Source organism: Lampetra fluviatilis, chromosome 27 (assembly GCF_964198595.1).
Source record: "Lampetra fluviatilis chromosome 27, kcLamFluv1.1, whole genome shotgun sequence".
Classification (NCBI taxonomy): domain Eukaryota; kingdom Metazoa; phylum Chordata; class Hyperoartia; order Petromyzontiformes; family Petromyzontidae; genus Lampetra; species Lampetra fluviatilis.
Window position 1 is genome coordinate 9,400,367 of NC_136301.1, and position 138,621 is coordinate 9,538,987.

General features: G+C 56.0%; 6 protein-coding genes and 2 long non-coding RNA genes across 11 annotated transcripts; 5 read left to right on the plus strand and 3 right to left on the minus strand.

Annotated features, from left to right (window-relative positions):
• Positions 1-4,224: 4,224 nt before the first annotated feature.
• LOC144942555 (ras association domain-containing protein 2-like) lies at positions 4,225-19,496 on the plus strand. Its single transcript, XM_078869417.1, is given in 11 exon segments — positions 4,225-4,334; positions 5,598-5,676; positions 9,393-9,541; positions 10,891-10,946; positions 11,089-11,237; positions 11,239-11,313; positions 14,149-14,250; positions 14,646-14,697; positions 16,990-17,111; positions 17,455-17,552; positions 19,180-19,496. Coding segments are annotated over 11 exon segments (1,062 nt in total). The 3' UTR covers positions 19,250-19,496.
• A 5,259-nt stretch (positions 19,497-24,755) lies between these two features.
• LOC144942470 (transmembrane protein 163a-like) lies at positions 24,756-43,171 on the plus strand. The gene is made up of 8 exons (XM_078869337.1): positions 24,756-24,834; positions 26,533-26,637; positions 26,979-27,022; positions 27,508-27,599; positions 28,124-28,220; positions 41,048-41,159; positions 42,607-42,748; positions 43,033-43,171. Exons 1-8 carry the CDS (start codon positions 24,756-24,758, stop codon positions 43,091-43,093), a joined length of 732 nt encoding a protein of 243 aa, XP_078725463.1. The 3' UTR covers positions 43,094-43,171.
• Positions 43,172-48,499: 5,328 nt separating this feature from the next.
• Positions 48,500-52,727, plus strand: LOC144942556 (uncharacterized). The gene is made up of 3 exons (XR_013639395.1): positions 48,500-48,526; positions 49,757-49,897; positions 52,711-52,727. It is a non-coding gene; the product is annotated as an uncharacterized LOC144942556 (long non-coding RNA).
• Positions 52,728-55,149: 2,422 nt separating this feature from the next.
• On the plus strand, positions 55,150-61,724 carry MKRN2OS (MKRN2 opposite strand). The gene is made up of 5 exons (XM_078869194.1): positions 55,150-55,194; positions 57,097-57,335; positions 57,627-57,676; positions 58,377-58,596; positions 61,082-61,724. Exons 2-5 carry the CDS (start codon positions 57,118-57,120, stop codon positions 61,542-61,544), a joined length of 951 nt encoding a protein of 316 aa, XP_078725320.1. The 5' UTR covers positions 55,150-55,194; positions 57,097-57,117; the 3' UTR covers positions 61,545-61,724.
• Positions 61,725-64,179: 2,455 nt separating this feature from the next.
• Positions 64,180-71,025, minus strand: ST8SIA3 (ST8 alpha-N-acetyl-neuraminide alpha-2,8-sialyltransferase 3). The gene is given in 8 exon segments (XM_078869195.1): positions 64,180-64,539; positions 65,193-65,340; positions 65,956-66,119; positions 66,451-66,632; positions 67,878-68,040; positions 68,954-69,043; positions 70,679-70,786; positions 70,788-71,025. Coding segments are annotated over 8 exon segments (1,290 nt in total). The 5' UTR covers positions 70,910-71,025; the 3' UTR covers positions 64,180-64,226.
• Positions 71,026-71,159: 134 nt separating this feature from the next.
• On the minus strand, positions 71,160-76,647 carry LOC144942371 (uncharacterized). 4 transcript variants are annotated; one of them, XR_013639363.1, is made up of 3 exons: positions 76,577-76,647; positions 75,256-75,392; positions 71,160-72,067 (listed from the first exon to the last, which is right to left on the minus strand). It is a non-coding gene; the product is annotated as an uncharacterized LOC144942371 (long non-coding RNA). The 4 variants fall into 4 exon arrangements; XR_013639362.1 differs by having other exon boundaries at positions 76,475-76,592; XR_013639365.1 differs by lacking the exon at positions 76,577-76,647 and adding an exon at positions 76,351-76,373.
• Positions 76,648-78,646: 1,999 nt separating this feature from the next.
• Positions 78,647-104,670, plus strand: SGPL1 (sphingosine-1-phosphate lyase 1). The gene is made up of 14 exons (XM_078869197.1): positions 78,647-78,805; positions 83,762-83,951; positions 85,637-85,704; positions 88,062-88,209; positions 89,920-89,999; positions 90,566-90,694; positions 92,717-92,805; positions 94,289-94,397; positions 95,631-95,729; positions 99,020-99,166; positions 99,900-100,138; positions 100,918-101,064; positions 101,711-101,831; positions 102,496-104,670. The coding sequence occupies exons 4-14, from the start codon at positions 88,095-88,097 to the stop codon at positions 102,634-102,636; spliced, it is 1,416 nt and encodes a 471-aa protein (XP_078725323.1). The 5' UTR covers positions 78,647-78,805; positions 83,762-83,951; positions 85,637-85,704; positions 88,062-88,094; the 3' UTR covers positions 102,637-104,670.
• A 1,466-nt stretch (positions 104,671-106,136) lies between these two features.
• On the minus strand, positions 106,137-110,664 carry TMEM17 (transmembrane protein 17). The gene is made up of 4 exons (XM_078869198.1): positions 110,507-110,664; positions 108,918-109,021; positions 107,839-107,952; positions 106,137-106,542 (listed from the first exon to the last, which is right to left on the minus strand). The coding sequence occupies exons 1-4, from the start codon at positions 110,622-110,624 to the stop codon at positions 106,279-106,281; spliced, it is 600 nt and encodes a 199-aa protein (XP_078725324.1). The 5' UTR covers positions 110,625-110,664; the 3' UTR covers positions 106,137-106,278.
• Positions 110,665-138,621: the final 27,957 nt, after the last annotated feature.

Genomic DNA, 138,621 nt, shown 5'->3' on the forward strand with positions numbered 1-138,621 from the left:
ACCTCGCCTGGTGCGCAGGAGGTCGTGGGTTCGATCTCGACCCTGACACCTGCTGTATATGTGGAGTCTGTGTGCTTTCTCTCTCATCATCATCACGGTGGCTAGGGGATGTTAACTACCTCGCCTGGTCTACAGGAGGTCGTGGGTTCGATCCCGACCCTGACACCTGCTGTAGATTTGGGGTTTGCGTCTCTCTCTCATCATCATCACGGTGGCTAGGAGATGTTAACTACCTCGCCTGGTGCGCAGGAGGTCGTGGGTTTGATCTCGACCCTGACACCTGCTGTAGATTTGGGGTTTGCGTCTCTCTCCCATCATCATCATCACGGTGGCTAGGAGATGTTAACTTCCTCGCCTGGTGCGCAGGAGGTCGTGGGTTCGATCTCGACCCTGACACCTGCTGTATATGTGGAATCTGCGTCTCTCTCTCATCATCATCACGGTGGCTAGGAGATGTTAGCTACCTCGCCTGGTACGCAGGAGGTCGTGGGTTCGATCCCGACCCAGACACCTGCTGCTGTGTATTTGGAGTCTGCGTCTCTCTCTCCCCGTGGTCTCGTGAATTTTTCTCCACGTCCTCCAGTTTTTTCCTCTCCACATTTAGCGAGTATTTTGCTGCTATACATTTCCACACGATGAATGAGCCACTTTCGCTGAGCTACCATTTGTGATAGCCAGCTCAACTTCTGTAACTCAGCTATGAAGCCCAGTGGGCCTTTACCTGATCGAATAAATAGTTCTTAGCAGAGGTGTGGACTCGAGTCATGTGACTTGGACTCGAGTCAGACTCGAGTCATGAATTTGATGACTTGCGACTCGACTTGGACTTGCATAACAATGACTTTGTCCCACCTATGGTTCTTAGTTCTTACCTGTGTTGCCCGTGTGTGTCGCCTATATCCATTGCTTTGCCTGTAGGTGTGTGGCTTGTACAGTACTTAGGTGGTTCGCCTGTTGCTGTATTCGCCAGTATCCTCTGGGTGCCTGGCAGGATGTGGATGGTTTCGTTGCTTTGGGTGATTTATTCTAAATGTGAAGTTTTCGTGCAACTGCAAGGGTCCATACTCTGAGTTGTTTTCGGTAAAGTCACGGGGGGGAAAAATGAAATCGAATTAAATCACGACGTGTCGGAGGCAACACAAGCTTCCGTCTTCAGGTGGAACCCGTCACAGCACAATCGCTGTATCAAGTGAAGAGAACTTTAAGAGGCACGAGATGCAAACGATGATGGCAAGTGGTTGGAAAAAGTTTAGACACGTGAACAGGAGGGCAGTATTTAAGCTGACAAACGGGTTGCCTTGCAGTACACTGCAGTGAACTATAAGGCTGCTAAAGTTTAACTGAGGTTTAACTTGCTTGATTGCTTCGCCTCTCCTGCACTTTGCACTACCGTCGTGCTTTTGCCACTCTTTGTTGCTGGAACATCCGCGAAAAAGAGCTTGACAGCTCATCGGATTCCTCCAGCATGAATACAGATCGTGGTGTGTTTGCCTGGAGATGCTTGTAGGTGTTGCCTGTACAGTGCTGCAATGGCTGTCTGTTTGTGTGTTGCCTGTAGACGTGTTGCCTGTAGATGTGTTTGCCTGTAGTTATGTTTGCCTGTAGTTGTGTTTGCCTGTAGATGTGTTTGCCTGTAGATGTGTTTGCCTGTAGTTGTGTTTGCCTGTAGATGTGTTGGCCTGTAGTTGTGTTTGCCTGTAGTTGTGTTTGCCTGCAGTTGTGTTTGCCTGTAGATGTGTTTGCCTGTAGTTGTGTTTGCCTGTAGATGTGTTTGCCTGTAGTTGTGTTTGCCTGTAGATGTGTTTGCCTGTAGATGTGTTTGCCTGTAGATGTGTTTGCCTGTAGTTGTGTTTGCCTGTAGATGTGTTTGCCTGTAGTTGTGTTTGCCTGTAGATGTGTTTGCCTGTAGTTGTGTTTGCCTGTAGATGTATTACCTGCAGTTGTGTTTGCCTGCAGTTGTGTTTGCTTGTAGATGTATTACCTGCAGTTGGGTTTGCCTGTAGATGTGTTTGCCTGTAGTTGGGTTTGCCTGTAGTTGGGTTTACCTGTAGATGTGTTTGCATGTAGATGATCTCCCAAGCGAAATGCTGAGGGAGGGTGGCGTTTATGCACAGACTGCCCTATATGACATCATAACAACAGTCTCGACCACTGGACGGGTTCCGCAGGATTGGAAGGGTGCCCTGGTGGTCCCCCTCTTTAAGAAGTGGGACCGCACAGACTGTAACAACTACAGGGGCATCTCACTCCTCAGTGTGCGGAGAAAAATCCTGGCAAGGATTATTCATCATCGCCTTGCCAGGCACGCCGAGGAGAGGCTTGTGGAGCCCCAATGTGGTTTTAGGAAAGGGTGGTCCGGCACATATGCCATATTTTCTGTCCGTCTGCTACAGCAGAGGTGTAGGGAATTCCAACAAGACCTACATCTGCTTTATTGACCTGGTCAAGGCCTATGATACCATTAGCAGGCCTGAACTCTGGGTTGTTCTTCGTGCTTTCGGAGTCCCTGACCCCCTGCTCACGATCATTAAGGACCTTTATGATGGTGAGCGGGCCCGGGTAAAGCAACGTGGCCGGGAGTCGGAGCCATTCACTGTACACCTTGTGGTGCGACAGGGATGTCCTCTGGCTTCCACATTATTTAACATCTATTTCGACCACGTAGTTTGTGAAGTCTTCAATGGCTGTACCGGAGGAATTTCCATGTGGTACAGATACAACGGGAGGCTGATCGATGCCCGGGTGCGGTTAAGTGATGGCTCCCTGTTGGTCAACCATGTTATGTATGCCGATGATCTGGTGATTGCTGCTCACTCAGAGGAGGAGTTGGAGGCGCTGCTGCTAAACCTGGAGCTTTCCACTAAGAGGTGTGGGGCCTTACCATCAGCCCAACCAAAACTAAGCACCTGCCTGGGTATTTTGTACCATCGGACACTCCACCCCCACAACTCCCAATTGGTGATGGGGCAATTGTGGAGAAAGTGGAGAGTTTTTCATAACTGGGCAGTGTGCTTATGACCGGCTCCTGTTTGACAGCAGAGGTCTTACTTCGAATCAGTCGAGATGCATTATCTTTCCATTGGCTGCGTAACGCTGCGTGGAAGCTGTTACCTGGTCTGTCGCTCCGCACGAAGCTTCGGGTCTTCTCAGCCACAGTAATACCCTCCCTTCTCTACGCTTGCAAAACGTTTACCCCCCTAATGGACCATCTTCGCCGGTTATAAACATTTAGGCTGGCCTGCCTATGATCCATCTTGGGTTTAACCAGGCTGGATTCTGTGAGGAGCTCACAAATCATTGAAATATCTGCACAAAACCCCATCGGTGAGTTCCTCTGGCAGGCAAGGCTGCGTTGGCTGGGTCATGTAGCAGCCCGCATGCCCAGCCACCGCATGCCTAAACAACTTTTGTTCGGCCGGATCGAGGGGGATAAACGGCCGAGGCTTGGGCTAGAGAAGAGATAGAGTGATGTGGTACAGGAGGACGTGGAGCTGAGTGGACTTGCCGATGACTGGTACCAGCGGTGTCAAGATCAGCCTCTGTGGAGGAGGCTCGTGAAGGATGCTACTGGGCAGGTGGAGGCAGGTGGAGGCAGTCGCCCTCCAGTAACAACGGAGGGCAGAGGAGTGATGCTCACAACAACGAGCAGAACGTTGGGTGGATAAAACACAGCAAGTTGGCACAGTACGGGGTACAAGTGGTGCAACGGCCAGTTATCTCAGTCAGTCGACTCATGTCACCTGGGTCTGCCCCGTGACCTCCTGCCAGCGGGCATTCGACACTTCACATGGCCTTAACGTGCACATAGCCTGGCACAAGCGTCGTGGTGACGTCACCGCCACTGAGTGGCGAATGGCGGTTGTTGTTGTTGTGTGTGTGTGAGGGGGGGGTGTGTGGTCGTGGGAGTTCCTGTGTGTGTGTGGAGGGGGGCTGCAGTTGTGGGGGGCCCTGTAAGTGTGTGGGGTGTGGCAGAGAGCGCTGCGCTACGATTCCCGAGAACCGGTCCTCGGCCTCCCCTAGGTCGACTCAACCTCAAATGAGTATCGAGTGCTGTGTGGGGAGACAAAGGCGGCCGGACGTGGTGCTGGCCACCCATCCCCTCGTGTGTCGTGCCGGCCTTCATAGGTGCTCGCTAACAGCACTTGCCCCAAAAGTCTGTTAAGGCTACACGGGGGATCTTTGTCTTGTTTTTGTAGGGGGGGGGGGGCAGTGCCCTGAAGAGCCATGGAGGAGGTGACGCTCAGGAGGACACGAGGAGGAGGTGGGGGGGGGCAGCCCGCTCGTCACGGCCCCCCAGGACTCGTGACGGTCAGCGAGACGCAGACCATCAGCAGGTGAGGAGGGAGGGGGGTGTGATGGCATCACCACGATGGTGGTGATGGTAATTGTCGTCGTGATGTTGCCGATGATGGTGGTGACTTTGATGTTAATTTTGCTGATGTTGATGGTGATGAAGGTGATGTTGACGGTGGTGGTGACAATGATGATGTTCATGGTGGTGATGTTAATGATGACGGTGGTGATGGTGATGGTGGTGATGTTGATGGTGGTGATGTTGATGGTGGTGATGTTGATGGTGGTGATGTTGATGGTGGTGATGGTGATGATGTTGATGATGTTGATGGTGGTGATGGTGATGATGATGTTGATGATGTTGATGATGATGTTGATGGTGATGATGATGGTGGTGATGATGATGTTGATGGTGATGTTGATGGTGGTGATGTTGATGATGTTGATGATGTTGATGGTGATGATGATGTTGATGATGTTGATGATGTTGATGATGGTGATGATGATGGTGGTGATGATGATGTTGATGATCTTGGTGATGGTGGTGATGTTGATGGTGATGTTGATGATGATGTTGATGGTGATGATGATGGTGGTGATGTTGATGATGATGATGATGTTGATGGTGATGATGATGGTGGTGATGTTGATGATGTTGATGATAATGTTGATGGTGATGTTGATGGTGGTGATGTTGATGTTGACGATCTTGGTGATGGTGGTGATGTTGATGATGTTGATGATGTTGATGATGTTGATGTTGATGATGATGTTGATGGTGATGATGATGTTGATGGTGATGATGATGGTGGTGATGATGATGTTGATGATCTTGGTGATGGTAGTGATGTTGCTGGTGATGTTGATGATGTTGATGGTGATGTTGATGATGATGTTGATGATGATGTTGATGGTGATGATGATGGTGGTGATGATGATGTTGATGATCTTGGTGATGGTGGTGATGTTGATGGTGATGTTGATGATGTTGATGGTGATGTTGATGATGTTGATGATGATGTTGATGGTGATGATGATGGTGGTGATGGTGATGATGATGTTGATGGTGATGATGATGGTGGTGATGGTGGTGATGTTGATGGTGATGATGATCTTGGTGATGTTGATGGTGATGTTGATTATGTTGATGGTGATGTTGATGATGATGTTGATGTTGATGATGATGTTAATGATGGTGATGATGATGGTGATGGTGATGATGTTGATGATGATGTTGATGTTGATGATGTTGATGATGATGTTAATGATGGTGATGATGATGGTGATGATGTTGATGTCTCTAGGCAGGAGCTTCTGCGATCTCTTGAGACCTACAACCTCTACTTGGGGGACCGCAAGGCGCTGCATCTGACGTGTCACGTGGTACACCTACACCACACAAAGACCCCCCCTGTAGCCTCAACAAACTGTTGTGGAAAGTGCTGTTAGCGAGCACCGATTCAGGCCGGCACAGGGCACGAGGAGGTGGGTGGCCAACACCATGTCCGGTGATGTTTACACACCGCACCAGGTACTAATTTGAGGCGAAGTCGACCTAGGGGAAGCCCATGACCGGTTCAGATAATCGTCACTGATGTTGCCAGTTAGTGGGAATCGAACTCGCGTCGCTGGGTTTTAGCGCAGAGCGATAACCACTAAAACTCCCGCTCCCCACACACACAGTTTCAGTTTCATGTATTAGGTATAGCCCTGTGAGCCATTCGGCTCTTGAATCGGGTGCAACCGCAACAAACCAAAAACAAAAACATGAACAAAAAAGCATCGTAAAGTGACTATGTGCAAAAACAGAAAAATCCAGGAAAAAACTGCAAAGTCTTCCAGAAAAAAAGCACCGTACACCAACGCTGCGTGCAAAAATCCCAGTGGGATGCAAGTCAAACAACAACAACCACAAGACAACTTAGATTAAAGCCATCATTCCAACTCCGTACTACAACAAACAAACAAAGCCAAACCAAAAAACTTTTCGAAATCACCAAAATATAGCCATAAGCAATGTAAAAAAGAGACACACAAACGCACACACAAAGACACAAACGCACACACAAAGACACACACGCACACACAAAGACACACACGCACACACAAAGACACACACGTACACACAAAGACACACACGTACACACAAAGACACACAAAGACACAAACGCACACACAAAGACACACACGTAGACACAATTCCAACAACCGTTCGCCACTAAGTGGCGGTGCCGTCACCACGGCGCTTATGCCAGGCTAGGTGCATCTTGAGGCCACGTGAAGTGTCGAAGGCTCACTGACAGGAGGTCACGGCACAGACCCACGTGCCATGGAAATAATTGACCGTACTAAATCTGTTTTTTAGCCGCCCAGCGCTCCACTCGTTGTTGTGAGCTTCACTCCTCTACCCTCCGTTGTTGCTGGAAGATGACTGCCTCCAACTGCCCAGTAGCGTCCTTCACGAGGCTCCTCCACAGAGGTCAATCTTGATACCGCTGGTACCGGTCATCGGAAAATCCAATCAGCTCCACAGCCTCCTGTACCGCGTGACCTCCATCGCTTCTCCAGCCTGCGCTTAGCCCGTTTTGCACCCCCCGCCTCTATCCGGCCAAACAAAAGCTGCTTGGGCATGCGAGCAACATGACCCAGCCAACACACACACTCACATACACACATACACACACTCGCATACACACACTCACATACTCACACTCCCATACACACACTCACACACACACACTCACGTACACACACTCACATACTCACACTCGCATACACACACTCACACACACACTCACATACACACATTCACATACTCACACTCACATACACACACACTCACACACACACTAACACACACACACTCACATACTCACACTCACATACTCACACTCACATACTCACTCACACACACACTCACATACACACACTCACATACTCACACTCACATACTCACTCACACACACACTCACACACTCACAACAACAACAACGCCATTCGCCACTAAGTGGCGGTGACGTCACCACGACGCTTGTGCCAGGCCAAGTGCACCTTGAGGCCACGTGAAGTGTCGAACGCCTGCTGACAGGAGGTCACGGGGCAGACCCAGCAGGTGCCACGGGTCGACTGACCGAGATGACCGAGATGACTGGCTGATGCACCACCTGTGCCCCCTACTGTACCAACTTGCTGTGCTTTAGCCACCCGGCGCTCCGCTCGTTGTTGTGAGCGTCGCTCCTCCGCCCTCCGTTGTTGTTGGAGGGCGACTGCCTCCAACTGCCCAGTAGCGTCCTTCACGAGCCTCCTCCACTGAGGCCGATCTTGACACCGCTGGTACCAGTCATCGGCAAGTCCACTCAGCTCCACGTCCTCCTGTACCACATCACTCCATTTCTTCTCTAGCCCGTGCCGCGCCTGTTTAGCCCCCTCGATCCGGCCGAACAAAAGCTGTTTAGGCATGCGGTGGCTGGGCATGCGGGCTACATAACCCAGCCAACGCAGCCTTGCCTGCCGGAGGAGCTTACCGATGGGACTTTGCCCAGATTTTTCAAGGATTTGTGAGCTCCTCACACAATCCAGCCTGGTTAAACCCAGGATGGATTGTAGGCAGGCCAGCCTAAATGTTTCCAACCGGCGAAGATGCTCCATTAGGGAGGTCCACGTTTCGCAAGCGTAGAGAAGGGAGGGAATGACTGTGGCCGAGAAGACCTGAAGCTTCGTGCGGAGCGACAGATCAGGTAGCTACCACACAGCGTTACGCAACCGATGAAAAGATATTGCCGCTCGACTGATTCGGAGTGAGACCTCTGCTGATAAACTGGAGCCGGTCATAAGCACACTGCCCAGGTATGGGAAACTTTCCACTCTCTCCACAACTTCCCCATCACCGATTGGGAGTTGTGGGGGTGGAGTGACCGATGGTACAAAATACCCAGGCAGGTGCTTAGTTTTGGTGGGGCTGATGGTAAGGCCCCACCTCTTAGTGGCACGCTCCAGTCTCAGCAGCAGCGTCTCCAACTCCTCTTCTGAATGAGCAGCTATTACCAAATCATCGGCATACATAACGTGGTTGACCAATAGGGAGCCATCCCTTGATCGCACCCGGGCGTCGATCAGCCTCCCATTATATCTGTACCAAATGGAAATTCCCCCGGTACAGCTATTGAAGGCTTCACGAACTACGCAGTCGAAATAGATGTTAAATAATGTGGGAGCCAGAGGACATCCCTGTCGCACCCCAAGGTGTACAGGGAAAGGCTCCGACTCCCGGCCACGTAGTTTTACCCGGGCCCGCTCACCATCATGAAGGTCCTTAACGATCGTGACCAGAGGGTCAGGGACTCCGAAAGCACGAAGAACAACCCAGAGCCCAGGCCTTCTGATGGTATCATAGGCCTTGACCAGGTCAATAAAGCAGAGATGTAGGTCTTGTTGGAATTCCCTACACCTCTGATGTAGCAGACGGACAGAAAATATGGCATCTGTGCACACACACTCACATACTCACACACACTCACACACACTCACACACTCACATACACACATACACATACACACTCACATACACACACACTCCCATACACACACTCACATACACTCACACACTCACATACACATACTCACACACACTCACACACACTCACACACTCACATACACACATACACATACACACACACTCACATACACATACACACACACTCACATACACACACTCACATACACTCACACACTCACATACACATACTCACACACACTCACATACACTCACACACTCACATACACACATACACATACACACATACACACACACTCACATACACACACTCACATACACTCACATACACACATACACATACACACATACACACACACTCACATACACACACTCACATACACTCACACACTCACATACACATACTCACACACACTCACATACACTCACACACTCACATACACACATACACATACACACATACACACACACTCACATACACACACTCACATACACTCACATACACACATACACATACACACATACACACACACTCACATACACACACTCACGTGCTACACATCCACCCATCCACCCTCCCCCCAGGATGGGGATCACGTGCTTGTGCAGGGCGCCCTGGCAGTCACGTGGGCACTCACGCGACCAATCAGGCTGCAGCTGAGCGACGACCTGCGCTCGCCCACGTGGCTCTCACTTCCTCCTGCCGCGAATTCTGGGATGAGCAAGGGCGGCAGGTGACGTCACAACGCAGCCCGGAACCCACAGCACCGTGACGTCACAAAGCGACGTCGTGACGCGGCCAGCGGCGGTGACGTCGCGCTGTGACGGTTGTGGAAGCCGGGCAGTGGTGGCCGTGGCTGTGGTAGTGGTTGTGGTTGTGGCTGTAGTAGTGGCTGTGGTAGTGGTAGTGACTGTGGTAGTGACTTTGTTAATAGCTGTCTTTGTTGATGTTGTAGTCGTTGTGGTTGTAGTAGTGACTGTGGTAGTGGTTGTAGTAGTGACTTTGTTAATAGCTGTGTTTGTTGATGTTGTAGTGGTTGTGGTAGTGGTTGTGGTAGTGGCTGTAGTAGTGGCTGTGTTAGTGGCTGTGGTAGTGGTTGTGGTTGTGGCTGTAGTAGTGGCTGTATTAGTGGCTGTGGTTGTGGTTGTGGCTGTAGTAGTGGCTGTGTTGGTGGTTGTGTTAGTTGATGTTGTAGTGGTTGTGTTAGTGGCTGTGTTAGTGGTTGTGTTAGTTGATGTTGTAGTGGTTGTGTTAGTGGCTGTAGTAGTGGTTGTGTTAGTTGATGTTGTAGTGGTTGTGTTAGTGGCTGTAGTAGTGGTTGTGTTAGTGGCTGTGTTAGTGCCTGTGGTTGTGGCTGTGGTTGTTGATGTTGTAGTGGCTGTGGTAGTGGTTGTGGTTGTTGATGTTGTAGTGGTTGTGTTAGTGGTTGTGTTAGTGGCTGTGGTAGTGGTTGTTCATGTTGTGGTGGTTGTGGTGGTTGTGTTAGTGGCTGTGGCAGTAGTTGTGGTAGTGGTTGTGTTAGTGGCTGTGGTTGTGGTTGTGGCTGTGTTAGTGGTTGTGGTTGTTGATGTTGTGGTGGTTGTGTTAGTGGTTGTGGTTGTGGCGGTGGTAGTAACTTGTTAGTGGTTGTTGATGTAGTAGTGGCTGTGGTAGTGGTTGTGGTTGTTGATGTTGTAGTGGTTGTGGTTGTGGTTTTTACACGCTTTTTATTAACTCACTCTGTAGTATCCTCAAATCTTGTAACTCAATTTTAACCCACTTCCCAATGTGGTGTCGCCTGCAAACTTGGTATACTTATGTCATACTGACGACAATACTATATTCTATCATTACAAATAAAATATATATCTTTAAACGTATTTTTTTGCATGTTATGTTTCTCCTTGGGTCTAATTGCCCACGGCCAACTGACGTTGGCTGTAAATCACCACGGCCCCCTTACATTGTGGCAAGCTTCGGGGCCACTTCCTGGAGTCGTGGAGTTCTTCCATTACTAGTACGGTACATTCCATTAAAGCGTGTTTTTAAAAAAGTTTTTAAAAAATATAATTGTATTGATGCGGTTGTTGTTGTGGTTGACAGAGGCATGGTTCGCTGGGATGGGTTCTCAGATCTCAACACGGTGGGAGAAACTCCAGGTACCACACTCGCCACCGCACTCTCCTCACTTTTACCACACTCACTACACTCACCACTCACTCACCACTCACTCACCACTCACTCACCACACTCACTCACCACTGCGCTGACTCCACGTAACTGCCCCCCCCCCCAACTCAGAGGTGGCAGCAGCAGCAGCAGCTTTGCCCCCCCCAGGGCCCCCCAGGGTGCCTGACCCAGGGCCTGACGCGGATGTCGGGTCCCTGCTACGCACCCGCAGCGACGCCGCGGGGGTCCTGCGCAGACAGAAGGGGGGCCGGAGGAGGAGGGGGGGGGGGCCCCCCAGGGTCACCGGGGGTGGAGGAGCACAGAGTGTCCATCAACGGGCACTTCTACGACCACCAGGTGGGGGGCAGCTCCCCCCCCCACTCTCCCCCCCCCACTCTCCCACCTCGTCACACAGAACCCACCTGTGCCCCCCCCCACCTCGTCACACAGCCCCCCCCCCTGTGCCCCCCCCCCACCTCGTCACACAGCCCCCCCCCCCTGTGCCCCCCCCCACCTCGTCACACAGCCCCCCCCCCTGTGCCCCCCCCCCACCTCGTCACACAGCCCCCCCCCTGTGCCCCCCCCCACCTCGTCACACAGCCCCCCCTGTGCCCCCCCCACCTCGTCACACAGCCCCCCCCCCCTGTGCCCCCCCCCCACCTCGTCACACAGCCCCCCCTGTGCCCCCCCCCACCTCGTCACACAGCCCCCCTGTACCCCCCCGCCATGGTTACGTCGTTCCACCCCCAGCCCTTGATGATGTTGATGTTGATGATGATGTTTATGGTGATGTTTATGGTGATGTTTATGGTGATGGTGATGTTGATGGTGATGTTGATGGTGATGTTGATGGTGATGTTTATGGTGATGTTTATGGTGATGGTGATGTTGATGGTGATGTTTATGGTGATGTTTATGGTGATGGTGATGTTGATGGTGATGTTGATGGTGATGTTGATGGTGATGATGATCTTGATGGTGATGTTGACGGTGATGTTGATGGTGATGTTGACGGTGATGTTGATGGTGATTTTTGATGGTGATGTTGACGGTGATGTTGACGGTGATGTTGATGGTGATGTTGATGGTGATGTTGATGATGATGTTGATGGTGATGTTGATGGTGATGTTGATGATGATGTTGATGGTGATGTTGATGATGATGTTGATGGTGATGTTGATGGTGATGTTGATGATGATGTTGATGGTGATGTTGATGGTGATGTTGATGATGATGTTGATGTCGATGGTGATGTTGATGGTGATGATGATGGTGATGTTGATGATGATGGTGATGTTGATTGTGATGTTGATTGTGATGGTTACCTTCTTGGAAAGTGTCGTGAAAGCCAAAACCGCGATATTCAATACCTGAGCCTTGTTACTAACTAATAATGGGGTTAGGTACACGGCCACCAAAAATAGACCCGTCACAGTACAGTGCCGCACGCCAAATAAACTCAACATAAAATGAATGAACTAAACACGTAAAAAAACGTACAAAAACATTCCTAAACAATAAATAGTCGAATAAATATGGAATAAATATTGTTGAATTTCTTTTGCACCGTACGTAGCCGACCGCGCTAATTGGAGGTGCTACGGTTAAGGCGTTTATGCCCAACACCAGTGACGATTATCTGAATCGGTTCTGGGCCACCCCTAGGTCGACTCAGCCTCAAATGAGTATCTGGTGCGGTGTGTAAACATCGCCACAGGGGAGACAAAGGCGGTCCTGCGTGGTGTTTGCCACTAACCCCCTCGTGTGCCACAGTGCAGGCCTTCATAGGTGCTCGCAAACAGCACTTGCCCCTACAGTTTTTTACAGGCTATACGGGGGATCTTTGTTGGTGATGTTGATGATGGTGGTGGTGATGATGGTGGTGATGGTCATGATGTTGATGGTGGTGGTGATGGTGGTGATGTTGATGGTGGTGATGATGTTGATGCTGATGGTGGTGATGATGGTGGTGGTGATGCTGATGATGTTGATGATGTTGATGATGATGATATTGATGATGGTGATGATGGTGATGATGCTGATGATGCTGATGATGTTGATGGTGGTGATGGTATTGATGTTGATGATGTTGATGGTGATGATGGTGATGATGATGCTGATGATGCTGATGATGTTGATGATGTTGATGGTGATGATGCTGATGGTGGTGGTGGTGGTGGTGATGATGGTGTTGATGGTGATGATGTTGATGATGATGATGCTGATGATGTTGATGGTGATGATGCTGATGGTGGTGGTGGTGATGATGGTGTTGATGATGTTGATGATGATGTTGATGGTGATGTTGGTGATGTTGATGGTGATGATGGTGATGATGGTGATGATGTTGATGGTGATGGTGGTGATGATGCTGATGATGCTGATGATGCTGATGGTGATGATGCTGATGATGTTGATGATGCTGATGATGTTGATGATGATGCTGATGATGCTGATGATGTTGATGGTGGTGATGATGTTGATGCTGATGGTGGTGATGATGGTGGTGGTGATGCTGATGATGTTGATGATGTTGATGATGATGATATTGATGATGGTGATGATGGTGATGATGCTGATGATGTTGATGGTGGTGATGGTATTGATGTTGATGATGTTGATGGTGATGATGGTGATGATGATGCTGATGATGCTGATGATGTTGATGATGTTGATGGTGATGATGCTGATGGTGGTGGTGGTGGTGGTGATGATGGTGTTGATGGTGATGATGTTGATGATGATGATGCTGATGATGCTGATGATGTTGATGGTGATGATGCTGATGGTGGTGGTGGTGATGATGGTGTTGATGATGTTGATGATGATGTTGATGGTGATGTTGGTGATGTTGATGGTGATGATGGTGATGATGGTGATGATGTTGATGGTGATGGTGGTGATGATGCTGATGATGCTGATGATGCTGATGGTGATGATGCTGATGTTGATGATGCTGATGATGTTGATGATGATGCTGATGATGTTGATGGTGATGATGGTGATGATGCTGATGATGGTGATGATGTTGATGATGCTGATGATGCTGATGATGTTGATGGTAGAGCACTGTCCATTCACCCCGTCGCGTGCGGTGCCGACCTTCGTTGGAGCTGCCGCTGGCTGGCAGCACTTCCCCCTCGAGTGTGGTGAAGGCTACATGGGGGAGCTTTGCCTGTGTCCGTGTGCAGACGGCGGTGTTCACGCCCGAGTTTGGCTGCGTCACCAACGTGGTGATCAGCGGCCACCTCACGAGCGACCACGTGATGCTGCTGCTGCTGCAGAAATTCCGAGTGAGTTGGCACCACGTGACCATCACCACCAGCACCACCGTCACCACTATTACCACCGTCACCACCATCACCACCGTCACCACCTTCACCACCATCACACTACCATCACCACCGTCACCACCATCACCACCGTCACCACCATCACCGCCATCACACCACCACTATCACCACTGTCACCACCATCATCACCCATCACCGCCATCACCACCGTCACCACCGCCATCACCACCATCACCACCGCCATCACCACCATCACCACCACCATCACCACTGTTATCATCGTCACCACCACCATCATCACCACAACCATCACCACCACCATCATCACCATCACCACCACCACTGTGTCTCACTGTGTGGTTGTGGTTGTTGTGGTTGTTGTGGTTGCGTCTCAGATTGAGAACGCCGCACACGACTTCTGCTTCATTCTGCAGCACAGCACAGGAGGTGCGGGACTCACAACCACAACCACCACCACAACAACCACCACAACCACCACAACAACCACCACAACCCCCACCACAACAACCACAACCACAACCACAACCACCACAACAACCACCACAATCCCCACCACAACAACCACCACCACCACAACAACCACCACAACCACCACCATAACAACCACAACAACCACCACAACCACCACAACCACCACAACAACCACCACAACCCCCACCACAACAACCACAACAACCACCACAACCACCACAACAACCACCACAACCCCCACCACAACAACCACAACCACAACAACCACCACAACAACCACCACAACTGTAACATCCACAACCACCACAACCACCACCACAACCACAACCCCCACCACAACAACCACAACCACCACAACCATCACAACTACCACCACAACTGTAACATCCACAACCACCACAACCACCACCACAACCACAACCCCCACCACAACAACCACCACAACAACCACAACCACCACCACAACAACCACAACCACCACCACAACAACCACCACAACCACAACCCCCACCACAATAACCACCACAACCACAACCCCCACCACAACAACCACCACAACCACAACCATAACCCCCACCACAACAACCACCACAACCACAACCCCCACCACAACAACCACAACAACCACAACCACCACCACAACAACCACCACAACAACTACAACCACAACCCCCACCACAACAACCACCACCACAATAACTACCACAACAACCACCACAACCATAACCCCCACCACAACAACCACCACAATCACTACAAACAACTATAACCCCCACCACAACAACCACCACAACCTCCACCACTACAACATCCACAACCACCACAACCATCACTACCACAACCACCATAACCACCACAACCACCACAGCCACCACAACAACAATATACACAACAACATAACATGAGCACAATTACATACACAACAAACACAACCACAACATACGCACCAAACACACTATTCACACAAATTACCACCACCACAACAACCACAACAACCACAGCAACCACAACAACAAAAACAATGACATCAATAACAACCACAGCAATAACCACAACAGCGACAACTGCACAACGCAACACTGCGTACTGTGTGTACTTACTGCTACATGTGTACTGCCTGTGTACTGCGTGTGTACGGTGTGTATTATATGTGTACTGTGTCTGTGTACTGCCTGTGTACTGTGTCGTGCATGTATACTGTGTGTGTACTGTGTGTACTGTGTGTGTACTGTGTGTGTGCTGTGTGTGTGCTGTGAGTGTACTGTGTGTACTGTGTGTGCTGTGTGTGTGTGTACTGTGTGTACTGTGTGTACTGTGTGTGTGTACTGCCTGTGTACTGTGTGTGTACTGCCTGTGTATACTGTGTATACTGTGTGTACTCTGAGTGTACTGTGTGTTTGTACTGTGCGTGTACTGTGTGTGTACTGTGTATGTACTGCCTGTGTATACTGTACACACTGTGTGTGTACTGTGTGTACTGTGTGTGTGTACTGTGTGTGTACTGTGTGTGTACTGTGTGTGTGTGTGTACTGCCTGTGTACTGTGTGTGTACTCTGTGTGTACTGTGCGTACTGTGTTACTGTGTGTGTGTACTCTGTGTGTACTGTGTGTGTACTGTGTACTGTGTGTGTGTGTACTGTGTGTGTACTGCCTGTGTACTGTGTGTGTACTCTGTGTGTACTGTGTGTGTATACTGCGTGTATACTGTGTGTACTACCTGTGTACTGTGTGTATACTGTGTATACTGTGTGTACTGTGTGTGTACTGTCTGTGTACTGTGTGTACTGCCTGTGTACTGTCTGTGTACTGTGTGTGTACTGCCTGTGTACTGCCTGTATACTGTGTGTATACTGCCTGTGTACTGTGTGTGTACTGCCTGTGTACTGTGTGTACTGTGTGTGTACTGCCTGTGTACTGTGTGTGTACTGCCTGTGTACTGTGTGTGTACTGTGTGTGTGTACTGCCTGTGTACTGTGTGTGTGTACTGTGTGTACTGTGTGTGTACTGTGTGTACTGTGTGTGTGTACTGTGTGTGTACTGTGTGTGTACTGTGTGTACTGTGTGTGTACTGTGTGTGTGTACTGCCTGTGTACTGTGTGTGTGTACTGTGTGTACTGTGTGTGTACTGTGTGTACTGTGTGTGTGTACTGTGTGTGTACTGTGTGTGTACTGTGTGTGTGTACTGTGTGTGTGTACTGTGTGTGTGTACTGCCTGTGTACTGTATGCGTACTGCCTGCGTACTGCAGAGCGCCGGCGCTTGTCTCCCTCGGAGCGCCCCCTCCTGGTGCGGCTGCTGCAGGGGCCGGACGAGCGCGTGGCGCGCATCCTCATCGTGGAGGCCGTCACCCACCGTGACGTCACGCACCAGGTGAGCCGTCACCCACCGTGACGTCACGCACCAGGTGAGCCGTCACCCACCGTGACGTCACTCACCGTGACGTCACCCACCAGGTGAGCGGTCACCCACCGTGACGTCACGCACCAGGTGAGCGGTCACCCGCCGTGACGTCACTCGCCAGGTGAACGCTGCAGTCTCCCCGGGGGGTGCGGCGCTACGGCGGCGTGGTGCCCCTGGTGTGATGCGGTGACTCTGGTGCGGTGCGGTGACTCTGGTGCGGTGACTGGTGTGGTGACTCTGGTGCGGTGACTGGTGTCGTGACTCTGGTGCGGTGTGGTGACCGTGGTGTACGGTGCGGTGCGGCGCCCTGTAGGAGGCCCAGTTCCTGGGCCTGGACTTGCCTCTGCTCCTCGTGCTGGTTCAGCGGCTGGAGAAGGAGGAGGAGGAGGCGGTGGAGCGGGTCAGGCAACGGTGAGGAGTTGGGAGTGAGCACGCGGGGTGTGCACTTTCCCCAATAGTCTGTTGAGGCTATACGGGGGACCTTTGTGTTTGGGTGAGTGTGTAGTGGCGTGTGTAGGTATTGGTGAGTGTGTAGGTGAGTGTATTGGTGTGGAGGTGAGCATGTAGGTGAGTGTGTAGGTGAGTGTACGGGTTAGTGTGTGGGTGAGTGTGTAGGTGAGTGAGTAGGTGAGTGAGTAGGTGAGTGTGTATGTGAGTGTATTGGTGAGTGTGTAGGTGAGTGTACAGGTGAGTGTACAGGTGAGTGTGTAGGTGAGTGTGTAGATGAGTGTGTAGGTGAGTGTGTAGGTGAGTGTACAGGTGAGTGTGCAGGTGAGTGTGTAGGTGAGGGTATTGGTGAGTGTGTAGTTGCGTGTGTAGGTATTGGTGAGTGTGTAGGTGAGTGTATTGGTGTGGAGGTGAGCATGTAGGTGAGTGTATAGGTGAGTGTGTAGGTGAGTGTGTTGGTGTGTAGGTGAGTGTGTATGTAGGTAAGTGTGCAGGTGAGTGTGTAGGTGAGTGTGTAGGTGAGTATGCAGGTGAGTGTGTAGGTGAGTGTGTTGGTGTGTAGGTGAGTGTGTATGTAGGTGAGTGTGCAGGTGAGTGTGTAGGTGAGTGTGTAGGTGAGTATGCAGGTGAGTGTGTAGGTGAGTGTGTAGGTGAGTGTATTGGTGTGTAGGTGAGTGTGTAGGTGAGTGTGCAGGTGAGTGTGTAGGTGAGTGTGTAGGTGAGTGTATTGGTGTGTAGGTGAGTGTGTAGGTGAGTGTATTGGAGTGTAGGTGAGTGTGTATGTAGGTGAGTGTGTAGGTGAGTGTGCAGGTGAGTGTGTAGGTGAGTGTGTAGGTGAGTGTGTAGGTGAGTGTACAGGTGAGTGTGCAGGTGAGTGTGTAGGTGAGTGTGTAGGTGAGTGTGTAGGTGAGTATGTACAGGTGAGTGTGTAGGTGAGTGTACAGGTGAGTGTGCAGGTGAGTGTATTGGTGAGTGTGTAGGTGAGTGTATTGGTGTGTAGGTGAGTGTGTTTGTAGGTGAGTGTGTAGGTGAGTGTGTATGTGTGTAGGTGAGTGTGTAGGTGAGTGTGTATGTGTGTATGTAGGTGAGTGTGTAGGTGAGTGTGTAGGTGAGTGTGTAGGTGAGTGTGTAGGTGAGTGTATTGGTGTGTAGGTGAGTGTGTTTGTAGGTGAGTGTGTAGGTGAGTGTGTATGTGTGTAGGTGAGTGTGTAGGTGAGTGTGTATGTGTGTATGTAGATGAGTGTGTAGGTGAGTGTGTAGGTGAGTGTATTGGTGAGTGTGTAGGTGAGTGTGTAGGTGAGTGTGTATGTGTGTAGGTGAGTGTGTAGGTGAGTGTGTAGGTGAGTGTACAGGTGAGTGTGCAGGTGAGTGTATTGGTGAGTGTGCAGGTGAGTGTGTTGGTGTGTAGGTGAGTGTGTATGTAGGTGAGTGTGTAGGTGAGTGTGTAGGTGAGTGTATTGGTGTGGAGGTGAGTGTGTATGTGTGTAGGTGAGTGTACAGGTGAGTGTGTAGGTGAGTGTACAGGTGAGTGTGTAGGTGAGTGTACAGGTGAGTGTGTAGGTGAGTGTGATTATCGCTGTGCTCTCGTCAGGTACCGCGGGTTCCGCTCCTCTATCCGGAGGAAGATGAGCTCCATCAGACGCATGGAGACGTCTGTGTGAGGCTTCACTGCGGTCCCTCTGGGCTTCAACCGGAGCTGCCCAGGGCCGAGCTCCAGAAACTAATCCCGCACCCGGCACACCACAACCAGTATGCCTCTTCTCACTCTGAGGCGATGCTTACGAGTCACGAATCACCACCCCAGGGACATATTGATCCCCTGGGAATTGACCACCCTCTCAGAGGTCAAGGTTGATGAGGGTTGACCTCCTGGGTCCCTGGTGTGAGTGGACACAGGCCATTGGGCAGTCCCCGGTGTGCCGGTCCGTTCAGAGGGCCGGTGGGCCGGTCTGTGTTTGGCGAAATGGCCACATTTTATGAGAGTAAAAACACACATGCGTATATTGTTTTTTCTTAAAATATTTTATTACTTCGATTGTGTCCGCTTGCTTGCTTATTTATGCCCTCGGTTGGCATTACGGCCCATATTTGTTTTTTTGTGGACCGAACCTGATGGGTCCAATGAGATTGCACGGCAGTATGCGCCGACTGTGAGTTCCAGTCTGTCACTGGACACAGTCCCATCATCTGTGAACTCCTCCAGCAGGCGAGGCTGGCTGCGGTGGCCGGGTCACGTGGCCTGCATGCCCAGCGGCCGCATGTGCAAGCAGTTTCTGTTTGGCCGCATAGAGGGGCCTAAACCGGCATTGCACGGACTCGAGAAGAGATGGAACGATGCGGTACAGGAGGATGTGGAGCCGAGTGGACTTACCGAAGACCGGTAACCAGCGGTGTCAAGATTCGTCACCGTGGAGGAGGCTCGTGATGGAGGCAGTCGCCCTCCAGCAACGGCAGAGGGCAGAGAAGCGACGCTCACAACGACGAGCCGAGCGCCAGCGGCTTAAACGCAGCGAGTTGGCACAGTGGGGGGCACAGGTGGTGCATCTGCCCTTGATCTCAATCAACCCCATGACATATGGGTCTGTCCCGTGACCTGACAGCAGCGAGCATCGCCCACTTCGCGTAGCCTCAAAGTGCACCGATCCTGTTACACACGCCGTGGGATGATGCCGTTCTTGTCGCTGGCGAGTATGAGAAGCGGTGTAAGAGTGAGTGGAGTTTGTAAGCTCTCTCTCTCTCTCCCTGTTCTGAGTAGGTGCCCTCCTCCCACAGCTAAACCCCCACACACAGTGGAACTGGTATCGGCCAAACCACATCCTCAATCAGTTTCACACGTAGGCTTTCGTGACCAATATTATTCATAATCAACGTTTTTGGGTTAGATCGCGTTATTTATAAATGTGTCTTAACCCTCCACCACCCGACACAGCCAATCAGCAATCTAGTATATAATTACAATACCCCCTCCGTCTCAAATCGTTGCACCTGATGAGTTAATGATGACGTCACCCTGCTGCTGCTGCTGCTCTATTTAAGACAGGGAGCAAGAGCAGAGCCTCAACATTCTGGCGAATTTCCCGATGATGCTGGATGCAATTACCAGCGAAACGTCGTTCAACTCAAAAATTATAAATGTTGTGGTTTCACGCTTCAGCACACCGGTCGGCTAAATTTCGATTTAAAGCTTTTGTGACTACAGGGATTCATCTTCTTGGTTCTTTCGGTAAAGTTCCTCTTGATATGCAAATTATTCTGTCAAGGCGCCCTTCCCCCCTTCCAACCCAGCTTAAATATACGCTCCAAGCGTGGTGGTGTTTCATTCAGACGCTGTCTCCCCGACAGACCTGGTCTTCACCTGAGGACGGCTGCTTGCGTTGTAACGTCGTGAGAATTATTTTATTATGTTTTAATTTTATTATTTTATTACTTCCCTTCTACGTGACTTTACCGAAAGAACCAAGAAGATATTTTCCACTTGTCAACGTGACACTTATTTTGTGCTGATTGTCCGTGTCGGGTGGTGGAGGGTTACGACACATTTATAAATAACGCCACGTCCCCAATGTTGAAAAATCACCCGCAAATCTGTCAACTGGAATCGCAGCAGCAACAGCAGCGGCAGCAGCATCAGCAGCAGTAGCAGCAGCAGCAGCGGCAGCAGCAGCAGCATCTGCAGCAGCAACAGCAGCAGCAACAGCAGCGGCAGCAGCAGCAGCAGCACACAGCAGCAGCAACAGCAGCAACAGCATCAGCAGCAGCAACAGCAGCAGCGGCAGCAGCAGCAGCATCGCCCCCTGCTGCTGCTGCTGCGACAAACGCGGCACGACCCTCCTGCACACGGAGCCGTGAGACGAGCGGAATCGTCCGGGCGAGCGAGCGACACCATCAATCACCGCGAAGTCGATCACGGTCATCGCAGCGACCTCTGTGCATCGGCCGCGTTTGGGGAAGAGGCTGGCGGCGTGGAGATGAACTCGCCTTGTTTTGTGGCGTTGGTGTCGCGCCACTGACGGTGCGGTCACGTGGCGGGGCTGGTTGTTGCAATCGACACGACAACCACCGACCACCGCGTGGATCACGTGAGCCGCCTATCTACGACTCCTCACTCCCGACTTCGCATTGAGATGCGCACCTCGTGCTCAGCCCCGCAGAGACAGTGCTGGGAATTCCACGTTCCTATGGCCGGGAGGTGCCAGTCTCTCTGAAAGACAACCGTTGTCGATCTGCCCCGCACACGCAAAGTGGTACTCCTTTTATCGACGCCAGAGGGAACGATGATGATGATGAGCCGAATCAAACCCTCTCCGGTGACCCCCTTCATTGCTTTACTGCTGAGCCATGGGCAGTCCACTGCTGGATGAAGCCCCCCCCCCCACCCCCCAAGCTGTCATCTCTCACGATCCAGCGATGTAACAATTCACCCAACACTTGCTCTGGCACAGCAGCTCATTTCATGGCTCCATCTCCTTCGGCGGCCGCTACCCACTCGGACGCGTTCCGCGCCTTGGCTGCCGCTCCGTCGTCATTAGTGTTGACCGTGGCCCATCATCATCATCATCCATCCGTCTGCATCATTCACCAGTGGACGTTAAAGACCCCGTGACGTCGCTCACAAGAGCCAGGCCATTGTGTGCCTGCGTCACGGTCCGTCCAAATTTGCCTAATTTGAAATACTACTTCTTGGTTCTTTCGGTAAAGTCACGTAGAAGGGAAATAAAAAAATAATGTTTTATGTTTATTATTTTATTATTATTCTTTTATTTCCCTTCTACGTGACTTTACCGAAAGAACCAGGAAGATGAATCACTGCGGTCACGAAAGCTTTAAATCGAAATTGAAATAATACACCCAAAATGTAGTCAGTTTAGATCACACACGGGAACAAGCACACCCCCCCGCCCCACCACCATGGCAGGACCCTCCTGTAGAACAGTCCTGAGACTCGGTGAGGCTTTCCGTGGTCGACAGACGGAATCACGATAATCGCACAATCACCCATGTCAGCTGTGAGCGATTTAAAGGGTACAGGCATAGGTACAGGCATAGCTACAGGCATAGGTACAGGCATAGCTACAGGCATAGCTACAGACATAGCTACAGGCATAGGTACAGGCATAGCTACAGGCATAGCTACAGGCATAGGTACAGGCATAGCAACAGGCATAGGTACAGGCATAGCTACAGGCATAGCTACAGGCATAGCTACAGGTATAGCTACAGGCATAGGTACAGGCATAGGTACAGGCATAGGTACAGACATAGGTACAGGCATAGCTACAGGCATAGGTACAGGCATAGCTACAGGCGACGTTTCAACACCTCTCTGCCCGATGTGCTGTAAGGGCCATTTCCCGAAACGTCGCCCATGATATAAACTAAATATACTAATAGGGTTTTCCCCTTTTTTATGGCAACAAAACTGACATCTTTTGCAAGGAATCATGTTTACATTAACCTCAATACTTGCAGCCAAATGCAAACAAAAAACAATACTCTGATAATTTATGCATTGTCTTTGAAACTGATTGGCCCACACCAGAGACAGCTTTCTTTAGAGCCTAGTCTCATATGGTGTTCGACCAGATGACGCCTTTGGTGTGGACCAAAATAATGTTAGTATGTTTTGGTACTGGCAAAGGAGGTCCCATAATATAAACTAAACGCTTTTTAAAATATTTTACCAGGTAAGGCTGAGCCGGGTAACACTGAGCTATCTCGCTCTTTTTCAGCAGCGACGTGGCCACGAATGATAGCGCAACGAAGCGGCTTCTCATCACGTGGACATTTGCAGCAGTCAAATACTCTAAACGCGTGTACTTTCTCTCTTCGTGACACGCACACACAGTACGCCGTTGTTTTACTGGTAGGAACCACCTGGTTCCACCAGGCCACAGGGGATTACTGTGTCCGTCCGTCGTGCATACAAAAATGGGAGGGGTGGGGCTGGGTGGAGAGGGGAGGGTGGGAGGGGCTGGGTGGGGAGGGTGGGGTGGGGCTGGGTGGAGAGGGTGGGGCTGGGTGGGGAGGGGCTGGTCACCCCGTGCTGCCCTTATAAAACTCAACGTTTAACCTACTCACGCCGGCTTGTGCCCGCCCTCACAGTCGGGCATATTTGCGGAATACACCACGCCGCCGTTGACCCTGGCCATTGACCGAGCAACCCAACGTTCCTACCAGCTCCCTCCGCAGGAATGTGTACTGTGCTGTACACGAGGTGGGGTTCACGATTCGACTGCAGTACAGTTCGGCATTGGGAGTGATGGTCATTAATCGATTCTCTAAGCCAGCAAATCCATAGACGCTGGCGACGATGAAATCTCGATTTAAAGCTTTCGTGACTGCAGGGATTCATCTTCTTGGTTCTTTCGGTAAAGTCGCGGAGATGTTTTATTTTTATTATTTTATTATTTCCATTCTACGTGACTTTACCGAAAGAACCAAGAAGACGATGAAATCGTCGATTTCTGCTGCCACGCGCCTGCACCCCCTGCCCGCCAGGGCATTTAATATGCAAATTAGCTCGCGAGCACGAGCTGGTGGGGGAGGGATGGAGGGGAGGGGTCTGCCTTGTCCAATCAGAGCGCGAGATGGGAGGAGGGAGAGGGACTTTCGTTCGTCCAATCAGAGCGCTGAGTGGGAGGGGGAGTTGGGAAGGGTGGGCTCTGGGCCCGTCCAATCACAGCGCGCGCCGGATTTAAATGCCCGCGCGTCACGTGACGGACCCGGCCCGGCAGAATTTTCCCGGCACTTTCCTCGCCACGTGTTCGGCCTCCACGTGGTCTTCCGTGTCGCTTTTGCGGGGACTTTTTTTCCCTCCACCCCCCCTACCACCACCACCACCACCCCCCCTCGCGAAGCCACCATTTAGGCTCAATATCTCCCCTCCACCACCCTGTTTTAAAGCCAGCTTAGACTTTACGCCAATTGTACTACAACTCCCCCCGCCCGCCCGCCCATCAGTTACGATCCGCCAGATTACGACCACGCCTCTTTGCCCCCATCTCGATCCGCCGTGTGACGAGTTGTGGTGCAACCCCGAGAGGGTGGAGCAGAGAGATCGCGGGTTAAAGCGCCCCCACCGGGGGTCACGTCGCGTGGGAGAACCCCGCGTGGTGCTGGTGGTGGTGGAGGTGGTGGAGGTTGGGAGAAGCGAGCGGCCGCTGAGCCATGGAGGAGGAGACGGAGGCGGCGGTGCGAGCAGGAGACGGCGGCGGGGAGAGCGAGGAGAACACCGCGAGTTCGGAGTGTGAGTGGCGGGGGGGGGTGGCTGCCCTCCGTGTGGTTGTGGTGGTTGTGTTGGTTGTGGGCGTGGTGGTTGTGGTGGTGGTTGTAGGTGTGGTGGTTGTGTTGGTTGTGGGCGTGGTGGTTGTGGTGGTTGTGGACGTGGTGGTTGTGGTGGCTGCCTTCCGTGTGGTTGTGGTGGTTGTGGGCGTGGTGGTTGTGGAAGTTGTTGTAGGCGTGGTGGTTGTGTTGGTTGTAGGCGTGGTGGTTGTGGTGGTTGTTGTAGGCGTGGTGGTTGTGTTGGTTGTTGGCGTGGTGGTTGTGGTGGTTGTGTTGGTTGTTGGCGTGGTGGTTGTGTTGGTTGTTGGCGTGGTGGTTGTGTTGGTTGTTGGCGTGGTGGTTGTGGTGGTTGTGTTGGTTGTTGGCGTGGTGGTTGTGGTGGTTGTGTTGGTTGGCGTGATGGTTGTGTTGGTTGGCGTGGTGGTTGTGGTGGTTGTAGGCGTGGTGGTGGTGGTTGTGTTGGTTGTGGGCCTGGTGGTTGTGGTGGTTGTTGTAGGCGTGGTGGTTGTGGTGGGTGTGTTGGTTGTTGGCGTAGTGGTTGTGGTGGTTGTGGTGGTTGTAGGCGTGGTGGTTGTGTTGGTTGTTGGCGTGGTGGTTGTGGTGGTTGTGTTGGTTGTTGGCGTGGTGGTTGTGGTGGTTGTGTTGGTTGTAAGCGTGGTGGTTGTGGGCGTGGTGGTTGTGGTGGTTGTTGTAGGCGTGGTGGTTGTGGTGGTTGTGTTGGTTGTAGGCATGGTCGTTGTGGTGGTTGTGTTGGTTGTTGGCGTAGTGGTTGTGGTGGTTGTGTTGGTTGTAGGCGTGGTGGTTGTGTTGGTTGTTGGCGTGGTGGTTGTGGTGGTTGTGTTGGTTGTGATGGTTGTTGGTTGTGGTGGTTGTTGGTTGTTGGCGTGGTGGTTGTGGTGGTTGTGGGCGTGGTGGCGTGGTGGTTGTGGTGGTGGTGGTTGTGGTGGTTGTGTTGGTTGTTGGCGTGGTGGTTGGGGTTGTGGTTGTGTTGGTTGTTGGCGTGGTGGTTGTGGTTGTTGTGGTGGTTGTGGTGGTTGTTGGTTGTGGGTGTGGTGGTTGTGGTGGTTGTTGTGGTGGTTGTGGTGGTTGTTGTGGTGGTTGTGGTGGTGGTTGTGTTGGTTTTGGTTAGCGCGCTGCGCTACGAATGTGGCGACCAGAGTTCGATTCCTGCTCCTTACCAACGCCACCGGCGATTACCTGAACGGCTATTGGACCTCCCCTAGGTCGACTCGGCCTCAAATGAGTACCTGGCGCAATCTAAACATCATCATTGGGGAGACAAAGGCGGCCGGGCGTGTTATTGTCCACCCACCCCCTCACGTGCTGCTGTTCCGGCCTGCAACGACACCCACAAGAGGGGGCTGGCTAGCAGCACTTGCCCCAACAGGCAACACGTGTGTTACAGAGGTGGTGGATGTGAGTAATGTGGAGTGTTGTGCGGTTGTGTGGTCTTCTAGTTGTGGTGGTTGGTGGTGGTGTTTCTTCTAGGTGTGATTGGTCTTGGTTCTAATTGTGGTTGTGTGGTTGTTGCTTCTAGTTGTGGTGGTTGTGGTTCTAGTTGTGGTTGTGTGGTTGTTGCTTCTCGTTGTGGTGGTTGTGGTTCTAGTTGTGGTTGTGTCGGCTCTAGATGTTGTGGTTGTGGTTGTTGTGGTTGTTGTGCCAGGCGAGTCTGGCTGCGAGGACCGCCTGGCGTCTCTCCGCCGCCTGGCGCTGCTCGTCTCCGCCGTCTCCATCGTCGCCACGGCCGCCATGGGGGCCGCGGCCTTCGGTGAGGGACCCCCTCCGGCAGGTCGTCACCTCCACCATCTCGCTCACACCTCGACCATCTCGCTCACACCTCCACCATCTCGCTCACACCTCCACCATCTCGCTCACACCTCCACCATCTCGCTCACACCGCCACCACCTCCACCATCTCCACCATCTCGCTCACACCGCCACCACCGCCACCATATCGTCATCTCCACCATCTCGCTCACGCCACCACCACCACCACCACATCGTCACCACCACCATCTCGCCACCACCGCCACCACCACCACCATCGTCCTCGCCGTAGCTCCTGCATCATGGTGGCACTGTGCCCTCTTCTCCCCCCCCCCCCCGCAGTGGTCTCCGTGCTGCAGCACAGCGCAGCCGCGTTCGCGTTTGCGGTGAGTGAACCCTGACCCTGACTTTGACCCTGACCTTGACTCTGACCCAGTCGCTGACCTCCACCCGGTGACACCGACCGTGGCCTGGGACCCATAGATCCTCGTGCGGCTCTGAGCCTCTAGCGGTGACCCCTGTGATCTGCGTTGCTCTCACAGTGATGATGTCTCACCTCACCTCACTCCTCATCCCCCGCCCCCTAGCCCCCGTATGTCCGCACGTGTTGTACTTCTCCCGCACCGTGCGTAGCCCACCGGGCTTATCGGGTGGGGGGGGGGGCGTGCGGGAAGGACAACGGACGAAACGCACGAAGCAGTTCTACAAGAAGTGCGTTTGAATATCGATTTAAAAGTGCATCACAGCTCCCAGACTTACCCCCCCCCCCCACAGTGGCTTCCTAATATCAGCAGAGCGTTCCAGACGGCCGCAGAAGCGCGTCTGAGCACGCTGCGATGAGCTGTGACCGCCTGGCTCGTCCCCTCCCCAGGTGGGGGCCCTGCTGGACACGCTCACGTCGGGGGTGGTCGCCTGGAGGTTCAGCAGCAAAGTCGAGTTGCCCTCGTCCCGGCGTGAGCACGGGTGAGCGGGGGTGGAGTGGGTGGTGAGGGGTGAGTGAGCGGGGGGGGGGGGTGGTGAGGGGTGAGCAGGGGGGGGGGGTAGAGTGGGTGGTGAGGGGTGAGCACGGGTGAGTGGGGGGGGTGGTGAGGAGTGAGTGGGGGGGGGGGTGGTGAGGGGTGAGCACGGGTGAGTGGGGGGGGTGTTGAGGGGTGAGCAGGGGGGGCGGGATTGGTGGGAAGGGGGGTGAGGGAGGACATGGATACACGTGTCTCTCGCCCTCATGGCTCCCCCTCCCCTCGTTTCTCTCCCTCCCTCACACCGCCGTGTCTTTCCCCCCCCCTTGTCTCTCCTCCCCTCCCCCTTGTCTCCCCCCCCCCCCTTGTCTTCCCCCCCCCTTGTCTCTCCCTCTTGTCTCCCCCCCCCTTGTCTCCCCCACCCCCTTGTCTCTCCCTCTTGTCTCCCCCCCCCCTTGTCTCCCCCCCCCTTGTCTCTCCCTCTTGTCTCCCCCCCCGCCCCACCGTGTCTCTCCCCGCGTGTCTCCCCAGGGCGTGTATGGCGCTGGGCGCCGTGTTCCTCGTCTCCTCCGCGTTCATCGCCGCGAAATCTGCGTTGGGCCTCGTGCAGCGCTCCCAGCCACAGGGGGTGAGCGCGGCGCGTGTGTGTGTGTGGGTGTGTGTGTGTGTGCATGGCGTGTGTGTGTGTGCACGGGTGGTGAGAGCGTGGTGTGTGTGTGTGTGTGCACGGGTGGTGAGAGCGTGGTGTGTGTGTGTGCACGGGTGGTGAGAGCGTGGTGTGTGTGTGTGTGTGTGTGCGCGGGTGGTGAGAGCGTGGTGTGTGTGTGTGCACGGGTGGTGAGAGCGTGGTGTGTGTGTGTGTGCACGGGTGGTGAGAGCGTGGTGTGTGTGTGTGCACGGGTGGTGAGAGCGTGGTGTGTGTGTGTGCGCGGGTGGTGAGAGCGTGGGGTGTGTGTGTGTGTGCGCGGGTGGTGAGAGCGTGGTGTGTGTGTGTGCACGGGTGGTGAGAGCGTGGTGTGTGTGTGTGTGTGCACGGGTGGTGAGAGCGTGGTGTGTGTGTGTGCACGGGTGGTGAGAGCGTGGTGTGTGTGTGTGTGTGCGCGGGTGGTGAGAGCGTGGGGTGTGTGTGTGTGTGCGCGGGTGGTGAGAGCGTGGGGTGTGTGTGTGTGTGCGCGGGTAGTGAGAGCGTGGTGTGTGTGTGTGCACGGGTGGTGAGAGCGTGGTGTGTGTGTGTGTGTGCGCGGGTGGTGAGAGCGTGGTGTGTGTGTGTGCACGGGTGGTGAGAGCGTGGTGTGTGTGTGTGTGTGTGCACGGGTGGTGAGAGCGTGTGTGTGTGTGCGCGGGTGGTGGAGCGAGGTGTGTGTGTGTGCACGGGTGGTGAGAGCGTGGTGTGTGTGTGTGTGTGCACGGGTGGTGAGAGCGTGGTGTGTGTGTGTGCACGGGTGGTGAGAGCGTGGTGTGTGTGTGTGTGTGCACGGGTGGTGAGAGCGTGGTGTGTGTGTGTGTGTGCGCGGGTGGTGAGAGCGTGGTGTGTGTGTGTGCACGGGTGGTGAGAGCGTGGTGTGTGTGTGTGCACGGGTGGTGAGAGTGTGTGTGTGTGTGCGCGGGTGGTGAGAGCGTGGTGTGTGTGTGTGCACGGGTGGTGAGAGCGCGGTGTGTGTGTGTGTGTGTGCACGGGTGGTGAGAGCGTGTGTGTGTGTGCGCGGGTGGTGGAGCGAGGTGTGTGTGTGTGTGTGCACGGGTGGTGAGAGCGTGGTGTGTGTGTGTGTGTGTGCACGGGTGGTAAGAGCGTGGTGTGTGTGTGTGCACGGGTGGTGAGAGCGTGGTGTGTGTGTGTGTGTGCACGGGTGGTGAGAGCGTGGTGTGTGTGTGTGTGTGTGCACGGGTGGTGAGAGCGTGGTGTGTGTGTGTGTGTGTGCGCGGGTGGTGAGAGCGTGGTGTGTGTGTGTGCACGGGTGGTGAGAGCGTGGTGTGTGTGTGTGTGTGCACGGGTGGTGAGAGCGTGTGTGTGTGTGTGCGCGGGTGGTGAGAGCGTGTGTGTGTGTGTGCGCGGGTGGTGGAGCGAGGTGTGTGTGTGTGTGTGTGCACGGGTGGTGAGAGCGTGGTGTGTGTGTGTGCACGGGTGGTGAGAGCGTGGTGTGTGTGTGTGCACGGGTGGTGAGAGCGTGGTGTGTGTGTGTGTGTGTGTGCGCGGGTGGTGAGAGCGTGGTGTGTGTGTGTGCACGGGTGGTGAGAGCGTGGTGTGTGTGTGTGTGCGCGGGTGGTGAGAGCGTGGTGTGTGTGTGTGCACGGGTGGTGAGAGCGTGGTGTGTGTGTGTGCACGGGTGGTGAGAGCGTGGTGTGTGTGTGTGTGTGTGTGTGCGCGGGTGGTGAGAGCGTGGTGTGTGTGTGTGTGCACGGGTGGTGAGAGCGTGGTGTGTGTGTGTGTGCACGGGTGGTGAGAGCGTGGTGTGTGTGTGTGTGCACGGGTGGTGGAGCGTGGTGTGTGTGTGTGCGCGGGTGGTGAGAGCGTGGTGTGTGTGTGTGTGTGCGCGGGTGGTGGAGCGAGGTGTGTGTGTGTGCGCGGGTGGTGGAGCGTGGTGTGTGTGTGTGCGCGGGTGGTGGAGCGTGGTGTGTGTGTGTGCGCGGGTGGTGGAGCGTGGTGTGTGTGTGCGCGGGTGGTGGAGCGTGGTGTGTGTGTGTGTGTGCGCGCGGGTGGTGGAGCGTGGTGTGTGTGTGTGTGCGCGCGGGTGGTGGAGCGTGGTGTGTGTGTGTGTGTGTGTGTACGGGTGGTGAGAGCGTGTGTGTGTGTGTGTGTGCGCGGGTGGTGAGAGCGTGGTGTGTGTGTGTGTGTACGGGTGGTGAGAGCGTGTGTGTGTGTGTGTGCGCGCGGGTGGTGGAGCGTGGTGTGTGTGTGTGTGTGTACGGGTGGTGAGAGCGTGTGTGTGTGTGTGTGTGCGCGGGTGGTGAGAGCGTGGTGTGTGTGTGCGCGGGTGGTGAGAGCGTGGTGTGTGTGTGTGTGTGTGCGCGGGTGGTGAGAGCGTTGTGTGTGTGTGCGCGGGTGGTCAGAGCGTGGTGTGTGTGTGTGTGTGCGCGGGTGGTGAGAGCGTGGTGTGTGTGTGCGCGGGTGGTGAGAGCGTTGTGTGTGTGTGTGCGGGTGGTGAGAGCGTGGTGTGTGTGTGTGCACGGGTGGTGAGAGCGTGTGTGTGTGTGCGCGGGTGGTGGAGCGAGGTGTGTGTGTGTGTGTGTGCACGGGTGGTGAGAGCGTGGTGTGTGTGTGTGTGTGCACGGGTGGTGAGAGCGTGGTGTGTGTGTGTGTGTGCGCGGGTGGTGAGAGCGTGGTGTGTGTGTGTGCACGGGTGGTGAGAGCGTGGTGTGTGTGTGTGCACGGGTGGTGAGAGCGTGGTGTGTGTGTGTGTGTGTGTGCGCGGGTGGTGAGAGCGTGGTGTGTGTGTGTGCACGGGTGGTGAGAGCGCGGTGTGTGTGTGTGTGTGCACGGGTGGTGAGAGCGTGTGTGTGTGTGCGCGGGTGGTGGAGCGAGGTGTGTGTGTGTGTGTGCACGGGTGGTGAGAGCGTGGTGTGTGTGTGTGCACGGGTGGTGAGAGCGTGGTGTGTGTGTGTGCACGGGTGGTGAGAGCGTGGTGTGTGTGTGTGTGTGCGCGGGTGGTGAGAGCGTGGTGTGTGTGTGTGTGTGCGCGGGTGGTGAGAGCGTGGTGTGTGTGTGTGCACGGGTGGTGAGAGCGTGGTGTGTGTGTGTGTGTGTGTGCACGGGTGGTGAGAGCGTGTGTGTGTGTGTGTGCGCGGGTGGTGGAGCGAGGTGTGTGTGTGTGTGTGCACGGGTGGTGAGAGCGTGGTGTGTGTGTGTGTGTGCGCGGGTGGCGAGAGCGTGGTGTGTGTGTGTGCACGGGTGGTGAGAGCGTGGTGTGTGTGTGTGCACGGGTGGTGAGAGCGTGGTGTGTGTGTGTGTGTGCGCGGGTGGTGAGAGCGTGGTGTGTGTGTGTGCACGGGTGGTGAGAGCGTGGTGTGTGTGTGTGTGTGCACGGGTGGTGAGAGCGTGTGTGTGTGTGCGCGGGTGGTGGAGCGAGGTGTGTGTGTGTGTGTGCACGGGTGGTGGAGCGTGGTGTGTGTGTGTGTGTGCACGGGTGGTGGAGCGTGGTGTGTGTGTGTGTGTGCGCGGGTGGTGAGAGCGTGGTGTGTGTGTGTGTGTGCGCGGGTGGTGAGAGCGTGGTGTGTGTGTGTGTGTGCGCGGGTGGTGGAGCGTGGTGTGTGTGTGCGCGGGTGGTGGAGCGTGGTGTGTGTGTGTGCACGGGTGGTGAGAGCGTGGTGTGTGTGTGTGTGTGTGCGCGGGTGGTGAGAGCGTGGTGTGTGTGTGTGCACGGGTGGTGAGAGCGTGGTGTGTGTGTGTGTGTGTGTACGGGTGGTGAGAGCGTGTGTGTGTGTGTGTGTGCGCGGGTGGTGAGAGCGTGGTGTGTGTGTGCGCGGGTGGTGAGAGCGTGGTGTGTGTGTGTGTGTGTGTGCGCGGGTGGTGAGAGCGTTGTGTGTGTGTGCGCGGGTGGTCAGAGCGTGGTGTGTGTGTGTGTGTGCGCGGGTGGTGAGAGCGTGGTGTGTGTGTGCGCGGGTGGTGAGAGCGTTGTGTGTGTGTGTGCGGGTGGTGAGAGCGTGGTGTGTGTGTGTGCACGGGTGGTGAGAGCGTGTGTGTGTGTGCGCGGGTGGTGGAGCGAGGTGTGTGTGTGTGTGTGTGCACGGGTGGTGAGAGCGTGGTGTGTGTGTGTGTGTGCACGGGTGGTGAGAGCGTGGTGTGTGTGTGTGTGTGCGCGGGTGGTGAGAGCGTGGTGTGTGTGTGTGCACGGGTGGTGAGAGCGTGGTGTGTGTGTGTGCACGGGTGGTGAGAGCGTGGTGTGTGTGTGTGTGTGTGTGCGCGGGTGGTGAGAGCGTGGTGTGTGTGTGTGCACGGGTGGTGAGAGCGCGGTGTGTGTGTGTGTGTGCACGGGTGGTGAGAGCGTGTGTGTGTGTGCGCGGGTGGTGGAGCGAGGTGTGTGTGTGTGTGTGCACGGGTGGTGAGAGCGTGGTGTGTGTGTGTGCACGGGTGGTGAGAGCGTGGTGTGTGTGTGTGCACGGGTGGTGAGAGCGTGGTGTGTGTGTGTGTGTGCGCGGGTGGTGAGAGCGTGGTGTGTGTGTGTGTGTGCGCGGGTGGTGAGAGCGTGGTGTGTGTGTGTGCACGGGTGGTGAGAGCGTGGTGTGTGTGTGTGTGTGTGTGCACGGGTGGTGAGAGCGTGTGTGTGTGTGTGTGCGCGGGTGGTGGAGCGAGGTGTGTGTGTGTGTGTGCACGGGTGGTGAGAGCGTGGTGTGTGTGTGTGTGTGCGCGGGTGGCGAGAGCGTGGTGTGTGTGTGTGCACGGGTGGTGAGAGCGTGGTGTGTGTGTGTGCACGGGTGGTGAGAGCGTGGTGTGTGTGTGTGTGTGCGCGGGTGGTGAGAGCGTGGTGTGTGTGTGTGCACGGGTGGTGAGAGCGTGGTGTGTGTGTGTGTGTGCACGGGTGGTGAGAGCGTGTGTGTGTGTGCGCGGGTGGTGGAGCGAGGTGTGTGTGTGTGTGTGCACGGGTGGTGGAGCGTGGTGTGTGTGTGTGTGTGCACGGGTGGTGGAGCGTGGTGTGTGTGTGTGTGTGCGCGGGTGGTGAGAGCGTGGTGTGTGTGTGTGTGTGCGCGGGTGGTGAGAGCGTGGTGTGTGTGTGTGTGTGCGCGGGTGGTGGAGCGTGGTGTGTGTGTGCGCGGGTGGTGGAGCGTGGTGTGTGTGTGTGCACGGGTGGTGAGAGCGTGGTGTGTGTGTGTGTGTGTGCGCGGGTGGTGAGAGCGTGGTGTGTGTGTGTGCACGGGTGGTGAGAGCGTGGTGTGTGTGTGTGTGTGCACGGGTGGTGAGAGCGTGGTGTGTGTGTGTGTGCACGGGTGGTGAGAGCGTGGTGTGTGTGTGTGCACGGGTGGTGAGAGCGTGGTGTGTGTGTGTGCACGGGTGGTGAGAGCGTGGTGTGTGTGTGTGTGTGTGCGCGGGTGGTGAGAGCGTGGTGTGTGTGCACGGGTGGTGAGAGCGTGGTGTGTGTGTGTGTGTGTGCACGGGTGGTGAGAGCGTGTGTGTGTGTGCGCGGGTGGTGGAGCGAGGTGTGTGTGTGTGCACGGGTGGTGAGAGCGTGGTGTGTGTGTGTGCACGGGTGGTGAGAGCGTGGTGTGTGTGTGTGTGTGCGCGGGTGGTGAGAGCGTGGTGTGTGTGTGTGCACGGGTGGTGAGAGCGCGGTGTGTGTGTGTGTGTGTGCACGGGTGGTGAGAGCGTGTGTGTGTGTGCGCGGGTGGTGGAGCGAGGTGTGTGTGTGTGTGTGCACGGGTGGTGAGAGCGTGGTGTGTGTGTGTGTGTGCACGGGTGGTGAGAGCGTGGTGTGTGTGTGTGTGTGCACGGGTGGTGAGAGCGTGGTGTGTGTGTGTGCACGGGTGGTGAGAGCGTGGTGTGTGTGTGTGCGCGGGTGGTGAGAGCGTGGTGTGTGTGTGTGTGTGCGCGGGTGGTGAGAGCGTGGTGTGTGTGTGTGCACGGGTGGTGAGAGCGTGGTGTGTGTGTGTGTGCACGGGTGGTGAGAGCGTGTGTGTGTGTGCGCGGGTGGTGGAGCGAGGTGTGTGTGTGTGTGTGCACGGGTGGTGAGAGCGTGGTGTGTGTGTGTGCGCGGGTGGTGAGAGCGTGGTGTGTGTGTGTGCACGGGTGGTGAGAGCGTGGTGTGTGTGTGTGCACGGGTGGTGAGAGCGTGGTGTGTGTGTGTGTGTGCGTGGGTGGTGAGAGCGTGGTGTGTGTGTGTGTGTGTGTGCGCGGGTGGTGAGAGCGTGGTGTGTGTGTGCGCGGGTGGTGAGAGCGTGGTGTGTGTGTGTGTGTGCGCGGGTGGTGAGAGCGTTGTGTGTGTGTGTGCGCGGGTGGTGAGACCGTGGTGTGTGTGTGCGCGGGTGGTGAGAGCGTGGTGTATGTGTGTGTGCGCGGGTGGTGAGAGCGTTGTGTGTGTGTGTGCGGGTGGTGAGAGCGTGGTGTGTGTGTGTGCACGGGTAGTGGAGCGTGGTGTGTGTGTGCGCGGGTGGTGAGAGCGTGGTGTGTGTGTGTGCACGGGTGGTGAGAGCGTGGTGTGTGTGTGCGCGGGTGGTGAGAGCGTGGTGTGTGTGTGTGCACGGGTGGTGAGAGCGTGGTGTGTGTGTGTGCGGGTGGTGAGAGCGTGGTGTGTATGTGTGCACGGGTGGTGGAGCGTGGTGTGTGTGTGCGCGGGTGGTGAGAGCGTGGTGTGTGTGTGCGCGGGTGGTGAGAGCGTGGTGTGTGTGTGTGCACGGGTGGTGAGAGCGTGGTGTGTGTGTGCGCGGGTGGTGAGAGCGTGGTGTGTGTGTGTGTGTGCGCGGGTGGTGAGAGCGTGGTGTGTGTGTGCACGGGTGGTGGAGCGTGGTGTGTGTGTGCGCGGGTGGTGAGAGCGTGGTGTGTGTGTGTGTGCACGGGTGGTGAGAGCGTGGTGTGTGTGTGCGCGGGTGGTGAGAGCGTGGTGTGTGTGTGTGCACGGGTGGTGAGAGCGTGGTGTGTGTGTGCGCGGGTGGTGAGAGCGTGGTGTGTGTGTGTGCGGGTGGTGAGAGCGTGTGTGTGTGTGTGTGTGCACGGGTGGTGGAGCATGGTGTGTGTGTGTGCGGGTGGTGAGAGCGTGGTGTGTGTGTGTGTGCACGGGTGGTGAGAGCGTGGTGTGTGTGTGTGCGGGTGGTGAGAGCGTGGTGTGTGTGTGTGTGCACGGGTGGTGAGAGCGTGGTGTGTGTGTGTGCACGGGTGGTGAGAGCGTGGTGTGTGTGTGTGTGTGCGTGGGTGGTGAGAGCGTGGTGTGTGTGTGTGTGTGTGTGCGCGGGTGGTGAGAGCGTGGTGTGTGTGTGCGCGGGTGGTGAGAGCGTGGTGTGTGTGTGTGTGTGCGCGGGTGGTGAGAGCGTTGTGTGTGTGTGTGCGCGGGTGGTGAGACCGTGGTGTGTGTGTGCGCGGGTGGTGAGAGCGTGGTGTATGTGTGTGTGCGCGGGTGGTGAGAGCGTTGTGTGTGTGTGTGCGGGTGGTGAGAGCGTGGTGTGTGTGTGTGCACGGGTAGTGGAGCGTGGTGTGTGTGTGCGCGGGTGGTGAGAGCGTGGTGTGTGTGTGTGCACGGGTGGTGAGAGCGTGGTGTGTGTGTGCGCGGGTGGTGAGAGCGTGGTGTGTGTGTGTGCACGGGTGGTGAGAGCGTGGTGTGTGTGTGTGCGGGTGGTGAGAGCGTGGTGTGTATGTGTGCACGGGTGGTGGAGCGTGGTGTGTGTGTGCGCGGGTGGTGAGAGCGTGGTGTGTGTGTGCGCGGGTGGTGAGAGCGTGGTGTGTGTGTGTGCACGGGTGGTGAGAGCGTGGTGTGTGTGTGCGCGGGTGGTGAGAGCGTGGTGTGTGTGTGTGTGTGCGCGGGTGGTGAGAGCGTGGTGTGTGTGTGCACGGGTGGTGGAGCGTGGTGTGTGTGTGCGCGGGTGGTGAGAGCGTGGTGTGTGTGTGTGTGCACGGGTGGTGAGAGCGTGGTGTGTGTGTGCGCGGGTGGTGAGAGCGTGGTGTGTGTGTGTGCACGGGTGGTGAGAGCGTGGTGTGTGTGTGCGCGGGTGGTGAGAGCGTGGTGTGTGTGTGTGCGGGTGGTGAGAGCGTGTGTGTGTGTGTGTGTGCACGGGTGGTGGAGCATGGTGTGTGTGTGTGCGGGTGGTGAGAGCGTGGTGTGTGTGTGTGTGCACGGGTGGTGAGAGCGTGGTGTGTGTGTGTGCGGGTGGTGAGAGCGTGGTGTGTGTGTGTGTGCACGGGTGGTGAGAGCGTGGTGTGTGTGTGTGTGCATGGGTGGTGAGAGCGTGGTGTGTGTGTGTGTGTGTGCGGGTGGTGAGAGCGTGTGTGTGTGTGTGTGCACGGGTGGTGGAGCGTGGTGTGTGTGTGCGCGGGTGGTGAGAGCGTGGTGTGTGTGTGTGTGCACGGGTGGTGAGAGCGTGGTGTGTGTGTGTGCGGGTGGTGAGAGCGTGGTGTGTGTGTGTGTGCACGGGTGGTGAGAGCGTGGTGTGTGTGTGTGTGCACGGGTGGTGAGAGCGTGGTGTGTGTGTGTGTGCACGGGTGGTGAGAGCGTGGTGTGTGTTTGTTTGTGTGCGCGGGTGGTGAGAGCGTGGTGTGTGTGTGTGCACGGGTGGTGAGAGCGTGGTGTGTGTGTGTGTGTGTGCGGGTGGTGAGAGCGTGTGTGTGTGTGTGTGTGTGTGCGGGTGGTGAGAGCGTGTGTGTGTGTGTGTGCACGGGTGGTGGAGCGTGGTGTGTGTGTGTGCGCGGGTGGTGAGAGCGTGTGTGTGTGCTGGTGGTGAGAGCGTGTGTGTGTGTGTGTGCTGGTGGTGAGAGCGTGTGTGTGTGTGTGCGCGGGTGGTGGAGCGAGGTGTGTGTGTGTACGGGTGGTGAGAGCGTGTGTGTGTGTGTGCGCGCGGGTGGTGAGAGCGTGTGTGTGTGTGTGTGTGTGTGCGCGGGTGGTGGAGCGTGGTGTGTGTGTGTGTGTGCACGGGTGGTGAGAGCGTGTGTGTGTGTGTGCGCGCGGGTGGTGAGAGCGTGTGTGTGTGTGTGCGCGGGTGGTGGAGAGAGGTGTGTGTGTGTGTGTGCACGGGTGGTGAGAGCGTGTGTGTGTGTGCACGGGTGGTGGAGCGTGGTGTGTGTGTGTGTGTGCGTGGGTGGTGAGAGCGTGGAGTGTGTGTGTGTGCGCGCGGGTGGTGAGAGCGCGGTTGTGTGTGTGTGCACGGGTGGTGAGAGCGTGGTGTGTGTGTGTGTGTGTGGGTGGTGGAGCGAGGTGTGTGTGTGTGTGCGGGTGGTGAGAGCGTGTGTGTGTGTGTGCGCGGGTGGTGAGAGCGTGGTGTGTGTGTGTGTGTACGGGTGGTGAGAGCGTGTGTGTGTGTGCGCGGGTGGTGGAGCGTGGTGTGTGTGTGTGTGTGCACGGGTGGTGAGAGCGTGTGTGTGTGTGCACGGGTGGTGAGAGCGTGTGTGTGTGTGTGTGCACGCGGGTGGTGAGAGCGTGTGTGTGTGTGTGTGCGCGCGGGTGGTGAGAGCGTGTGTGTGTGTGTGTGTGTGCGCGGGTGGTGGAGCGTGGTGTGTGTGTGTGTGCACGGGTGGTGGAGCGTGGTGTGTGTGTGTGCACGGGTGGTGGAGAGAGGTGTGTGTGTGTGTGTGTGCGGGTGGTGAGAGCGTGGTGTGTGTGTGTACGGGTGGTGAGAGCGTGGTGTGTGTGTATGTGTGCGGGTGGTGGAGCGTGGTGTGTGTGTGTGTGTGTGTGCGCGTGTGCGCGGGTGGTGGAGCGTGGTGTGTGTGTGTGTGTGCGCGGGTGGTGAGAGCGTGTGTGTGTGTGTGTGTGCACGGGTGGTGAGAGCGTGTGTGTGTGTGTGTGCGTGGGTGGTGAGAGCGTGTGTGCGCGGGTGGTGGAGAGAGGTGTGTGTGTGTGTGTGCACGGGTGGTGAGAGCGTGTGTGTGTGTGTGTGCGTGGGTGGTGAGAGCGTGTGTGCGCGGGTGGTGGAGCGAGGTGTGTGTGTGTGTGTGCACGGGTGGTGAGAGCGTGTGTGTGTGTGTGTGCGTGGGTGGTGAGAGCGTGTGTGCGTGGGTGGTGGAGCGAGGTGTGTGTGTGTGTGTGCACGGGTGGTGAGAGCGTGTGTGTGTGTGTGTGCGTGGGTGGTGAGAGCGTGTGTGCGCGGGTGGTGGAGCGAGGTGTGTGTGTGTGTGTGCACGGGTGGTGAGAGCGTGTGTGTGTGTGTGCGCGGGTGGTGGAGCGAGGTGTGTGTGTGTGTGTGCACGGGCGGTGGAGTGTGGTGTGTGTGTGTGCACGGGTGGTGAGAGAGTGTCTGGGGAGTGTGGTTGTGTACACTGGCGTGGGTGTGATGGATGTGGAGAGTGCATGTTGTGTTGAGTGTTGGTGGTTGGTGAGTAGTGGTGGTGAGTGTTGGTGAGTGGCGAGTGTTGGTGGTGGTGAGTGGCGGTGGTGGGTGGTGGTGAGTGGCGGTGAGAGGTGGTGAGTGTTGGTGAGAGGTGGTGAGTGTTGGTGAGTGTTGGTGAGTGTGCTGTGTGCAGGGCGTCTTCCTGCACGTGGTGTTGGTGGTGAGTGTTGGTGTTGGTGGTGAGTGTGTGGTGGTGAGTGGTTGGTGGTGAGTGTTGGTGGTGAGTGTTGGTGGTGAATGTGTGGTTGTGAGTGGTTGCTGGTGAGTGTGTGGTTGTGAGTGGTTGGTGGTGAGTGTGTGGTTGTGAGTGGTTGGTGGTGAGTGTGTGGTTGTGAGTGGTTGGTGGTGAGTGTGTGGTTGTGAGTGTGTGGTGGTGAGTGTGTGGTTGTGAGTGGTTGGTGGTGAGTGTTGTTGGTGAGTGTTGGTGGTGAGTGTGTGGTTGTGAGTGTGTGGTGGTGAGTGTGTGGTGGTGAGTGTGTGGTGGTGAGTGTGTGGTGGTGAGTGTGTGGTGGTGAGTGTGTTGTTGGTGAGTGGTGTTGGTGAGTGTTGGTGGGGAGTGGTGTTGGTGAGTGTTGGTGGTGAGTGGTGTTGGTGGTGAGTGGTGTTGGTGGTGAGTGGTGTTGGTGGTGAGTGGTGTTGGTGGTGAGTGGTGTTGGTGAGTGGTGAGTGGTGGTGTTGGTGGTGAGTGGTGTTGGTGGTGAGTGGTGTTGGTGGTGAGTGGTGTTGGTGAGTGGTGTTGGTGAGTGGTGAGTGGTGGTGTTGGTGGTGAGTGGTGTTGGTGGTGAGTGGTGTTGGTGAGTGTTGGTGGTGAGTGGTGGTGGTGAGTGGTGTTGGTGAGTGTTGGTGGTGAGTGGTGTTGGTGAGTGTTGGTGAGTGTTGGTGGTGAGTGGTGGTGAGTGGTGTTGGTGGTGAGTGGTGTTGGTGGTGAGTGGTGTTGGTGGTGAGTGGTGTTGGTGGTGAGTGGTGTTGGTGAGTGGTTGGTGGTGAGTGTTGGTGGTGAGTGTTGTTGGTGAGTGGTGTTGGTGAGTGTTGGTGGTGAGTGGTGAGTGGTGTTGGTGAGTGGTGTTGGTGAGTGGTGGTGAGTGGTGTTGGTGGTGAGTGGTGTTGGTGGTGAGTGGTGTTGGTGGTGAGTGGTGTTGGTGAGTGTTGGTGGTGAGTGGTGTTGGTGGTGAGTGGTGTTGGTGGTGAGTGGTGTTGGTGGTGAGTGGTGTTGGTGGTGAGTGGTGTTGGTGAGTGTTGGTGGTGAGTGGTGGTGGTGAGTGGTGTTGGTGAGTGTTGGTGGTGAGTGGTGTTGGTGAGTGTTGGTGGTGAGTGGTGTTGGTGGTGAGTGGTGTTGGTGGTGAGTGGTGTTGGTGAGTGTTGGTGGTGAGTGGTGGTGGTGAGTGGTGTTGGTGAGTGTTGGTGGTGAGTGGTGTTGGTGAGTGTTGGTGGTGAGTGGTGTTGGTGGTGAGTGGTGTTGGTGGTGAGTGGTGTTGGTGAGTGTTGGTGGTGAGTGGTGGTGGTGAGTGGTGTTGGTGAGTGTTGGTGGTGAGTGGTGGTGGTGAGTGGTGTTGGTGAGTGTTGGTGGTGAGTGGTGTTGGTGAGTGTTGGTGGTGAGTGGTGTTGGTGGTGAGTGGTGTTGGTGGTGAGTGGTGTTGGTGAGTGTTGGTGGTGAGTGGTGGTGGTGAGTGGTGTTGGTGAGTGTTGGTGGTGAGTGGTGGTGGTGAGTGGTGTTGGTGAGTGTTGGTGGTGAGTGGTGTTGGTGAGTGTTGGTGGTGAGTGGTGTTGGTGAGTGTTGGTGGTGAGTGGTGGTGAGTGGTGTTGGTGAGTGGTGAGTGGTGTTGGTGGTGAGTGGTGTTGGTGAGTGGTTGGTGGTGAGTGGTTGGTGGTGAGTGTTGTTGGTGAGTGGTGTTGGTGGTGAGTGGTGTTGGTGGTGAGTGGTGTTGGTGGTGAGTGGTGTTGGTGGTGAGTGGTGTTGGTGAGTGTTGGTGGTGAGTGGTGTTGGTGAGTGTTGGTGAGTGTTGGTGGTGAGTGGTGTTGGTGGTGAGTGGTGTTGGTGGTGAGTGGTGGTGAGTGGTGTTGGTGAGTGGTGAGTGGTGTTGGTGGTGAGTGGTGTTGGTGAGTGGTTGGTGGTGAGTGGTTGGTGGTGAGTGGTGTTGGTGGTGAGTGGTGTTGGTGGTGAGTGGTGTTGGTGGTGAGTGGTGTTGGTGGTGAGTGGTGTTGGTGGTGAGTGGTGTTGGTGGTGAGTGGTGTTGGTGAGTGGTGGTGGTGAGTGGTGTTGGTGAGTGTTGGTGGTGAGTGGTGAGTGTTGTTGGTGAGTGGTGTTGGTGAGTGTTGGTGGTGAGTGGTGTTGGTGGTGAGTGGTGTTGGTGGTGAGTGGTGTTGGTGGTGAGTGGTGTTGGTGGTGAGTGGTGTTGGTGGTGAGTGGTGTTGGTGGTGAGTGGTGTTGGTGGTGAGTGGTGTTGGTGGTGAGTGTTGGTGAGTGTTGGTGAGTGTTGTTGGTGAGTGTGCTGTGTGCAGGGCGTGTTCCTGCACGTGGTGTCGGTGCTCAGCGCCGTCCTCTGCATCGTCCTCGCTCTCGTCAAGTTCCTGCTCGGCACCGCCCTGTCCAGCCGCTCACTCACCACGGACGGTACCCACTCACCACCACTCACCACCACGGACACTGCCCCACTCACCACCACTCACCACCACGAACACTGCCCCACTCACCACCACGAACACTGCCCCACTCACCACCACGGACACTGCCCCACTCACCACCACGGACACTGCCCCACTCACCACCACGCACACTGCCCCACTCACCACCACGCACACTGCCCCACTCACCACCACGCACACTGCCCCACTCACCACCACGGACACTGCCCCACTCACCACCACGCACACTGCCCCACTCACCACCACGCACACTGCCCCACTCACCACCACGAACACTGCCCCACTCACCACCACGCACACTGCCCCACTCACCACCACGCACACTGCCCCACTCACCACCACGCACACTGCCCCACTCACCACCACGGACACTGCCCCACTCACCACCACGCACACTGCCCCACTCACCACCACGCACACTGCCCCACTCACCACCACGCACACTGCCCCACTCACCACCACGCACACTGCCCCACTCACCACCACGAACACTGCCCCACTCACCACCACGAACACTGCCCCACTCACCACCACGCACACTGCCCCACTCACCACCACGGACACTGCCCCACTCACCACCACGAACACTGCCCCACTCACCACCACGCACACTGCCCCACTCACCACCACGGACGCTGCCCCACTCACCACCACGAACACTGCCCCACTCACCACCACGAACACTGCCCCACTCACCACCACGGACACTGCCCCACTCACCACCACAGACACTGCCCCACTCACCACCACGGACACTGCCCCACTCACCACCACGCACACTGCCCCACTCACTTTAAGATGTTTCTCTGTTCATATATTGTTTGTTGCGGTTGCACCCGACTCAAGAGCCGCATGGCTCACAGGGCTATACAGTGAGGGGAAAAAAATCTGTGGAGGGAGCTGAAGGTTCGAGTTGCCAAACGTCAGCCTCGAAACCTTAATGACTTGGAGAAGATCTGCGAAGAGGAGTGGGACAAAATCCCTCCTGAGATGTGTGCAAACCTGGTGGCCAACTACAAGAAACGTCTGACCTCTGTGATTGCCAACAAGGGTTTTGCCACCAAGTACTAAGTCATGTTTTGCAGAGGGGTCAAATACTTATTTCCCTCATTAAAATGCAAATCAATGTATAACACTTTTGACATGCGTTTTTCTGTATTTTGTTGTTGTTATTCTGTCTCTCACTGTTCAAATAAACCTACCATTAAAATTATAGACTGATCATTTCTTTGTCAGTGGGCAAACGTACAAAATCAGCAGGGGATCAAATACTTTTTTCCCTCACTGTACCTAATCAATGAAACTTGAATGAAAACTTGAAACCCAGTTTAACCTCCCAGCAGCGCACGCACGCACACTCACCCCGCGCTCCACTGCTCACCCTCCCCGTGCCTCTCGCTCACCCGGTGAGGCAGGCTGGAACTCGTTGGCGGGCGCCGTGATGGCGCTGGCCATGCTGGTGGCCGTGGATCTGACCCCACGTCACCCTGCGGCCTGGTTCTTGGACGCGAGCCTGGGACTCGCCATGGGGGTCGCCTTCCTCACCCTCGGAATCCGGTATTCAGGGGCGGGGGGGGGGGTGATGTTGGTGGTGGTGTACTCGGTAGTTGATGTGGTTGTGGTGGTGGTTGTTGTTGCAGGCTGCTGGTGTACTCGGTAGTTGATGTGGTTGTGGTGGTTGTTGTTGCAGGCTGCTGGTGTACTCGGTAGTTGATGTGGTTGTGGTGGTTGTTGATGTGGTTGTGGTGGTGGTTGTTGTTGCAGGCTGTTGGTGTACTCGGTAGTTGATGTGGTTGTGGTGGTTGTTGATGTGGTTGTGGTGGTGGTGGTTGTTGTTGCAGGCTGCTGGTGTACTCGGTGCCACGTTGGAGGATATCGGTGCAATACGAGGAGCTGCCCTGACCCCGACCTCCAGCCCTGACCCCTGACCTCCGGCCCTGACCCCTGACCTCCAGCCCTGGATGCGTGGAGTTGTGGGGGATCGAGGATTCGTGGGATCAAGAGGCGTTTTACCAGTTTTATAGAAAACAGCGTGGGTACCGTTACCAAGGAGATGCCTCGCGGTTACCCCGGCAACCAAGTTGGGTGTGCGAGGGGGGTGAGGGTTGTTGTTTTATACGAGGTGTGTACCTAATGACTGGCGGTGTCGAGTGGGGAGCGGCACTCCGAAGCCGGTGGGCCGCCAGGTTCGATTCCCGCTCACGGCCAACATCAAGACGTGAACCGGTCCTGGGCCTCTCCCCTAGGTCGACTCGACCTTAAAAACGAGCGCCTCGGCTCTGTAAATGAACATCGCCACTGGGAGGACGAGGGGGCGGTCTGCCGTGTTGCTGGTCGCCCATCTCCCCCCGTGTGTGTGACGTCTTGGCCTTGATGTCTGCTGCTCGCTAAAAGCGCTCGCCCCCAAACAGCCTGTTGAGGCTATGGGGATGTGTGGGAAGTGGTGGGGGGGGGGGGTGAGTTTTTGTGTTGTATATTGTGTACGTAGTGGTGTGTGTAGTGTGTGGTGTGTAGTGGTGTGTGTGTGGTGTGTGTGGTGTGTGTTGTGTTGCCCTGGCCTCTTGGCCAGTCCTGTGCGTCTCTGTTTTACCCATACGCAGCAGTAGCTGCTGCCGCTGCTGCTGTGCGCCGTGTTTGACACCGTGCGCTCCACACGTATCTAAGCAAATAAAGATTCACACGTATCACTCTGCGTGTGTGTGTGTGGGGGGGGGGGGAGCGGTGGCGCCGTGATTAGCGCGCTGCGCTACGGGACCCGGTCACCCAATTCTCGATCTCACCTGATATTCCAACCTTGTCCCAGGCCCTCCCCTGGGTCCACTCGGCCTCAAATGAAGACTTGGTGCGCCGCGTATGAAATCTCAGCACTCCCCCGAGCCCTCGACGGGAGCGAGCCGGTGTTGCACGTTGCAATTATTGCATTGGTCTCGTGCGCCCTCCACCACCCGACACAGCCGGGACGACTCGATGGGGTCGCGTAGGAAGGGGCAAACGTCCACTCTCTCGAGCGAGAGAGAGAGGGCAACTCTGAGGTGCGATCAGGAAGAACCGCAGACGAGCAGGAAGGCAGCAGCCAAAGCAGTGACGAGTTCACGCTATCGACAATGCCCCAGCTCTGCATTCCTCTATCAAGGTGTTGACCAATTTCTTTTCAGTTTCATTTATTTTGAATAGCCCTGTGAGCCATTCGGCTCTGGAATCGGGTGCAACCGCAACAAACAAAAACATGAACAAGAAAACATCTTAAAGTGACGATGCGCAAACAGAAAAATCCAAAAAATATATAATTAATACTCTGTACAAGTGAGAGGAAACCGGAACACCTGGAGATGCCCCACGCGTGCGAGGAGGAAACGCGCTATCCCCGTACAATTGGAGTTCCCACTTTTCCGTACTGCCTTCTGGAGAGCCGGGGTCTAGCTCCTTGACACCCACGGACGGGGGTTTCGCACCTGTGTGTGTGTGTCAGCCACCAACTCTCGCTGCTGCCTCCGATTAGCACGGTACGGTGTGAAAGACGTGTAGGTTGGTGGACGGCACATAGGTCGCGATGGACAACTTGCGCCGCTCCTCTTGGGGCCATCACTGCTGCACTTTGTGTTTGATCACTCGGGCAAAGGAAACGTGAACTCGCTCACCCACTCACTAACTCACTCACCCAAACCCACTCACCCAGCCACTCACGCAGAAATACACTCACCAACTCGCCCACACACAAACCCACTCACCAACCCACCCACTCGCACAGAAACCCACTCACCAACTCACCCACACAGAAACCCACTCACCACCCCACCCACTCGCACAGAAACCCACTCACCACCCCACCCACTCACACAGAAACCCACTCACCAACTCACCGACTCGCACACAACCCCACTCACCACCCCACCCACTCACACAGAAACCCACTCACCAACTCACCCACACAGAAACCCACTCACCACCCCACCCACTCGCACAGAAACCCACTCACCAAACCACCCACTCACACAGAAACCTACTCACCACCCCACCCACTCGCACAGAAACCCACTCACCACCCCACCCACTCACACAGAAACCCACTCACCAACCCACCGACTCGCACACAACCCCACTCACCACCCCACCCACTCACACACAAACCCACTCACCACCCCACCCACTCACACAGAAACCCACTCACCAACTCACCCACACAGAAACCCACTCACCACCCCACCCACTCGCACAGAAACCCACTCACCAAACCACCCACTCACACAGAAACCTACTCACCACCCCACCCACTCGCACAGAAACCCACTCACCACCCCACCCACTCACACAGAAACCCACTCACCAACCCACCGACTCGCACACAACCCCACTCACCACCCCACCCACTTTCACACAAACCCACTCACCACCCCACCCACTCACCACCCCACCCACTCACACACAAACCCACTCACCACCCCACCCACTCACACACAAACCCACTCACCAACTCACACACAAACCCACTCACCACCCCACCCACTCTCACACAAACCCACTCACCACCCCACCCACTCTCACACAAACCCACTCACCACCCCACCCACTCACCACCCCACCCACTCACACACAAACCCACTCACCACCCCACCCACTCACACACAAACCCATTCACACACAAACCGACTCACCACCCCACCCACTCTCACACAAACCCACTCACCACCCCACCCACTCACCACCCCACCCACTCACACACAAACCCACTCACCACCCCACCCACTCACACACAAACCCACTCACCAACTCACACACAAACCCACTCACCACCCCACCCACTCACCACCCCACCCACTCTCACACAAACCCACTCACCACCCCACCCACTCACACACAAACCCACTCACCAACTTACACACAAACCCACTCACCACCCCACCCACTCTCACACAAACCCACTCACCACCCCACCCACTCACCACCCCACCCACTCACCCACGACTCGTGACAGAGGCGGTGTCCAGATCGGAGGCCTCTGGAGGAGGAGGAGGAGGCTCGTGCAGGACGCCGCTGGGCGGTGCCCGGCTAGGTGCACCGTGAGGTGACTGGGGCAGTTGGAGGCAGTTGGTGGCAGTCGCCCTCCGGCAACAACGATGGGTGTGTGTGTTTGTGTGTATTTACAAAGTACTGTATTGTATTCGTGCGGACTGGTGGCGAAGTGGTTAGCGCACTGCGCTATCATAATCACCATATTTATTTATGCTGGAGGAATCCGATCAGCTATAAAGCTCTTTTTCCACAGATGTCCAGCTTTGAACCCGGCGACCCGAGTTCGATTCCCGCTCACGCTCAACACCAGTGAAGCTTATTTGAACCGGTCCTGGGTCTCTAGCTTAGGTCGACTCAGCGTTAAATGTGTACCTGGCACGTAGGGGTAAACACCAGCACTGGGGAGACAAAGGCGGCCGGGTTTGGTGCTGGGCACCCCATCCCCTCGTGTGCCGTGCCGGCCTTAATAGGTGCTCGCTAACAAGGCTCACACCCTCGTGTCTGGGCGAGTGAGTGACGCTTGCTACGCCTCACAGCGAGACGCGCCTGGGTTCGGTTCCCAACCCGGGCGCTCCACTCTGTGTGGAGTATCTAAGCTGTCTTTCTCTCTCTCCATCTCTCTCCCCCTGCTCTGCGTGGGGTTTCCTGCGGGTTCTCCGGTTTCCTCCTCGCATTGCTAAACCAACACGCCCAGTGGAACCGCTATCGGCCAAACCACAGCCCCGCAATGCTGATATTTAACAAACAAAATATCTCAACTGAGATCGCAACAGCAGCAGAATCGCCTCCTATAAACTCGGCAGGGCCCCCTATGCCTCACTCTCTGTCTCAATCCACCCCCCCGGATGACCCCCTGACCCCCCCCCCCCGATGACCCCCTGACCCCACCCCCGCTAGCCGCAGTGCCCCAGTGCGTGTCCCTGCTGCCCGCTCTGCTGGGAGTTCTCTCCCTCCTGGCCTGGGGCTCCGCACTCCTCTCATCCTCCTGGGGCCTCACCAACACCACCACGACCACCACGACCACCACCGCCTCCTTCACGGGCCCCAGCGGCCCGCCAGGGCCCAAGGTAGTCGACTCACCTGGGGCAGGCCACGACCCATGGTGGATTGAGGGTGAATTGAGGGTGAATTAGGGGTGGATTGAGTGGACTAAGGGTGAATTGAGGGTGAATTAGGGGTGGATTGAGTGGACTAAGGATGAATTGAGGGTGGACTGAGGGTGGATTGAGGGTGGATTGAGTTGCATTGAGGGTGAATTGAGGTGGACTGAGGGTGGATTGAGGGTGGATTGAGGGTGGATTGAGTGGACTCAGGTTGGATTGACGTTGGAAACACATTTCTGCTCCCGGCACACCACATCCCTCATCCATCTATGTTCTTACTCGAGGCTAAACACAACCCGAAAATGAATCTGTTTTGTTGATGGTGACCCAGATCAGGGCTACAGTGACCCAGGTAATGGTCAAGGTGATCCAGGTGAGGGTGACATTTAGAACCGCTTCTTGAGTCCATTTTGTTGTCCTTCCCCCACACCTCCGATGAGCACGGTTGGCTACGTACGGTGCGAAAAAGGTTCAACAAAATACACGGGTCAGGGTGACACGGGTTAGTATAGACCATGTCAGGGTGACACGGGTCAGGGTGACACGGGTCATGGTGACACGGGTTAGTATAGACCATGTCAGGGTGACACGGGTCAGGGTGACACGGGTCAGGGTGACACGGGTTAGTATAGACCATGTCAGGGTGACACGGGTCAGGGTGACACGGGTCAGGGTGACACGGGTTAGTATAGAGTATAGACCATGTCAGGGTGACACGGGTCAGGGTGACACGGGTCATGGTGACACGGGTCAGGGTGACACGGGTCAGTGTAACCCATGTTAAGGTGACACGGGTCAGGGTGACACGGGTGATGGTGACACGGGTCAGGGTGACACGGGTCAGGGTGACACGGGTCATGGTGACACGGGTGATGGTGACACGGGTCAGGGTAACCCATTTGAAGGTGACACGAGTCAGGGTGACACGGGTCATGGTGACACGGGCCAGGGTGACACGGGTCAGGGTGGCACGGGTGATAGTGACACGGGTTAGGGTGACACGGGTCAGGGTGACACGGGTCAGGGTGGCACGGGTGATGGTGACACGGGTCAGGGTGACACGGGTCAGGGTGACACGGGACAAGGTGACACGGGTCAGGGTGACACGGGTCAGGGTGGCCCTGCCTCTCCCTCTAGGTGCAACTGCGTCTTGGTCTCTTCTCCGCGTGGAAGAGGGAGGAGGGAAAAAAGGAGACGCGGGTGGACATCAAACAAGCTAGCGGTGACACACACACACAGTTCACCCTCACCAACCCTCACCCTCACCCTCACCAACCCTCACCTCACCCTCACCAACCCTCACCTCACCCTCACCAACCCTAACCCTCACCTCACCCTCACCTCACCCACCCTCACCTCACCCTCACTCACCCTCACCAACCCTAACCCTCACTACACCCTCACCTCACCCACCCTCACCTCACCTCACCCTCACCTCACCCTCACCTCACCTCACCCTCACCCACCCTCACCCACCCTCACCTCACCCACCCTCACCTGACCCTCACCCACCCTCACCTCACTTCACCCTCACCTCACCCTCATCTCACCTCACCCTCACCTCACCCCCACCTCACCCTTACCTCACCCTCACCACACCCTCACTCACCCTCACCCACCCTCACCCACCCTCACCTCACCTCACCCTCACCCACCCTCACCTCACCCACCCTACCCACCCTCACCTCACCCACCCTCACCCACCCTCACCTCACCCTCACCTCACCCTCACCTCACCCTCACCTTATTCACCCTCACCCACCCTCACTCACCCTCACCTCACCCTCACCCACCCTCACCTCACCCTCACCTCACCCAACCTCACCCACCCTCACCTCACCTCACCCTCACCTCACCCTCACCTTACTCACCCTCACCCACCCACCCTCACCTCACCCACCCTCACCTCACCCTCACCCATCCTCACCTCACCCACCCTCACCTCACCCACCCTCACCCTCACCTCACCCTCACCCTCACCTCACCCTCACCTCACCCTCACCCACCCTCACCTCACCCTCACCTCACATCCCCTCACCCACCCTCACCTCACCCTCACCCACCCTCACCTCACCCTCACCCACCCTCACCTCACCTCACCCTCACCTCACCCTCACCTTACTCACCCTCACCCACCCACCCACCCTCACCTCACCCACCCTCACCTCACCCTCACCCACCCTCACCTCACCCACCCTCACCTCACCCACCCTCACCCTCACCTCACCCTCACCTCACCCTCACCCACCCTCACCCACCCTCACCTCACCCTCACCTCACATCCCCTCACCCACCCTCACTTCACCCTCACCCACCCTCACCTCACCCTCACCCACCCTCACCTCACCCACCCTCACCTCACCCTCACGTCACCCTCACCCACCCTCACCTCACCCACCCTCACGCCCCATTGCTGTGACTGCGTGGGGTATCCTGACGTGGTGTGCCGCAGTGGTGCTGTTCGCCATGGGCCGTGTGGCCGTGGCGGGCGCGGCTGTGTCCGCGGCAGCCGTGGCGCTCACCCTCTTCACCACCCTCGCCTCGCCTCCCTGCCTCGACGTGTCACACTCGCTCGCCCTGCAGCTCCTAGCACGTACGGCTCACTCGCCAACTCACCGACTCACTCACTCACACTCACTCATTCACTAATTAATTAATTCACCGACTCACCCATTCACTCACACACTCACTCATTCACTCGCCAACTCACCCACTCACTCACACACTCACTCAGTCATTCACCAACTCACCCATTCACTCACACACTCACACATTCACTCACCGACTCACTCACTCACACACTCACACACTCACTCATTCACTCGCAAACTCACCGACTCACTCACACACTCACTCATTCACTCGCCAACTCACTCACTCACACACTCACTCATTCACTCACCGACTCACTCACTCACACACTCACTCATTCACTCGCCAACTCACCGACTCACTCACACACTCACTCATTCACTCGCCAACTCACTCACTCACACACTCACTCATTCATTCACCGACTCACTCACTCACACACTCACTCATTCATTCACCAACTCACCCATTCACTCACACACTCACTCATTCAGTTGCAAGCTCAAACACTCACTCATTCATCAACTCACCCATTCACTCACACACTCACCCATTCACTCACACACTCACTCATTCAGTTGCAAGCTCACCCATTCACTCACACACTCACTCATTCATTCACCAACTCACCTATTCACTCACACACTCACCCATTCACGCACTCATTCAGTTGCAAGCTCAAACACTCACTCATTCATTCACCAACTCACCCATTCACTCACACACTTATTCATTCACCAACTCACCCATTCACTCACACTCAATTAAGTAGAATGTGTTGTCTATATTTATTTAAAGTTGCGCATTTTTACGTGACGTCACATTTCTCAAATCCCCCTCCCTCGTCACACATCGTCACAAATGTCTGCCCCCCCCCTAGGTGCGTGACGTCATTTATGGACGGCCCCATTGTTTCTAGATTTGAAGCTTTCGTGACTGCAAGGATTCATACTCTTAGGTTTTTTCGGTAAAGTCACGTAGGTAAAAAATAATAATAAATAATAATTGAAATAAAATAATAAATCACGACGTTTCGGAGGCAACACAAGTCTCCGTCATCAGGTGGGACCATCAACAGCTGAATTTACTGTATTAAGTGAGGATAAAATCCAAGAGGCAAGCCCTTAAATACAAGTTAAGGGAGGGAGGGGGTGAGGGGCTTGTCTGAATGTGGTAGCCAGGGGGATGGCCTGATGGTCCTGGGGAGCGGGGCTACGAGAGACCATATTCTTAGGTTTTTTCTGGTAAAGTCACGTAGATAAAAAATTTAAATTAATAAAAGTAAAATTAAAATGAAATAAAAATCACGACGTTCCCACCTGAAGACGGAAGCTTGTGTTGCCTCCGAAACGTCGTGATTTTTATTTTATTTTACTTTTATTAATTTTAATTTTTTACCTACGTGACTTTACCGAAAAAACCTAAGAATATGAATCCTTGCAGTCACGAAAGCTTCAAATCTAGAATTAAGAGAGAACAATGGTGCACATCGACTCATGGTTGTGGCCGGTGTTAGCTTATAATAAGCATAAAAGTCAGCAACACTGGTAAACGCTGGGGATGTCAACACTCGGTAAAGTAGAATAGTACCTGTCAGATAAGATGGTACAAATATGTGTAGTTAAGCATTGACACTATGACACCTCCTTTACCAGTGGCAAAATATAGTAGTAGGTTTTTACCCTTTAAACTGGTACAAAAAGTGATACCTTTATACAAGGCATCCTATTTGCAATAACCACAACACAAGCAGTCAAAATGCAAACAAAAAGAAACAACTCTGATAATGATATGCACTTCAATGGCAGTGCATATCATTATCATTATCAGAGTTGTTTCTTTTTGTTTACATTTTGACGGCTTGTGTTGTGGTTATTGCAAACATGATGCCTTGTATAAAGGTGTCAGTTTTTGTACCAGTTTAAAGAGTAAAAACCTACTAATATGTGTAGTTAACTCTTTTTTGCATGGTTAATGGCATCTTTCCAATGATTACTCAGTTTGTACCCATCATCACGGTTGAAGTTATGTCTGTGTTTGTATATCTGGATGGCTTCGTGCACAAACCTCTGATGGTAGCCAGAAGGTTTGCAGAGCACCTTGGTCTCGGAAAAGACAATCTCATGAGAGCCCACAGCGTTGTAGCAATGATCGGCAACGGCCAAAGACTCAATTTTTCCGTGTTTCAGATCTGATTTGTGCTCGCGGACGCGATTAGGGATATGACGTTTCGTTTCCCCAATGTAACAATCACCACAGCTGCAACTCAGTTTATAGACTTCAGGGTATTGCACGTCAGGAATGACATCCTTCACAGATGGAATTAGATCACGGATTTTATGTACTGTACTGAATCGGACTTGGATCTTATGTTTGTTTAGAATTTTGGAGATCTTTTTGGCCACGCCTGCTATGTATGGCAACGTGATAGTTTTGATCGGAGTTTCAAGAGGCTGTTTCTGTATGGTGGGGGAAACAGCTTGGCGGATGGTGCGGTCAGAGTATCCGTTCATCTTGAGGGCCCGATGTACATGTTTTAATTCACTGGCCAGGTGGTGTTGGTCAGAAATGCCATGAGCTCTGTGGTATAGCGTTTTGATGAGAGAATTCTTTTGAGACGGGTGGTGGTGGGAATCAGGTTCCAAGTAGGAATCTGTGTGGGTGGCTTTCCTGTAGACAGAATGTCCCAAGGATCCGTCAGGTCTCTTCTCAAACAGAATATCTAAGAACGGTAGTTTGCCATATTTCTCCACTTCCATGGTGAATCTGATGGATGGGTTGTTTCTCTTGCTGCTGCTGCTGCTGCTGCTGCAGTGCCCCTGATGTTGGCCGCGTGGCTGGGGGCCGTCTGCTCGCTGCTCCTCCTGGACGGGCCCCGGGCCTTGGGCCTCCCGGTCTCGGTGGCCGCTGGGGGCCTTGCCCTGGGAGGCCTCGCGGCCTTCACGTTGTGGCGTCTCGCCAGCATGGGGGGAGGGGCCATGGACGAGGAGGAGGAGGGCCCCGCGGAGAGGGAGCGACTCATGGAGGACGACATCGAGACCGAGTTCGACTGAGGAGGGGTCGGGGGTGGGGTGGGGTGAAACCGGTAACCGCTTACTCTTTGGTTCTTTCGGTAAAGTCACGTAGGTAGAAAATAAAACAAAATAAATTTGTGGGTAGAAAATAAAACAAAAAACATTTGTAGGTAGAAAATTAAACAAAATAAATTTGTAGGTAGAAAATCAAACAAAATACATTTGTAGGTAGAAAATCAAACAAAATAAATATGTAGGTCGATAATAAAACAAAATACATTTGTAGGTAGAAAATAAAACAAAATACATTTGTAGGTAGAAAATAAAACAAAATACATTTGTAGGTAAAAAATAAAACTAAATAAATTTGTAGGTAGAAAATAAAACAAAATACATTTGTAGGTATAAAATAAAACTAAATAAATTTGTAGGTAGAAAATCAAACAAAATAAATTTGTAGGTAGAAAATCAAACAAAATAAATTTGTAGGTAGAAAATTAAACAAAATAAATTTGTAGGTAGAAAATAAAACAAAATACATTTGTAGGTCGAAAATAAAACAAAATACATTTGTAGGTAGAAAATAAAACTAAATAAATTTGTTTTATTACAAAAGAAATTTATTTTTTATTTTCTACCCACGTGACTTTACTGAAAGAATCAAAGAGTTTGGATATCTGCAGTCACGGAAACTTCAAATCGAGATCGGTAACCGCTTCCAAACATCGGTTATTGGCTCAGGGATCGGTTACTCGCTATTTAAATGTATGTAATAATATTGATATACTGGAGCATGGTAATAATAATAATAGGTAAGATAGTGAAGTGCTTCGGGGTCACTGAGGGTGGACTGAGGGGTGACTAAGGTGGACTGAGGGTGGACTGAGTGATGATTAGCTGGACTGAGGGGTAGATTGAGGTGGGTTGAGGGTGGATTGAGGTGGGCTGAGAAGTGGATGGAGTGGACTGAGGGTGGTTTGAGGTGGGCTGGGGGTGGATTGAGGTGGACTGAGGGTGGATTGAGGGTGGACTGAGAGATGGTCTGAGGGGTGACTGAGATGGACTGAGGGTGGTTTGAGGTGGACTGAGAGATGGTCTGAGGGGTGACTGAGATGGACTGAGGGTGGTTTGAGATGGACTGAGGGTGGATTGAGGTGGACTGGGGGTGGATTGAGGGTGGATTGAGGGTGGACTGAGAGATGGTCTGAGGGGTGACTGAGATGGACTGAGGGTGGATTGACGGTGGATTGAGGGTGGACTGAGAGATGGTCTGAGGGGTGACTGAGATGGACTGAGGGTGGTTTGAGATGGACTGGGGGTGGATTGAGGTGGACTGAGGGTGGTTTGAGGTAGGCTGGGGGTGGTTTGAGGTGGACTGAGAGGTGGTCTGAGGGGTGACTAAGATGGACTGAGGGTGGATGGAGGTGGACTGAGGGTGGATTGAGGTGGTCTGAGGGGTGACTAAGATGGACCGAGGCGGTACCTCACAGGACGATGGCGCTGGTCTCAGAGACTGGGGGAGTCAGCGGCGACTCTTGACTCAAGTCGACCTCGAGTCGACCCTGAGTCGACCCCACACCCCCCTTGCAACTCGCCCCACACACCCCACACACTCACCCGTCATGAGCGTGGGGGCAGTGTGGGTGTATCATGGTTCTGTGTCGTGCCAGACCCATGTCTGAGGGTCCTCGCCTATAAACATGTGGGAAGTTGGCCAGGAATGGTTCAAGGGGAGCACAAATCTGCTGCTGCTGAGAGGCTCAATGTCGAAAGTGGTCCGAAGTTTGACTGAAGCGATGCACTCGCAGGAGGCTGATGGGACGCGTCTAAAATGTCGGTATTTGGTATGTGGAGGGGCAGGTGTGTGGTGGTGCCCTCTCCCGAGGGGGGCTTGTGACACACTCAGCCTCGCGTGGTCGGCGTCCGCGTGTGGAGCTCCAATTAAACAGCGGGGAGAGCGACACTCGTGACTCCGAGTGAGTGGAGTGTGAACGAGTGGAGTGGAGTGTGAGCGAGGGGGCGGGGCGAGTGGAGCGAGGGGGCGGGGTGAGGGGCGGGGTGAGGGGCGGGGCGAGGGGGCGGAGCGAGTAGAGCGAGGGGCGGGGTGAGGGGCGAGGGGGGGGGGCGAGTGGAGCGAGGGGCGGGGTGAGAGGCGGGGCGAGGGGGCGGAGCGCGCGCCGCATTTGAATTTTGGCGGGAACTGTACCCGCGTCACGTGACCGGGGACAGTGAACGCGGACGCGGAAGAGGGGGGCCGGGGGCAGCAACACGGCGCGTGGTGCAGGTACAGTGCGGTGGTGGTGGTGGTGAGTGTGGTGGTGGTGCTGGTGAGTGTGGTGGTGGTGGTGAGTGTGGTGGTGGTGGTCAATGTGGTGGTGAGTGTGGTGGTGGTGGTCAGTGTGGTGGTGGTGGTGGTTAGTGTGGTGGTGAGTGTTGTGTCAGTGTGGTGGTGGTGGTGTCAGTGTGGTGGTGGTGGTCAGTGCGGTGGTGGTGAGTGTGGTGGTGGTGATCAGTGTGGTGGTGGTGGTTAGTGTGGTGGTGGTGGTGAGTGTGGTGGTGGTGGTGAGTGTTGTGTCAGTGTGGTGGTGGTGGTGATCAGTGTGGTGGTGGTGGTGGTGGTAGTGTTGCCGTGTTGTGGTTGTGACATGGTGGTTGTTGTGTCCAGGAGGTTGTGGCTGTGACATGGTGGTGGTTATTGCATGTGGGTGGTTGTGGTAGTGTTTTGTGGTTGTGACCTGGTTGTTGTTGCGTCGAGGTGGTTGTGGTTGTGACGTGGTGATTGGTGGTTGTGACGTGGTGATTGGTGGTTGTGTTGGTGTGTGTAGGTGGTTGTATTGGTGTGTGTAGGTGGTTGTGGTAGTGTTGTGTGGTTGTGACGTGGTGGTGGTTGTAGTGTTCTGGTTGTGACATGGTAGTTGTCAATGTGGTTGTGACATGGTGGTGGTAGTTGCATCGAGGTGGTTGTCACATGGTGATTGTGTTGTTGTGTTGGTGTGTAAGTGGTTGTGTTGGTGTGTGTAGGTGGTTGTGGTAGTGTTGTGTGGTTGTGCTGTGGTGGTGGTGGTTGTAGTGTTCTGGTTGTGACATGGTAGTTGTGTCGAGGTGGTTGTGACATGGTGGTTGTGTTGTTGTTGTGTTGTTGTGTGTAGGTGGTTGTGACATGGTGGTTGTGTTGTGTGTAGGTGGTTGTGGTAGTGTTGTGTGGTTGTGACGTGGTGGTGGTAGTGTTGTGTGGTTGTGACATGGTAGTTGTGTGTAGGTGGTTGTGACATGGTGATTGTTGTTGTGTTGTTGTTGTGTGTAGGTGGTTGTGGTAGTGTTGTGTGGTTGTGACGTGGTGGTGGTAGTGTTGTGGTTGTGACATGGTAGTTGTGTCGAGGTGGTTGTCACATGGTGGTTGTGTTGTTGTGTGTAGGTGGTTGTTGTGTTCTGGTTGTGACATGGTAGTTGTGTCGAGGTGGTTGTCACGTGGTGATTGTTGTTGTGTTGTTGTGTGTAGGTGGTTGTCTTGTTGTGTGTAGGTGATTGTGACATGGTGGTTGTGTTGTTGTGTGTAGGTGGTTGTGGCATGGTGATTGTGTTGTTGTGTTGTTGTGTGTAGGTGGTTGTGACATGGTGATTGTTGTTGTGTTGTTGTGTGTAGGTGGTTGTGACATGGTGGTTGTGTTGTTGTGTGTAGGTGGTTGTGACATGGTGGTTGTGTTGTTGTGTTGTTGTTGTGTGTAGGTGGTTGTGACGTGGTGATTGTGTTGTTGTGCTGTGGTGGTTGTGGTAGTGTTGTGGTTGTGACATGGTAGTTATGTCGAGGTGGTTGTGACGTGGTGGTTGTGTTGTTGTGTGTAGGTGGTTGTGACGTGGTGATTGTTGTTGTTGTGTGTAGGTGGTTGTGGTTGTGGTAGTGTTGTGTGGTAGTGTTGTGTGGTTGTGACGTGGTGGTAGTAGTGTTGTGGTTGTGACGTGGTGGTTGTGTTGTTGTTGTGTGTAGGTGGTTGTGGTTGTGGTAGTGTTGTGTGGTTGTGACGTGGTGGTTGTAGTGTTGTGGTTGTGACATGGTAGTTGTGTCGAGGTGGTTGTGACATGGTGGTTGTGTTGTTGTTGTTGTGTGTAGGTGGTTGTGACGTGGTTGTGTTGTTGTGTTGTTGTTGTTGTGTGTAGGTGGTTGTGACGTGGTGATTGTTGTGTGTAGGTGGTTGTGGGGTGCACGTGGATGTCGGCAGCACCCCCCCCGAGTCTCGTGCTCTTCTCGCACTGCGGCCCCCGCGTGGTGGTGGGGGTGCGGGTCCCCCCGCTGTGTCCGCTCTGCGGGGCTTCCCTCGGGGGGGCCCCCCTCCCCGAGCCCCCCGTGAGCCTCCGAGCCCCCCTCTCCAGCGCCCACAGCTCCCCACATCAGCTGGCCGTGCGGCCCACGCGGGGGGCCTTCCTCACGTGAGCCACAGGGGCGGAGAGGGGGGGGGGTGATGTTTATGATGATGACATTTCGATTTAGAGCTTTCGTGACTGCAGGAATTCATATTCTTGGTTCTTTCGGTAAAGTCACGTAGAAGGGAAATAATAAAATAATAAAAATATAACATTTTAAAATATTTTAATATGTTTTACTTTTATTATTTTATTATTTCCCTTCTACGTGACTTTACCGAAAGAACCAAGAAGATGATGCCATTGTTGGTGGTGGTGATGATGCTATGTTGATGGCGATGTTGATGTTGTTCGCAGTGACTACCATGAAGGAGTGGACCTGCACGTTGGCATCAGCGACTCCCAAGGTGCGATGGGTGATGAGTGATGGTTGAAATTAATGATTGTGATGGTGGTGATGAGTGGTGGTGGTGATGAGTGATGGTGGTGATGAGTGATGGTGGTGATGAGTGATGGTGGTGTTGAGTGATGAGTGGTGATGAGTGATGAGTGATGGTGGTGTTGAGTGATGGTGGTGTTGAGTGGTGGTGGTGTTGAGTGACGGTGTTGATGAGTGGTGGTGGTGATGAGTGGTGGTGGTGTTGAGTGGTGGTGGTGATGAGTGGTGGTGGTGATGAGTGGTGGTGGTGATGAGTGGTGGTGGTGATGAGTGGTGGTGGTGATGAGTGGTGGTGGTGATGAGTGACGGTGGTGACGAGTGGTGGTGGTGGCCTCATCAATGTTTTGCTGCTATCAATTTTCACGCGATAATCCCACTTCGTTGAGCTATCATTTGTGGTCAGAACAAGAAGTGGGCTTTTCCTGGTAAGATAAAAATAAATGTTTAGTTTCATTCACTTTTAGTAAGGATCTGTTTACCTTTCCGAAACTTTGCACTCCGATCGCGTCTTTGTCCTGTTTGCTGTCGGAGCGCTCTGACCCTGTGGCCCTCCTCCTGGTGGACACCTGTGAATAATGAGCTTCATCGCTCACCGGATTCCTCCCGCACTGGTGACGATGTTGCGATGGCGGCGGCGTTGTCGTTGATGTCGTTGATGTCGTTCGCAGGTGGGGTGTATCACTTCTGGGAGGGGGGCGTCTCTCGCGACGCCTGTGGATGGGGGTCCTGCGTCTGTGTGCCCCTGCAAGATTGCATCGCACCCCAGGGGTCAGGGGAGCCCTGGGGGGCTTGGGGGTGGGGGCTTGGGGGGGGCTGGGGGGCCGGTAACCCGCTCTGGGACTCGCATTTGGAGGCCATGGCCCAGAGCGCGGAGTGGAGCAGCGAGAGGTAGACACACACACAGACATGCACAGACACACACTGACACACACACGATGCGTGTGTGTGTGTCTGTGTGTCTGTCTGTGTGTGTCTGTGTGTGTGTCTGTGTGTGCACACACAAGATGCGTGTGTGTGTATCTGTGTGTGTGTCTGTGTGTGTGTCTGTGTGTGTCTGTGTGTGTGTCTGTGTGTGTCTGTGTGTCTGTATGTGTGTCTGTGTGTGTGTCTGTGTTTGTCTGTGTGTGTGCACACGTGTGTGTGTGTGCACGTACAGTGAGGGAAAACAGTATTTGATCCCTTGCTGATTTTGTACGTTTGCCCATTGACAAATAAATGATCAGTCTATAATTTTAATGGTAGGTTTATTTGAACAGTGAGACAAAATAACAACAACAAAATCCAGAAAAACGCATGTCAAAAATGTTATAAATTGATTTGCATTTTAATGAGGGAAATAAATATTTGACCCCCTCTCAATCAGAAAGATTTCTGGCTCCCAGGTGTCTTTTATACAGGTAAGGAGCTGAGATTAGGAGCACACTCTTAAAGGGAGTGCTCCTAATCTCAGCTTGTTACCTGTATAAAAGACACCTGTTCACAGAAGCAATCAATCAATCAGATTCCAAACTCTCCACCATGGCCAAGACCAAAGAGCTCTCCAAGGATGTCAGGGACAAGGTTGTAGACCTACACAAGGCTGGAATGGGCTACAAGACCATCGCCAAGCAGCTTGGTGAGAAGGTGACAACAGTTGGTGCGATTATTCGCAAATGGAAGAAACACAAAAGAACTGTCAATCTCCCTTGGCCTGGGGCTCCATGCAAGATCTCACCTCGTGGAGTTGCAATGATCATGAGAACGGTGAGGAATCATCCCAGAACTACACAGGAGGATCTTGTCAATGATCTCAAGGCAGCTGGGACCATAGTCACCAAGAAAACAGTTGGTAACACACTACGCCGTGAAGGACTGAAATCCTGCAGCGCTCGCAAGGTCCCCCTGCTCAAGAAAGCACGTCTGAAGTTTGCCAATGAACATCTGAATGATTCAGGACAACTGGGTGAAAGTGTTGTGGTCAGATGAGACCAAAATGGAGCTCTTTGGCATCAACTCAACTCGCCGTGTTTGGAGGAGGAATGCTGCCTATGACCCCAAGAACACCATCCCCACCGTCAAACATGGAGGTGGAAACATTATGCTTTGGGGGTGTTTTTCTGTTAAGGGGACAGGACAACTTCACCGCATCAAAGGGACGATGGACGGGGCCATGTACCGTCACATCTTGGGTGAGAACCTCCTTCCCTCAGCCAGGGCATTGAAAATGGGTCGTGGATGGGTATTCCAGCATGACAATGACCCAAAACACACGGCCAAGGCAACAAAGGAGTGGCTCAAGAAGAAGCACATTAAGGTCCTGGAGTGGCCTAGCCAGTCTCCAGACCTTGATCCCATAGAAAATCTGTGGAGGAAGCTGAAGGTTCGAGTTGCCAAACGTCAGCCTCGAAACCTTAATGACTTGGAGAAGATCTGCAAAGAGGAGTGGGACAAAATCCCTCCTGAGATGTGTGCAAACCTGGTGGCCAACTACAAGAAACGTCTGACCTCTGTGATTGCCAACAAGGGTTTTGCCACCAAGTACTAAGTCATGTTTTGCAGAGGGGTCAAATACTTATTTCCTCATTAAAATGCAAATCAATTTATAACATTTTTGACATGCGTTTTTCTGGATTTTTTTGTTATTCTGTCTCTCACTGTTCAAATAAACCTGCCATTAAAATTTTCGAATGATCATTTCTTTGTCAGTGGGCAAATGTACAAAATCAGCAGGGGATCAAATACTTTTTTCCCTCACTGTATGTGTGTCTGTGTGGTGTAGGGAGCGGTCGTGTAGCGGTTAGCGCACTGCACTACAAACCGGGCACACCGAGTTCGATTCCCGCTCGTGGACAACACTGGTGACAATTAGTTGAATCGGTTCCAGGCCGCCCCAAGGTCGACCCAGCCCCAAATTAGTACGTGGTAAAATGAGTAGCTGGTGTGGTGTGTAAACATCACCACTGGGGAGACAAAGGCGGCCGGGCGTGGCGCTGGCCACCCTCCTTGTGTGCCGTGCCAGCCTTCATAGGCGCTCGCTAAGAGCACTTGCCCCAACAGTCCGTCAAGGCTACACAGGGAACCTTTGTCTTTGTGGTGAGTGTAGGGAGCGGTGGTGTAGCGGTTGTCGTACCGCGCTACGAACCTGGCGACCCGGCCACCAGCAGTGACAATCATCTGAACCACTCCTGGGCTTCCCCTAGGTCAACTGGGCCTCAAATAATACCTGTTGCGGTGTCTAAATGTGTCACGGCAGCCGGGCGTGGCGCTGGCCACCCACCCCCTTGTGTGCCGTGCCGACCTTCGTAGGCGCTGCTCCTCGCTCACAACACTTGCCCCAACAGTCTGCGAAAAGCTTCACACGGGTGGGGGGGATCTTTGTCTTTGTGGTGAGCAGCTATGAAGAGCTCGGCCACAACTGCTTCGACTTTGCCCTCGCGTTCCTCGCCCTCGTGCAGCAGCGGCTGGCACTGCCCGCGTGGGGCAGCCCCACAGAGGAGCCCCCCACGGAGGAGCCCCCCACGGGATGCACACAACCAACACCGCGAGAGAGGTGGGGAGAGGAGAGTGGAGGGAGGGGGGCAAGGAGGAGGAGGAGCGAGGAGGGAGCGAGTGATTTGGCGAGTGTGTCAGTGAATGACGCGGCGAGCGACGCGGTGAATAACACAGAGAGTGGCTCTCCGAGTAACTCTGCGAGTGTTCCGGGGAGTGACTCCTCTGCGAGTGTTCCGGGGAGGGAGCGAGCCAGGCTGCGGCTGGTGGAGCGTGTGCTCGTGCCGGCGACGCGCCGCGTCTCCCGCTACCTCGCCGTGCTCGCCCACGTGCTCGCCCACGGCTACTACCTCCCCCCTGACACGTAACCCCCTGACCCAACCTCCACACCCCCCCCCCCCATCGTCTCCTGTCTCTCCCTCTCTCGCTCTGCACGCGGCGCAAGACCCAGCACTCCCGTCTTGTGTCAGACTTGTTCCCCATCTCGCGCGATTTTGCAGGTGAAATGTGAAATTTTGTGAAAATAAAATAAATAAAGCCGCTAATAAGGATGATGATGTGATGATCACGATGATGATGACCACTGATGATGACAATAGTAAGAATGATGATGATCATGATGATGATGGTGAGAATGATGACGCATTGGCGAGGTCACTGGGCTGAGCGCTCTTTAATCAGACAGCTGCTGTACACCGACGAGGAGAGGGCCACAAAACCCCCCACACAGCCAGCCCCCCCCCCCCAAAACTATCCACAGAGTGGGGGGGGGGCGGATGGCGAGCTTGTGGAGGGGTTTGCTGCCTCTGCCCCCCCCAACTGTCGCAGCGCAACAATTTGTTAAATAATTGGGTGGGTGTGGGTTGCTATCGGTGCGTACAAAAAGAATTGCGATTGGTGAGCAATATTCTTGGTTCTTTCGGTAAAGTCGCGTAGAAGGGAAATAATAAAATAAAAAAAATATTAAATAATAAAAATATAAAACAATAAAAATGCTCACGACGTTTCGACTGCAACACAAGCAGCAATCGTCACCAGGTGTGAAATCCACAGCAAGAAACTTTGAAAAAAAAGTGGCGGTTTTTTTCTAACGTCAGCAACCACGGACAGCGACTTGGCAGTTGGTCAGATGGGCGAGTCCATCTGTGTTCAGAAAAGAGGAGGGGGGAGAGGAAGGGAATGCGGTCTGAAAGTCACCTTAAGCGTGAACACAATCAATTAAGACCCGAAATGGTTGATCAAATCCTTCCAATGATTGCTAAGCCAGAATCCATCTTCTCGGTTGAAATTGTCTCTGTGTTTGTATATGTGGATCGCCTCATGAACGAATCTCTCATGGTAGCCAGATGGCTTGCAGAGAACCTCTGTCTTGGAGAAGTCAATGTCTTGTGAGCCCACTGAATTGTAACAGTGATCTGCCACGGCTGAGGTGTTGGTCCTACCGTGTTTTATGTCTGCTTTGTGTTCACGGATAGGGTCCGAGACATGTCGTTTGGTTTCTCCAATGTAACTGCTACCACAGAGGCAACTCAGTTTGTAGACACCAGGGTACTGTATGTCTGGAACCACATTTTACAGACAAGACCAGGTCACGGATTTTATGTACTGTGTTGAATCGGACCTGGATCTTGTGTTTATTCAAGATTTTGTAGATCTATTTTGTGACCCCAGCAATGTAGGTTAAGGTGATGGTTTTGAATGGCTCCTCAAGAGGGTCCTTCTTCATGGTTGGAGTGATGGCTTTGCGGATTGTGTAGTCGGAGTAACCATTAGCCTTAAGAGCTTGGCGTACGTGCTTGAGTTCACTGGCAATGTGTTCCTGGTCGGAGATGCATTGGGCTCTATGGTGCAAAGTCTTGATGAGGGAATTCTTCTGGGATGGATGGTGGTGGGAATCCGGTTTCAGGTAAGCATCCGTATGGGTGGCTTTCCTGTAGACAGAGTGGCCCCTGTCCCCCCCAGCAGCAGCAGTGTGAATGAATGGCTTCATCGCAGGTCCACGGTATTTGGTCTACTCTTCCCCTCCGGCCTAGCGAGTCTCGGTAAAAAGTTGCGGGGAGTTAGCCATAAACTTGATCCCACCGCACGATGGCCGCATGGTGGGATAAAACGTGGGTGCAACTCCACGCCTCTTTAACCGAGACGCGCTGGCCAGAGTGGAAGAGTAGACCAAACACCGCTACTCCAGAGGGGCTGCAGAGAGCGCCCTCTAGCGGAGACCTGTCTGATGGCGGTGCGAGTGCGCACGACTGCGCCTTGCGATCGCTAATTGCGCCCTTCCCTCAGAACAATACAAAATGTTCACGCCAGCACGCCGCATCCAGTATACAGACTCTCGCTACAGCTGTGGCTACTACTACTCGTCGCGTGCTACCCAATCACGTCTCGCATCGACCACCCCCCCTCCCCTAGCGGCTCGGCACTTCACAGCCGCGTCGCCGGGTTCGCGATGGCACGGCCCCCAACCCCATAGACTCGCACGTCCGACTCGCTTCTGCGCCGAGTTTCGCAAAAATCCTCACCTCTTAAGAATTAAAACACCGTCACGCGACGAGCACTAATCCCCTCGGGTATGGCAGGGAGCGTGGGTCGGTGCCGCTCTCTGCCGTGCGCGGAGCAGAAGTCGCTTGAAGAAGAAGAAGAAGCGGTCTCTGAGGCAGCTCTCCGATATCCACTTCCACGGGTTACGTCCTCGGACAGCTCTGAGGGGCTGCACCACCGCCGCTGTCCGCGCGAGATGTCCCAATGGATTCCTCGCCCCGTGATGCTGCCCCCCCCGCACCACCGGGCTCCCCAGCTGGGCTAGGAGCCCCCCCCCCGCACCACCGGGCACCCCAGCTGGGCTAGGAGCCCCCCCCCCCCCACACCACCGGGCTCCCCGGCTGGGCTAGGAGCCCCCCCCTCGCGCCGCAGGGGGCTGGGCTAGGAGCCCCCCCCCCCCCCGCACCACCGGGCTCCCCGGCTGGGCTAGGAGCCCCCCCCCGCACCACCGGGCTCCCCAGCTGGGCTAGGAGCCCCCCCCCCCCGCACCACCAGGCTCCCCGGCTGGGCTAGGAGCCCCCCCCTCGCGCCGCGGGGGGCTGGGCGCAGGCCTCGAGGCGCAGGCGGAGGGCCCCGTGTGCGTGCAGCGAGCGCAGCAGTTGGAACTCGAGGGGCAGCTGGTGGGACTCCTGCCAGCGCGTGCTGAACTTGGCCCCCGGGGCGTCGTAGTAGTGGTAGGGGATGGGGCCGCCCGTGCGGGGGTCCCAGGCGAAGGGCCAGAAGCCGTAGAGGTCGGTGCGGTCGCACAGCGAGGCGCACAGCGACGCCATGAGCAGCCCCGTGCTCAGCCGCTTGGGGGACAGGCCCTTGGTGCGCCAGAACCTGGGACACGAGGGGAGAGACGTGGGGAGACACGTGGGGAGACACGTGGGGACACGTGGGGAGACACGTGGGGTGACGTGGGGTGACGTGGAGTGACATGGGGTGACGCACAATGTGACACGGGGAGACAAGGAAAGGCACGTGGGGACAGACCCTTGGTGCGTTAGAATCTGGGAGATAAGGGGGGACACATGGGGGGGACACAAGGGGACACACATGGGGGGGGGGTGCACGTGGAGACAGACCCTTGGGGCGCCAGAACCTGGAAGATGCGGAGACACGGGGGGGGGGGGGGGCACATGGGTAGACACACGGGGAGACATGGGGGGGGGCACAGGGAGACATGGGGGGCACGGGGAGACATGGGGGGGGGGGGCACAGGGAGACGGGCCCTTGGGGCGCCAGACCTTCGTAAGCGATGTTGATGTTGGTGACGTTGATGGTGGAAGTGACGGTGGTGATGGCTGATGGCCAGTTATCTCAGTCGACCCGTGGCTCCTGCTGGGTTTGCCCCGTGACCTCTCCTGCCAGCAGGCGTTCGACACTTCACGTGGCCTCAATGCGCACGTAGCCTGGCACTAGCGCCTTAGTGACGTCACCGCCACTTAGTGGCGAATGGCGGTTGTTGTTGACGGTTGCTGATGGGATCGTACCGGGTGATGTTGGTGACGATGTCGCCAGGCCAGGCGAGTCGAACCCGAATGACGTCAGAGTCGCTGTGGTTGTGGCCACCGTCCGCACCGTCGTCGCCCTGCTGCTGCTGCTGCTGCTCCCCGTCGTTCACGCGCATCTCACTGTGGCCTGAGTCACACCAGAGAACGTCACACCAGAGAACGTGACTCAACAACAACCACCACGTCACTCACCATGGTGAGTGACGTGGTGAGTGCGTGGTGAGTGACGTGGTGAGTGCGTGGTGAGTGAGTGAGTGAGTGACGTGGTGAGTGAGTGCGCGAGTGACGTGGTGAGTGGTGAGTGAGTCAGTGACGTGGTGAGTGACGTGGTGAGTGACGTGGTGAGTGACGTGGTGAGTGAGTGAGTGACGTGGTGAGTGACGTGGTGAGTGCGTCGCTCACCGGGCTCCAGGAAGAAGTCGGTGAGTGCGCGAGTGACGTGGTGAGTGGTGTGGTGAGTGATGTGGTGAGTGAGAGCGTCGCTCACCGGGCTCCAGGAAGAAGTCGGTGAGTGCGCGAGTGACGTGGTGAGTGGTGTGGTGAGTGATGTGGTGAGTGAGAGCGTCGCTCACCGGGCTCCAGGAAGAAGTCGGTGAGTGCGCGAGTGACGTGGTGAGTGGCGTGGTGAGTGATGTGGTGAGTGAGAGCGTCGCTCACCGGGCTCCAGGAAGAAGTCGGTGAGTGCGCGAGTGACGTGGTGAGTGGTGTGGTGAGTGATGTGGTGAGTGAGAGCGTCGCTCACCGGGCTCCAGGAAGAAGTCGGTGAGTGCGCGAGTGACGTGGGCGCTCGTGTGGAAGAGGAAGGCCGGCACCCAGAGCAGCGCGTGCCCCAGCGCCGCCAGGCGCGAGCGGAACCGAGCGCGGTCCGGCTCCGTGAGCAGCCCCCCGTAGGCCGTCTCCAGGATACTGAGGGGCGAGGGGGGGGGGGGAGTAGTGAGTGTGGTGGGGGGGCATTGAGGGTGGGGGGGGGCAGCAAGGGAAGGGTGGCAGCAAGGGTGGGCGGGGCAGCGAGGTTGGAGGGGGGGGGGCAGCGAGATCGGAGGGGGGGGGCGGCAAGGGTGGGGGGGGCAGCGAGGGCGGGGGGGCGGCCGAGGAATGGGTTGAGGGCAGAGTCGTGAAAGAAACACGGAGAAGACGACGCGGAGAAGGCAGACGGTGAGCGGTGAGCGTGGCAAGGTCGGTGTCGGTGCGGTGGGGGTTGTTTTGTTGACGGTCGTGGTGAGAGGGGGCGGCTCACCTCGGATTGAAGGTGGTGAGGTTGGTGAGGTTGCCCACGTCCGGCCCGTAGTGGCTGCCCCCCGTCGGGGCAAAGTTGCAGCGAATCACGAAGGTGTGCGCGTCGATCTCGCGACCGCAGCCGCTGCCCCGGAGCAGCCCACTACTGCCCACCACGGCGCACGAGGGCAGCCGCCCACACGCCTGCACGCACACACAGGCACAGTGGCCACGTGGTGGGTGGGTCGTGAGTGGGTGGGTGGGTGAGTGAGTGAGTGAGTGGGTGGGTGAGTGGGTGAGTGAGTGGGTGGATGAGTGGGTAGGTCAGTCGGTAGGTGAGTGGGTTAGTGAGTGGGTGGGGGTGAGAGGGTGAGAGGGTGAGTAGGTAAATGAGTGGGTGGGTGAGTGGGTGAGAGGGTGAGTGGGTGGGTGAGTGGGTGGGGGTGAGAGGGTGAGTGGGTAAATGAGTGGGTGGGTGAGTGGGTGGGTGAGTGGTTGAGTGAGTAGGTGAGTGGTGGGTAGGTGAGTGGGTGAGTGGTTGAGTGTGTGGATAGCTGAGTATGTAGGTGAGTGGGTGAGTGGGTAGGTGAGTGGGTGGGTGAGTGGGTGAGAGGGTGAGTGGGTGGGTGAGTGGGTGGGGGTGAGAGGGTGAGTGGGTAAATGAGTGGGTGGGTGAGTGGGTGGGTGAGTGGTTGAGTGAGTAGGTGAGTGGTGGGTAGGTGAGTGGGTGAGTGGTTGAGTGTGTGGATAGCTGAGTGGGTAGGTGAGTGGGTGAGTGGGTAGGTGAGTGGGTGGGTGAGTGGGTGAGAGGGTGAGTGGGTGGGTGAGTGGGTGGGGGTGAGAGGGTGAGTGGGTAAATGAGTGGGTGGGTGAGTGGGTGGGTGAGTGGTTGAGTGAGTAGGTGAGTGGTGGGTAGGTGAGTGGGTGAGTGGTTGAGTGTGTGGATAGCTGAGTGGGTAGGTGAGTGGGTAGGTGAGTGGTTGGGTGAGTGGGTGAGTAGGTCAGTCGGTAGGTGAGTGGTTGGGTGAGTGGGTAGGTGAGTGGTTGAGTGGTTGAGTGGGTGAGTGGGTGAGCGGTTGAGGGGGTGAGCGGTTGAGTGGGTGAGTGGTTGAGCGGGTGAGTGGTTGAGTGGGTAGGTGAGTGGGTGAGTGGATAGGTGAGTGGTTGAGTGGGTGAGTGGGTAGGTGAGTGGTTGAGTGGCTGAGCGGGTAGTTGAGTGGTTGAGTGGTTGAGTGGGTGAGTGGGTGAGCGGTTGAGTGGGTGAGTGGTTGAGTGGGTGAGTGGTTGAGTGGGTAGGTGAGTGGTTGAGTGGGTAGGTGAGTGGTTGAGTGGGTGAGTGGGTGAGCGGTTGAGTAGGTGAGCGGTTGAGTGGGTGAGCGGTTGAGTGGGTGAGTGGGTGAGTGGGTAGGTGAGTGGTTGAGTGGTTGAGTGGGTGAGCGGGTGTAGTACCTGTAGCGGGGGAGCGAGGGGGAGCAGGGAGCGCAGGGCCTGGGAGGCGGGGTACACGTAGCGGGGAGGAGAGTAGGTGAAGTGCAGGAGCTGCCCCTCGCTCACGTCGCCACGCGTCAGCGAGAAGCCCCGCACCGCGTCCACGTAGTGAGACAGCTCCTCCCTGGGGGGGGGGGGGGGGGGGGGGGCGGAGATGTGTGTTGTGGGTGGTGGCTGTTGTGGTTGAGGTTGAGTGTAATGGTGGTTGACATGTAGTGTGTTGGTTGGCGTTGTGTGTAGTGGTGGCTGTGTGGTGTGGTGGTGGTACTAGTGTGGTGTAGTGGTCGTGGTGGTCGTGTGTGGTGGTGGTAGTAGTGTGGTGTAGTGGTGATAATGTGGTGATGGTGGTGGTGGTAGTTGTGGTTGTGTAGTGGTGGCTGTGTGGTGTAGTGGTGGCAGTAGTGTGGTGTAGTGGTGGCAGTAGTGTGGTGTGGTGGTGGCAGTAGTGTGGTGTGGTGGTGGCAGTAGTGTGGTGATGGTGGTGGTGGTAGTTGTGGTTGTGTGTGGTGGTGGTAGTAGTGTGATGTAGTGGTGGTGGTGTAGTGGTGGTAGTGTGGTGATGGTGGTGATAGTTGTGTAGTGGTGGTAATGTGGTGGTGGTGGTAGTTGTGGTTGTGTGGTGTAGTGGTGGTGGTTGTGTGGTGGTGGTAGTAGTAGTGTGGTGTAGTGGTGGTGGTGGTGTAGTGGTGGTGGTGGTGTGGTGGTGTAGTGGTGGTGGTGTAGTGGTGGTGGTGGTGTGGTGGTGGCTGTGTGGTGTGGTGGTGGTAGTAGTGTGGTGTAGTGGTGGTGGTGTAGTGGTGGTGGTGTAGTGGTGGTGGTGTAGTGGTGGTGGTGTAGTAGTGGTGGTGTGGTGGTGGTGGTGGTTGTGTGGTGGTGGTTGTGTGGTGGTGGTAGTATAGTGGTGGGTGTTGTTGTGTCTTACCGGAGTTGTTGCACCGCGTGGGGGTTGTGCTCCCAGGGTCGTGTGTGGTGGTGGTGTAGTGGTGGTGGTGGTTGTGTGGTTGTGGTTGTGTAGTGGTGGTGTTGTTGTGTCTCACCGGAGTTGTTGCACAGCGTGGGGGTTGTGCTCCCAGGGTCGTGGTCTCCGCGCGTGTGGAGCCTCCCATGGCCCCAGGGACATGTGCGGCCTGGGGCAAGGGTCAAGGGTCACGGTGTGAGGTCAAGTTCAGGGGTCACAGGGTTTGGCTCAGTGTTCTTCACTAATTTTCAGAGGGGGGGGGCCACTTTCGCCGATGAGACATCAGAGTGCGAGGGCCGCCACACATTTGAAACCACTGGGTTTGACAGCACAACGACGATGATGGGTGATGGGGGGTGTTTTCACATCTGTTTATTGTCGGGGGCCGCGTGTCAGTGGCCGCACTAGAGGCCACCAGTGGCCCTTAGGCCTTGCGATGGAGAACACCGGCCTGGACAGTCTCCGTGGGTTCATCATGTCTTTAATTATAGATTTGAAGCTTTCGTGACTGCAAGGATTCATACTCTTAGGTCTGTTCGGTAAAGTCACGTAGGTAAAAAATGAATAATAATAAAATAAATAATAAAATTGATATAAGAAATAATAGAAATAAAATAATAAATCACGACGTTTCGGAGGCAACACAAGCTTCCGTCTTTAGGTGGAACAGTCACAGCACGATTGCTGTATCAAGTGAAGAGAAATCCCAGGAGACCCGAACTTATAAGTATACCGGTTGAGGGGGGGGGAGCCAGGGGGGGGAGGAGCCAGAATGGGCCCCGGGGGATGAGTTATTGTGAGGTGGTTAGTACGGCTGCTGCTGCTGCTGGGACTCTTGGGATTTCTCTTTACTTGATACAGCAATCGTGCTGTGACTGTTCCACCTGAAGACGGAAGCTGCCTCCGAAACGTCGTGATTTATTATTTTATTTCTATTATTTCTTATATTATTTTTATTTTTTACCTACGTGACTTTACCGAAAAGACCTAAGAGTATTCATGTCTCTCTCTCTCCAATGAGGATTTTGTTAAATGTTTATTCTGTCCCAGGGTTTAAAACCTCCTGGGGCTTCAACAACAACCACGATAACCAACCACAGTGGGTGCCACGGTGTCAGGATGTTAACTACCTCGCCCGGTGTACAGCTGGTTGTGGGGTCCATTCCAACCTTGACACCTGCTGCTGTATATTTGGAGTGTTCACTCTCCCCGTGGTTGCATGGAATTTTCTCCAGGTCCTCCGGTTTTTTTCCCTCCACACTTATAAGCATGCATCTAGAATATTTGGCTGCCTCTAAACATTTCCAGACGACGATAAGCCACTTCGTTGAGCTATCATTTGTGGCCAGGTCGCTTCTGAAAAAAGAGTTGCGTAGCTCAGTGGCGTTTTACCCGGTAAAATAAAAAATATATAGTTTAGTTTATCAACCACGATAACCACAACACCACAACGGGTTCCTCCACTCGAAATATGGGGGCAGTGAGCCGTGTGGGGGGAGGGGCTGTGTAGGGGGAGGGGCTGTGTGGGGGGAGGGGCTGTGTAGGGGGAGGGGCTAGTGGGGGGAGGGGCTGTGGGGGGAGGGGCTGTGTGGGGGGAGGGGCTGTGTAGGGAGAGGGGCTAGTGGGGGGAGGGGCTGTGTGGGGGGAGGGGCTGTGTGGGGGGAGGGGCTGTGTGGGGGGAGGGGCTGTGTAGGGGGAGGGGCTAGTGGGGGGAGGGGCTGTGTGGGGGGAGGGGCTGCCAAGTCACTTCACTCGAGTTTACGACGCTGGGGGTCAGAGGGAGGTCAAGTCCAGGGCGACCCACCTGAAGCCGGGGTGCAGCGCGTAGAGTCGCGAGCCGCGCCCCCTATGGGGGCCCCCCCCTGCCCCGCCGAGGCCCCCCCTCCGGGCGCCCCCCCCCAGCCCCCCCCCCGCCGCCCCCCCTGCGCAGGGCGCCCCCGGGGGTCTTGACGCGCACGTAGGAGACGAGGGAGAGCGCAAAGAGGGCGGCGCTCAGCACCATCACCCCCAGCACGCAGGGGCCGCCGCGCGTCATGGCGCGGCCACCACGCGGCCGGCGCCGCTCGGCGCTCGGCGGCGACGTCGACGTCGTCGTGGTGGTGGTGGAGGAGGTGGTGGTGGTGGTGGTGGAGGTGGTGGTGGTGGAGGTGGTGGTGGTGGAGGTGGTGGTGGTGGAGGTGGTGGAGGTGGTGGTGGTGGAGGTGGTGGTGGAGGTGGTGGTGGTGGTGGTGGAGGTGGTGGAGGTGGTGGTGGAGGTGGTGGTGGTGGTGGTGGAGGTGGTGGTGGTGGTGGAGGTGGTGGAGGTGGTGGTGGTGCCGGAGGCGCCGCCGGTGCTCCGAACCCGTCCGTGTGTCCGCGGGAGCCGAGGCCGATTCGCCGCTCGCGGCTAACCCGCCAACGGCGGCGGTGAAGCGATCGAGCTGGAAGCTGGGCCTCGCCTAGGTCGACTCGGCCTCAAATGGGTACCCGGCGCAGCGCGTAAAGCGTGGCCGCCGGGGAGACGAAGGCGGCCGGGCGTGGGCCTGGCCACCCACCCCCTTGGCGTGCCGAGCCGGCCTTCATAGCTGCTGCTCGCAAACGACACGGGGAGGCAGAGGGGGGGGGAGGGTCTTGGTCTTGCGGAGTCAGGGCCGGCGAGGCGGAGTGGCTCGGCGTGGCCGCGTCGCCGCTGGGGCACCGCCGCGGCGCTGCAGGCGGCGACGTGGCCGCGGGGGGGGCGTCGCCCGAGGCCATGGGGGAAGTGTGCACCACGTGTACGTGGCGTACGTTCAACCTCTTTTGCACCATACGTAGCCAGCCGCGCTGATCGGAGGTGCGGGGGCGGAGGGAGGGACGTCGTCGCTTGTCGCTCCGTTCGCCCGTGACCTCGCCCCGCTGACGGTGCCGGGCGGCAAGGCGCTCACGAGCTCGGTGACGACGTTGACCTCTGCTGACGAGAGGGCGTCCCGCAGAGAGGGAGAGAAGGAGAGTCCGTGTCGTATTCCTCCTCCTCTTCTGTTGCAGGAGCGCAGCCCGCAGCGGGTACCCACGCGGTCCACAGCGAGTCTTCACGTGACGTCAGCAGCCGAGTGTTGACGTCACGCGCTCCTGGGTGACGTCATCGCGTTGCGAGTCTCGGTATGACGTCACACGCCGCCCTCCGTGTGCTCCTCTCCCTGGCTCCGTGGGTCCTTACGGTGCTTCACATCCTGCGCTGTGCGGAGGCGCGGGGAGAGACACGGAGACACACAGACACGGAGATACACAGAGAGACACAGATACACAGACACAGAGAGACACGGAGATACACAGAGAGACACGGAGATACACAGAGAGACACGAGATACACAGACACAGAGAGACACAGATACACAGACACAGAGAGACACGGAGATACACAGAGAGACACGGAGATACACAGACACAGAGACACGGAGATACACAGACAGACACGGAGAGACACGGAGATACACAGACACAGAGACACAGAGAGACACAGAGACACAGAGAGACACGGAGATACACAGAGACACAGAGAGACACGGAGATACACAGACACGGAGACACGGAGATACACAGACAGACACGGAGAGACACGGAGATACACAGACACAGAGAGACACAGAGACACACGAGATACACAGAGAGACACGGAGATACACAGAGACACAGAGACACAGAGAGACACGGAGATACACAGACACAGATACACAGACACAGAGAGAAACGGAGGCACACAGAGAGACAGAGATACACAGAGACACACGAACATACACAGACACAGAGAGACACGGAGACACACAGAGACACACAGAGAGACACAGACACGGAGATACACAGACACAGACAGACACGGAGAGACACGGAGAGACACGGAGATACACAGATAGACACAGACAGCCCCGTGTCTCTGTGTCTCTGTGAATGTCTCGTGTCTCTGTGTGTCTGTGAACGCCCCGTGTCTCCGTGTCTCTGTGTCTCTGTGAATGCCCCGTGTCTCTGTGTGTCTGGTAATGCCCCGTGTCTCTGTGTCTCTGTGTGTCTGGTAATGCCCCGTGTCTCTGTATCTCTGTGAATGCCCCGTGTCTCTGTGTCTCTGTGTGTCTGGTAATGCCCCGTGTCTCTGTGTCTCTGTGTGTCTGGTAATGCCCCGTGTCTCTGTGTCTCTGTGTCTCTGTGAATGCCCCGTGTCTCTGTCTCTGTGAATGCCCCGTGTCTCTGTGTCTCTGTGAATGCCCCGTGTCTCTGTGTCTCTGTGAATGCCCCGTATCTCTGTGTCTCTGTGAATGCCCCGTGTCTCTGTCTCTGTGTCTCTGTGAATGCCCCGTGTCTCTGTGTCTCTGTGTCTCTGTGAATGCCCCGTGTCTCTGTGAATGCCCCGTGTCTCTGTGTCTCTGTGAATGCCCCGTGTCTCTGTGTCTCTGTGTCTCTGTGAATGCCCCGTGTCTCTGTGTCTCTGTGAATGCCCCGTGTCTCTGTGTCTCTGTGTCTCTGTGAATGCCCCGTGTCTCTGTGTCTCTGTGTCTCTGTGAATGCCCCGTGTCTCTGTCTCTGTGAATGCCCCGTGTCTCTGTGTCTCTGTGAATGCCCCGTGTCTCTGTGTCTCTGTGAATGCCCCGTGTCTCTGTGTCTCTGTGAATGCCCCGTGTCTCTGTCTCTGTGTCTCTGTGAATGCCCCGTGTCTCTGTGTCTCTGTGTCTCTGTGAATGCCCCGTGTCTCTGTGAATGCCCCGTGTCTCTGTGTCTCTGTGAATGCCCCGTGTCTCTGTGTCTCTGTGAATGCCCCGTGTCTCTGTGTCTCTGTGAATGCCCCGTGTCTCTGTGTCTCTGTGTCTCTGTGAATGCCCCGTGTCTCTGTGTCTCTGTGAATGCCCCGTGTCTCTGTGTCTCTGTGAATGCCCCGTCAATGGCCCCTCACCTCGCTGGGCATGAGGGTGCGGCTCCCGAGGGGCGATTTATTCCTCCCCGTGTCGATCACGGCAGCTCAACATCACTCAACATCAGCGCTCCCATCATCCCATCACCACGACATCAACACAACCACCCGCATTGTCTACAGACTCTACAACCTCGTCATCGTCACCACCACTAGACATTCAGACACAGAGACACAGATAGACACGGGCATTCACAGAGACACAGAGAGACACTGAGACACAGGGAGACACACACAGAGACACGGAGACACAGAGAGACACGGAGACACAGGGACACAGAGACACAGAGAGACACACAGAGAGACACGGAGACAGACGCAGAGACAAAGGGAGACGATGCCAATATATGACTCATTGGACGGAATTGCGCATGAAGGTGCATTGTGAACGTCCCGTATCTCCGTGAATGCTCCATGTCCCTGTGAATGCCCCGAGTCTCTGTGAATGCCCCGTGTCTCTGTGAATGCCCCGAGTCTCTGTGAATGCCCCGAGTCTCTGTGAATGCCCCGAGTCTCTGTGAATGCCCCGTGTCTCTGTGAATGCCCCGAGTCTCTGTAAATGCCCCGAGTCTCTGTGAATGCCCCGAGTCTCTGTGAACGCCCCGAGTCTCTGTGAATGCCCCGAGTCTCTGTGAATGCCCCGAGTCTCTGTGAATGCCCCGAGTCTCTGTGAATGCCCCGAGTCTCTGTGAATGCCCCGAGTCTCTGTGAATGTCCCGAATCTCTGGGTGAATGCCCCGTGTCTCTGTGAATGCCCCGTGTCTCTGTGTATGCCCCGTGTCTCTGTGAATGCCCCGAGTCTCTGTGAATGCCCCGAGTCTCTGTGAATGCCCCGTGTCTCTGTGAATGCCCCGTGTCTCTGTGTATGCCCCGTGTCTCTGTGAATGCCCCGAGTCTCTGTGAATGCCCCGAGTCTCTGTGAATGCCCCGAGTCTGTGAATGCCCCGTGTCTCTGGGTGAATGCCCCGAGTCTCTGTGAATGCCCCGAGTCTCTGTGAATGCCCCGTGTCTCTGTGAATGCCCCGAGTCTCTGTGAATGCCCCGAGTCTCTGTGAATGCCCCGAGTCTCTGTGAATGTCCCGAATCTCTGGGTGAATGCCCGTGTCTCTGTGAATGCCCCGAGAGTCTCTGTGAATGCCCCGAGTCTCTGTGAATGCCCCGAGTCTCTGTGAATGCCCCGTGTCTCTGTGAATGCCCCGAGTCTCTGTGAATGCCCCGAGTCTCTGTGAATGCCCCGAGTCTCTGTGATGCCCCGAGTCTCTGTGAATGCCCCGTGTCTCTGTGAATGCCCCGAGTCTCTGTGAATGCCCCGAGTCTCTGTGAATGCCCCGAGTCTCTGTGAATGCCCCGAGTCTCTGTGAATGCCCCGAGTCTGTGAATGCCCCGAGTCTGTGAATGCCCCGAGTCTGTGAATGCCCCGTGTCTCTGGGTGAATGCCCCGAGTCTCTGGGCGATTGCCCCCTCACCTCGCGGGGGATGAGGGTGCGGCTGCCGATGGGCGATTGATTTCTCCCCGTGTCGACCTCGGGAACTCAACGTCACTCACCATCACTGCTCCCGTCATCCCATCACCACGACATCACCACGACATCATCCACATCGTCTACACAGTCATCACCACCACCACCATGCATAACATCATCATTCAGACCATCACCATCATCATATCGTCGCATCGATGCATCACTGGCATCATTGCTCGCATCATCACCGCCACATCGTCATCACCACCATCATCATCATCACCACCACCACATCCTCATCATCACCACCACCATCATCACACCATCCACCACCACATCACCACCACCACATCGTCATCACCACCACCACCATCACCACCACCATCACCACCACATCGTCATCAGAAGCAGCAGCGCGTTATGAGTGGGGGATGGCGGAGAGAGCAGCGCGCATGCGCAGGGGAGAAGGGAGACACAGAGAGGGAGACACGGGGGGACACAGGGAGACACGGGGAGAGAGGGACACGGGGAGGGAGACACGGGGAGGGAGACACGGGGAGGGAGACACGGGGAGGGAGACACGGGGAGAGAGACACGGGGAGAGAGACACGGGGAGGGAGACACGGGGATGGAGGCACGGGGAGGGAGACACGGGGAGAGAGACACGGGGAGGGAGACACGGGGAGGGAGACACTGAGATAGGCAGACACGGGGAGAGAGACACTGAGATAGGGAGACACGGGGGAGGGAGACACTGAGAGGGAGACACGGGGAGACAGGGAGACACTGAGATAGGGAGACACGGGGATAGGGAGACACGGGGATACTGGAGACACGGGGAGGATGACACGGGAAGACTGGGAGACACGGGAGGGAGACACGGGGAGGAAGACACTGAGACTGGGAGACACGGGGAGGGAGACACGGGGAGGCACAGAGAGGGAAGACACGCCGAGGCGGGGAGACAGAGCAACGGTGGAGACGCGGGGTAGACAAAGGAAAACAGGACACACTGGGAGACACGGGAGATACACGGGGGACACAGGAGACACACGGGGGACACAGGAGACACACGGGGGACACGGAGGCGAGACCGACGAGGCATCAGAGAGACGGAGACACGAATGGACACCGATGCTCCAACAGAGACGCGGAGAGGCACCATCATCACCAACATCAACGAACTCATTATCAGCCACGGTCTATGTTGACGATCTCTTACCCCGTGTGTGTGTGTGCCTTCTAATCTACGTGCAGCTACACCATCCTCTCGGTGTGATCGCGGTCGTGGTCGATCGACTGCTGGATGAGCTCAGTGCGATACCTCTGAGCTGCAATGCGATGTCTTCTCATCCGCCCAGCCCCCTCCCCCTCCTCCTCGTGTCGCGTCTCTCTCCACGCTCTGGCGCCCTCTCGCCTTTGGCTGCTATTCCCCACCTAGTGGGCAGGTGGGGGGGGGGGGGGGGTAGTGTGGAGTGGGGGGAGTGTGAGTGGGAGGGGGGGGGGGGTGTGGAGTGGAGTGGGAGGGGTGTGGAGTGGGGGGGGGGGGTGGAGTGGGGGGGGTGGAGTGGGGGGGGTAGTGTGGAGTGGGGGGGGGGGTGGTGTGGAGTGGGGGGGGGTGTGGAGTGGGGGGGGGGGGTGGAGTGGGGGGGGGGTGGAGTGGGGGGGTAGTGTGGAGTGGGGGGGGGGGGGTGTGGAGTGGGGGGGCGGTGTGGAGTGGGGGGGTAGTGTGGAGTGGGGGGGGGGGTGGGTGTGGAGTGGGGGGGGGGGGTGTGGAGTGGGGGGGGGGGTGTGGAGTGGGGGGGGGTGTGGAGTGGGGGGGGGGGGGTGGAGTGGGGGGGTAGTGTGGAGTGGGGGGGGGTGGTGTGGAGGTGGGGGGGGGGTGTGGAGTGGGGTGTGGGAGTGGGGGGGTAGTGTGGAGTGGGGGGGGGGGGGTGGTGTGGAGTGGGGGGGGGGTGGTGTGGTGGGGGGGGGTGTGGAGTGGGGGGGGTGTGGGGGGGGGGGTGGAGTGGGGGGTGGTGTGGAGTGGGGGGGGGGGTGTGGAGTGGGGGGGGGTGGGAGTGGGGGGGGGGGTGGAGTGGGGGGGTAGTGTGGAGTGGGGGGGGGGTGTGGAGTGGGGGGTGGGGGTGTGGAGTGGGGGGGTAGTGTGGAGTGGGGGGGGGGGGTGGTGTGGAGTGGGGGGGGTGTGGGGGGGGGGTGGGGAGTGGGGGGTAGTGTGGAGTGGGAGGGGGGGGTGGTGTGGAGTGGGTGGGGGGGGTGAGGAGTGGGGGGGGTGTGGGGGGGGGGGGTGGAGTGGGGGGGTAGTGTGGAGTGGGGGGGGGTGTGGAGTGGGGGGGGGTGTGGAGTGGGGGGGGGGTGTGGAGTGGGGGGGGGGAGTGGAGTGGGGGGGGGGAGTGGGGGGGGTAGTGTGGAGTGGGGGGGGGGTAGTGTGGTGTGGGGGGCTAGTGTGTGGGGTGGGGGCTAGGGTTGATTGGGGGGCTAGGGTGTGGAGTGGGGGGGGCTAGGGTGGAGTGGGGGGGTAAGTGTGGAGTGGGGGGGGGCTCGTCGGGAGTGTGACGTCACGCTGTTTATTTAAATCCACTTCCGGCCGATTTCCTACATCCGCCTTTTAAAACCCGGCTCGTGAGAATCCATTTTGGAATCGACTCAACGCGGAATCGATTCCCCACTCTTCCGTGCGCGTTTAGGTGGGTGCCGCGAGTGAATCGCCCACGGGATTCGTCCACTAACCGATTACTGAAAATCGATTCCCCTGCCGGTGTAGACCCCGGGAATCACGTGCAGCTGAGCAGGAGTGCGCAGAGTTGAGTCGAGGGAGTCGTAGAACAAGGGTCGGAGAAAGGGAGTAGGAGAGAGGGGGTACGAGAGAGGGGGTAGGAGAGAGGGGGTAGGAGAGAGAGGGGGGTAGGAGAGGGAGGGGGGTAGGAGAGGGAGGGGGTAGGAGAGGGAGGGGTAGGAGAGGGAGGGAGGTAGGAGAGGGAGGGGGTAGGAGAGAGGGGGTAGACGAGAGGGGGTAGGAGAGAGGGGGGTAGAAGAGAGGGGGTAGGATGAGAGGGGGTAGACGAGAGGGGGTAGGAGAGAGGGGGTAGACGAGAGGGGGTAGGAGAGAGGGGGTAGAAGAGAGAGGGGGTAGGAGAGAGGGGGTAGGAGAGAGGGGGTAGGAGAGAGGGGGTAGGAGAGAGGGGGTAGAAGAGAGGGGGGTAGGAGAGAGGGGGTAGACGAGAGGGGGTAGGAGAGAGAGGGGGTAAAGTCGAAGGGGTCGGAGAGAGGGGGGTAGGAGAGGGAGGGGGTAGGAGAGGGAGGGGGTAGGAGAGAGAGGGAGGGGGTAGGAGAGAGAGGGAGGGGGGTAGGTGAGAGGGGGTAGGAGAGGGAGGGAGGGGGGTGGGGTGTATGAGAGGGCGAGTGGAGGTGTAGCGGAAGGCGAGACGAGGAACTGGGAGTGTCGCTCTGATCTGAGCGGCACGGGGGGCGGGGGGGGGGGGGGTCGAGTGAAGTAGAGGAGAGGTCAGCAGAGAGACGTCGAGCACTTGACATGGAACAGCTCGTGACGCGGGTGAGTGAGAGAGTGTGATGGTGAGTGGGTGAGAGGGTGAGAGTGAGGGTGAGAGTGAGGGTGAGAGTGTGAGGGTGAGTGATGGTGAGGGTGAGAGTGTGATGGTGAGTGGGTGAGAGGGTGAGAGTGAGTGATGTGAGGGTGAGAGTGTGATGGTTAGTGGGTGAGAGGGTAGGGTGAGAGAGTGAGTGAGAGAGTGTGTGAGAGTGTGAGTCTGTGATGGTGAGCATGAGAGTGCGATGGTGAGGGTGAGAGAATGATGGTGAGTGAGAGGAGAGTGAGGGTGAGTGAGAGAGTGAGTGAGGAGAGTGAGGGTGAGTGAGAGAGTGAGTGAGAGTGAGGGAGTGAGAGTGAGGGTGAGAGAGTGAGAGAGTGTGTGAGGGTGAGTGAGAGAGTGAGGGAGTGAGGGAGTGAGAGTGAGGGTGAGAGAGGGAGAGAGGGAGAGAGTGAGAGAGTGAGGGAGTGAGGGTGAGAGAGGGAGAGAGTGAGAGAGTGAGGGAGTGAGAGTGAGGGTGAGAGAGGGAGAGAGTGAGGGTGAGAGAGTGATGGTGAGCATGACAATGTGATAGTGAGAGAGTGAGGGTGAGTGAGAGAGTGAGGGAGTGAGGGAGTGAGAGTGAGGGTGAGAGAGGGAGAGAGGGAGAGAGTGAGAGAGTGAGGGAGTGAGGGTGAGAGAGGGAGAGAGTGAGAGAGTGAGGGAGTGAGAGTGAGGGTGAGAGAGGGAGAGAGTGAGGGTGAGAGAGTGATGGTGAGCATGACAATGTGATAGTGAGAGAGTGAGGGTGAGTGAGAGAGTGAGGGAGTGAGAGTGAGAGATTGCGTGAGAGTGAGTGATGGTCAGTGTGACAGTATGATGGTGAGGGTGAGAGAGTGAGTGAGAGTGAGTGAGAGTGTGATGGTGAGTGTGAGCGTGAGAGTGTGATGGTCAGGGTGAGGAAGTGAGGGTGAGTGAGAGAATGAGGGTGAGAGTGTGAGGGTAAGAGAGTGTGATGAGTGAGAGAGTGAGGGTGCGAGATTGTGTGAGGGTGAGAGTGTGATGGTGAAAGTGTGTGAGGGAGTGAGGGTGAGAGTGTTGTGAGGGAGTGAGGGGGATGAGTGAGGCAGTGCGAGATAGTGTGTGAGTCTGTGATGGTGAGCGTGTGAGTGTGATGGTGAGGAAGTGAGGGTGAGAGAGAGAGTGAGTGAGTGTGAGGGTGAGTGAGAGAGTGAGGGTGAGAGAGAGGGAGTGAGAGAGAGAGTGTGAGGGTGAGAGAGGGAGAGTGTGACTGAGAGAGTGAGAGTGAGTGAGAGAGTGTGATGGTGAGGGTGTGGTGGTGAGGGTGAGTGAGATTGTGTGAGGGTGAGAGTGAGTGAGAGAGTGAAGGTGAGTGAGAGTGTGAGGGTGAGTGTGTGAGAGTGTGATGGTCAGGGTGAGGAAGTGAGGGTGAGTGAGATTGTGTGTGATGGTGAGGGTGTGGTGGTGAGGGTGAGTGAGATTGTGTGAGGGTGAGAGTGTGGTGGTGAGTGTGAGGGTGAGGGTGTGATGGTGAGTGAGTGAGAGTGTGATGGTGAGTGAGATTGTGTGAGGGTGAGAGTGTGTGAGGGTGAGAGTGTGATGGTGAGGTGAGTGAGAGTGTGAGGGTAAGAGAGAGAGTGTGAGGGTGAGTAAGAGAGAGTGAGTGAGAGTGTGATGGTGAGTGAGTGAGAGTGTGAGGGTAAGAGAGAGAGTGTGAATGTGAGTGCGTGATGTTGGGCATGATTAGCACAGTTGGCTACGTGCGGTGCGAAAGAAGTTCCACGTGTGCATCACTGGACGTGTGAATGCGAGTGTGGTGAGTGGAGGAGCTCCCTCACTGCTGCCTGTGCGCTACGAACGCGGCGACTTTTGTTCCGCGAATATCTGAACCGGCACTGGCCTCCGCCTAGGTCGACTCGGCCCTGAAATGACCACCATGGTGAGTGAGAGTGTTGTCATGGTGAGGGTGTTGTCATGGTGAAGGTGTTGTCATGGTGAGTGAGAGTGTTGTCATGGGGATGGTGTTGCCATGGTGAGGGTGTTGTCATGGTGAGTGAGGGTGTTGCCATGGTGAGGGTGTTGCCATGGTGAGTGTGTTCTCATGGTGAGGGTGTTGCCATGGTGAGGGTGTTGCCATGGTGAGTGAGGGTGTTGCCATGGTGAGGGTGTTGTCATGGTGAAGGTGTTGTCATGGTGAGTGAGAGTGTTGTCATGGTGAGGGTGTTGCCATGGTGAGGGTGTTGTCATGGTGAGTGAGGGTGTTGTCATGGTGAGGGTGTTGCCATGGTGAGGGTGTTGCCATGGTGAGGGTGTTGCCATGGTGAGTGTGTTGTCATGGTGAGGGTGTTGCCATGGTGAGTGAGGGTCTTGCCATGGTGAGGGTGTTGTCATGGTGAGGGTGTTGTCATGGTGAGTGAGGGTGTTGTCATGGTGAGGGTGTTGCCATGGTGAGTGTGTTGTCATGGTGAGGATGTTGCCATGGTGAGGGTGTTTGCCATGGTGAGTGAGGGTGTTGGCATGGTGAGGGTGTTGTCATGGTGAAGGTGCTGTCATGGTGAGTGAGAGTGTTGTCATGGTGAGGGTGTTGCCATGGTGATTGAGGGTGTTGCCACGGTGAGAGAGGGTGTTGTCATGGTGAGTGAGGGTGTTGCCATGGTGAGGGTGTTGCTATGGTGAGTGAGGGTGTTGCCATGGTGAGTGAGGGGTGTTGCTATGGAAGGGTGTTGCCATGGTGATTGAGGGCGTTGTCTGTGAAGGTGTCACTGTCAAGGTGTTTGTGTGGCTGTTGTAAAGATGTTCCCCATCTGGTGTGATGTTTTTGCTTCTGTTGTTGGTTGTGTTGAGGATTGTTTGTAATTGATTGTGTTGTGATTGTTGTGCTGTTACGTGTTGTGGTGATTGTAGCGTTGTGGTGTTGTGGTGACGTCACGTCGTGTTGTAGTCGTTGCGTTGTGTCATGTGCTGGGTTGTTGGGCGGTGGTTGTTGTTGGTTATATTGCTGCATTGTGTAATGTAATAGGTTGCGGCTGTGTAATGGGTTGTTGTGGTGGTTGTGTTGTGTAATGTGTTGTGGTGGTTGTGGTTGTGTTGTGTAATGTGGTGGTTGTGTAATGTAATAGGTTGTGTTGTGTAATGGGTTGTGGTGGTGGTTGTGTAATGTAATAGGGTTGTGTTGTGTAGTGGGTTGTGGTGGTGGTTGTGTTGTGTAATGTGTTGTGGTGGTTGTGTTGTGTAATGTGTTGTGTAGTGTGTTGTGGTGGTTGTGTGTTGTGGTGGTTGTGTTGTTGTGGTGGTTGTGTTGTGTAATGGGTTGTGGTGGTTGTGTTGTGTAATGTGTTGTGTAGTGTGTTGTGGTGGTTGTGTTGTTGTGGTGGTTGTGTTGTGTAGTGTGTTGTGGTGGTTGTGTTGTGTAATGGGTTGTGGTGATTGTGTTGTGTAATGTGTTGTGTAGTGTGTTGTGGTGGTTGTGTTGTTGTGGTGGTTGTGTTGTGTAATGGGTTGTGGTGGTTGTGTTGTGTAATGTGTTGTGGTGGTTGTGTTATGTTGTGTAATGTGTTGTGGTGGTTGTGTTGTGTATTGTTGTGTAATGTGTTATGGTGGTTGTTGTTGTGTTGTGTAATGTTGTATAATGTTGTGTAATGGGTTGTATTGTGTTGCATTGTTGCTATGCTCTCTGGCCAGTGACGTGGCTGGGCTTGGCATCATCATCAGCAGCAGCAGCTGTTGTTGTTGTTGTGTAACTGTGGTGTGTCATGTGGGACTCACCCTGGCACCTAGGCCCCGGCAAGGTAAACACAACGAGCCTACCTTTACCCTACCTTTTACCTTGTCACAATACAATCACTCTACCGTTACCTTTTACTCTTTAGCAAGGTAAGGTAAAAGGTGAAAACAACGAGCCTACCTTTACCCTACCTTTTACCCTTACCCCATACAAATTACCCAATTACAGGGTAATTACTGGGGTACTACTACACGTGAAAAAGGTTTATAACAGGTAAATGCTATAAGGTAGAGCGCTTTATTCATAAAGAATACTCTCGATGATTCTAATTTTACACGCCTGTTGTTGTATCCTCAAATCTTGTAACTCAATTTGTACCCACTTCCCAATGTGGTATCGACTGCAAAACTTGGTATACTTATGTCACACTGATGACAATACTATATTCTATCCTATATTCTATCATAAAAAAAAAATTAACATTCTTTTTTATATGTTATGTTTCAGCTTGGGTCTAATTGTCCACGGGTCAACTCACGTGTTGGCTGTAATTGGCCACGGCCCTTACGTTGTGGCAAGCTTCGGGGTCGCTTCTGAGTCGTTCTGCCATTACTAGTACATTTCATAAAAGCGTGTTTAAAAACAAGTTAAAAAAATATATTACTTATTAAATGGAGGCCACGGACTGCGCCACGGAGCTTTTAGCGGTAAACAAGGCACCGTATTTACCGGGTAATACTTCGCGCTATCTTTACCCTACCGGGTAATTCTTTCGAGCTACCTTTACCCTACCCTTTTACCTTACCCCTTGGCATGTCGACACCTTAGCACACCTTTACCCTTTTAGCCAGTGAAAATGGTAAATTACCTTACCTTGCCGAGGCCTACTGGCACCATCGCGAGAGAGGCAGCCACCACTAACCGCAACAACTACCACGACCACCACATCAGTAACCACAACCACAGGTGTCGAGATAGATGTATAGTGTACACACGCCCCCAACCCATATTTCCTTGGTGTCTCAGTGTTTCATCTCCCCGTGTCTCTGTCCCCGCGTGTGGTGCTCCCCCCCCCCCGTGTGTCTCCGTGCCCCCGTGTCTGTGTCCCCACATGTGTGTCCCCCCTCCGTGTCTCCGTGCCCCCATGTCTCTGTCCCCGCGGTGTGTGCCCCCCCCCCCTCCCCGTGTGTCTCCGTGCCCCCGTGTCTGTGTCCCCACGTGTGTCCCTCCTGTTTAGGTTTGGTCCCTGCTGGAGGACATAAGCCTGGGCCCCCATGTGCTGCACATCACTGCGCTGTGCCACAGGGCGCTGGAGGCTGTCGACTCGTCGTGTGCGGACGCAAGGCCTTGAGCCTAGCTGCTGCTGGCGTCATGCGTGTGCACGCTCGTCCTCGTGCGCGCTTACAGGATAGTCCACCAGCCTGAGAGTGAGTGGGCGTGGGTGCGAGCGAGTGTGAGCGAGGGGGTCAATTGGCACGGTACGGGCTGGAGAAGAGATGGAGCTGATGCGGTTCAGGAGGATGTGGAACTGAGTGGATTTGCCCATGACCGGTACCAGCGGTGTCAAGATCGGCCTCTTGTGGAGGAGGCTCGTGAAGGATGCTACTGGGCCGTCGGGCGGCAGTCGCCTTCCAACAACAACAACAAACAACGGAGAGCGGAGGAGCGATTGCTCACAACAACGAGCGGAATGGCGGGTGGTGGTTAAAATACTGCAAGGTGGCACAATGGGGAGCACAAATGGGGCATCTATTGGCCAGTCATCTCAGTAAGTCACCCACAGCACCTGGGTCTGCCCCGTGACTTGCCAGCGCGAAGCTTTTGACACTTCATGTGGCCACCAGGTGCACTTCTCCTGGCACCAGTGCTGTGTTGACGTCACCGCCACTTATTGGTGAATGGTCGCTGCGGCTGTTGTTGTTGTTGTGCACTGCGCTAAAACCCCAGCGACCAGAAGTTTGTTTTCCCGCTCATGACCAATAACAGTGATGGGGAATATTTGAACCGGTCCTGGGCCTCCCTTGGGTGTACACAGCCTTAAAGAAGTGTAGTACCTGGTGCAATGTATAAACATCAGCATTGGGGAGACAAAGGTAGCCGGGTGTGGTTTTGGCCACCTACCCCCACTAGTGCTGTGCTGGCCTTCATAGGTGCTATTCGCTAACACCACTTTCCCCAAGTCAATTATGGCTCTATGGGGGGTCTTTGTCTTTTGTATGACTGAGTTCTGCAGATTTACTGAGCGTTTTTGTGAGGTCTTGGGGGAGGGGTCACCCCTCAGCTCAGATGACATCAAGGTAGGGAGGGATAACCCTGCTGAGGCTACTGTGCCTCAACTAATCTAAGTAGTGGAGAAACCCCTTGTGAGTGGCTGGCTGGCTGATGTGCCATCTGCTGAGGAAGTTCAATGAGCGATCCACAGCCTGAGCCCAGGTAAAGCGAACTGCTGAGGGAGGGTGGCGGTTGTGTGCAGGCTGCCCTGTGTGATCGCATCATCACAGCCGACTGGTGCTGCCCAGACGTGCTTCCCAGCTATTGGAAGGATGCCCCCGGTAGTAAGGCAGGGGACCACGCTGAGTGCAACAACAACAACTACTACTACAGGGTGGGATCTCCATCCTCAGCGTGCCGGGGGAAAAAAGGCGTGTGGAGGATTTGTCCACGGTGTGACTTAGGCCTTAATTCTAGATTTGAAGTTTTCGTGACTGCAAGGATTCATATTCTTAGGTTTTTTTCGGTAAAGTCACGTAGGTAAAAAAATTAAATTAATAAATATTTTATTTTTATTTTACTATTATTAATTTATATTTTTTACCTACGTGACTTTACCGAAAAAACCTAAGAATATGACTTAGGCCTGCTGCCGTTGCGGCTTTTACGTGCGGGCATGCCAACCCTTGCGTGCATTACCCGTGTCCCCCTGCAATCAGGTTACCGGTTCCTACCAGCTACGATGTAATGGGATTGCACTGCGCCCGTTGGCTCTCGATCAGATCACTCGGAGGCCTGTTGATGTGCAATCGGATTACACGGGAGGTGGAAGGGGGCGTGTGGGGGGGGGCACACGTGCAAACGTGCGAAGTCAACGGCTTGGGCTGTGCGTGCGCCGCAGGTCTCCACTCCAGGGTGAAGAAGGCGTTCTTCCGCGTGGTGCGTCGCCTGCCCTACCTGAGCACGACCGTGAGTCCACCCACAGCTACACCCAATACAGTAGTGGGTTTCTACCCGTTCAACTGGTACAAAAACTGACACCTTTATACAAGGCATCATGTTTGCAATAACCACAGCATTTTGACTGCTTGTGTTGTGGTTATTGCAAACATGATGCCTTGTATAAAGGTGTCGGTTTTTGTACCAGTTGAAAGGGTAAAAACCTACTACTATATTTTGCCACTGGTAAAGGAGGTCTCATAGTGTAAATGCTTACCCCGAGCTCTCCATACTCTGATAGTGCGCTGTTTTTGAGTTGTGCGCCTTTTGGCATCATCTGGTCCAACACCAATGGAGACTAGACTCTAAGAAAAGCTGTCTCGGGTGTGGACCAATCAACTTCAAGGACAGTGCATATCATTACCATTATCAGAGTTGTTTTTTTTTGTTTGCATTTTGACTGCTTGTGTTGTGGTTATTGCAAACATGATGCCTTGTATAAAGGTGTCGGTTTTGTACCAGTTGAAAGGGTAAAAACCTTTACTATATTTTGCCACTGGTAAAGGAGGTCTCATAGTGTAAATGCTCCACCCAATACACCCAGAGCTCCTCCTCTACCCACGCTGCAGTGTGGTCTTTGAACACGGCCAGTGTCTGGCATAGAGCGAGTCCTGAACACGGGCAGAGGAATCGACAAGTGAAGGTGATAGGATCTGTAACCATGGTGGTTGTGGCGGTAGAGGCGGCAAATAAGGCCGTGATTAGAATGATTGAAGGGATCTCGGTGGTAGCTCCGTGACATCCTCTACCACGGATTCCGTTCTCTAATAACATGGACGGTTGCCGGCAGCGCCGGCGTGGGTCGCAGTGAACCGCGGGAATCGGCACGGACAACAAATTAGCTGCCGCGGTTACCGATCTCGGAGGCCAGAGGTCGCAACCGGGTACCCGATACCCGTACCCTACCCCATACCCGGCTACCTGTACCCAGCCAGGTACGGGTACGGGTATCTGTTTACGACCCTGGTGTGGCCGGGTACGGGTAGGCCGTGAGTCACTGGTGAGTCACCGTTTGTCACTCATTTCGGGTAGGGTACGGGTAGGGAACGGGTACCCGTTCCCGGCCGGGTACGGGTACGGGTAAGGAATCAAAACCCGTTTGCGACCTCTGTCGGAGGCGAGGCGTTAATGAGCGCGTGACGCCCCCCCCGGCCCCCGTGTTGGGGCCGAAGTCGCCACGTCGACCCCGTGTCTCCATGTGGCGCTGCCACCACGACCCCATTATCTCTCTCTCCTCTCTCCCCTCGTTATCTCCCCCCTCGTTATCTCGTCGCTGTGTTATCTCGCCACATTATCAATCGCCCTCTACCCCCCACCACCACCACCACCGTTAGCCCGCTCCGCTAGCTGAACTTCGCTCCACGAGAAACTGCAACATCAAGTGTCCCCTTTGCACCTGGACCCATGACCCCCCTTCCGGGACGACGGTGGTGACACAGTGGCCCAATGGTAGCTCAACGGTGGCCCAGTGGTGGCCCCAGTGGTGGCCCCAGTGGTGGCCCCAGTGGGTGGCCCAGTGGGTGGCCCCAGCGGTGGTGCATTGTCCACTTGGTGTGCAGGCTCGCGGGTCCAGTCGTGCGCCGCCCGGGTTAATGCCGCGCTGGTGCGAGTATGAACCGTGACGGTGCCACTGCGCACAGTCTGCTTCACTCGCAAAGAGGAGGCCTTTGTGTGCCGGCGTCACGAAGCAGATTTTCCAAAAAAAATTCAATGTTACTGCACATACGGCAGCAGTCATCGCTCCACCCCCCTCCCCTTGTGCTGGCAGCAGACTCAGTGTTTGTCCCAGCAGTCTGTGTGGGCTACACGGGGGATCTTTGCCTTTGATAGATCCAAGGCCGTGCGGAGCACGTTCTGTGTGGCTGTGTGTTCATGCGGTGGTTCGGTCGGGATAACACGGTTGTGGTGGTTGTGGTGGTTGTGGTGGTTGTGATGATGATGGTGGTTGTGGTGGTGGTTAGATCCAGGGCTGTGTGGACCACACTCCGTGTGTGTATGTGGCTGTGTTGGTGTGGTGGTTAGGTAGTGGTAACACGGATGTGGTTGTCGTGGTTCTGGTGGTGGGGAGCGGTAGCGTAGCAGTTGGTGCGCTGCACTACGAACCCGGCAACCCGATTTCGATTCCTGCCCACGGCCAACACTGGCAACAATTATCTGAATCAATCCTGGGCCTCCCCTGAAGTCGAATCGGCCTCCAGTGAGTGCCTGGTGTGATGTGTGAAACTTCGCCACTGGGGAGACGGTGGTGCTCGCTAACAGCACTTGCCCCAACAGTGTGTTAAGGCTACACGGTGGATCTGTGTCTTTGTTTGTCTGGTGGTGGTTAGATCCAGGGCCGTGTGGACGACGCCCTGCACGAGATGTCCAAGTCGCTCGTCTCCCTGCCGCCCGGCAGCTCCTACCTCACCCGGCTGCCCGAGCAAGGCCTGCCAGCGGAGGCCGTCATCTCCGCACTCCGCCCATACAAGGAAATGGGTGCGGGTCACCGGGTCACTACGTCATGGGGTCACAGTATTGACAGGTTATTGGGTCATGGGGCTACCAGATGGTGGAGTCGCAAGGTCGCAGGCTCATCGCAGCGACTGGTAATGGTGTGTTGTACGTACCGCGTTGTTATGTACACCACATGGTATAGAGCGTGTTGTATGTGCCACGTCTCCTTGGCGTACTCCCCTTCCGTGGTGGGATGTGCGGTATATTTTTGTCCATGCGATCTCGATGTCCGTGTGTGTGCAGTCTGTGTGCGTGTGTACGTGTGTAGGGTAGTGCTAAGCACCCTGTGCTATGAACCCGGCAACCCGAGTTTGATTTCCGCTCACGGGAAACACCAGTGGCGATTATCTGAACCAGTCCTGGGCCGATTAGGCCTCAAATAATAGGTGGCGTGTGATGTGTACGTGGCGTGCGATGTGTACGTGGCGTGTGATGTGTACGTGGCGTGCGATGTGTACGTGAGTGCGATGTGTACGTGGCGTGCGATGTGTACGTGAGTGCGATGTGTACGTGAGTGCGATGTGTACGTGAGTGCGATGTGTATGTGAGTGCGATGTGTACGTGGCGTGCGATGTGTACGTGGCGTGCGATGTGTACGTGAGTGCGATGTGTACGTGAGTGCGATGTGTACGTGGCGTGCGATGTGTACGTGGCGTGCGATGTGTACGTGGCGTGCGATGTGTACGTGAGTGCGATGTGTACGTGAGTGCGATGTGTACGTGGCGTGCGATGTGTGCGTGGCGTGCGATGTGTACGTGGGTGCGATGTGTACGTGGCGTGCGATGTGTACGTGGCGTGCGATGTGTACGTGGCGTGCGATGTGTACGTGAGTGCGATGTGTACGTGAGTGCGATGTGTACGTGGCGTGCGATGTGTACGTGGCGTGCGATGTGTACGTGAGTGCGATGTGTACGTGAGTGCGATGTGTACGTGGCGTGCGATGTGTGCGATGTGTACGTGGGTGTGATGTGTACGTGGCGTGCGATGTGTACGTGGCGTGTGATGTGTACGTGGTGTGTGCAATGTGTACGTGGTGTGCGATGTGCACGTGGCGTGCGATGTGTACGTGGCGTGCGATGTGTACGTGAGTGCGATGTGTACGTGGCGTGCGATGTGTACGTGGCGTGCGATGTGTACGTGGCGTGCGATGTGTACGTGGCGTGCGATGTGTACGTGGCGTGCGATGTGTAAACATTGCTGTTGACGAGACAAAGGCCATGGTGCTGCTGGATAACCACACCCCCTCGTGTGTCATGCCGGCCTTCATAGGTGCTGCTCGCTAAAAACACTTGCCCCAACAATCTATGCTATATGGGGGATCTTTGTCTTTGTGCGCACATGCACGTATCTTTGTATATGTGCTTATGAGTGTGTGCGTGTGGGGAGTGGTGGCACGTTTGTAGCACACCGCGCTATGAACTCGGCGACCTGAGTTCGATTCCCGCTCACGGCCAACATCGGTAAGAAAGATCTTAACCGGTCCTGGGCTTCACCTAGGTCGAATCAGCCTCAAACGAGTACCTGGTGTGATGTGTGAAACTTCGGCACTGAGGAGACAAATGCGGCCGGGCGTGGTGCTGGCCACCCACCCCCTCGTGTGCCGTGCCGGCCTTCATAAGTGCTCGCTAACAGCACTTGCCCCGACAGTCTGTTAAGGATATACGGGGGATCTTTGTTTGTGTGTGCACACAGGCAACGCTGATTGGAAGCAGGGCTTTGTGTCCGGCACTGTTTACCACGGGGAGGATAAACTCACAGAGCTCCTAGTCAAGGTGAGTGCATAAGTGCTACCCGTGGTGAGTGGTTGACGCATTGCCGTGGTGACCGGTTGCCATGGTGAATGGTTGCTCCATTCCCGTGGTGAGTGGTCGCCATGGTGATTAGTCGTTGTCGTGGTTACATGTTGTCGTGATGATGACTCATTGCCATTGCCGTGGTGACCGGTTGCCATGGTGAATGGTTGCTCCATTCCCATGGTGAGTGGTCGCCATGGTGATTAGTGGTTGTCGTGGTTACATGTTGTCGTGATGATGACTCATTGCCATTGCCGTGGTGTCTGGTCGCCATGGTGAATGGTTGCTCCATTCCCATGGCGAGTGGTCGCCATGGTGAATGGTTCTGGTGATTAGCAGTTGTCGTGGTTACACGTTGTCGTGATGATTACTAATTGCCGTTGTCGTGGTGAGTGATTGCACTGGTGAGTGGTCGAGGCACTGCCATGGCGACTGTTACCGTGGTAACTCATTGCTGCGGCAAGTGGTTGCCGTGGTGGGTCGTTGCCAAGGAGGGTGGTTGCCGTGGCGAATGGTTGCCATGGTGACATTGTGCTGGTTGCTAGGCATACGGGGAGTTTGCGTGGTCCAACCCACTGCACCCGGACGTGTTCCCGGGCGTCCGCAAGATGGAGGCCGAGATCGTGGCCATGAGCCTCGACTTGTTCCACGGAGGGCCCGAGGCCTGCGGCACGGTACCCTCCCCCTCACTCCCTCTCACTCCCTCACTCCCCCACACTCCCCCTCACTCACTCCCTCTCCCCTCTCTCCCCTCTCTCCCCCACACTCCCCCACACTCCCTCCCTCTCCCCTCTCTCCCCTCTCTCCCCCACACTCCCCCACACTCCCTCCCTCTCCCCTCTCTCCCCTCTCTCCCCCACACTCCCCCACACTCCCTCCCTCTCCCCGCTCTCCCCCTCTCACCCCCACACTCCCCCACACTCCCTCCCTCTCCCAGCTCTCCCCCTCTCACCCCCCACACTCCCCCACACGCTCTCCCGCACACTCCCCCACACTCCCTCCCTCTCCCCTCTCTCCCCTCTCTCCCCTCTCTCCCCTCTCCCCCACACTCCCCCACACTCACTCCCTCTCCCCTCTCTCCCCTCTCTCCCCTCTCTCCCCCACACTCCCCCACACTCACTCCCTCTCCCCTCTCTCCCCTCTCTCCCCTCTCTCCCCTCTCTCCCCCACACTCCCCCACACTCACTCCCTCTCCCCTCTCTCCCCTCTCTCCCCTCTCTCCCCTCTCTCCCCCACACTCCCCCACACTCACTCCCTCTCCCCTCTCTCCCCTCTCCCCCACACTCCCCCACACTCACTCCCCCACACTCACTCCCCCACACTCACCCACTCGCTCTCCCCCACACTCACTCCCCCACTCTCCCCCTCTCTCCCCCACACTCCCCCACACTCACTCCCCCACACTCCCCCACACTCACCCACTCGCTCTCCCCCACACTCACTCCCCCGCTCTCCCCTGCACTCCCCCACACACACTCCCCCGCACTCCCCTGCACTTCCCTGCACTCCCCCACACACACTCCCCTGCACTCCCCCGCACTTGCCCTCTCTCCCCCGTACTCACCTGCAATCTTTCGCTCTCCCCCACTCTCCTCTGTCTCCCCTCTCACGTGCTCTGCCCTCTCGAATGTGTGCGTTTACATCTACAGTAAAACCTTCGTCTGCGAGTAACTTGGTCTGCGCGTCTTTTGCAAGACGAGCAACATTTTTTCTAAAATATTAATTTGATCAACGAGCGAGGATCTTGCAATACGAGTCGTGCGTGTATACGCTTTGTCTGCCGAGCATCACGTGATCACAACTGATATACGAGTGCTTTGATGTACGAGTGCTTTGGATTACAAACACGTTTCCGGAACGCATTATGCTCGCGATCCAAGGTTTTACTACACACATATATGACTGGTGGTGGAGGTGCAGTGGTTCGCACACTTCCCTACGAACCCGCTGAACAAACTTCCATTCCCGCTCAACCAAAACCCGTGCTGACTGCGCCAGTGCTGGTCATCCCCTCGGCTTCAAAGAAGCACCTGGTGTGGTGTGTAACAGGGACGTGCGGTCAGGGGAGGCATAACCTCGCCTGTCATACTCCAATGGAAATAGCTGTTACGAAAAGTAAAAAATAATTAAACAGAATATTAAGATTTTTCCACTAAATCTGTGTTATAAATGTAGTTTCTGTACGATTCCAATCGTTTTTAGTCAAAATCGCCAAATTTGCAGAGCCCTGCTGCGAACACGGGGAGAGACGAGAGGTGAGGCAGCGGCGAGCTCAGCCTCCCCTCTGATTGCGCAACCCCTCAGCAACTGGATGGAGCGCGGCAATAAGCGCGTGCCTGTTACCATCTCTCTTTATGTCCCCAATGAAATGATTGCATTGGTGACATATTTTGACTATAAAAATGATTGGAATCGTACAGAAATTACTTTATAACACAGATCAGTGGAAAAATCGTAACACTTATTTTTTATTGTTTTTTCATTGGAGTATGACGGGTGAGGCCCTGTCTCCCCTGCCTCCCCTGCCTCCCCTGGCTCTCCTGACCGCACGCCCCTGGTGTGTCAGCAATAGCACCGGGGAGACAAAGGCGGTCCTGGTGTCGCTCGCCACACCACCCCCCTCACAGGTGCATCACTTGCTCCAACAGTCTTGCGTGGGCTACACGGGGGACCTTTGTCTTTGTCTGTGTGTGCAGGTGACGTCAGGTGGCACTGAGAGCATTCTCATGGCGTGCAAGGCGTACAGAGACATGGCGCTGGCACGCGGGGTCACCCAGCCCGAGATGTACGGCAACAGCGGCGCTTGTGCCAGGCTAGGTGCACTTTGAGGCCATCCCGTGAAGTGTCAAAGGCTCGCCGCTGGCAGGGGGTCACAGGACAGACCCAGGTGTCATGGGTTGACCGAGACAATGGGCACATGTGTCCCCTACTGTGCCACCTTGCTTCGTTTTAGCCACCCTGTGCTCTGCTCGTTGTTGTGAGCATCACACATCCGCCCTCCGTTGTTGCTGAGGGTGACTGCCTCCAACTGCCCGGTAGCAGCGTCTTTCACGAGCCTCCTCCACAGAGGCCGATCTTGACACTGATAGTACCAGTCATATGCAAGTCCACTCAGCTCCACATCCTCCTGTACTGCATCAGCCCATCTCTTCTCTCGCCCGTGCCACGTCCATTTAGCCCCAGCTCTTCAGTCAAACAGAAACTGCGGTGTACGTTGTGTGGGGGTGTACGTGGTGTGTGTGTGTGTGTACGTGGTGTGTGTGTGTACGTGGTGTGTGTGTGTGTACATGGTGTGTGTGTGTACGTGGTGTGTGTGTGTACGTGGTGTGTGTGTGTGTACGTGGTGTGTGTGTACGTGGTGTGTGCGTGTGTGTACGTGGTGTGTATGTGGTGTGTGTGTTTGTGTACGTGGTGTGTGTGTGTATACGTGGTGTGTGTACGTGGTGTGTGTGTACGTGGTGTGTGTGTGTACGTGATGTGTATATGGTGTGTATGTGGTGTGTGTGTACGTGGTGTGTGTGTGTGTACGTGCTGTGTGTGTGTTGTGTACGTGGTGTGTGTGTACGTGGTGTGTGTGTGTGTACGTGGTGTGTGTGTGTGTGTACGTGATGTGTATATGGTGTGTGTGTGTACGTGGTGTGTTGTGTACGTGGTGTGTGTGTGTACTTGGTGTGTGTGTGTACGTGGTGTGTCTGTACGTGATGTGTATATGCTGTGTGTGTACGTGTGTGTGTGTGTACGTGGTGTGTGTGTGGTGTGTGGTGTGTATGTGGTGTGTGTGTGTGTATGTGGTGTGTGTGTGTATGTGGTGTGTTGTGTACATGCTGTGTGTGGTTTGTGTGTGTGTACGTGGTGTGTGTGGTGTGGGTGTGTTCGTGGTGTGGGTGTGTTCGTGGTGTGTGGTGTGTGTGTGTACGTGGTGTGTGTGTACGTGTTTGTGTGTACGTGGTGTGTGTGTGTACGTGGTGTGTGTGTGTACGTGGTGTATGTATGTGTGTGTGTACTTGGTGTGTGTGTGTGGTGTGTGTGTACGTGGTGTGTGTACATGGTGTATGTGTGTGTACGTGGTGTGTGTACGTGATGTGTGTGTGTACGTGGTGTATGTATGTGTGTGTGTACTTGGTGTGTGTGTGTGGTGTGTGTGTACGTGGTGTGTGTACGTGGTGTGTGTACGTGGTGTATGTGTGTGTACGTGGTGTGTGTGTACGTGATGTGTACATGCTGTGTGTGTGTGTACATGGTGTGTACGTGGTGTGTGTGGTGAGTAGTGTTGCCCCGGAGAGCTGCCATGCTGCATTCAACAAGGCGGCTCACTACTTTGGGATGACGCTGAGACACGTGCCCCTCGACCCACGCACCATGCAGGTGGACATCAGGGTGAGCACAGCAACCACCACTGTGTGCGCGGTGGTGATGGTTGTGATGATTGTGCTCTTGATGGTGGCGGTGGTGATGGCTGTGGTAGTGATGATGGACATATTGGCCGTGATGGTGCGTGATGTATGTAGCCAACTATGCTAATCGGAGGTGCGGGGAAGGACAACAAACTAAACACAAGAAGCAGTTCTAAAGACACGAGTTTTCAATCTCGATGACTAAAGTGCATAACTCCTGTGGCTTCCTAATATCGGAAGGAAGAGCATTCCAGAAGGCTGGCCAAAAACAGCGGCTGCGAGGATGACCGCAGTTGGCGTGATGGTTTATGCCCCTTGACGAGATCGGCTAGGTATTGTGGGTCATTTATGACAAGCAGTGTGTAATGAGTGCGATATTTTCATGGCGATCTGAGTTACACAAGCATGGCTACGTACGGCGCGGTACGGATGGCGAGTATCGTTGGTGTGTTCGCTACTTGGGGTGTGTGCGTTACTAGCTATGGCAGTAAGGAACCGGAGCGAACACGTACACGCAAACCATGACGACGTTTTCTTGGTTCTTTCGGTAAAGGCACGTAGTAGGGACAGCCCTGTTCTTCACCTAAGGACGGCTGCTTGCGTTGTGGCCGAAACGTCGTGAGAATTATTTTATTATGTTTTTTTATTATATTATTATTTCTTATCTACGTGACTTTACCGAAAGAACCAAGAAGATGAATCCCTGCAGTCACGAAATCTTTAAATCGAAATCATGACGACGTTCTTTCGCGAACAAACATCAAGGGTTACGATTGTTGCGCTCGTTCGCCCAGGGAAACCTCACCGAGTCTCATGGCTCTCTGTCAGGAGGGTCCTGCCCTGTGTTCACAGCAAGGGGGCGATGCTTGCTGTTGTGCGTGCAATCACAATTGAGTAAATCTGCAATGTGAGTCGAAACAAAAATGTACATTCTTGATGCTGGCACGCAATGGCCTACTCGCGCAAATGACGTCACGGGATCTTTAAGATCCTCGATTTTTCGCGGTTAATTTGGACTGCGGCATTATTAACCAAGGTGGCCGCTGGGATCGAACCGCTCACCTCTGCAACGAGCGGCGAGCGTGATATTGCCGGGCGACTGTGTCACCGCGCTTCATGGCAGTGGCGGTATTTGTGTTGTAGTTGTGTTGATGATGTTGTGTGCTGTTGGTGGTTGTGTATTGGTGGTGGTTGTGGTGCTGTTGGTTGCGTGCAGGCTATGCGCAGAGCTATCGGCAGGAACACGGCCATGCTGGTTGGTTCAGCTCCGCAGTTTCCGCACGGGATCATCGACCCGATTGAAAAGATCTCCGCAGTGCGTGAATACACACAAACACACATGTATACGCGCACAACAACAACAACCACCGCCATTCGCCACTAAGTGGCGGTGACGTCACCACGACGCTTGTGCCAGGCTATGTGCACGTTGCGGCCATGTGAAGTGTCGAACGCCCGCTGGCAGGAGGTCACGGGGCAGACCCAGCAGGTGCCACGGGTCGACTGACCGAGATGACTGAGATGACTGGCTGATGCACCACCTGTGCCCCCTACTGTACCAACTTGCTGTGCTTTAGCCACCGGGCGCTCCGCTCGTTGTTGTGAGTGTCACTCCTCCCCCCTCCGTTGTTGTTGGAGGGCGATTGCCTCCAACTGCCCAGTAGCATCCTTCACGAGCCTCCTCCACTGAGGCCGATCTTGACACCGCTGGTACCAGTCATCGGCAAGTCCACTCAGCTCCACGTCCTCCTGTACCACATCACTCCATCTCTTCTCTAGCCTGTGCCGCGCCCGTTTAGTCCCCTCGATCCAGCCGAACAAAAGCTGTTTAGGCATGCGGTGGCTGGGCATGTGGGCTACATGACCCAGCCAACGCAGCCTTGCCTTGCTGGAGGAGCTCACTGATGGAACGTTGTCCAGATCTTTCAAGGATTTGTGAGCTCCTCGCACAATCCAGGCCTGGTTAAACCCAAGATGGATCATAGGCAGGCCAGCTTAAATGTTTCTAACCGGCGAAGATGTTCTATTAGGGGGGTCCATGTTTCATAAGCGTAGAGAAGGGAGGGAATGACTGTGGCAGAGAAGACCTGACGCTTCATGCGGAGTGACAGACCAGGTAGCTTCCAAACAGCGTTACTCAAATGGTGACAAGTAATGCCGCTCGACTGATTCGGAGTGAGACCTGCTGTCAAACCGGAGCCAGTCATGAGCACACTGCCAAGGTATGGGAAACTCTCCAGTCTCTCCACAACTGCCCTATCACCAATTGGGAGTTGTGGGGGTGGAGTGTCCGATGGTACAAAATACCCAGGCAGGTGCTTAGTTTTGGTGGGGCTGATGGTAAGTTCCCACCTCTTAGTGGCAAGCTCCAGGTTCAGCAGCAGCATCTCCAACTCCTCCTCTGAGTAAGCAGCAATTACCATATCATCGGCATACATAACATGGTTGAGCAATAGGGTACCATCCCTTGACCACATCCGGGCATCGATCAGCCTCCCATTGTATCTGTAACAGATGGAAATTCTTCCGGTACAGCCATTGAAGGCTTCACGAACTACGTAGACGAAATAGATATTCTTGGTTCTTTCGGTGAAGTCACGTAGATAGAAAACAAAAATTAAAAGCAAAAAACCCACGACGTTTCGATCGCAACACAAGCGGTCTTCGTCAGGTGGAGAGAAACGAGGGGGCGAACCTCCAAATGTAGCTGCTTAAAAGGGCTCCAGAGTGAGTGGGCGGGAGAAAGGGGTGGGCAAGAGACAGGGGGAGAGAGAGGGGGTGGGGCAGAGATAGGGGAGAGGGGTAGAGATGGGAGGAGGGAGGAATTGCACCTCGGTACACCCATCAGACAATGGGTGGGGAGGAATGGGGATACACAAATTCAAGTGCTCCAGAGTGAGTGGGCGTGGGATGATGCCAGCCCCAGCCGCAAGCGATGATGACATTCTCGCTTGCAACTTTCATCAGCTAGCTGAGACCATGCCACTATGGGTTTGGATTGGGTCCTGGGTGTACACCCACCACCAGAGAGGAAGAATGGCAGGTGCATCTTACAGATGTCAAGTCGATGGTCTGTGGGCAGATCAGTTCCACGGTAGGTCCTGGTGTCAAGGACATGGGCCCGCATCCACTGTTCCTTCACTATGTCGTCCAGAAGATGTTCTTACTTGGACCCGGCATGCATCCATGATGTGTGGATGCACCGATGTCGGAACAGCCTGTTGGTAATTACAAGCCCATGGGCTGCACAAAAATCTAGCAGCCTCCTACCGTTGTTATTGAGCTGATCTGACCCATGTCTTCCATTTGCTCCAGACCAGGTGCTAACATCATGACCAACTCGGGAATTGAAGTCACCCAACAAGATGACTCTGTCCCGAGTGGCCACTTTAGCCAGCACCTGTGAAAGGAGGTCATAGAAGGCATCTGACTCATCGGCCTTGCCTGCATCCCTCCACGGATGTTCATCTTCGGTGGGGACACAAGTAACCACGACCACCACTTCTCGCCTCTGGTTGATGGGAAGGCGGGCCCAAATTAGTCTGGGGCTTACAGCTTCCCACACCTCACCGCCACGCTCCCACGCCCCCTTCATTCTTTTGCTCCTGCCCCGAGTAGATGACTGTCCACCCCTCATGGTGGCAGGAGCCTGAGCCGGTCCACCGGACCTCCTGAATACCACAGAGATCCAGGCGGTACCGGTCCAGCTCCCGACAGAGGAGTGGCAGCCTCTCCTCGGCAGTGACCATTCGAACATTCCACGTGGCCACACGTAGTGGCTTTTTGTTGTTTCTGGAGGAGCCCCGAAGGTAAGGATTCAGTCTCCTGTCTCCGCCAAATGGGGTTTGGCCAGGAAACGTCATAGACGCCTGTCACTCCGGGGCCTCCGGCACAAGCTTAATGAATGTTTTACCTCGTAGCTTAGTGTTAGTTAATTGAAGGTGGAGGGGTTACCAGCCCCTCGCACCCGTCCAGAGCCCCCATTTGGCCGCTGTGCTGGTCACAGACGCCATGAAGGGAAAGGAGGTAGGGGGTTGTTTTTGCCGGACACACGTGTACACACACACACACGTGTACACACACACGTGTACACACACACACACGTGTACACACACACGTGTACACACACACACACGTGTACACACACGTGTACACACACACACACGTGTACACACACACACAAAGATAAAAAGACAAAGATCCCCCATATAGCCTTAACAGACTGTAGGGGCAAGTGCTGTTAGCGAACACCTATGAAAGCCAGCACGGCACACGAGGGGGTGGGTGGCCAACACCACGCCCGACCGCCTTTGTCTCCCCAGTGGCGATGTTTACACATCGCACCAGGTACTCATTTGAGGCTGAGTCGACCTAGGGGAGGCCCAGGACCGGTTCAGATAATCGTCACTGGTGTTGGCCGTGAGCGGGAATCGAACCCGGGTGGCCAGGTTTGTAGCGCAGCGCGCTAACCGCTACACTACCGCTCCCCACACACACACACACACTGACACACGTGCACACACTCAAGTGTGGCTGTGTGTAGCTGGGTGTTGTGGTTGTGGTTGTGTGTGTGTAGCTGGGTGTGGTGGTTGTGTGTGTGTGTAGCTGGGTGTTGCGGCGGGTGTTCCCGTGCACGTGGACGCGTGTCTCGGGGGGTTCCTCATCGTCTTCATGGATGCGGCCGGCTTCCCCCTCCTTCCCTTCGACTTCCGTCTGCCTGGGGTCACCAGCATCTCTGCTGACACGCACAAGGTCTGGCCACAACACTGCCTCACCCCACAACACATTGACACAACAAGCACAATGTATATGAATGTGTACGTGTGTGCATGGTGGGTATGTGTGGAGGCAGGGAGGGTGGGGAGGAGTGAGGGGTGACGCAGTGGTTAGCCCCGCTACGCACCCAATTACCCCTCCGCTCCCCCGCCCCCAAGTTCAATTCCTGCTCGTGGCCATCAACATCGGTGACGGATCTTTCCCAGTGGCCCGTCGAAGGCGCCACGGTGGCTAGGAGATGTTAACGACCTCGCCTGGTGCACAGGAGGTCATGGGTTCGATCCCGACCCTGACGCCTGCTGCTGTATATTTGGAGTTTGCGTGTCTCTCTCTAATCATCATCACGGTGGCTAGGAGATGTTAACTACCTCGCCTGGTATACAGAAGGTCGTGGGTTCGATCCCGACCCTGACGCCTGCTGCTGCTGTATGTTTGCATGTTCTCCCCGTGGTCACTTGGATTTTTCTCTGGGCCCTCGGGTTTTCCCCTCCACACTTAGAGTGAACATCACGCGTTCGGAGTATTTGGCTGAGATACATTTCCACGTGACGACAAGCCGCTTCGTTGAGCTATCATTTGTGGCCAGGTTGCTTCTGACGATTGAAAGCTGTATAGCGCAGTGGGGGCTTACCTGGTAAAATAAAGCATAGTTTATAGCAGGCGACATGGGAGGTCTGTGTCTGTGTCGCGTGTCTGTGTCGCGTGGCAGTACGGCTATGCTCCCAAGGGCTCCTCCGTCGTCCTCTACTCGTCCCCGGTCATCCGACACTTCCAGTATTTCGTGGCTCCCGATTGGATGGGGGGGATCTACGCGTCGCCCAGCATCGCGGGGTCGCGACCCGGCGCCATCATGGCCGCCACGTGGGCCGCCATGGTGCATCATGGGAGGTCGGGATACGTGGAGGCGACTCGCAAGATCGTTACCACGGCGAGGCTGCTGGGCGAGCGGTGAGCGAGCTGGGCTGCGTCACTCGTCCCTCACCACTAGCCGCTCACCACCCATTACTCACCATTCACCGCTCATCACCTACCGCTCACCACTCGCCACTCACCGCTCACCGCTCATCACCTACCGCTCACCACTCGCCGCTCACCACTCGCCGCTCACCACCCATTACTCACCGCTCACCGCTCACCGCTCACCGCTCACCGCTCATCACCTACCGCTCATCACTCGCCATTCATCACTCGCCACTCACCGCTCACCACTCACCACTCGCCGTTCATCACTTACCGCTCACCATTTACCACTCGCCGCTCACCACTCGCCGCTCACCATTCGCCGCTCACCACTCATCACTCACCACTCGCCGTCACTATGGCGAGGCTGCTGGGCAAGCGGTGAGGGGGCTGGGCTGTATCACTCACCACTCCTCACTCACCACTCATCACTCACCACTCATCACTTACTGTCACCAAGGCTCAGCTGCTGGGCAAGCGGTGAGTGAGGTAGCGTCCACCGCTCACCGCTCACCGCTCACCATCACCACTTCAGTTCAGTTTGAGCCCACGACTAAATATCTGAACTGGATCTGGGCATATCCCCTAGGTCGACTCGGCCTTAAACGATTACCTGACGTGGGGCGTTCTAAACAATGTAAGACAAAGGCGGCCGGCCATGGTTCTGTGCGCCAATGCCGGCCTTCATCGGCGCTGCTAATCGCCAAGACAGCACTTGCCCCAACAGTGTGTGAGAGGCTACGCGGGGGACCTTTGTCTTTGTGCAGCCTGCGCACGGTGCCGGGGCTCTACGTGTTCGGGGAGCCACTCGTCTCCGTCGTGGCTGTCGGCTCGCGTGACTTTGACATCTTCCGCCTGTCGGACGCGCTGATGGTGCGAGGATGGCATCTCAACACTCTGCAGTTCCCCTCCAGGTACACACACACACACACAGCACGTGTGCACGCACACCCGGCACCCTGCAGTTCCCCTCCAGGTACACACACACAGCACCCTGCAGTTCCCCTCCAGGTACACACACACAGACTCGAACACACACACACCCAGCACCCAGCAGTTCCCCTCCAGGTACACACACAACAACAAGCGCCATTCGCCACTAAGTGGCGGTGACGTCACCACGCCGCTTGTGCCAGGCTAGGTGCACCTTGAGGCCACGTGAAGACTCGCACACACACAGCACGTATGCACACTTGCGCACACACACAGCACCCTGGAGTTCCCCTCCAGGTACACACAGCCTGTACACACACATGCAGCCTGTACACACACACACACACGCAGCCTGTACACACACACGCAGCCTGTACACACACACACACACGCAGCCTGTACACACACACGCAGCCTGTACACACACACACAGCCTGCCCTTCCACTCCGCGATGTCACTGCAGATGGATAGACAGGCCAAGTTATGGACGGAATGATGGATGGGCAAATGGACAGACAGGCAGATGGACAGACCAACAGACGGATGAAGTGACGAACAGACGGACAGATGGTTGACGGATAGGTGGATGTACGTCCGTACGGACAATGCTGAGTTGTTTCCCGCAGCATCCACATCGCGGTGACGCTGCTGCACACGCGCCCCGGCGTTGCCGAGAAGCTGCTGGACGACATCACGAGCTGCGTGGCCGAGATCATGCTCACCCCGACCGCCAAGACCACGGGCAAGGTGCGTCCTCCACTACCGCCACCAGCAGCACCACCAGCACTACTACCACCAGCACCACCACCATTACTACCATCATTAGTACCACCATCATCATCATTACTACCACCAGCACCACCATCACTACTGTCACCACCATCACTACTACCACCAGCACCACCACCATTACTACCATCATTAGTACCACCATTACTACCACCATCACTCACACTGACATCACCACCAGCAGCACCATCACTACGACCACTGCTATCGCTACCACCACTGCCACCAGCACCACCACCAGCACCACCATTACCTCCAGCATCACCGTCACTCACACTGACATCACCACCATCACCAGCTCTACCACAACACACACACCACCAGCAGCGGTTAGTGCACTGCCCTACTAACACGGCAACCCAAGTTTTATTCCCGTTCATGGCCAACACCAGTGACGATTATCTGAACCGGTCTTGGGCCTCTCCTAGGTCGACTCAACCTCAAATGAGTACCTTGTGCAGTGTGTAAACATTAACACTCGGGCGACAAAGGCGGCCGGGCATGGTGCCGGTCACCCACCCCGTCGTGTGCCGTTCCGGCCTTCATAGGTGCTCCTCGCTAACAGCACTTTCCCCACCAGTGTGTTGATGGCTACGCGGGGGATCTTTGTCTCTGTGCCCAGGGAGCGATCTACGGGATGGCCCAGTCGATCCCGGACCGCTCGCTCATCACCGAGATCACGCACGGCTTCCTCGACTGCATGTTCTCCACCCGCCTGCCCGAGACTACCCAGCGTCTCCACAACTCTCCCGGCACTCAGTGACACACCCAGTGACACACTCAGTGACACACTCAGTGACACACTCAGTGACACACCCAGTGACACACCCAGTGACAGTGACACACCCAGTGACACACTCAGTGACACACCCAGTGACACACACAGTGACACACTCAGTGACACACCCAGTGACACACCCAGTGACACACACAGAGTGACACACTCAGTGACACACCCAGTGACACACCCAGTGACACACCCAGTGATGACACACCCAGTGACACACCCAGTGACACACCCAGTGACACACTCAGTGACACACCCAGTGACACACCCAGTGACACACTCAGTGACACACCCAGTGACACACCCAGTGACACTCAGTGACACACTCAGTGACACACCCAGTGACACTCAGTGACACACCCAGTGACACACCCAGTGGCACACTCAGTGACACACCCAGTGACACACCCAGTGACACACCCAGTGACACACTCAGTGACACACTCAGTGACACACCCAGTGACACACCCAGTGACACACCCAGTGACACACCCAGTGATGACACACCCAGTGATGACACACCCAGTGACACACTCAGTGACACACTCAGTGACACACCCAGTGACACAACCAGTGACACACCCAGTGACACACCCAGTGACACACCCAGCAATGACACACCCAGCAATGACACACCCAGCAATGACACACCCAGTGACAGTGACACACACAGTGACAGTGACACACACAGTGACAGTGACACACCCAGTGACACACCCAGTGACACACCCAGTGATGACACACCCAGTGACACACCCAGTGACACACCCAGTGACACACTCAGTGACACACCCAGTGACACACTCAGTGACACACCCAGTGACACACCCAGTGACACTCAGTGACACACTCAGTGACATACCCAGTGACACACCCAGTGACACTCAGTGACACACCCAGTGACACACCCAGTGGCACACTCAGTGACACACCCAGTAACACACCCAGTGACACACCCAGTGACACACTCAGTGACACACCCAGTGACACACCCAGTGACACACCCAGTGATGACACACCCAGTGACACACCCAGTGACACACCCAGTGACACACTCAGTGACACACTCAGTGACACACTCAGTGACACACCCAGTGACACACTCAGTGACACCCAGTGACACACTCAGTGACACACCCAGTGACACACCCAGTGACACACCCAGTGACACACTCAGTGACACACCCAGTGACACAACCAGTGACACACCTAGTGACACACCCAGCAATGACACACCCAGCAATGACACACCCAGCAATGACACACCCAGCAATGACACACCCAGTGACAGTGACACACACAGTGACAGTGACACACACAGGGACTCGGTGATACACTCATTGACACAGTGATACATTTCATTGACACAGTGACAGTGACACACCCGGTGACGCACAGCATTAAACGCACAACACACGACATGGGTCATGCAACATGAAACTCTCAACGCGGGACACAACGCGGGACACAAGAGGAAACTTGACTCTCACCCATACTTGACTCTCACCCCTACTTGACTGTGGGTGAATGTGGGGGGCTGTGGGTGAATGTGGGGGGCTGTGGGCGAAGGTGGGGGCCACTGTAACCACTTTGTATGTGGGAATGGAACCACTGAGCAGGTGAATTGGTCTTGGCGTCAGTGTGGGGGCCATTTGGGAGGGCAGGAACCCCCCCCCCCTTTTCATGGTACGTGTCGCTCTGTGACATTTGACCTTTAAACGATTAACCCCCTGCGCTGCTGCCCCCTGCTCTGCTGCTTGAATGAAAACCCTCGCGACCCCGACCCGCTGATCTTTATTCCTCAACCCTCCTCCTCTTTATCCATGACCCCTAATCCGTGACCCCGAACCCTGACCGGTAAACCCCTATCTCAATGACCATTAAACCCCCATCCCTATTCGACCCCTGTCTGACCCCCTTAGCCCCTAGTACTTATTTTAACGTTTATGTCACGATGGAACCACAAGGCTTGATTTTGTGTTTTGTAATTACAGCTCGTTTCTCAATGCACAGGAGCGTGGCGTGTCCGTGTGTCCACGTGTGCCTCTCTGTGTGTGTGTGGTACGATGGGCGTGAGTCGGAGAAAGTGGAGAAGTCATACCTGGATTTGGCAGCAGAGGTCTCACTCCGAATCAGTCGGGCGGCATCACCTCTTCGTCAGCTGTATGTATGTTTGTTGAACTTCTTTCAAAACATACGTAGCCAACCATGCTAATTGCAGGTACGGGGGAAGGACCACAAACTAAACACAAAAAGATGCATAACGCTGTATGGAAGCTACCTGGCCTGTTGCTCCACACGAAGTTTCGGGTATTTTCAGCCAGTCATGCCCTCCCTCCCTTTGTGAAACATGGATCCCTCTGATAGAATACCTGCACCACTTTGAAACATTCATCCATAATCCAGGTTTTTTAGGTTATATCCCGTAAATAGAAATGTGTCTTCTTGGTTCTTTCGGTAAAGTCACGTAGAAGGGAAATAATAAAATAATAAAAATAAAACATAATAAAATAATTCTCACGTTTCGGCCACAACGCAGAATGTCATTCTTCACCTGAGGACGGCTGCTTGCGTTGTGGCCGAAACGTCGTGAGAATCATTTTATTGTTTTATTTTTATTATGTTATTATTTCCCTTCTACGTGACTTTACCGAAAGAACCAAGAAGATGAATCCCTGCCGTCACGAAAGCTTTAAATCGAAATTTAGAAATGTGTCGTTAAACCCACCACCACCCGACACAGCCAATTAGTAAAGTTTGTCACGTAAACAGAACATGACAATTCGTTACTAATACAGCACACCGGTGTACGACGTTTTGCCAGTAATTACGAGCAACATCAGCTCGGACAGCCTGATGATTCAGGCTAGCCTACCTATGATCCATCCTGGGTTTAACCAGACTGGATTGTGTGAGGTGCTTGCAAATCCTTGAAAGATCTGGACACAGTTCCATCACGGAGCTAGTCCAGCAGGCGAGACTGCGTTGGCTGGGTCATGTAGCCCACATGTCCAGGCACCGCATGTCCAGGCATCGCATGTCCAGGCATCGCATGCCCAAGCAGCTTTCTTTTGGCCGGATAGAGGGGGGTAAATGGACACAGAATGAATGAGCTAGAGAAGAGATGGGCTGATGTGGTACAGAAGCATGTGGGGCTGAGTGGACTTGCCGATGACTGGTAGCAGTCATCGGCAAGTGGAGGAGGCTCGTGAAGGATGCTCATGGACAGATGGTGCATCTGCCATTCATCTCGGTCAACCCATGGCACCTGGGTCTGTCCTGTGAGCTGCTAGCGAGCCTTTGACACTTCACGTAACCTCAGTGCACCTAACCCGGCACAAGCGCTGTGGTGACATCACCGTCACTTAGTGCCGAATGGCGGTTGTGTATGGTGTGTGTATGGCATGGACAGGGTGTGGTGTATGTGGTGTATTCTTGCCTGCTGTCCCCAAGAAGAGACCTCAGAAAGCCGCAGAACGTTTCCGCTCAAGTGACTGATCTTTATTACAAAAAACCCAACAACTCTTATCATAAAAATAACTTTCAATGGGGCACGGGGGGGGTGCTCGTGATGTGTGTGACGTGCCCCGCGTGGAGCTTGCCGTGCGGTGCTGCTCGCTACGCGTGGTGCTCGTGGAGGAGTTGCGGCGTCGCAGCCACGTGGAAGTGCGTGGCCCTGCGCGCCGTCATGCGGCGCAGCGTGGTGAAGGCGAGCGCCAGCTGCGTGGCCAGCAGCACAGCGAGCACGGACAGCACCCCGACCTGAGCCCCGTGCAGAGGCGGCACCCTGTCCCTGTCGCCCAGCAGCAGCAGCAGCTGCAGCAGCAGCAGCGGTGTCTGCAGCAGCAGGGACAGCAGCCAGAAGCCAGCCAGCTCGGGCACCTACACACACAGCACACCACACACCACGGGGTGAGCACCTACACTCACAGCACACACCACCACGGGGTGAGCACCTCACCACTCACACACAGGACACCACTCACAGCACACCACACCACGGCGTGAGCACTTACACACACAGCACACCACCACGGGGTGAGCACCTACACACACAGCACACCACGGGGTGAGCACCTACACACACAGCACACCACCACGGGGTGAGCACCTACACACACAGCACACCACACCACGGGGTGAGCACCTACACACACAGCACACCACACCACGGGGTGAGCACCTACACACACAGCACACCACCACGGGGTGAGCACCTACACACACAGCACACCACACCACGGGGTGAGCACCTCACCACTCACACACAGTACACCACACCACGGGGAGAGCACCTACACACACAGTACACACCACCACGGGGTGAGCACCTCACCACTCACAGCACACCACACCACTCACAGCACACCACTCACAGTACACCACACCACTCACAGTACACCACACCACTCACAGCACATCACACCACTCACAGTACACCACACCACTCGCAGCACATCACACCAAGGGGTGAGCACCTCACACTCATATGCAGCACACCACACCACGGGGTGAGCACCTCACCACTCACAGCACATCACACCACTCACAGCACACCACACCACTCACAGCACATCACACCAAGGGGTGGGCACCTCACACTCACACGCAGCACACCACATGGTGAGCTTCCGAGACACACACAGCACTCACCAACACCACACCACGGGGTGAGTACCTCGCACACCGCACTCTCATGCAACACTCTCAAGCGGTGCAGGAATGTGCTGGTATGTGACTGCGACGCCATTCCAGCACAGCTCAGAACGAGAAGCAGGGCGAACCATGAGGATGTAGGAGGATGCAGGGTGAAGCAGGAGGAAGCAGCAGCAGGGACAAGTGGCTGGGAGGAGCAGGAGGAAGCAGCAGCAGCTGGGAGAAGTAGCTGAGAAGAGCAAGGGGAGCCAGCAGCAGCTGGGAGAAGTAGCTGGGAGGAGCAAGGGGAGCCAGCAGCAGCTGGGAGAAGTAGCTGGGAGGAGCAGGAGGACGCAGCAGCAGCTGGGAGGAGCAGGAGGAACCACCAGCAGCTGGGAGAAGTAGCTGGGAGGAGCAAGGGGAACCAGCAGTGGCTGGGAGGAGCAGGAGGAAGCAGCAGCAGCAGGGAGAAGTGGCTGGGTGGAACAGGAGGAAGCGGGGAGGAATTGGGAGCAGGTAGCGGCAGGGAGGAGCAGCGGGTACCTTCTCGCCCAGGTTCCCGGCGTAGCCCAGGTAGAGGCGGCTCATCTCGATGACGGCCATGAAGACGAGCACCGTGGTGAGCACCACACAGTAGTGCGTGGCCAGGTAGGGGTACTGTACACACACACAAAGGTTCCCCCGTGTGTAGCCTTAGCTGGCTGTCGGGGCAAGTGCAGTTAGCGAGCACCGCTGCTGGTCATTAAGTTGTTCATTGTGTTAATAATTCCCCGTCGTGGGAGGCATCGCTGATAGTCCAAACCAATCGCAGCGGAAGAAGTATCGCAGGCTGGAACAAACCGATTTAACCGCACGAAGATGTGGCGCATCACATCGACAAACGCTCTCGGCCGAGATGCAGACCACCAGCTCGAGAGAACTGAACATGTTGCAAACATTGGCGACTGTACTGATGAGTCATAATTACGTTGAAACCTATCAACAATTGTCCGATGCACTGCTGCCTGTTGTTGGGACGGCCACGTGTTCTCATCTCGTGAGTCGGTGGTTCGGAACGACATTGCCACGCCTCCAGTTCCGTTGAGCTGGTGGTCTGGATAAGGCCGAGCTAGAGCCGTTGCATATGCAGCAGAGGTCGCAAACGGGTTTTGATTCCTTACCCGTACCCGGCCGCACCAGGGTCGCAAACGGGTACCCGTACCCGGCCGTACCCATACCTGATTGCGACCTCTGGGATAAAGCCATGTTGCAGGCGCGGGTGGGTTGATTCTAAGAACTTGAATTGTGAGAAGAGGCAAGACGTTGGGAAATGAGTGACAAACAGTTACTCACCAGTGACTCACGGCCTACCCGTACCCGTACCCGGCCGCACCAGGGTCGCAAACGGGTACCCGGTCGGGTACGGGTAGCCGGGTATCGGGTAGGGTACGGGTATCGGGTACCTGGTTGCGACCTCTGATATGCAATGCTGCGCAGACGCATGTGCGTGTTGAATCTGTTGCCGATGAGTGCCAATGTGTGTGGCGATGATCGTGCCACGCCTATGACGGTGTCGGTGCTGGTGGTGAATTTGATGGGCTGCGATTGTGTCGGGTGCTGGACGGTGTCTGTGATGCCATCACCTTGGTAGCCAGCATCACGGCCTCCGAGGTCACCCAGCACGGGTAATAGAACGCGTTGAGGTAGAGCGACATCTGCAGGGGCAGGCTGCTCACGACCACCGTGCCTGGGCAAGGGCGGCACGGCACACACCACATCACGTAGACCTCGAGCTAAGGACTGTGGCTACTCAGTCACATTATTCGGTGATAATTTGAGCGCTGGGACATGAGAAACACATGTTGTCTGAATCTGGTCTTAAATCATGAACTGCGACAAGTTGTCCAGGGCCTCGCACAGCCCCGCTGTAGCGTAGTAACGACATTAGTGTATCATGTGGGGCCTCAATGCTGTACAGTATTGTGATTTATCTCGCAAGGTCGCACCTGGAGGCTATTATACATCGCGGCTCGTCTTGACTGACCGCATCATTGTTACGCTCGCGGTCCAGAACGTTTACCGCTTTAGGCGCGCTCCGTCTTCGCAAAATGCAGCCCCGACAGCTCCGTAGTTGTACCTCTGTGCAATATAATTGACGCGTATGGGATGAAATCAATGTCTACGTGAAATATATATTTTTTAAATGAATTTGAACCGCGTTTTAAATACGTTTTGTTCCTTTTACACTGTTGTTGAAAACATCTCCCTGTGGTCACCAGGGGGTCAAGGCGCCACCAGGGGGTCAAGGCACCCCCTGCCCCCACGCAAGTGACGCTACTGGGGCCCCCCACAATGATCTGCGGATGTGAGAATTGAGCGCCCCACGGGGCATTCTCCGTGAACCTCTGAGCGGACCTGCCATCATCACCACCACCATCATAATCATCATCACTTCGGCCACAGCCATCAACTGTCCACCACTAACAACACCATCACCCACGCACCACCATTACATCTAAGCCACCGTTATGAGATGCACTGCCCTTATAATCCTAAAATGACGGTAACTTTAACACGTAGGCTTTCGCGACCAATATTATTCATAATATAGGTGTTTGGGTCAGATCGCGTTATTTATAAATGTGTCGTAACCCTCCACCACCCGACACGGCCAAACAGTAAAAAATGCTGTTGATTCTCTCTTCAACACACCGGTGGGCTAAAGAAGTGAATTATTTTGTCCTTTGAAAAACGTGACACATTTTTTTACTGTTTGGCCGTGTCGGGTGGTGGAGGGTTACGACACATTTATAAATAACGCGATCTGACCCAAAACCCTATATTATGAATGACGGTAACTCGCCACGCGCCACACAGGGTCCTCGCCCAGTATCCAGACCGAGCCCCGCGCGCCTGAGCGGGCATCGCCAGTAGGCCGCAGGGGGTTGGGACGGGAGTGTGGGGCTCGCAGCTGTGCCCCTCACACACCCAGGGCAGCGTCGCTCTCTGCACCTCTCCGCAATTCCCGTCTCTCATTGCTCCCACCGACAGCGCAAAGCGGATCGGGGGATTAAATCCCACGGGGAAGAGACTCCAACCGTGACCCCCCCCCCCCACCCCCTTGCAGCCTAGTGACGCTGCCCAGGGAGTCGAAGGCATCCCGGTAGGAAATCTAGGCGAGGGCGGTAAGGCAGGAGGCGGGCGAGGGAATGAGAGAACGCCATCTGGTTACCGGCACGCTCCGGGGATGCGATCTCCCTGCCGCTGAACACCGCGTGGCTGAACGAGGTGAGGCGCTCCCGGACCCGGCCTGGTAACGGCGAGTACGGGATTCCCGCATTCGCGGCCATGGCGGGATGCCCCGCGCCGAGCCGACGCGCGGCGTCACCGTGGCGACGAGGGGGCCTCGAGCGGCCGCGATTATCGCGATATTCAAACGGTGGCGCGATATGGCGATTATCGCGATATTGCTATTTTCGCAATGTCGGTTTGCCACGAGATCGGTCGCACGTTGAACTCCGATTTAAAGCTTTACCTCAGGGGTGTCCAAACTTTTTGCCACATTTAATAAAGTGAAGATGCCCGGGGGCCAATAGTTCATTTTGACATTGTTTTAACCACAAAAGTTATGTGGAAATACACACCGTTATAAAAAAAATTAATTGTCACAATTACCTTTATTTTTCAAATGACAATGTAACCAAATATAAGCCACTCAGGCAGACGTGAACTCTAAAAACGCAATTCTGCCTTTCATTCAGTCAGATAACATTTAACAAACTGTATAGAATACCTTAAATTTCCATGAGTTTTATGATGTATTTATTCTGACAGAGCTAGCGAGCCATAAATAACACATTATAAGACGGAAGCTGCGGGCCGTATGAAATCTGCCCGCGGGCCGTGCTTTGAACATGCCTGCTTTACCTGAACCGGTCGTCCTGGGCCTCCCCTAGGTCGACTCAACCTCAAATGAGCCCCCGGTGCTTTGTGTAAAAAAATATCGCCACGAGGGAGACAAAGGCGGCCGGGAGTGGTGCTGGTCACCCACCCCCTCCCGTGCCGTTCCGGCCTTCATAGGTGCCCCTCGCAAACAGCACTTGCCCCACCGGTGTGTTGAAGGCTACGCGGGGGATCTTTGTCTTTGTGCCATGGTGCCGATGGTCGTCGTTGGGGGTTTGGTAGCGGTGGTTGGAATTCCAGGGCGGTGGTGGTGATGGTTGTGGTGGTGGTACGAGTGGTTGGTGACCGTGGTGTGTGCAACACCTGCTCCATCAAAGTGCTCGCTCACAGCACTTGTCCCCCAACAGTCGGTTCAGGCTGTACGGGGGACCTTTGAAAAGCTGTGTACGGTACTGTGTGTTGAACACTTGAACCCCCCCCCCCCCTTTCGTACTACTCGACACGAAGTTGAGCTCGACAGCCAAGGCGTGTGGTTAAAGTTTATTGAAACACGAGGCGAGAGATGCCATCGCAACAGCGCTCACAGCCGCATGCAGCTGCTCGGGGCGATGGTGACATCAGACGCGTGCGATGGTGATATGTGATGGTGAAGGGGAGGATGGTACGGTGGGTTTACGGTGGTGGGTATATGTGATGATGGGTATGTGGTGATGGTGGTGGTGATGGTGGTGGGGATGTGATGGTGGTGGGGATGTGATGGTGGTGGGTATGTGATGGTGGTGGGTATGTGGTGATGGTGGGTATGTGACGATGGTGGTGGGGATGTGGCGATGGTGGTGGGTATGTGATGGTGGGGATGTGGTGATGGTGGTGGGTATGTGATGGTGGGTATGTGGTGATGGTGGGTATGTGATGGTGGTGGTGATGGTGGTGGGTATGTGACGATGATGGTGGGTATGTGATGATGGTGGTGGGTGATGTGACGATGGTGGTGGTGATTGTGGCGGTGGGTTCAGTGATGCAGGTGCGACATTCGCAGCGTGCTGTTGTGGCTGTGTCTCGCCTGATTGCCTCGAAGAGCGCGGGGATGGTGGTGGTGGTGATGGAGGTCCAAGTGGACACGATGACCATGGTGGGGATGGCCGTAGTTGTGGTAATGAAGATCAAAGTGGGGAAGATCGTGGTGGAGATTGTGGTGGTGAACATTATGGTGGTGGAGATTGTGGTGGTGGAGATCGTGGCGATGACCATGGTGAAGATGACCCTGGTGCAGATCATGGTGGTAATAATGGTTGCGGTTATGGACAGCGTGGTGATGATCGACGTGGAAATCTTGGAAGCGGCCGTGGGAATGCCAGTGCGGGTAGTGGTGATGCCCGCGGTGGTGGTCGTGGTTGTACGAGTGGTGGTGGTCGTGCACCGCTACAGGGGAGTAGTGGTTGTGCGGGAGCGGTGGCGCCGAATAGTCGTGGTGGTTGTGGTGGTGGTCAAAGTGGCTGTGGCGGTGGTCAAGGTGGTAGACGTGGCTTATTGAATGGCGCCTGCGGCTAGGGGCGCACGTCTTCTTGCAGTCGATCGGAGAGAAATGTCGGCACAAATCATCGTGGTGGTGGTGGTGGTGGTGGGGGCTGATGTGGTGGTGATGCTCGGAATGGTGGTGGTGGTGGCGGCGCAGGTCCGTCAGGGAGTGGTGGCGGTGCACGACGGCGGGCCCGTCGCGGGGCTCACTGCGACCCCGCTCCGCGCACTGCGCCGACGCATTGACCGCGACGTGGTCGCGGTCAATGGCCGAGTAGTGATGGCACAGGTCGTCGTGGTGGTGGTGGTGGTGGTGGTGGTGGAGCTGCTCCTGCTTGTTCTGCTGGTGGTGGTGGTGGATCCGCCCCGGCTCGTCCTGGCCGTGGCTCCTCGGTAGGAGGCCCTCGCGCACCCCCTCGTCCACGTGGAAGCAGTCGGGGAAGCTGTCGCAGCGGCTCAGCGGCGGCGGCAGAGACGAGTGCGGATAGCCGTCCACCATCACCACCACGGGGGGGCCACCGTACGCCCCGCCGCCCGCAGCGGGGGTGGTGGTGGTGAAGAAGTCGTGGGGATGCTCCATGGCGGAGCGCGGATGGCCGAACTCGTTCCACGCCACGGCGGCGCCCGTCGCCTGATGACGATGCCGATGCCTCGGGGACGGCGGTGGCGGTGACAGCGCCGGCTCCATGCCGCCGCTGGCCTGGTTGTAGCTGGGCAGCCTCAGAGTGAGCTGCACCACGGAGCGGCCGTGAGGTGGGTACGGGGGGCCCGGGGGCAGCGGTTGGGACGGCGGTTGGGTTGGTGGAGGGGTTGGAGGTTGGGTTGGCGGTTGGGTTGGTGGTGGGGCCGGCGGTTGGGTTGGCGGTTGGGTTGCTGGTGGGGTTGGCGGTTGGGTTGGTGGAGGCAGTTGGGTTGATGGAGGCGGTTGGGTTGGAAGTTCTTCATTGGTCAGTGGTACGACCGGGAGTGGTTGAGGTGGTGGAGGTGGTGGAAGTTCGTCGGTCGGTGGCACTACCGGGAGTGGTTGAGGTGGTGGAGGTGGTGGAAGTTCGTCGGTCGGTGGCACTACCGGGAGTGGTTGAGGTGGTGGAGGTGGTGGAAGTTCGTCGGTCGGTGGCACTACCGGGAGTGGTTGAGGTGGTGGAGGTGGTGGAAGTTCGTCGGTCGGTGGCACTACCGGGAGTGGTTGAGGTGGTGGAAGTTCGTCGGTCGGTGGCACTACCGGGAGTGGTGGAGTTGGTGGAAGTTCGTCGGTCGGTGGCACTACCGGGAGTGGTTGAGGTGGTGGAGGTGGTGGAAGTTCGTCGGTCGGTGGCACTACCGGGAGTGGTTGAGGTGGTTGGGTTGGTGGAAGTTCTTCATCGATCAGTGGGACGACCGGGAGTGGTGGAGGAGGTGGTTGGGTTGGTGGAAGTTCTTCATCGTCCGCCATCCTGGAGAGTTCCTGTGGGGACAGTTAACTTCGTTACCATCATTACCCCCGTTACTATAGTTATCAAGTTACCATCATCTTTGCACAAGCATTGAGATCCCGCCTCGGGAGCACAAATCCACATTCTCGCCCCTCCTCAACATCCCTCTTCCTCACCATCACTCTTCCCCACCACTCACTCGCTCACTCCCACCACCTCACCCCCAACTCCTCACCCCCAACTCCTCACCCCAAACTCCTCACCCCCAACTCCTCACCCCCAACTCCTCACCCCCACCACCTCACCTCCAACTCCTCACCCCCAACTCCTCACCCCCAACTCCTCACTCGCAACACCTCACCCCCAACTCCTCACTCGCAACACCTCACCCCCAACTCCTCACCCCCAACTCCTCACCCCCAACTCCTCACCCCCAACTCCTCACCCCCAACTCCTCACCCCCAACTCCTCACCCCCAACTCCTCACTCGCACCACCTCACCCCCAACTCCTCACCCCCAACTCCTCACCCCCAACTCCTCACCCCCAACTCCTCACCCCCAACTCCTCACCCCCAACTCCTCACTCGCACCACCTCACCCCCAACTCCTCACCCCCAACTCCTCACCCCCAACTCCTCACTCGCACCACCTCACCCCCAACTCCTCACCCCCAACTCCTCACCCCCAACTCCTCACCCCCAACTCCTCACTCGCACCACCTCACCCCCAACTCCTCACCCCCAACTCCTCACCCCCAACTCCTCACTCGCACCACCTCACCCCCAACTCCTCACTCCCAACTCCTCACCCCCAACTCCTCACCCCCAACTCCTCACCCCCAACTCCTCACTCGCACCACCTCACCCCCAACTCCTCACTCCCAACTCCTCACCCCCAACTCCTCACTCCCAACTCCTCACCCCCAACTCCTCACCCCCAACTCCTCACCCCCAACTCCTCACCTCCTCACTGCACGACGGTGACAGGCAAAGCCCAGCGCCTTGGTTGAGTCACGCAATGGGGCGATGTGAGTGGACCCGGGGCTTGCCAGGTGCTATAGGCAGGCACGCAGGCAGCGGCAGAGCGAGGAGCAGGAGGAGGAGGTGGAGGCGGTGGTGATGATGGAGGAGCAGGAGGAGGAGCGGCAGGGGGTGGTCGCACTTGCTCCGGTGGTCGAGGCGGTTGTGGCGACGGTTCGTGGCGTGGTCCGTTAACGGCCCCGGTCCTCACGAGAGCGGTCACGTGGCTCGCCCCTCCCCCCCGTCAGCCCCCCCCCCACCCTCCCCCCGTCAGCCCCCCCCACCCTCCCCCCGTCAGCCCCCCCCACCCTCCCCCCGTCAGCCCCCGCCCGACGTCAACCGTCAGCCCCCGCCCGCCGTCAACCGTCAGCCCCTCCCTGTCAGCCCCCCCCCCCCACTTGTCAGCCCCCCTCACCCCGCACGTGGCCCACCGGCCCTCGAGGCCCAACCCAGTGAACGTGCAACGGTGGTGGTTGGTTGGTGGTTGGTAGTGGTTGTTCAACGTTGGCATGTGGTGGTTGGGCCAACGTTGGGATGTGGTGGTGGCCCAATGTTGGGATGTGGTGGTTGGTCAACGTTGGCATGTGGTGGTGGTGGCCCAACGTTGGCATGTGGTGGTTGGGCCAACGTTGGGATGTGGTGGTGGCCCAACCTTGGGATGTGGTGGTTGGTCAACGTTGGCATGTGGTGGTGGTGGCCCAACGTTGGGATGTGGTGGTTGGCCCAACGTTGGGATGTTGGTGGTTGGCCCAACGTTGGGATGTGGTGGTGGGGCCAACGTTGGGATGTGGTGGGGGCCCAACGTTCGGATGTCGTGGTAGCCCAACGTTGGGATGTGGTGGGGGCCCAACGTTCGGATGTCGTGGTAGCCCAACGTTGGGATGTGGTGGGGGCCCAACGTTGGGATGTCGTGGTAGCCCAACGTTGGGATGTGGTGGGGGCCCAACGTTGGGATGTCGTGGTAGCCCAACGTTGGGATGTGGTGGGGGCCCAACGTTGGGATGTTGTGGTAGCCCAACGTTGGGATGTGGTGGGGGCCCAACGTTGGGATGTCGTGGTAGCCCAACGTTGGGATGTGGTGGGGGCCCAACGTTGGGATGTTGTGGTAGCCCAACGTTGGGATGTGGTGGGGGCCCAACGTTGGGATGTTGTGGTAGCCCAACGTTGGGATGTGGTGGGGGCCCAACGTTGGGATGTTGTGGTAGCCCAACGTTGGGATGTGGTGGGGGCCCAACGTTGGGATGTCGTGGTAGCCCAACGTTGGGATGTGGTGGTGGCCCAGCGTGCCTCGTGAACTGGGCAGCTGCTGATAATCTTGATGATTTATGACGTTGACAGTGATGATGATGTCAGTGGTAGTCATGTTTATGAAGATGTTGATAACGATGTTCATGATGATCGTTTCTTTACCAAGATGTTTGCAGTGATGATCACATTGATTATATCGATGATGTTGATCGTTTGCATCATAAAAATCACAGTTTGTTCATGATCAACATTGTCATAATGAGCTAAACATGTCTCCCTAATGATTGGCGTTATCATAATCACCACCACCACGAACAACATCGTAACTGTCATCACTATAGACATATTCAGCATCATGTAAACACCAAAATCGTTATCATCACTAGCTGGGGAAAGCTTATTGATCATGAGGATGATTGGCATTAAACGTGTCAATAATACACATTACTACTTATTGTTGAACCGGTTCAGGCTCTCGCCTAGGTCGACTCAGCCTCAAATAAGTACCTGATGCGGTATGTAAACATCACCACTGGGGAGACAAAGGCGGTCAGGTGTGGTGCTGACCACCCATTCCCTCGTGTGCCGTGCCGGCCTTCATAGTTCCTCCTGGCGAACAGCACTTGCCCCAACAGTCTTGTGTGTGGCTAAACAGGGTTCGTTGTCTGTAAATGTGTACATGGCATGGACCAACACTCCAGACGGCCAGCAACAAGCAGCACTCGGTAGTATTCAAGGCTGCAGCGCAGTGGTGAGATGCTGTGCTGCCTCTCACCGACAAGGGCATGGGTTCATTTCCTGACTGCTACCTCTATGTGTGTGTGGAGTTTGTGTGTTCTCCCCCTGTTCTGTATCATTAGTGTGGCGTTTTATTCTTTGGTTCTTTCGGTAAAGTCACGTGACTTTACCGAAAGAACCAAAAAATAATTCCTGCAGTCACGAAAGCTCCAAAATTAAGTGTGGCGTTTGTGCGTTCTTTCCCTGATCTGTAGTGTGAGTGTGGAGTTTGTGTGTTCTCTATTCTGTAGAGTGAGTGTGGCGTTTGTGTGTTCTCCTTGTTCTGTATCATGAGTGTGGAGTTTGTGTGTTGTCTAGAGTGTGAGTGTGGAGTTTGTGTGTTCTCTCCCTGTTCTGTAGAGTGAGTGTGGAGTGTGTGTGTTGTCTAGAGTGTGAGTGTGGAGTTTGTGTGTTGTCTAGAGTGTGAGTGTGGAGTGTGTGTGTTGTCTAGAGTGTGAGTGTGGAGTTTGTGTGTTGTCTAGAGTGTGAGTGTGGAGTTTGTGTGTTCTCTCCCTGTTCTGTAGTGTGGAGTGTGTGTGTGTGTGTGTTGTCTAGAGTGTGGAGTTTGTGTGTTCTCCCTGTTCTGTATCATGAGTGTGGAGTTTGTGTTTTCTCCCTGTTCTGTAGTGTGAGTGTGGCGTTTGTGTGTTCTCCCCCTCTTCTGTAGAGTGTGGAGTTTGTGTGTTCTCTAGAGCGCGAGTGTAGAGTGAGTGTAGAGTTTGTGTGTTCTCTCTCTATTCTGTATCATTAGTGTGGCGTTTGTGTGTTCTCCCCCTGCTCTGTAGTGTGTGTAGTGTGTGTTCCTCCCTGTACTGTAGACTGTGGAGTTTGCGTTCTCCCCCTGTTCTGTAGTGTGTGGAGTTTGTGTTCTCCCCCTGTTCTGTAGACTGTGTGTAGAATTTATGTTCCCCTCATTCTTCGATTTCCTCCGACAGATGAACACATTCATTGGAACTGCTGCTGCCCAAACCACATCCCCAATGCTGAGAAATCTCCTTCAAATCACTCAAAATGGGAATCACGCAGCAGCAGCAGCGACATCGCCCCCCTACTGCTGACAAACGTCGCCATAAACGTACATTGCCCATTGGGTTAGATTGCACATTTACTTACATTGCCCGTAGAATTGCATTGCCCATAGACTTATATTGCCCATGTGACTCGTAAAAAGCCTCATCTGTCCACACAATTCCCCCTCTATCTGTTTAACGATTCTGTAACTCGGTGCTGTAATTGTGCCCCGATCGGTCTTAACATCATCGGTCTGAGGCGACTCGCATTACAGGGGGGGGGGGGGGGTACCCCATGATTCAACACAGATGTGCGTGGGTGCGATCCGCTCCCTTCTCTCGCATTGTGACGACGCACTCGTTTTTGTGCCGATTGCTATTTGCATCATTGCCGTTGCTCGATTTTGTTTCGGTTTCGTTATTTTTTTCTGACCCCATTTCACTCTTGACAAATGATGTCTCCCTACCCACATTGGTAATTTGGCCATCTATGTGTGCGTGTCTATGGGTGCGACTCTTGTGTTTGGCGATGGCCTCAAAGTGCACCTAGCCTGGCACAAGCACTGCGGCCACGTCACCGCCACTTAGTGGCGAAGGGCACCTGTTGCTGTGGGGAGGAGTAGGTGGCGCAGTGGTTAGCGCACTGCACGAAGAACGTGGGGAACCAGAGATTGATTCCCGGCCATCGGCAACATTAGTGGTGAATATCGAAACCGATGGTGGGCTTCCCCTAGGTCGACTCGGCCTTAAGCGAGTACCTGGCGCGGTGTGTAGTGAAAATCAGAACTGGGGATACAAAGGCCGCCAGGCATGGTTTTGACCACACCACCCCCTCGTGTGTGAGGTACCAGCACTTGCCTCAGCAGTCCATGTAGGCTACACGGGGGACCTTTGTGTTTGTTTTCACCTGCACAATGAAGGCCTCCGAACAACAAGCAACGTTTATTGGGTCGGGGGGACAGAACTTACAAGGTTGAGTTGACATTGTGGGTCATAACCACCTGCACTGAGGTCAGAATTACATTGATGTCAGTTCAAGGGTCAACTCCAAGGGTTGAGGTCAGAAAGATCGGGTGGCAAAATTCCACGAGTTTGGGTCAGATCAAGGTTCGTTTTCAAAGTCCAACTGAAGTTGAATCAATAGATCAAGGCTCTCCGTGCCGAGATTAGGGATCTTAGGATTGTTGTCAACAGGGCAGGGCGATAAGATTTGAGGAGGTCAGGAGGTCAGGAGTGGTCGTGGCTCAGAGTCAAGGTCACATGTCAAAGTCATGGGGGGTGGGGTCAGAATTCCCACATGGAGTCTATGTCGGGTTTGTCCCCCGTGGCGCTCAACCCCCCGTGGGCCTCCCCCTTCACGAGCGCCCCCCCTGGCGCCACCAGGCACAGCCGGTGGGGGGCATGCAGCTGCACCACGAATGGGGAGGGGGGGCTTGGGCCCCCCAGCACCACCGCCGCATCCTCCGCACGCACCACCCAGCCCCCGTGGCCCCCCTCACCTGCGGAGGGGCGGGGGAGGGGAGAAGCTTGTTAGGTGATCTGCGTGTAGTTCATGTTCATGTATTAGGTAGAGCCCTGTGAGCCATTCGGCTCTTGAATCGGGTGCAACCGCAACAAACAACAAAAACATGAACAAAAAAACATTTTAAAGTGAATATGTGACTAAGTGCAAACAGAAAATCCAAGAAAAGACAGCAAAACATTGCAGAAAAAAGCACCATACACCAACGCTGTGTGCAAAAATCCCAGTGGGATGCAAGTCAAACAACAACAACCACAAGACAACTTAGATTAAGGCCATCAGTCTCACTCCGTACTACAATAAACAAACATGGCCAAACCAAAAAACTTTTTGAAATCACCAAAATAAAGCCATAAAAGCAATGAAACAGTGATCATAGGAACTGTGACCGAATTTTCACAATGTGTTGGACATATCGCCTTAACATGCACCTAGCCTGACACGACAGCCGTGGTTACGTAACGGCCACCTAAGAGGGGCGAACGGCGGCTACAGTACGGTGTATGTACAGTGTGGGTGTGTAATGTATAAGCAGTATGTTAGTCTGTACAGTATGTGACTGTACAGTATACTGTATACAATGTGGGGTCCGGTGGTGTAGCGATGAATGCACTGCGCTATAAACCCGGTGACCCGAGTTCGATTCCCACCAATATGGGCAGATTTCCCTCGCTCTGTGCGGGTTGAGTTCGTGCGATTTTGCGCTGTATATGCGGCGGACCTATGTAGGGCGTGAAAGAAGTTCAACATATAAACATCTATTCTAGATTTGAAGCTTTCGTGACTGCAAGGATTCATACTCTTAGTTCTTTCGGTAAAGTCACGTAAGTAAAAAATGAAATTAAAATTAATAAAAAATAAAAACAATAAAATCACGACGTTTCGGAGGCAACACAAGCTTCCGTGTTCAGGTGAAACTGTCACAGCAAAAAATCTGTATCAAGTGGAGAGAAGTCCCAAGAGGTATAACAGGACCCTGCGGGGTGGGCTGGTAGGAATAATACTTAGTACCGGTACAGGGATATCGACCGGGTATAGAGGAGTTAAAGAAAAAAGTACTGTATTCTAGTGTAACGTTAATTAAAAGTGTTTGTTTTGACAAGAAACGCTGTGAGATTTAAAGACCCCCCAACACCACCCCTCTCACCACCCCCCACCACCCCCCACCACCCCCCACCACCACCTTCTGCACTAGGCCTCGCGAAGCCTGCCGCACTAGGCCTCGCGCCGTGCTTTTCGTGCACAAATAAGGCGATTAAATGTATGTCGTCTCTGTGTTAATAAATGTTTCTTGTCTCTGTGTTAAAAAAACGTGCTGCGTTTCAGTAAAGTAATTTTGAAGCGAAGTTTAAAGTTTTGCCGTGATGCGCGGGAAGCGACGGCCATCTTGTTTAATTCACAGATCGCAGGGGGAGCGGGCGGCCATCTTGTCGGACAGGGTCATGCCAAGTGTTTGCAGTAGGGGGCGATGTTGATACACGGACGGACGGACGGACGCGGACAGATGCGGACGGACGGACGCGGACGGACGGACGGACAGACGGACGGACACATTAATCTATTGGTGGTCTGGTCCACTTCGTTCCTACCAGTATAAAGTCGTACCTCTTGGGACTTCTCTCCACTTGATACAGATTTTTTGCTGTGACAGTTTCACCTGAAGACGGAAGCTTGTGTTGCCTCCGATACGTCGTGATTTTATTGTTTTTATTTTTGTATTAATTTTAATTTCATTTTTTACCTACGTGACTTTACCGAAAGAACTAAGAGTATATAAACATCTACCCAACATCTGTTCTGCCAAGCAGTTTGAATTCACTCGGATGCGTCTATGCGGTCAGACGTGGGACAACATTGTGTGCACTGCACGCGCTGCTTGACACGAAGCTGTCTCGTGCAATTTCGCTTTGTGCGCTGTTTTTTTTGGAATGCATCTACCGCATGAAGCGAGAGGAACCTGTGTTTGGGTGGAGAGTGGCAGTTGCATCTTACCAGCCGAATGGCTTCAACGCAAGAAAAACTCGGGACTGGTTTCGACATTGAGTGACCCATCAGCAGCAGAATCGGGTTTGCTTGAAGCAAATGCTGCTGAACTGTGTTTATAGGCAAGGGGCAAAGAGAAATCTGTGAGGAGGAGGTGGTAGGAGTGGTGAGTACCTGTGAGGAGGAGGTAGGAGTGGTGAGTACCTGTGAGGAGGGGGTGGTAGGAGTGGTGAGTACCTGTGAGGAGGAGGTAGGAGTGGTGAGTACCTGTGAGGAGGAGGTGGTAGGAGTGGTGAGTACCTGTGAGGAGGAGGAGGTAGAAGTGGTGAGTACCTGTGAGGAGGAGGAGGTAGGAGTGGTGAGTACCTGTGAGGAGGAGGTGGTAGGAGTGGTGAGTACCTGTGAGGAGGAGGTGGTAGGAGTGGTGAGTACCTGTGAGGAGGAGGAGGTAGGAGTGGTGAGTACCTGTGAGGAGGAGGAGGTAGGAGTGGTGAGTACCTGTGAGGAGGAGGTGGTAGGAGTGGTGAGTACCTGTGAGGAGGAGGAGGTAGGAGTGGTGAGTACCTGTGAGGAGGAGGTGGTAGGAGTGGTGAGTACCTGTGAGGAGGAGGTAGGAGTGGTGAGTACCTGTGAGGAGGTGGTAGGAGTGGTGAGTACCTGTGAGGAGGAGGTAGGAGTGGTGAGTACCTGTGAGGAGGAGGTGGTAGGAGTGGTGAGTACCTGTGAGGAGGTGGTAGGAGTGGTGAGTACCTGTGAGGAGGGGGAGGTAGGAGTGGTGAGTACCTGTGAGGAGGAGGTAGGAGTGGTGAGTACCTGTGAGGAGGTGGTAGGAGTGGTGAGTACCTGTGAGGAGGAGGTGGTAGGAGTGGTGAGTACCTGTGAGGAGGTGGTAGGAGTGGTGAGTACCTGTGAGGAGGAGGAGGTAGGAGTGGTGAGTACCTGTGAGGAGGTGGTAGGAGTGGTGAGTACCTGTGAGGAGGAGGAGGTAGGAGTGGTGAGTACCTGTGAGGAGGTGGTAGGAGTGGTGAGTACCTGTGAGGAGGTGGTAGGAATGGTGAGTACCTGTGAAGAGGAGGAGGTAGGAGTGGTGAGTACCTGTGAGGAGGAGGTAGGAGTGGTGAGTACCTGTGAGGAGGAGGAGGTAGGAGTGGTGAGTACCTGTGAGGAGGGGGTGGTAGGAGTGGTGAGTACCTGTGAGGAGGTGGTAGGAGTGGTGAGTACCTGTGAGGAGGTGGTAGGAGTGGTGAGTACCTGTGAGGAGGGGGTGGTAGGAGTGGTGAGTACCTGTGAGGAGGTGGTAGGAGTGGTGAGTACATGTGAGGAGGTGGTAGGAGTGGTGAGTACCTGTGAGGAGGTAGGAGTGGTGAGTACCTGTGAGGAGGAGGAGGTAGGAGTGGTGAGTACATGTGAGGAGGAGGTAGGAGTGGTGAGTACCTGTGAGGAGGTAGGAGTGGTGAGTACCTGTGAGGAGGTAGGAGTGGTGAGTACCTGTGAGGAGGAGGAGGTAGGAGTGGTGAGTACCTGTGAGGAGGTAGGAGTGGTGAGTACCTGTGAGGAGGAGGTGGTAGGAGTGGTGAGTACATGTGAGGAGGAGGTAGGAGTGGTGAGTACCTGTGAGGAGGTAGGAGTGGTGAGTACCTGTGAGGAGGAGGAGGTAGGAGTGGTGAGTACCTGTGAGGAGGAGGTGGTAGGAGTGGTGAGTACCTGTGAGGAGGAGGAGGTAGGAGTGGTGAGTACCTGTGAGGAGGGGGTGGTAGGAGTGGTGAGTACCTGTGAGGAGGAGGTGGTAGGTGTGGTGAGTACCTGTGAGGAGGAGGTGGTAGGAGTGGTGAGTACCTGTGAGGAGGAGGAGGTAGGAGTGGTGAGTACCTGTGAGGAGGAGGTGGTAGGAGTGGTGAGTACCTGTGAGGAGGAGGAGGTAGGAGTGGTGAGTACCTGTGAGGAGGAGGTGGTAGGCCCCGTCTCCACAGGGCAGCAGTTGGAAGGCTGTGAAGTCGGCCTGGTCGCCCCGCAGGGTCCCCTCACCTCCCCCTCCCTGACCCCCTCCCTGACCCCCTCCCACCCCACCTCCCCCTCCCCCCTCAGGCCCCACGAACCCCCGGGGCCCCTGCAGGATGAGGCGCGGCCGGTTCTCCAAGCGCACCGTGAACAGCTCCTGTGGGCCTGGGGTGAGGGGCGAGTGACTGGGTGAGTGGGTGGATGAGTGGATTTGTGGTCGAGTGGGTCAAGTGGGTGGGTGAGTGGGTGGGTGGGTGAGTGGGTGAGTGGGTGGGTGAGTGGGTGAGTGGGTGGGTGAGTGGGTGGGTGAGTGGATTTGTGGTCGAGTGGGTCAAGTGGGTGAATGGGTGGGTGAGTGGGTGAGTGGGTGGGTGAGTGGGTGGGTGACTGGGTGGGTGGGTGGGTGAGTGGGTGGGTGAGTGGGTGGATGAGTGGATTTGTGGTCGAGTGGGTGAGTGGGTGGGTGAGTGGGTGGGTGAGTGGGTGAGTGGGTGGGTGAGTGGGTGAGTGGGTGGATGAGTGGATTTGTGGTCGAGTGGGTCAAGTGGGTGGGTGAGTGGGTGGGTGAGGGGCGAGTGACTGGGTGAGTGGGTGGATGAGTGGATTTGTGGTCGAGTGGGTCAAGTGGGTGGGTGAGTGGGTGGGTGAATGGATTTGTGGCCGAGTGGGTCAAGTGGGTGGGTGAGTAGGTGGGTGAGTGGGTGGGTGAGCGGGTGGGTGGGTGAGCATGGGAGAGCAGGTGAGTCCACATGACCATTGTGTCGAGAGGCCGTGAATGGCCGTGATGGCCCCAGGAGGGGCCTTGATCCAGCAGCGGATAGATACTGGCGGCCGACGGCGGCGGTGGTGGCGACGCTCACTTGGTAAGGTGGCTGAGGCCACGATCTGGCCGATGGGCCTCATGGTGACGTAGAGGCCGGAGGGGGCTCGCAGCGACACGCAGGGCCCTCGCCACGTCACCGTGAAGCTGCAGCCTCCGTCACCGTCACGGACAACCACGTTACCACCCTCTACCTAGAAACACACGTCACCACGCGCACGCCACCACCGTACACGCCACCACCGTACACACCACCACACGCCGTCACGTGCACCAGGGTCACACGCACCGGGGATGTCATGTTACCATGCTCCACATGCCACTTTTCCAGGTATGGGTGCAGTGTGGGCGTGGTGTGGCGTGGTGTGGGGGCGGTGTGGGTGCGGTGTGGGTGTGGTGTGGGTGTGGGTGCGGTGTGGGTGTGGGGGCGGTGTGGGTCCGGTGTGGGTGTGGTGTGGGTGTGGGTGCGGTGTGGGTGTAGGCGCGGTGTGGGTGTGGGGTGTGGGTGCGGTGTGGGTGTGGGGGCGGTGTGGGTGCGGTGTGGGTGTGGTGTGGGTGTGGGTGCGGTGTGGGTGTGGGCGCGGTGTGGGTGTGGGGCGTGGGTGCGGTGTGGGTGTGGGCGCGGTGTGGGGTGTGGGCGCGGTGTGGGGTGTGGGTGCGGTGTGGGTGTGGGCGCGGTGTGGGGTGTGGGTGCGGTGTGGGTGCGGTGTGGGTGTGGGCGCGGTGTGGGTGTGGGCGCGGTGTGGGTGTGGGCGCGGTGTGGGTGTGGGGTGTGGGTGCGGTGTGTGTGTGGGCGCGGTGTGGGCGCGGTGTGTGTGTGGGCGCGGTGTGGGTGTGGGCGCGGTGTGGGTGTGGGCGCGGTGTGGGTGTGGGGTGTGGGTGCGGTGTGGGGTGCCGTGTGCCCCATACCTGCATCACATGGAGCCCTTGGACGCTGCTCAGGTGAGCGACGTCACCGTCCACGCGGAGATGGAACAGGGATTGAGGCTCCACCTTGTTGCTCCGTGCGTACAGCTCCTCCCCTGGATGTGCGCGGGTACGCACATACATACACGAGTACACAGAGGCAAGTGCTGTTAGCAAGTAGCACCTCTGAAGGCTGGCATAGCATAGGAGGGGGTGCGTGGCCAGCACCACTTCCTAGTGGCGATGTTTACACACCGCACTAGGTACCCATTTGAGTCGGCCTAGGGGAGGCCCAGGACCGGTTCAGATAATTGTCACTGGTATTGGCCTTGTCTCCCCGTGTCTCCCCGTGTCTCCCCGTGCCTTCTCACCGTGAGCGATGGTCACCACGTGTCCCCTGTGTGTCCACAGAGACACCACGGCACCCGCACGTCTCGGCTCCAGCAGGGCGTCCCGTATGGCCTGGGATGAGCCGGCGCTCACAAGCAGACGTGGGCCCTGACACACGGAGTGACGCGCAAGGAAGACGCAGCGCAGGTGAGAGACGGGGAGACACGTGGGGAGACACGCGGGGAGACACGCGGGGAGACACGGCGCAGGGGAGACATGCAGGGAGACGCAGCACAGGTGAGAGACGGGGAGACACATGGAGACAGCGCAGGTGAGAGACAGGGAGACACGTGGGGAGACACGGTGCAGGTGAGACATGCAGGGAGACGCAGCACAGGTGAGAGACGGGGAGACACATGGAGACACAGGGACGTACTCCATTCATCACACTACAGGGGGTCTTGTACACACAACCCTCGGTAGTTGCGAGTTTGGATACCTGTACCCTGTGGATGTACTCTGTGCGTGTACCCCGTGGGTACCTGTGGGTAGAGGAGGCGCCCGTGGGTGTCGCGCAGCGCCAGCACGCCGTGAGTGACGTGCACGGCGCTGGCCACGCCGTCGGCGTCCACCGCGGAGCACGGGACGGCCCCACACGTCACGCACACTCCCGTGTCCGTCTCCACGTGGTAGCGCCCGCTCTGAAAGCAACGATCCCCAGTAGAGCATTTTATGGACTGTTGTGGCAAGTGCTGTTCAAGTGGGCATGTGGTTGAGCATGTGTGGTTGAGCGAGTAGTGGTAGTGTAGCGATTAGCGTGTTTTGCTACAAACTCATGGCCAACGCAAGTGATGATTATCTGAACCGGTCCTGGGCCCCTCCCCGAGCTTGACTCGGCCTCAAATGAGTACCTGGCGTGGTATGTAAACATCACCACTATGGAGACGTAGGTGGTCAGGCGTGACGCTGGCCACGCACCCTCTTGCGTGCTGTGCCGGCCTTCATAGGTGCTCGCTAACAGCACTTCCCCCAATTGCCTACTCAGGCTATACGAGGGATCGTTGTGGTTAAGCGAGAATGTCAGCGTATGGCTGAGTGGGTGGACGAGTGTACGGTTAAGTGAGTGAGTGGCGGGCGGGCGGGCGGGCGGAGGGGCTCACCGAGAAGTGAACCGTGAAGACGCAGCCGGGGCTGTGTGGCACCGCGGCGTCCGCGTAGAGCAGGGCCCCCCGCGAGATCGCTCCCGGCATCTCGGCGCGCACGAAGCTCCCCCACGCCCGGCTCCACAGCCACATGTGCGGGTGCAGCTCCACGTGGGGCCACCACGTGGTCACCTGCGGGACCCCCCCCCCCGCCCCACCGTACAGCACCCCCCCATCAACCCCGGTCTGTTTACAATGAAGCCCCCCTCCGGTAATCATCGCTCATCCCGATACCGCTCACCGCCAGCGTACACCCCTCGCTCACCGCGTCGTTCACCGCTCACCCCGGCACCTCTGACCGGTGAGAAAGATCCGAATACAATTCGCGTCACGATTGTGCTGCTCTCGGCACACGAAGAAGGGTCCCCTCAGAACTCTCGCGGAGCAGTGCAACGCTCGCCGCTTTAACCCGCCACGGCGTTCTGTTCGCTCTCGTGAAAAGCGCTCATTCACCCTCCGATTTTGCCCCAGGGTGGCCACTGCCGCCCCCAACTTCCCAGTCGCCACAAAGTGCACCAGCATGGCACCACCCACTGGTGTCTTTCAGGAGCCTCCTCCTCTACAGAGGCTGATCTTGCCACCACTGGTATGTGTATGTACGTTGAACTTCTTTCGCACCGTACATAGTCAACCGTGCTAATCGGACGTGCGGCGGAAGGACAACCAAACTCGACACAAAAAGCAGTTCTAAGGAAATGAAGGTATCAGTCATCAGCAAGGCCACTTAGCTCCTCTAGATCCTCTTGGAACTGCTCACAGGATCCAGATTGCACTCTACACCTCCTCAGCACAGCCAGCCAACTCAAAGGGGTTTGGCTACTTCCTCCATCCTTTGAGGCTCCGCAGTCACTAGCAGGACCCCCGTGTTTACTTGATGTTCTTTGGGCTCAGGGGTTTACACCCCCCCCCCCCCAAGACCTCACAATATGCTCTGCAAAACCTGCAGACCTGATCCTGGGCTTCAAAGGTCGAATCACCATTCTTTCCCTTAAGGACAGTAATCGGTGTGACACTGCAAGTCACGTTTTTGATGTCAAGAGTGATTTGTGATCGCGAGCTGCCGAGGCAATTTCAGCCTCTCGTGCCGGCGCCCGTTCGAACCTCCGAGCGTTGGCTGCGGTAAGCGTCATAAATCTTCGACGTGGGATGTTGCAGATGACAGTGGGCCTGCAGCTTACTTGCAGCTAGCTGGAACACCTCCTCCGTCAGCCAGGGTCTCTGCGGAGGTGTGGACCCTGTACCCAATGCAGCCATAACAGCATGAGCCGCAATCATGAACCTCGCTCATTTACTCTTGGCGTCAGAAGGGAGTGGGGGGCACAATGTCAACCCCAGCTGCAAGCGATGATCACATTCTCACTTGTAACCTTCATCATTGAGCCGAGGCCAGGTTATTTCTGGTTTGGATGGGGTCGGAGGTGGATGCCCACCACCACAGTGGAAGAATGGCAGGTGCATCTTACAGATGACAAGCCGATGGTTCAGTGGGGAAGCCCAGGACCGGGTCAGACATTTGTCACCGATGTTGGGCTTGAGCAAGAATTGAACTTGGGTCACCAGCGTCGTAGTGGTGTTCTGACTACCGCTCACTACAAAAACTGACTCGCATAAAGACAAAGATCCCCCGTATAGCCTTTATAGGCTCTAGGGGCAAGTGCTGTTAGCCAGCACCTGAAGGCCGGTATGGCACACGAGGGGGTGGGTGGCCGGTACCACGCCCGCCCGCCCGCCTTTGTCGTCCTAGGGGAGGCCCACGACCGGTTAGGATAATCGTCACTGGTGTTGACCGTGAGCAGGTATTGAACCCGGGTTGCCGGGTTGGTAGCGCAGCGTGGCGCTAATCGCTACCCTACCCAGAAAAACACACACACGGCTGGGTGTCCACTTTGGCAGCGATCGGCCACCCTGGTTAGCCTCTCACCGCAACCGCGTCGTCCACCCAGCCCCGTACTCACGCTCTGATTGGCCAGCCCGTCGCACGTCACCTCCCCACGCGGCCCGCCCGCCGCCAGGTAGCGCTCGCGGGCGACGGCGCGCAGCCGCCAGGCCCCGCGAGCGCCGACGGCCTCCACCGCCAACACCGTGCCGGCTCGGCGCTGAGCCGCGTCGCACGCCAGCCTCCCGCGCTCGTCCACACGGGCGTACCCGCCCCGCGCCTCGCTCCTCAGCAGCGCCAGCGACGCGCCGCCGCCGCCGCCGGCCTCCTCCACCCTGACCGCGTCCAGCCGCCAGCGCTGCTCGGGGCCCGTGCCGCGCGGCGCGGTGACAACGGCGCCGCTCGAGGCCTCGCACGACAGGTAGCGCCCGCCCACGGACACGAGGCCCAGGCACAGCGAGGCGGCGCCGCCGCGGCCCCCCTCCTCCTCGTCGTCGTCGTCGCCGGCGCCATCGTCCAACGCCGCCCCCCCCGCCTTCGCGCCGGGAGGCCGGTGGCCGCGGGGAACCAGCGGCGCCGCTAGCGGCACGCCGTCCGGCGCGCCGCAGTGTTGCTGACGAGGAGGGTCGTACGCGTGGCCGAATACGTAGGCCTCGTTGTAGAAGACGCTGCTGCTGTACTCGCCGCTCTCGCAGCCGCCACCGCCGCCCGTCGCCACGGTGACCCGCGTTCCCGTCGCGCCGGGTTGCTCGCTCAGCAACCGCTTGAACTGGCGCCGCGTTGCCTCCGCTTCCTCCTCCTCCTCCTCCTCGTTGTTGTTGCGCGCTGGCGGCCGGGACTTGGGGAGGTCATCTCCGTCGCGGCGCACGGCCGCGGCGACGCTGCGGCTCGCCATACCGGCAGCGGGGCCGGCGGCGGTGGTGGTCGACGCTGCCCTGCGCGGCTCGGGGCCGTGCGGGGAGCGGGGGGGAGGGGAGCGGCGCCGGCGTGGCCACCCCTCGCGGGCTCTTTCTCCGCCACCGTTGCCGCCGTCGGTCCTGTCGTCGTCGTCAGGGCAGGAGGTGCGGCGGCCACGGCCGAGTTGGGACTCGTCGCCGAGCGCCCGCCCGCGGCTCCACGCGAAAGGGCGCTCGCCGTACCGAGGGGAGGCTCCCTCCCGGCTGCGGGGCTCACGCGTCGGCCGCTCATGACCGGCGGCGGCGTCGTCGTCGTCGTCGTCGTCACACGCTACTCCGAACCTATTCCGGCGGAGCTCCTCCAGGAGGGCGTCGGCGTCACCGTCCGGGCTCTGCCGGCGCCGTGCGTCCCTCCCCCCCCCCACCACGCTGCGAGCGCGGCGGCGCAGCGCAACGGCGGTGGCAGTGACGCCGTCACGGCGCCCTGCGGGGCGCGAGTCGTCGTCCGCCTCGCTGTCGTCCGACAAGAACGACTCCGCGCCGACGCTGCCCCCGCTGCTGCGGGCGCGTCGGTGGCTGCGCCTGAGGAGCCCCGCCCCGGCGTTATTTGTCGCCGCCGCCGCCGAGAAGGAGGAGGGGCAGTCGGGCCCCGGGTCCCCCTGGAGCGTCTTGAGCTCCTCGCGCCGGTCCTGGCGGCGGCGGATGAGCTCCATCACGTCGTGCATGCGCTGCGGGTTGCGCGACGGCCGCTCCCCTCCTTCCCCGGGGGTCTCCCGGCGGGACCTCGCGCCGTCTTCCTTCGGGAGCGCCATTAGCAGCGTCGTTGCCGCCGGCGGCCTGAACGCATCGCGAGTGTTGTTGTCGTCGCCGTCGGAGAACGGGCGCTGGCGCGAGAGGTCCCTGGGGCGGAGCTGGCGCCGCTCCAGGTTGCCACCGCTGTCTGGTCTCGGCATCCTCCCGGTGTCGCGCCGGTACAGGGGCCGGCGGAGGCCGAGCACGTCTGCCGCGGAGGTGGAGCAGAGGGGATTGCCGCCACCGCGGTCGTTGTCGTGGCGGTCGTGGTCGTCGCGGTAACGGGGACGTGGGGATAGAGATCGGTCGCGAGACTGCAGAGTTGGGAGGTCGCGGCGAGTGGAGAGGTCGCGGCGAGTGGAGAGGTCGTGGCGAGACGAGGAGAGGTCACGGTAAGCGGAGAGGTCGCGGGGAGGGTCGCGGTGTGAGGAGGGAAGGCCGCGGAGAGAGGAGGGGAGGTCGCGGCGAGCGGGGGGGTCGCGTTGAGAGGAGGCGAGCTTGCGGGAAGCGCGAGGCATGGCGTCCCTGTTCGTCCACGTGATGTCGCGCGTCAGACGGGAGAGCGGCATCCTGAGGAGACGGAGAAACAACATCGTCATCGGGAAGCGTTTCACCCCGTGGGCTATTCGAGGAAATGTCGTGGGCCACGGTTATGATTCTGGAATACTTCTACACCGAGCTGCTGCCGGTAGGATCTGTGTCGCTGTCAATAACACGGCGTGGCCTTCAGTGGAAACACAATAGGCGACGTTTCGGGCAATAGCCCTTCTTTAAAGCACGCGTAAACGGTGCGACCCGCCAGCAATCACCCAACACCATGCGCTGATTGTACTGTACAGCTATGCTCCCTCACACGGTCCGTGCCTTCACCACCGCCACCACCAAACTAAGCCGCGATGGACCAGCGCGGTGAAGTATGGTCAAGTAGCCGCCCCCCACACACAATGGTGGGGGGGGGGGGGGCGGGGGTTAGGCCCTCATCATCCAGCAGTGGATTTTACAAATTGTCTGTGCGTGTGTGAGGCAATGTACACGTTCGAGATATGAAGTTTTCGTGACTGCAAGGATCCATACTTTCGGTAAAGTCACGTAGGTGAAAAAAAACACATATAACAATAAAATAAAAATAAAATAACTAAATTAAATCACGACGTTTTGATTGCAACACAAGTAATCATCATCAGGTGTGGAAATCACAGCTAGAAAATGTTACTTTAGTAAAAAAAAAAATCTTCTTGGTTCTTTCGGTAAAGTCACGTAGAAGGGAAATAATAAAATAATAAAAATAAAACAATAAAATTATTCTGTCGGAAAGACCTGTTTCTTCACCTGGGGACGGCTGCTTGCGTTGTGGCCGAAACGCCGTGAGAATTGTATTTTATGTTTAATTTTTATTATTTTATTATTTCCCTTCTACGTGACTTTACCGAAAGAACCAAGAAGATGAAACCCTGCAGTCACGAAAGCTTTAAAACATTTGTATTTCTTTTCTTTTTTACTTTATTCTTATTTTACTTTATTTTATTATTATTTTTTGACCTACGTGACTTTACCGAAAGAACCAAAGAGAATGTACACGTTGTCGTTGTTGTTAAACATGTTGAAATTACCTGGGTCTCCGTATTTTCAGATGGCTCTTTGCTGGAAAGTGAGACAAAGTGATACCGGATTGTAAGACGCACCTCCAACTATTGATTTATATTGGCGGGGTGGGGGCGAAGTGCGTCTTATCACCCGGTAATGTTGTTGATGTATGTGGTTGTTGGTATAGTTGTTGTGGGTATGGTTGCTGTTGTGATTGTTGTGGGTATGTTTATTGTTAGTTGGTATGGTTGTTATATGGTTGTTGTACGTGGGTATGGTTGTTGTACGTGGGTATGGTTGTTGTTATGATTGATGTGGGTATGGTTGTTGTTGTGATTGTTGTGGGTATGGTTGTTAATTTGATTGTTGTGGGTATGTTTGTTGTTGTGGGTATGGTTGTTGTTGTGATTGTTGTGGGTATGGTTGTTGTTGTGATTGATGTGGGTATGGTTGTTGTTGTGATTGTTGTGGGTATGGTTGTTTTTTTTCGATTTAAAGCTTTCGTGACTGCAGGGATTCATCTTCTTGGTTCTTTCGGTAAAGTCACGTAGAAGGGAAGTAATAAAATAATAAAAATAAAACATAATAAAACAATTCTCACGACGTTTCGGCCACAACGCAAGCAGCCGTCCTCAGGCGAATAATGAGAACATTATCAAGCTAGGAGCTTATATAGGTGTAGCGAGGAGGAGCGCCTTAACAAAAGAATGTGCATATGAAGAGGAATTTAGCATACCAATGGACAATGCGTAGGGGGTGGGCGGAGGGGTTTCAAAGTCCCATTATGCCCATGCATTATGCAGGATCAACAGCACCACGGGGGGGCGCAAGGAACAGCGTTAATAAAGGACAGGAATGTTAGTGATATGTAGCTGCATTTACCAAACAACCACGTAGAAAACCGAAGTGAAAACTACTAAGTTGCCTCTGTGGTAGCAGTTACATTGGGGAAACCAAACGACACGTCTCAGACCGCATTCGTGAACATAAAGCTGATCTAAAACACGGTAGGACAAACACCTCAGCCGTGGCAGACCACTGTTACAACTCAGTGGGCTCACATGACATTGACTTCTCCAAGACGGAGGTTCTCTGCAAGCCATCTGGCTATCATGAGAGATTCGTTCATGAGTCGATCCACATATACAAACACAGAGACAATTTTAACCGAGAAGATGGATTCAGGCTTAGCAATCATTGGAAGGACGTAATAAACCATTTCGATACACATTAGGATGAGTTGAATAATACATAGTGTTATATTAAAATGTATAAAGTATAGGGTGGTTTACAGCAATACAGTATATAATTTAATGTTGGGTTTATCTATGGCAGTATATAGTACTGTATATGCTAAGAGAATAAAGTTTAGATGGAAGTATATTATATACTTCTTACGACGTAGAATTGTAATTTATTATTTGTTGTTAGTAACTCAGCTTATTGTAGAGTATAGTAAGTATAAGTTTATATTTTAGTTTTTTATGTAGTTTTTACTTTGGTTTTCTACGTGGTTGTTTGGTAAATGCAGCTACATATCATTAACATTCCTTTCCTTTATTAACGCTGTTCCTTGCGCCCCCCCGTGGTGCTGTTGATCCTGCATAATGCATGGGCATAATGGGACTTTGAAACCCCTCCGCCCACCTCCTACTCATTGCCCATTGGTATGCTAAATTCCTCTTCATATGCACATTCTTTTGTTAAGGCGCTCCTCCTCGCTACACCTATATAAGCTCCTAGCTTGATAATGTTCTCATTCTTCGCCTGAGGACGGCTGCTTGCGTTGTGGCCGAAACGTCGTGAGAATTGTTTTATTATGTTTTATTTTTATTATTTTATTACTTCCCTTCTACGTGACTTTACCGAAAGAACCAAGAAGAGGTATGGTTGTTGTTGTGATTGATGTGGGTATGGTTGTTGTTGTGATTGTTGTGGGTATGGTTGTTGTTGTGATTGTTGTGGGTATGGTTGTTGTTGTGATTGATGTGGGTATGGTTGTTGTTGTGATTGTTGTGGGTATGGTTGTTGTTGTGATTGTTGTGGGTATGGTTGTTGTTGTGATTGATGTGGGTATGGTTGTTGTTGTGATTGATGTGGGTATGGTTGTTGTTGTGATTGTTGTGGGTATGGTTGTTGTTGTGATTGTTGTGGGTATGGTTGTTGTTGTGATTGTTGTGGGTATGGTTGTTGTTGTGATTGTTGTGGGTATGGTTGTTGTTGTGATTGTTGTGGGTATGTTTGTTGTTGTGGGTATCGTTGTTGTTGTGATTGTTGTGGGTATGGTTGTTGTTGTGGGTATGGTTGTTGTTGTGGGTATGGTTGTTGATTTGATTGATGTGGGTATGGTTGTTGTTGTGGGTATGGTTGTTGGTAGTTGGTATGGTTGTTGTGGGTATGGTTGTTGTGGGTAGGGTTGTTGTGGGTAGGGTTGTGATTGTTTGTTTGTTGTTGTGATTGTTGTGGGTATGTTTGTTGCTGGTACGGTTGTTGGTAGTTGGTATGATTGTTATATGGGTATGGTTGTTGTACGTGAGTATGATATGATTGATGTGGGTTTGGTTGTTGTTGTGATTGATGTGGGTATGGTTGTTGTTGTGATTGTTGTGGGTATGGTTGTTATTATGATTGTTGTGGGTATGGTTGTTGTTGTGGGTATGGTTGTGGGTATGTTCGTTTGTTGTTGTGTTTGTTGTGATTGTTGTTAATGTAATTGTTGTTGTGGGTATGGTTGTTGTTATGGGTATGGTTGTTGTTGTGATTGTTGTTGTTGTGATTGTTGTTGATGTGATTGTTGTTGTTGTTGATGTAGTTATCGGTGACCGCGTCCTCCTACCGTGCAGCGGGCGACGTCCCCGAACTAACGACGCCGGCGGCGCGCGCTGATGAACGTTGCACAAAGGTAAAGGGGGCCCGTGTAGGCTCGCCAGGTCGCCGGGGCAAGTGCAGTTAGCGAGTGTCGCGCCTGCCATGAAGGGCGAGATCACGAGACACGATGGTGGCGAGAGTTACACATCGCGGCACTCACTTGAGGCTGAGTCGACGTAGGGGGGGGGGGGGGGGGAGGCCCAGGACCGGTTCAAGATGATTTTGTCGTCGGTGTTGTTGGCCGTGAGCGGGGATCGAACTCGTGTCCGTCGGGTTCGTAGCGCAGCGCGCTAACCGCTGCGCCACCGCTCTCTCTGTGCGTGTCCACTAACACCACAATCTCAGACTGTTGGGGCAAGTGCTGTGAGCGAGCATCTGTCAAGGCCGGCACGGCACACGAGGGGTCTGGGTGGCCACACATACACGTGTACACATGCGCGTGCAACACACACACACGCACGTGTAACACACACACACGTGGAACACACACACACGTGTAACACACACGCACACACACACGTGTAACACACACACGTGTAACACACACACGTGTAACACACACACGTGTAACACACACACGTGTACAACACACACACGTGTACAACACACACACGTGTACAACACACACACGTGTACAACACACGCACACGCACGTACCACACACACACACACACGTGTAACACACACACACGCGCAACAGTTGCGAACCGCCGACTTTCGCGTTGTACACAAACGCACGTGTCGCGCCTTTCATTTAAAATCGCGCTCCTCCGCCCCCACCCCTTCCTCGTCGCCACCCGTAGCCGGTCTCTCACCGACCCAGCATCGTTTTTGAACGCGGCGGCGCGCACGTGTTGAGCAAGGTGATCGGGTCAGGGGGTGGGGGGCACTGGGGGGCACTGGGGGGGGGGCAATGGGCAACAGGGGGGGGCAGTGGGTTGGAGGGGCACTGGGGGGTGGGGGGGCAATGGGGGGTGGTGTGGGATCAATGGGTGGGGGTGGTTGGAGGAGCACTGGGGGTGGGGGGGGGCAATGGGTGGGGGTGGTTGGAGGGGCACTGGGGGTGGGGGGGGGGCAATGGGTGGGGGTGGTTGGAGGAGCACTGGGGGTGGGGGGGGGGCAATGGGTGGGGGTGATTGGAGGGGCACTGGGGGTGGGGGGGGGGCAATGGGTGGGGGTGATTGGAGGGGCACTGGGGGTGGGGGGGGGCTATGGGTGGGGGTGATTGGAGGAGCACTGGGGGTGGGGGGGGGGCAATGGGTGGGGGTGATTGGAGGGGCACTGGGGGTGGGGGGGGGCAATGGGTGGGGGTGATTGGAGGGGCACTGGGGGTGGGGGGGGGGCAATGGGTGGGGGTGATTGGAGGGGCACTGGGGGTGGGGGGGGGGCTATGGGTGGGGGTGATTGGAGGGGCACTAGGGGTGGGGGGGGGCAATGGGTGGGGGTGGTTGGAGGGGCACTGGGGGTGGGGGGGGGGCAATGGGTGGGGGTGGTTGGAGGGGCACTGGGGGTGGGGGGGGGGCAATGGGTGGGGGTGATTGGAGGGGCACTGGGGGTGGGGGGGGGGCAATGGGTGGGGGTGGTTGGAGGGGCACTGGGGGTGGGGGGGGGCAATGGGTGGGGGTGGTTGGAGGGGCACTGGGGGTGGGGGGGGGGCAATGGGTGGGGGTGATTGGAGGGGCACTGGGGGTGGGGGGGGGCAATGGGTGGGGGTGATTGGAGGGGCACTGGGGGTGGGGGGGGGCAATGGGTGGGGGTGGTTGGAGGGGCACTGGGGGTGGGGGGGGGCAATGGGTGGGGGTGGTTGGAGGGGCACTGGGGGTGGGGGGGGGCAATGGGTGGGGGTGATTGGAGGGGCACTGGGGGTGGGGGGGGGCAATGGGTGGGGGTGGTTGGAGGGGCACTGGGGGTGGGGGGGCAATGGGTGGGGGTGGTTGGAGGAGCACTGGGGGTGGGGGGGGGCAATGGGTGGGGGTGGTTGGAGGAGCACTGGGGGGTGGGGGGGGGCAATGGGTGGGGGTGGTTGGAGGAGCACTGGGGGTGGGGGGGGGGGCAATGGGTAGGGGTGGTTGGAGGAGCACTGGGGGGTGGGGGGGGGCAATGGGTGGGGGTGGTTGGAGGGGCACTGGGGGTGGGGGGGGGGCAATGGGTGGGGGTGGTTGGAGGAGCACTGGGGGGTGGGGGGGGGCAATGGGTGGGGGTGGTTGGAGGAGCACTGGGGGGTGGGGGGGGGGGCAATGGGTGGGGGTGGTTGGAGGGGCACTGGGGGTGGGGGGGGGCAATGGGTGGGGGTGGTTGGAGGAGCACTGGGGGGTGGGGGGGGGGCAATGGGTGGGGGTGGTTGGAGGGGCACTGGGGGGTGGGGGGGGGCAATGGGTGGGGGTGGTTGGAGGAGCACTGGGGGGTGGGGGGGGGCAATGGGTGGGGGTGGTTGGAGGGGCACTGGGGGTGGGGGGGGGCAATGGGTGGGGGTGGTTGGAGGGGCACTGGGGGGTGGGGGGGGGCAATGGGTGGGGGTGGTTGGAGGGGCACTGGGGGTGGGGGGGGCAATGGGTGGGGGTGGTTGGAGGAGCACTGGGGGGTGGGGGGGGGGCAATGGGTGGGGGTGGTTGGAGGGGCACTGGGGGTGGGGGGGGCAATGGGTGGGGGTGGTTGGAGGAGCACTGGTGGGGGGGGGGGGCAATGGGTGGGGGTGGTTGGAGGGGCACTGGGGGTGGGGGTGGGCAATGGGTGGGGGTGGTTGGAGGGGCACTGGGGGTGGGGGGGGGGCAATGGGTGGGGGTGGTTGGAGGGGCACTGGGGGTGGGGGGGGGGCAATGGGTGGGGGTGGTTGGAGGGGCACTGGGGGTGGGGGGGGGCAATGGGTGGGGGTGGTTGGAGGGGCACTGGGGGTGGGGGGGGGGCAATGGGTGGGGGTGGTTGGAGGGGCACTGGGGGTGGGGGGGGGGCAATGGGTGGGGGTGGTTGGAGGGGCACTGGGGGTGCGGGGGGCAATGGGTGGGGGTGGTTGGAGGAGCACTGGGGGGTGGGGGGGGGGCAATGGGTGGGGGTGGTTGGAGGGGCACTGGGGGTGGGGGGGGGCAATGGGTGGGGGTGGTTGGAGGGGCACTGGGGGTGAGGGGGGGCAATGGGTGGGGGTGGTTGGAGGGGCACTGGGGGTGGGGGGGGGCAATGGGTGGGGGTGGTTGGAGGGGCACTGGGGGTGGGGGGGGGCAATGGGTGGGGGTGGTTGGAGGGGCACTGGGGGTGGGGGGGGGCAATGGGTGGGGGTGGTTGGAGGAGCACTGGGGGGTGGGGGGGGGGCAATGGGTGGGGGTGGTTGGAGGGGCACTGGGGGTGGGGGGGGGGCAATGGGTGGGGGTGGTTGGAGGGGCACTGGGGGTGGGGGGGGGGCAATGGGTGGGGGTGGTTGGAGGAGCACTGGGGGGTGGGGGGGGGCAATGGGTGGGGGTGGTTGGAGGGGCACTGGGGGTGGGGGGGGGCAATGGGTGGGGGTGGTTGGAGGAGCACTGGGGGGTGGGGGGGGGCAATGGGTGGGGGTGGTTGGAGGAGCACTGGGGGGTGGGGGGGGGCAATGGGTGGGGGTGGTTGGAGGAGCACTGGGGGGTGGGGGGGGGGGCAATGGGTGGGGGTGGTTGGAGGGGCACTGGGGGTGGGGGGGGGCAATGGGTGGGGGTGGTTG

Excerpts from the sequence above, each read along its gene's own strand:
- SGPL1 (XM_078869197.1), top strand. The coding sequence starts at position 88,095 with ATGTCCAAGTCGCTCGTCTCCCTGCCGCCCGGCAGCTCCTACCTCACC. Across the intron at positions 94,398-95,630 it reads CCATGCAGGTGGACATCAGG|GCTATGCGCAGAGCTATCGG; the intron begins GTGAGCACAGCA and ends GGTTGCGTGCAG. Across the intron at positions 95,730-99,019 it reads CGATTGAAAAGATCTCCGCA|CTGGGTGTTGCGGCGGGTGT; the intron begins GTGCGTGAATAC and ends GTGTGTGTGTAG.
- LOC144942470 (XM_078869337.1), top strand. The coding sequence starts at position 24,756 with ATGGAGGAGGAGACGGAGGCGGCGGTGCGAGCAGGAGACGGCGGCGGG. Across the intron at positions 24,835-26,532 it reads GAACACCGCGAGTTCGGAGT|GCGAGTCTGGCTGCGAGGAC; the intron begins GTGAGTGGCGGG and ends TTGTTGTGCCAG. Across the intron at positions 28,221-41,047 it reads AGCGCTCCCAGCCACAGGGG|GGCGTGTTCCTGCACGTGGT; the intron begins GTGAGCGCGGCG and ends TGCTGTGTGCAG.
- TMEM17 (XM_078869198.1), bottom strand. The coding sequence starts at position 110,624 with ATGGCCGCGAATGCGGGAATCCCGTACTCGCCGTTACCAGGCCGGGTC. Across the intron at positions 107,953-108,917 it reads CCGTGATGCTGGCTACCAAG|TACCCCTACCTGGCCACGCA; the intron begins GTGATGGCATCA and ends GTGTGTGTACAG. Across the intron at positions 106,543-107,838 it reads CCGGGAACCTGGGCGAGAAG|GTGCCCGAGCTGGCTGGCTT; the intron begins GTACCCGCTGCT and ends CTGTGTGTGTAG.
- MKRN2OS (XM_078869194.1), top strand. The coding sequence starts at position 57,118 with ATGTCGGCAGCACCCCCCCCGAGTCTCGTGCTCTTCTCGCACTGCGGC. Across the intron at positions 57,677-58,376 it reads TGGCATCAGCGACTCCCAAG|GTGGGGTGTATCACTTCTGG; the intron begins GTGCGATGGGTG and ends TGTCGTTCGCAG. Across the intron at positions 58,597-61,081 it reads GCGGAGTGGAGCAGCGAGAG|CTATGAAGAGCTCGGCCACA; the intron begins GTAGACACACAC and ends TGTGGTGAGCAG.